Genomic DNA, 144,179 nt, shown 5'->3' with positions numbered 1-144,179 from the left:
AATATACCGAAGGGTCTTGCATATGGCGTCTAATATCTCGCCTTGTGGCATTTGTTAGATCCTGCGTGTTGTGTGAGGATTTCAATAAACGTCTCATGTTATTACTGCAAAAACTAGTGTGTCAAGGCTATTCCATCAAACACGTTTTCTCTTAAATTTTACAATGAGTATAATTCTCTTGTAAGTAAATATGGACAGAGCGTTCAGAATCTCTGGAGCTCTGTTTCTTGATTGTGTCTAATTCCGGGCTAGGGGCATTATTTTCATCGTGTTGAATTATATCGCCACTTTGGATATATGAACAGTTGAAATCAAAGCGCAACTGAGAGACATACTTTCTTATCGACAACTGATATTCTAATATGGCACACATTTTGAACACTGATTTCACTCAGCCGCCTGGAACATAGTTTGTGTCTTTCCCACAATAATGGAAACTTTTGATTGCTTCTTTTTGTATGATTCCGTCCTATTTTCATACTGTATACGATACGTTTTTTTCGTAATTTCGTGGATTATCCTCTCTTCAAAGTAGGTATCTGGGTTTAGTTTCACAAAGCTGTCGTACATGTAGGATAATCGCACATATAGGACAATGGTACGGTAGTAGTGAGGTACAAAATATCGCACCACAGATGTACGATAATCGCACATATTGGACAATGGTACGGTAGTAGTGAGGTACAAAATATCGCACCACAGATGTACGATAATCGCACATATTGGACAATGGTACGTTAGTAGTGACGTACAATTTACCTCTGTGCTTAATCGACAAATGCACGATGAAAAATGTCGTACGCCGCTTTATGAAACTCGACCCAGTTCAATCGTCCAGTGGTGCTAAAACCTAGAAGTACTGATGTGATGGAATTTAAACAAAGTGATCTAATGCACTGGTAAAATTTTTTTACATTTAACTACTTTTGAGTTATTGCAATTTGCCTCTGTGGCTTGAGAAAGTGACAAAGTAAACAGCAATATTTTCTATGGTTCCAAATGGTTTAATATTAAAATAAAGGACAGATACCTACCACCATGGGAAGTATATCCTAGGAAAAAGGAATGAACCTAAGTATTACGAAAATACGGGATACCTGAGTATGTCAGCAATTGTTTGGGAAAAGTTCTGCACAGATTTGAATGAGATTTTGACTGATGTTGGGCTGATGAAAGTTTGGCAGAGATGCGGGAATTCAGAAATATTCAAATTTGTTAGCGATTCTTTATATGAAGTAATAGGACAGAAGTACAGAATAAATTCTATTTGTCTCGAGGGAATTTGTACATTTAGCTGGGGTGGAAGGTTTTACCTTCTACTCTTTTGTTTTATTCTTGTTCTTAATACTAAATACAACATGACGACGATACAGATTTTTTTCTACAAAATGACATTCTGGCGATGATGACAGGGATTATTCAGTTTTAACCGCTATGGAGGAGGATAATCTGTTATCATGAAAATCTGCCTTTTGTGCCTGAAAATAAACCAGCCAGCAATGATGGAAGCCTGTTTTATTTAAGTTTTCATGTAGCCAGGAAGGTAAAAAAGGACCTTGGTGACCCGAAGAGATACTTCACTGCAATTCACATTCGTTATAATAAATGTTATTAATGAATGTCTGATGGACATGAGCTTGTATTTTTCATATCTTACACTGATGCACATTCGTGCGCAGCAACATAATTCTAGCGTTGTCGATTTTTCTTCAAACGGAATTTCAAATAATGTGACTTTCGCAGCTGCTGTACTTATTCATATTTATCAAACTGGCGTGCAAGACTCGTAATAAAGGATATATATGAACAGCTGTTTTTTGCCTGAATGTTGTGTGTCATTTCAAGTCTGATATATCGGGTGGGCCGTAATTTGACACTCAATATCTCTGAAACCCTCTTACGTCAGCTTCTAAAAAATTACACAGTCCAAAGCCATTATGTTCTAAGTATACAGACCAAATTTCAATTACATTCTATAAGATTTCTGTTCATGGGACCAAAATTAAAGTAAAGTCAAAAACGCATGTTCCAGACATTTCAAAATGATGTTCTACCTTGTTTTACTTGAAAAGATGATCAATTGGTCCTCCATCTTCTCGGTAGACGGGGCGCAATCGTATCTTCCACGAACTGATCAGTCCCGAATCTCCTTAAGAGTAATTTTTTCCAGACGACACTTGATTGACGCGTGTCACACAGGTGCAGAGCGCGCTCTACTCATGACACCTGACAAGTGATGCAATGTGGGTCACCGGAAAGTGCGATTTTGCGGCTATGTTTTCATTTTAACCCTGTGTACAGACTACTCTAGCTATGTCCTTGAAAATTGGTCAGTATATTAAAAATATCATGCTATTTGAATGTCTAAAGTTTGAAAGTGTTTGAACAAAGGGTAATGGAGTAATGCAGCATCAAAGTACGGCCCATTTTTTTATGCCCACCCGATACATTGTGCTTGGTTCGTTTTACTTAGATGATACCAAAACTCTATGAATGGAAAGAGTGACATTTTCAGCTGTTCACCCATAAGTGGCATTCTTATCTATGTCAAATATCTTGTCTGCAGTAGGCCAGAGTTTTCCATAAAATTACGGATATTTCCATTAAACGCAAATGCAATCATTACGACCTTGAAAAATACTATGTTGTTTGCTTATACATCCTCTTGTTTTGTTCGATTCCCTGCATGTGGAATCATTGATTCGTGGGTAGAAGTGATTGACATCATGTCAAGGCCAACAGCACCATGATATCGAATCCATGTTTCACTCTAAATTAATTGGATTATGTGTGAAGTTTGGGCGTAACCCATGGTAGTTAAGATTATGGGTGGGGATAGTCAGATACCAAATTTCACGGATTACGCCCGGTGGAGAGGGGGGGGGGGGTATCGGCTCTTGGTTGCGTTATTGTTGTTATCGCCGTGCACAAACAAAACTGGTGTCTGGCCTGGTGTAAATGTGTAAGTAGTCTTACTAAGTGTAAGGCTAAAACGCTATTCAGGAATTTATATCTTATTGGGTTAATCTCTTTAGGTTAGCTCTGAATTGTTAGGTGCTAAGTTCAAATCCTGTAAATGCACTGTACATTTCTGCGCCCCTTTTTTTTACTAGGGCTTCTGTCGTCTTTCCTTCTCCGAGTCGCCCCAGGGTATTTTTTCTCTCCTGACTGTGTGTATATAACCTATCCCGCTGTCCAGTGTACCTAACTGATTGGTTTGTAGGACCATGCCTGTTTCAAAGTGGGCATTGGTAGTGACATAGCTATCTGTAGGTTACAATGGAAGAAGACAACGACAACTCAGACATTGAGGTTCACGTTCCTGGAGCTTATCGAGGTAAACGAGATAGAGATCGCTCCCAGAGTACAGATCGCGAGTATGGGAAAAGGGCCCGGGCTGTAAACAGCCACGATCCTCAGGTAAAGAATTGTAATGTGATTATGGCTTCGGAAGGTGAGACCCCCTATTGTAATCAATAACCCCATAAAATTCATCTGTGCTTTACAGAAGGTTGTGGGTAACATAAAATATGTTTAGAATGAATGAATGAATGATTATGGCTTTACGCCACATCGGCAATATTTCAGCCATATCGTGGCGAGAACAAGGTGAAAACAAGAGACGGTTAAGGTTTTCGATATGATAATATGAACATCAAAAGTAAAACAAAAAGTACAGACATGTTTAAAATCGCATAAAAGAAAAAATAAGAGTTAAAACTCGAAAACCAGGGTTATACATTACATGTATAAATCTATATGTATATAACTGTTTATATATAGATATTTATGACGATTAAAATTTATATTTTATGATATAGGCCAATGGCCTTTAAATAATTTATGACAACATCGCCAGCGATGCTGTCAAATAAATCATATATAGAGTTGACCGTGTAGAACCTTTGCCGAACATGGGCAAAGTCTACACAGTCAACCAGAATATGTTTGATGCCATATTGAGCATCACATCCAACACACTCGGGAGCACTGCTCCCATCCAAGATGAAATTGTGTGTTAGACGAGAATGTCCAATACGGCATCTAGTTAAAACGACTTGGTCTCTACGAGACATATCAAGTGTATATGAATTAAAGCCAATGACGGGATGAATGACATGCAGTTTATTGTAAACCTGCAGATCCCATTCACCCTGCCAAAGGCGACGAATATATTTAACAATATTAGACTTAAAATCATTATATGGTATTTTAACTTTCGACAAAGGTTTAGTAAGGGCAGCTTTTGCCTCCCTGTCCACGACTGTGTTTCCATGGATACCAACATGACTTGGAATCCAAAAGAATAGGATATCTTTACCTCTTTTAATTAGTTTTCGGTGTATGGCTAATATTTCGAAGATCAACGGATTTTTAAATTTATTATTCTGTATTGCCAAAAGGCTGGAAAGCGAGTCGCTGCATATCACAGCCCTCTGAGCATGCCCAGAAGAGACATATGATAAGGCCAGAAGTATAGCCCTGGCCTCTGCAGAAAAGATTGAAGACGAGGATGGAAGACGAAGAGAAGCAACTCGCTGCTCTAAGACAGCTGCAGCTGCAACCCTATCCCCATCCTTTGACCCATCAGAATATATAAATTTATAATCCGAATATTTAGCCTTAATTTCAGCAAAACCTTGCTGAATTATAAGAGGATTTGTATTTGATTTATTATATTTACGTAGATCAAATATCAATTTAGGTTGTGGAAAAAGCCATGGTGGGGACTCCGGAAAAGACACCGGAGCTATGTCCCCAAGTTTAATGTTGGCTTCCACAATATGGTCCCTAACACGAACGCCGAACGAAGGGATCTTGTTAGGACATTTAGTATATTTGTCTACATACAATGGATTGAAAACACAGTCGTAGGCAGGGTTTGTTGGATGAGCTTTAAGCTTTGTAGCATATTGAAGGCTCAGTTTTATACGTCGGTTATATAAAGAAGGCTCGTTAGCCTCCACGTATAAACTTTCTACTGGTGAGGTCCTAAAAGCACCAAGGCTGAGCCTCAAACCTTGGTGATGAACAGGATCCACCATTTTAATATACGACTTCCTAGCGGAACCGTAAATGATGGATCCATAGTCCAATTTAGACCTCACCAGAGAACGATATAAATTAAGTAAAACTGATCGGTCAGCACCCCAATCGGTGCTAGACACGACCTTAATTATATCGAGAGCCTTTGTACATTTAGCTTTAAGCATTTTAATATGAGGTATAAATGATAATTTTCTATCGAATATAACCCCTAAAAATTTATTTTCTCCAACAATTTTCACTGGTTTACCACAAAAATTAAGTTCAGGGTCAAGATGAAATTTCCGTTTATTACAAACATGCATACCGACGGTTTTAGATGTTGAAAATCTAAAACCATTGGCAACTGCCCATTTCTCGATCTTATTGAGACAAAGCTGCAGTTGCCGCTCGATGTTATTCATATTTTTAGCACGGTAGCAAATCATCTACATATAAAAAACCCTCTGTGCCAGATGTCAATGTTTTAGCCAAACTATTAATTTTTATGCTAAATAGTGTTGGTGAAAGGATACTGCCCTGGGGTACACCCATTTCCTGCTCATAAGAGTCAGAAAGAGTGGACCCCACCCTTACCTTAAACTGACGATCGGATAAAAATTCTGATATAAATATTGATAATCGGCCTTTAAGACCCATATCCGTGAGGTCTTTTAAAATACCATATTTCCATGTGGTGTCGTAAGCCTTCTCAAGGTCAAAAAATATGGACACCACATGTTCGTTATTAATGAATCCATCTCGTATAAAGGTTTCGAAGCGAACAAGGTGATCCATAGTGGATCTACCTTGACGAAAACCACATTGTATATTAGAAAGTAACTTGTTGTTTTCAAGAAACCAAACAAGTCTATGATTTATCATCCGTTCCATAGTCTTACAGACACAGCTGGTAAGAGCTATGGGACGGTAATTATTTGGATCATTATGATCCTTACCCGGTTTGGGAACCGGGATAATACACGCCTCCCTCCATGACGGTGGAAAATTACCAGTTATCCAAATATCATTAAGCAAGTCCAAGAGAGTCTCCAGTGGCTCAGGTGGTAAATGGTTCAAAAACTTATAATATACGTTATCAGGCCCACAAGCAGTATCATGGGCCTTTTTTAGTGCAGTTTTAAGTTCCTCGATATTAAAAGGACAATTATAATCTTCTAAATTTTTAGAAGAAAAGGGCAATTTAGTTCTCTCCTTCTGGTTTTTAATATGTTGGAATTTTTTAGTATAGTTCTCAGAAGAAGATTTTGTTGAAATTGTTTCAGCTAATTTATTGGCTATATCAGATGGAGAGGTTAATATATTATCTCCATCTTTCAAATGCTGGACTTTGGCTTTATTATTTTTGCCCTTAAGTTTCTGAACCATGTTCCAGACTTTACGCATGGGTGTTTTTGACGTAATGCCCGAAACAAAGTTCCGCCAACAAGATCGTCTCTTGGACTTGAGTAATCGACGAGCCTTAGCTCGAAAATTCCGAACCTGGTTTAAATTATTATCAGTGGGACAATGATTAAATCTGCGTTCAGCCTTTTTACGGTCCTTTATGGCTTTACGACAGTCATTGTCGTACCAGGGTTTACTTTTGGATTTTGGATTTGTCGAGGTCTTAGGTATAGTTCTATCGGCAGCTCGTAATACAAGCTGGTTAAATTTTAACACAGGATCATCTGCTGCTTTGAGGATCTCTGGAGAGATATCAGCCTCACAGAACATCTCAAATGCGATCCAGTCTGCTTGATCGAATTTCCACCTAGCTACACGTTCTAAAGAATTAGAAGTGATATGTTCTAGGATTATAGGAAAATGGTCACTACCACAAAGATCATCATGCACCCTCCAAGAAAAATCCGGGAGAAGTGGTGGATCCGTGATAGTGAGATCGATAGCAGAATAAGCGCCATTACCTGGATGTAAGTAGGTATTAGAACCATCATTGAAATAACACAGTTCATCTTTCGATAAAAAATCTTCCAAAGTTTTGCCTTTAGCGTTTATATTATTACTGCCCCATAAGGGGTTATGGGCATTAAAATCCCCCATAATTATAAAAGGGGATGGGAGTTGTTCTTTTAAGTTATGTAACTGAGAGCCTGACAAAGAAGAATGAGGAGGAATATAGATCGAACATAAAGTAACTGTTTCCAACAAAGATACAACGGACGGCAACAGCCTGAAACTCAGTAACGAGATCAACAGGACTGTGAATTATATTATTATTTACGAAAACAGAGGAGCCGCCACAAGCTCGCTCTTCTTCACCAGAATAATTGCTATAAAGTGTTTAATTTTTAAGAGATAATTTATCTTTGTCAGATGTCTTCAGGTGAGTTTCCTGAAGACACAGGACTACTGGATTTAAAGATTGAACTAGCTGTGTTATTTCAATAAGATTTACCTTAAGACCTCGACAATTCCATTGTATAATTTTGTCTAAAGAAGACATTATGGAGGTAGGCGTATTGGGGATTTATGTTTCGACCGCGGACGACCCTTTTTGGGAGATCTACTAGAAGACCCCCCAGGTGCAGATGACGTATCCATCATGTCTGCACACGATGTCGAAGGATCAACGTCCTCCAACGATCCAAACCTATTAAAAGTTTGGATAGGGTTTCTAGTGGCCTTAGAGGGAGGCCACTAGGTTTATCCCTTTTATGGTTTTTCTCACATTTATTTTTGTCACCCGTTGTTTTCTGTGAAGAATCAACGGGTTTACAAGATTTGGATTTATTATCATTTGATGTGCTTTCAGACAAAGAAAGTGCTGGATAGTCAGGTAGAGTATCGGATATTTTAGAAAGGTTTATATCAGTTTGTGATGTTGAGCTGACTGTGTTATTTAAGGGTTTTATGACCAGTTTCTGTGGGTGTTCTTTACCAATAGGCCACGTAAAAGTCGTTTGGACCCCCACAGAAACAGTGGTTTTCCTGACAACATTTGCATATGTAGAGGTAGGCAGAACATTCGTGGCAGAGACCAGACGCTTCGCTTCCTGATATGATATATTATTTTTACATTTTAAGGTTATGATATCCTTTTCTTTTTTGAAGAGAGGGCAGTCCTTGGAGGAGGCCATGTGGGCTCCACTACAATTCACACATTTTACTGTTTTTGTGCAGTCGAAGCCCTCATGACCTGCTCCCGCACATCTAAAGCAGACCAGTGTGTTGCGGCATTGACTCCTGCCATGGCCAAACCTCTGACAGGAGAAACACCGGGTGGGGTTAGGTATAAATAACTCCACCCTTACACTATATGGTCCAATAAATATAGATGGCGGAAGTGATGTTTTATTGAATGTTAACATATAAGTGTTCGTTTTTACCAGATTCCCTTCTCTTCTAATTAGGTTTTACCTTACTTACTCCTTGGTGTTTTAGTTCTTCAGTTATTTGTTGTTCATTCATTTCGGTAAGGTCCTGGTCTCTGTCACGAATTATACCATGACAGCAGTTCAATGTATTATGAGGAGAAACAGAAACAGGCTGCTCTCCTATATTTTGAATTTTTAGTAAATTTAGATATTGTTGTTTTCTGGAACATTCTAACAATATGTTTAGAAGATTCAGTCCAAAGATTACCTTGTTTCATGCCTAAGCCAAACACAGGTTAAAAAAATACTGAATCTCGGCCATATTATGGGTAGGCATATAAGGTGTCTGCTACAAAGCAAATCTTCATCAAGAGGTCTTATTTATGGTGTTGGGGACGAAGTTACAGAGGCGGAAGTTCTGGCTTGTTTGAGAAAATATAGGTGTTTCCAGGTTCAGAAATTGACTAAATACAGGGACACTTCTCGTAATGATACCCTGTTGTTGTCTTTTGATTCTGACACTCTACCCGTAGAAATTACGCTTGGCTGTGAGATATTTACAGTGAAACCTTACCTCCCATCTGTTCTGCCCTGTTTCCGGTGCCAGCGCCTAAACCATATTGCCTCCGAGTGTAGAGGTAAGGTAATATGTCCACGCTGCGGTCAGGCTCATGATTATGAGTCCTGCCCTAATAAAGAAATGCCAAAGTGTGCCAACTGTGGAGGCGGACACAGTTCTGCTTACGCAGGCTGTCCAATGCAGAAGGAAGCAAGCAAGTACATCAAGGTTACTGAAAAGATGCCCTTTGCAGAGGCTTTAAAAAGCGTGTGTGAGTCAAGTGTTTCCTTCGATCTGCTATATTTTCCCCAAGGTTCAGCTTTTGTGAGCGCCCATGATCTATCCCAACCATCACAAAATCTGCTCCCCATCGTGGTGGCTCAACCCATCAGTGTACCAGTGGTGAAAAGTATTGCTGTACAACCCGAGGCGGAAGTATCTGTACTATCAGATGTCATTTCACCAGTTTCGTTGCCCAGTGTATTGACGCTATTAACTGAAATCATTTTCCACTGTATCACAATAAATACATCTAAAAATAACTGAGTGTACCAAACGCCATCTTTGAGGTAACGTTGTTGATTCGGGAGATCTCTCGGCTGTCATAAAAAAAATACTGCCCTTAAATAATGGATCATAAGCACGTGTATTAATATTGTCTCGTAACTCTTCTTTACCTAATGACGCTGACAATTCTGCAACAGAATATCCAGTCTCTCTGTGCCCACGGCAAAGATTTTAAATCATATATGTCTAATATGGAAACCCTCCCACAGGTAGTTTGTATGCAAGAAACATTCGTTAAACCTCATTCGAATTTTATTATTCCAGGCTACTCAGTGAAAAGAACAAATACAGAATTCTCCCCTAGTGGTGGGCTAGCTATATTCATCAAAGATGACATTTCATACACTGATGTAAAGCTTCCTGTACCCAATTCTTTTGAATGTCAATGCTATCAGTTAGCTCTGTCCCCGCGGAAGCCAATTAATGTTGTTAATCTGTAAAACCCTTGCAACAATCTACGACTAACCGAACTAAATTCCCTGGCCAGCACTTTGACGGGATCCTATATCATATGTGGGGATTTTAATTCACGTCACAGGGCGTGGGGCTGCTCTCATAATGGTGCCCGTGGTAAAGCAGTTTGTGAGTTGATCGAGGAAAATAATCTTGTTGTTTTGAATAACGGGTCAGGCACTCGACTGAACATCCGCACCGGAAATTTGTCAGCAATAGACCTCACTTCGTTCGAATGACTTGCCGGCTGCGTCGTCTTGGTCGGTAGATCAAGATTCTCCTTGTGGTAGCGACTAATTTCCAATTGTTACTAGTTTTGGAGTCTGCCTTCACATTAACCATCAAGGTTATCCCCCTCGATGGAAAATTAACAAAGCCGATTGGTTCAACTATAGAAAGGAATGTAAACTGTCGCTTACAAACAGTGTTTTTATTGAAGACGTTGATGTATAATCAAATAATGTGGTTAAGGCTATCAATTCTGCTGCTAAAAAGTCCATCCCTCGTACATTTGATGATGGCATAGTAAGGACGCCTGTGCCATGGTGGAGGAGCAGAAAGCGAGCTAAGAACAAAGCAAAACGGCCAGGATCACTGGAAGATATAACATACAAAACGTGTAAGGCAGAGGCTGAGCGTGTCATAAAGTGAGCTCAGAAGCTCCACATGGCGCGAGTACTGCTCCTCCATTAATAGAAACACATCAGTAAAGTCTGGTCACAATTTAGAGCAATTAGTGGAAGAAATAGGAATAACCATGTTCCAACCCTTATATGTGGTGATGAATATTATGTCACAAACCATTAAAAGTGTAACATCTTGGTTGACAGTTTTTCTTATGTGCCTAGCTCAAACAATTATGATGCTAAAAATCACCAATTTGACAACATTGCATTTGACGATATGCCAATAAATGGAGACTTTTCTCTAAAAACTAAAACAGGCCTTCCATACAACAAAGGACTCGTCACCAGGTGAAGATGGTATTGTGTACTCGATGGTGAAGAACCTTCCAGACCAATGCCTCAATGTTTTACGTTCACTATACAATACCATTTAGATGAGTATTTAGCTACCTCTTGCCTGGAGACAGTCTACTGTTGTTCCTGTAGCTAAGCCTGGTAAGAACCCTACTTCTGCGCAGTCATATCGTCCTATTGCTTTCACGTCCAATATGTGTAAGATTATTGGAGAAAATGATAAACACTCGCCTAACTTGGTTTTTAGATAAAAATGGTTTGCTTGCCAAAGTGCAGAGTGGATTCCGTAGGAATTGATGTAATACTGACCATGTGGTCACTCTAGAAAATACAATAAGACGTTCACTTATTAACACAGAATATGTGCTTGCTGTCTTTTTGGATATAGAAAAGGCATATGACGTGCTGTGGAGAGGGGGGCTACTTATTAAAACGCAAGCCATTGGTATAGGTGGTAAAATGTTGGTCTGTATACGAAGTTTTTGGCAGATCGCTCCAGCAGAGTTAGAATAGGTGGAGAGTATTCTAAGGCGGTATCAATTAATAATGGCACTCTGCAAGGAAGTGTTCTTTCACCTACCCTGTATAATATAGCAATAAATGATTTACCTACAGAAGTTAATCCTAAACTGGACTGCTCACTGTTTGCTGATGATTTGTGGGTTGCTGGAAATCTATCTGTAGTTTCAAGGTACATCCAACAGGGACTTGATGACATCCTGAAGTGGAGTAAGTTGAGGGGATTCAAGTTCTCACACGTGAAAACAGAATGTGTGATGTTTACTCGGAGGCGACCTAACTACTTGCCTGTGCTATATCTAAATGACAGGGTGATTAAAGTCTCTTCCGAATTTAAATACCTGGGTATGATCTTCGACGAGCACCTCACTTTGTCTGAACATATCAATTTCATTATTGCAAAATGTCAAAAGGCCTTGAATATGATGCCCTGCATCTCCGGGAAATCATGGGGAGTAGATAAGACCACTTTGTTACTTCTGTATAGAGTCCTTATCCGAACAGGTTTAGATTACTGTTATGAAGCGTACGGCTGAGCATGTTAAGGCTAAACTGGATGCCGTGAAATGTGCTGCTCTCCGGATATGCATTGGGAGTTTGAGGACAACACCACTCAATGTGCTTCAGGTACTGAGTAATGAATGGCCATTATACATTAGGCGTCAGTTCCATACTTTAAAATATGTTACTAAACTTAAGCCCGCTAATGGAAATTCGGCCTCTGCTGTTCTGGAGGCATCTGTGCATGATGTTTTATATGAAGATAATCTAAAGGATCACCAGCCTTTTAAGCTAATATAAGTTTAAGGTAATAAGCTTTTAAGGTAATAATATCTCCCAGAGATCTGGTGCTGACCATCTTATGGTCCAAGGCCATATTATTCCTCCTTTCCCACCCTGGCATCTTTGTATCCCGAACATTTTGTTTGAATTGTTGTCTCAGCTTAAGAAGTCTGACCCGTCAGACATCAGCAGAATGTGTTGTAATGATAACATTAAAAGAAATTGGTCAGAGTATTTGCAGACTTTTTCCGATGCCTGAAAATGCCCTGATACTGGTAAGGTTGTGGCTGCGGTAAACATCGCAGAGCTTAATTATGGTAACAGGTCAAGGTTATCTATTTACTCTGCACACTTAACGGGCATTCTAATGGCTCTCTAGTTTCTTAATGTGTTTAAACCATTGAAATGTGTTATATTAAATGACTCCCTATCTGCCTTGAAATCTTTAAAATGCCAGAATGTCACCAAATGCTTACAACTTGTCCTTGATGTTTTATACCTATATACTTCTCTATATTACGTCTCTGTATTCTTTGAGTGAGTACCGAGTCATGTTGGGATCTCTGGTAACGAGCAAGCTGACGCACTGGCTAAGGCAGGCCTCCTAATGAAAAATGTCACTTTCTGTTTCAGAAGTGATGAACCAACTAAAAAGCTTTTTCATTGGTTTGTGTCAGTGTGACTGGGATAATAACACGAAAGGGAGGTTTTCCCATCAAATGTGTTCGCTTGTGACCTCTCGGTTTGTGCAGCTTCCTACCAGACGGGCCGATGTCCTTGTTTACCGACTGGTCTTGGGTCATTTCCCAGTGAATTCATATTTACATGGATTCAATCAGCATGACTCAGGTCTTTGTGAGTCCTGTTAAGTGGAGGATTCCATCTCACACCTGTTATTTCATTGTAAAACCTACAATAATGCAAGGAAACTCAGATCTAATTAAAGGTGGGGTCACTAACCCCTCCCTAGAAACTGTGTTCAGATCGTTGCATAATCAAAGCCTCCAGGCTGTTGCCTCTTCTTTACAACGATGTAAGAAATTCTAGGTGGTATGTAGTTTTTAGTTCAAGTTTAATGAATGGATGAAATTTTGGCCCAATGATCATCTTTTCTTAGAACTGAGCTCCCTTTCCATTGTTTTTGCATCTCTGCCCATCCACTCGTACATGTGTATCTATGCGAAACCCTCCCTCTTACGCCTGTGTTTATAAAGGAGACAAACCCAGATAATAAACTGATGTTTTTTCTTTCTATCCCGCATTGGCACATATCATGCTTACGCATGGGGTTGTCATTCCTTAAAAAATTATATATATATATATATATATATATATATATATATATATATATATATATATATATATATATAGATCGACCGTGATTCGAAAATGGAGTGTATTGACTAACTTTGGTGATAAACTGTGTGATAGGCCGTCGCACTAGCAAGTATATTTGATAAAACGAAAAATTCATTCATAGGCCATCATGAGTTCTTAACACGCTGTGTAAAAGATCCAAGGAAACAGACTTAGTAATCAGTGTCGTGTCGTGTTAGGAAAAAGTGCTCACAAAAAAACACAGCTCAGGACTTCTTATTGACAAATCACTACCTTGAGGAATTTGAACTTGCAATCAATATAACTCATCACACACACACACGAACTGATCAGTTTCGAAGGCAGTGGATGTCAGTTTATTTTAGAGGAAACAGTGAGTAATACTGATGTATCACGGAATACCTATTCGACGTATGATGGGCATTCATTTACCTTTCATCGCCTTGCCTGAAAGATGACTCGGAAAAGAAACTACTGGATACAACATATAGGTATCCCTGTGTATCAACAGGAGAAGGCATGATTTGCTTTGGATGTACACTGCATGGATATGAGATTCCAGGAAGCTATAATACAGCAGATACTAGCCAGTCCATATAACAACTGAGTAATTTATCGATCAGTTTTGAATTACATACAATGTATAGGTTTTCATGTGACAGCATGATTAAAACATGTCTCATGCCGTAAGATGATATTCACGCTTCAAAGTATATGTGAAAGAAAGCATCGAATGTCGTCTAGGCTGTCAAGTATTGTTTTAACTTGCTAAAGGAAGGAAAATATTGCAAACAGGTTAGACGTGATCAAGAGACGCCGAGTGAAGTACTGTTTTTATAGGAGAAAGTGTTGTTGTTATCTTGTGCGCAATAACTTAGATGTGGTATTGACGTCATCAACGACGTCATCGCCTTTCTGACATATTTTGTTCATAACACGTTGTGTGGGTCCCATTTTGTGCTTCTGGCTACAGGATTTATTAAGTTTATACCTGACACTAGGATTATTAGATTTCCCTTTTTACAGAGAAAAAAGGCTGTATATTGTCATTGAAAAGTGTTTGCTTTGATTTAAGTGGTTAAGTAGCTCTGGAACATAAGACTTTTGAAGTAAATGGAGGAACGTGGGAGGGGATAATGACACCTCCGAAGGGAGCAGTTCTTCATACAGCTCACAGGGACTGCCTCGTACCTTGTGAAGTGTCTCGTACATAAAAAGGTGCGGTCGTGTTCTCAAGGCTATAAACATCCTCACGTTGCGAACGAAAATTTCACAGCACTTAAATTAAATTCAGATAGTGTTTTTCTTCAAGAACGTTACTTTCTTTGTTTATCGACGGAAGTCAAGACGTGTTCTGTATGCTTAGCTTTTATATCGGTAATCTATAGTACTTAACAATTGTGTAATATACTCCAGGGAATCATGTTTTGAGGAAAAAGGGGAATATTTTACTGGCGTCTTCCGTCGTTGTTTATGATTGTCTTTACTGTGTCTTTAAAGTATATATTGTCTGTAGAAAAAATATATTTGTCTCCCCAGAAAAAGCAATCGGGGTTTGTTTTCTAGTACAGACACTAAGCACCATTTTTCTGTGTATTCAAATCTTTTTATATAATGCACAGTTACATTTATTAGATCCTCCTGAATAGATGTGCATATTTTGATCAAGGTTACTTCACTAACACACAGGATGCCCATAATCTTATCTTATTTTGACCGACCGTAAGTAGTGCCTTAATCGTTAAGGTGCCAACTGAAGCGCAGCGAGACACTTGGTGAGGCATAGTAAAACACCGGGTGAATTACAGTGAGACACCAGGTGAATCATAGTGAGACAGCATGTAAATCACATGAAACACTGGGAACATTATGGAGACATTATTGTTAAACATTATGTGAATAACAGTTAGACACTTGGCGAATAACAATGAGACTCTGGTAAAGTTCAGTTAGACGCTAGGTAAAGCAGACAGACACACTAGGTGAATCGCAGTGATACACAGGTAATGTCAAGGAGACCATGGGAAGCATTGTTAACCGTTGTGTGAATCACAGTGGGACAGTTTACATCACAACGAGACTCTAGGAGAATCACAATGAGACACAATGTTGTAAGATACAGTGAGAATCTTTGTGAGACAGAATTCAATGCTCTTTCGGTAAAGATTTGGAGCACAGTTAAACGCTCAACGAAGCACAATGAGATATTGTATAGGGTTAAGCAATAAATAGAGTACTCGTAAGCATTCTATGAAAAACAGTGAGGAATTTTCTAAAGCAAAGGTGATTGTGATGACTTAACTCTTTCGAAGTCTGTTAAAAGCAAAAAAAGACAGAAAAATCTTGGCATAAAAATCCAATAAAGCTTTTAGGTTCTCGGTGATTTGTATGCACATATTAAAGCTCCTGAGAGGAGGAATTCACTGGGAATCTTGAATCCACCGATATTGATAATAAAGCCATGTTTTTATTCCATTTTCCTAGATGTTCGTCCCGATCACCACGAGATTCCAGAGGGAGATCAATGGAGAAAAATTCGACGAATCGGCTTAAAAAGATCCATTATCCCACGAAAGAGCAGCCCAGACGTCTTGCTCCGGGCTGTAATGACTGACACAAACGGATTATTTGGGTCGATTCATTAATATCCACTTATGTTCATACAAAGCCAGCTTTAAGGCAGGCGTATTTCAGTATTGCATGAAGGAAACCCCTATTGCTAAATGACACGTCTTCAGGCTACATTGTTGGATATCGGAGATTTTTGACTACACCTTGTTTTTATCTGACCGATCGTCTAAGCATCCAGTATACTGTAGCGGTGACAAAACGTCTGCTATTGTATGTGCATCTGTTGGTTTCTGGATTGATGTTCTCGCGAGCTGTGCTCATTGCAGTAGAATTATACACGCTATATGTTCACTTCGTATTCTCCAGTGAAAAATGAAAAATTATTTGATAAACCTATGGGAAAATACAAAGGTATGGAATAGAGTTGGCTGCGCTTGAATGTGTAACCTAACAAACTAACGGCAGAGGCATTCATTTAAAAGATACATGTACTAGACAGGATGCAGTTTCGATCCTGACTGTCGCTGTTTTTTGTATAGAACATGTTATGTCAGGTCTATCTCACTTACTTGGTTTACTCTGGTTTCAAATCTAGTCCCTGACATAAAACATCACCAAACCTTCAAATATGTTCGTGTTTAGTCTAATGTGTACCTATTAAACTCCAGATTTAAAAGCCATTTGAAGAACTGCCTTTTAAAGGATTAACCTCTTGCGAACTATATTTAATGTTCATTTTCAAACCATTGTGTTTCTTTGATGCTTTGTCTTTACGCTATATAATGATTTACATGTGCCGCAACATGACGCGATATAACAACTTTGTTTTCATCCGCATATTGATTTGATTCCATTCTTTAACATACTTTTAAAATTAAAAGTCTCTTTTTATGTTTTTTATTTTACGTTCACGGTTACGAATGGATAATATCACAGTTGTGTCCGACGGCTTTCATATCAGTAACATTTAGCAAGAAATAAACTCATACTGATACAAACGTAACTGTTTTATATCAGTAACATTTAGCAAGAAATAAAGTCACACAAACGTAACTGTTTTACATCAGTAACATTTAGCCAGAAATAAACTTATACTGATACAAACGTAACTGTTTTATATCCGTAACATTTAGCAAGAAATAAACTCATACTGATATAAATGTAACTTTGGGTTGCTAAATATTGCATATGCTCTGTCAACATAAGTCAACAAGAAGACATTTAACCGGTCAAACAATAGTATAGAGTAATATATACACAAATCCGCTGATAATAATCAAACCTCATAAACTTGTTACAAAGTATCCAATGAGTGTACGAGTTTGGGTACTTCAGGAATCCATTATGCAGTATTAGTTGATAGAGGTTTGTTTGTTTATTAATCGCCTACATGTTGGTGTGCAAATAAACGAATCGATGAAATAGTGATTTCACGTCTGAAACAATTCTTTCATTCATACATGTGTAATTAGAAGCCACCCAACGTGGACAAGTGATGGAGCCTTTTCGTCGTACATTGGCATACACTTACACCATTTATACGTATATCAGCACTATAGTAAGTAAAAAGAGAGATATAATATTTATCCCTGTCTCCACAGGTGATAAGATGAGTGAGGATAGACGTTCACCACCAACCATTGTCCCATTCTCTGACAATCTAAGCACAACCACAATCATGGTGCATGTAAAGCCAAGACCTTGCTACAGCAGATTTCCACTAGTCTTCCTACATATATTGTTTGCCTGTTGAATCATCATGTCTTCCTTTGGCCACAAGGTTGCTAAACATCCTGTGCATGATTTTGTCTTCAAATACAAACACAGTCTCTAAAGGACAAAAAGAGGTAGTCTTACTTTTGTGCTTCGCTTGAGCACGACTAACTATTTGACGAAAGCAGTTTGCTTAGACCAGTGCTGAATACTTTACCGTTTGTTTTTGTTTTATATTAGGTACCCTTTAAAATGAATTTAAGTGTGAGGCGAGACGTCGGCTTCCTTGATACGTTTAGTTGTTATACGTCAAAGGAATTGGTGCTAATTGCTGATTTAGCAACCGTTGCTAGCAGTTGTTGACTGACACTTTGACTCAACACTAACTGTACCATGGCCAGATACAACGCTAAGAAGTTATTGTGTATGGTTTCTAACGAATGGAAGCGATTATATGGCTTGTCGAATTGTTTTGATGAAGAAATTTGCACGTCTCCTATCATATCATCACGGTACACAGTGCTATAACATACACACAAAGGCATTTCCTTTAATAATTGTGCCGTACCCAGGACGCATTCCTCAAACTGAACAGTCTATTCGGAATTGTGCGCTATACATGTGAATAAGATATTATTTTACGCTGAACGAACACACTCAGAAATGAAAATCGATAAACCATCTTATTAGCATCAACAATGTTGGCAAAGATTAGATGTACACAGATCCAGTCTGATCTACCTGTAAAAGTAGACCGTGTAAAGGAGCTTTGTGCTTGGTCTCTGACGTTAAACCTGTGAAATACATTCGTGCATCATTGATGATGCAAGGGGAAGAGAAATTTATGTGCGCTTTCAATATTTAATGCCATATTTAAGCCTGTAGATTAGCTATTTACCTCTTCTTTATGGTATCGAAATATACAAATAAACAATGAGACCAAGAGCTGAATGAAATAATATAGTGAATATCAAAATGAAAGATCTAGTCATAAATTGAGGAATGAGGCCTTACATATTGAAAACCATACCAAAGTATGGTGGATGTTTTGCATGTATAATAAATCGTTCTAGGTTTATATCTTAGTGAACTTCACACTTAGAGCTACATGGTTCAGCAGTAGATCTGAACTACGCCCGATTCCACAGAAAAGACCAGACCTTATTGCTCCGTCGAAGAGGGTATTATCAACACATACCATTGTCAGCTCGATAATTTTATCGAAAAGGGAAAAAACTGTACATTGTCGAAGGTTTAAAAGCCCACTTAAACTTCCACAGTTTGTTCGTTGAACATTTCGCAGTGTCTTCCTTTTTACCACAGGACGCAGTTGTTCAAATCAGTTTTAAGACATAATACCAGGTTTAACTTTTAACCAAGTCCTCAATTTTGTATCCAAGCCAAATGAACTGCATAACATTGTATTAAATATGAACTAAATCTGCTGCTGTTATATGTTGCCTCTGTACCAACTGCACTGGCTTCTGAGTTTGGCTAACATTTTCCAGCATTAGCTAATACACCTTAGAACAACTGGACCACGCCGTTTGAGGCAATGCAATTTTAAACAGTCTATATATATTGATTACGCATCTTGTAGTAATTAACTTTCCTTGATCATTGCAGACCTACCCTCTTGATCGATCATTCTTTTCTGTCAGTTGGGCTCTACCATTTATGTCTCAGTCCACAGGCAGTAAAATGCAGCCTGGTCGATGTGGACTGGTATAGTGTCATCAGTGGCAAGCTGTATTCTGCGGTTTTCTACTGGTCGCTGGAGGAGATACGCCAAAGCAACCTAGTCTGTATCTCTCGATTCTGCGCAGACTACGTCAAGCCACCGAGACCTGAAGTTCTATTCCTGCGTCCAAGCGCACAGTTTTTTAGTATGAGTTCCAATCGATCAGCCCTGCACCAGGCGAGATGGACACTTTCATAGTATTTCCGGATCGGACTTGCTGGATACACAATGCAGAGGTATTTTCGCACAGGAACTTTGAATAACTTAACTATGGTATCTCCACCGACAAACCCTGAACTTCGTATGCCATTCTGGAGAAAACTGTGCATGATGGTGTTATCGCGAAAGTACATTGTTCGCATTGTACCAGCGTTGCTGGTCGGACTTCTCGTACTTTATGGACGGGACGACGATAGAGTGTATCGGAGGTCTAAACAGAGTCTGAGGCGTGCTAGATCGGCGGATCCTGTATATTCTCTGTACCTTGCGGATCAGGCGAACGGAAACGGAAAGTGCGAGCTATTTCAAGAGCCGGATAATTACCGCGAGGTTTTACGTAATCAGAAAGTAGCAACATTTCCTTCGGAACCGAACAGTACCTCTAAACTGTGCATTTCTCTCAACACGAGCTGTGCTATTGTGCGAGACACAAAAACCAGCCTTTGGAGTTTTCACTGTTTGCCTTTGCTCACCTGTGTACGAATAGAGTTCCTTTATGTAGCAGCCGGAACTCAAATGGTGTCAAGGCGTCTTGTCAGTAAAATCAGAGACTTATTAAACCTGTTGTCGAAACAGGATATTGAGTTGTTAGGTGTGTACGGTGAATGTTCAGGAGTATATCATGGGACAGTGCTATACAATACTTGTGTCAAGTTTCACATATCAGACGACAGTCCTTCTCTGTCCCCAAAGATTCGTTTTGAGAGTGCTCATGGCCAATCGCCGATTAAACAGTTCAGTTTCTTAGACATTCAAGTAATATATTTGCATTTCATATCACGCCTTCAGTTTATCCAGTGGTTGCCGGAAACTTTTCAACTCATCCTGTCAAGATCAAAGTCGAAACCTGGCACTGTGTTCGATTTTGAAAAGTACCAGAGCCTATATTCATCGGACTCATCCTATCTAAAAACGTTTCTCTACGGTTCACATCATGAGAACAACGCAGAATCAAGCACCTCGTTGCTTCGAGATGCTCAGAGACAAGGCTATACATCTATCTTGTATGACCTGACATGTCGCTCTAGTGACAACAGGACAATGATTCTTGAGGAATTACTAAGTGGTGATTGCAAGGACACATGCCTATATCATAGTGCAATTAGTGATTTGTGCTCAAACGATCGTTTTCTTAAAATTCCCTCACCGGTTATTGACATGGCATTAGTAGGAGGCTCTAAACACAATACGCCAAGCTTCCGGGTGAGTTTTATTAGCTTAGCCGATATCAAAGCCGAACAGGACTTGGCTATGCTGGATCTTTTACTTAGCCAGGCCCTCAGGACTCGATTGGGATTGGCTGGTGCAGCGACTGTGATATTAAGTGACGTTGGTTATATGTTCACCGTCCCATCTCCATTAACAGCCTTTGACCACTCTCATCTGTCCAATGCTGTCCTATTCATTGCGCTGGCAGAAGGCAAAAGAGGGCCTATTTTCTCGAACAAAGCCAGGATTCGGTTAAAAGAAAATCAAGGAGAACTAATTTCAATAATCAATATTCACTCCAGCGTTCTGTGGTTGTTAGTGCTTGGCGCTTATCCTGTGAATCAATCCCGTTATGTTCCATTAATGTCGCACAATGAGACTCGTCCAGTGTCTCGGCTTCTTACAGCATCCCTCTTCGGGACGTTATCAGCCAATAGGTTTTGTAGAAGTTTAAAGGTGTCCGCACCTAACATGTGCATTTGTCAAAACCAACAAGTGGAATTCCGAAACGACACCGTCCAAGTGGCTTTTGTAGAGTTTATAGCAGGCTGGGTCAATAATAAACACTACCAGCGATACGCATTGGGGAATCTAAGCAAACGGGTTTTCTTTCAAGGCATGAAGTTTTTTAATCCAAGATTATCGACTCACGATGGCTCGACGGTCTTCTCTGCTATCATCATCCTGGGTAAATACGAGACCTATCCTCAGCACAGATTTCACGGTTGTGTTGCCATGGAGGCCATGTTGAAATGGAATTGTTCGTATAAAAGAACATGCCAAGTGACAAGCATCTCTCACGCGTATATTGACTCTCAAGCTGTATCTGTGAAAACTGCTGTGGACAGCTGTAAAATAGCCTTGCAAAATCACTTTTATCAAATTCCAGATGAGTTTAGTAGATTGATAAACATCCGGACAGCTTTCTTAAAACATTTTGGTGTAAAACAGGAACATTCTGATATTTTCGAAGGATGTGTGTTTTTAATGATAACCGATTTTGTGAAGTCTGTGTCATTCAGTGTACTTAACGTGTGTTCTGGTCAACGGGTTAGTGTGCAGATAAACCTGATGTTAGGAAACATGTTGAGCTTAAGGCCTACACCTGTGGTGGAGGAGGACATAGAGCCAAAAGAGGTACGGTTTCTCACCACCATAGTGCAGACATCTTATTTTGTGTCCAGCAGATCTGTACGCTATACTACTCATGTCACCAGACAAAGTTCAACTTCATAACGAACTCATCATTAGACGCACAATCGTTTATTCCGGTGTCTGTTCAACTGTTGATCAAACCATAGCTTCCATTGACAGAATTATATGTATTCTCTTCTGGAGGACAAATTCTTCTTAGAGTTACTTCCGTCTCATCATTTATTTCAAGAACATACTAACTTGACGATAAAACTCAAATATTTGGTAAGCTGTCTTCCTGCCAACTATTGGCACAGATGGGTTGCGGGCTCAGTAACACCATGTTAACTTCTTCGAAGGACACTTCCCTTGCAAGAATATGAAGTGAAATCTGGACGTCATACATGAGATCGCCATTGACTTGCAAACATCGGTGATTTGCTCATCGTATCAGTTAATATTCCTTGAGTAATTCCACAGATTAGTTAAATGAAACATCTTGAGATGCAGGTTAGTAACCATTGAAGTGAAAAAATCTACCTAGAATTATAGAAAAGGACAAGCCAAATAAATGAATGTTTAATTTTTCCTCAATCCAGTCCCTGTTCCTCTCCATTGACTGAAATGTCTCCTGCAGTGATTATTATTTTAAGCACCCTACAAGACCTGGTTGCACCACCAGAACAATCGGTCATTTATATATTAAGCTTAGTTTAATCAACTAAGACTGTCTGCATATTTAGTCGGCAGTACTTAAATTTCGTTCGATATGTTTCACCTATGTCAACAGCCATACTTCAAATTGCGCTGATAATAAGAGCAGTACGAAGAAATGAAATAGAGTTCATGGTAATCCAAAGACGTGATCCGGCCCTGATGGCCATCTGAGACTTGTGTAGGTTGTTAATCAGAGCGTGCATTAACACTATATATTTCAATTAAAACATGACTGCGACTTGTCTCTCCACTTTCATAATAAAAGTCTGGAATCAGAAAACCTGGTGGTTAATGAAGGGAAATTATATCTTCAAAGCCCTTGCCAAAATATCTTCAGAAAAACTTGACCTCGTTTTCCTATCCCATCATTGGTAGTATGTGTGTTACTAGTACCTGCCGTCCAACACTTCAGACGGAGACGGGACCATGAATTCCAAAAGACAGCTGTAAAAGCTTCCTGTTTGATCAGCCCCGCAATTTTAGTGTGTGGTGGCCTTGGAGTAATTAGAGTTCTTGACTCTTGGCTTTCCTCAGTTACTAAGGTCTTGTGTGACTTTAAAGAGCACACGTATCACAAACGCTACCGCAACAGTAACCCATAATTGCACCAGTCCGTGTCTTCCAGAATAAAAACCACTGAGAACAGAAACAGAATATGGAGCTGATGCACTAGATGCTGTGTATGTGTAAGTGTGTGTACATAGTCAGTGAGACGTAGGTTGTTTGTAGAAAGACAGCAGTATAAGCATTGATAACCCACGTGTTTATTATTGACAGTGGTAGTACTGCTGACAAATCCAGCCAGTTAGAAATTCACTAGTGTGCAATACGCCTATGGCGTTAATTATCATTACAACCAGATACTCACCATATACTCTCTGGCAGTTTTATTGATCGTTTTCTACACCTCAAATGATAATGCACTGCGACAGACAGCCTGGTCTAGTCCGCCGTCTCAGTGACAGTGCATATACAGACCGAGGTAAAACAAACCTGTCTGTTCCCTGGCATTTGTGGCAGTATAGAGTTAAAAGCGCTACTCTTATATATAAAACATGTATTCTTGTCCGCAAGAATTTATGGTACTGTATTTCGGTGCGAAAACCTTGTGGAATTATTACCTTGCGACAGAAACAAGACCATTTATTAGACAAGTTATTGGTTAAGCTAGACAGATTTAGCTAAAGCTCTACCCCAGGCAATAGCTGGTCACTTAGCCCGGAGTTCATGGGTAAAAACTGGCCAGTTGCTTACTATTGTTTTCAACGTCTTCGTTTCGAATTGGTACCCGTACATTATAGTGCTACGGGTTGACATAACTCACTGCCATACGTATGCCCATCAGTGCATCAGACCAGAGAGCGATAGTCTTCTGCATGTTGTTATATGTATCCATGGCCATGACTGTCATTATCTCGTAACACATCTGTAATGGTTTAACCGTCTACTCAGATAGTCACACCAGGATTTCAACTCGATCCAGCGATCTACAAACTGTGTCACGGCTAGCATAAGCACTGAAAAGATGCACCAGTTGCTACACGAGATCACGTGGTATGTCTTGTTCATATGGAAATCGTGGGCAGAAAAGGCAATCACTTCAGTGCATAATCTGCGTACAGCTAAGCATGGACTTATTCAGAAGGGTTTCATCATAGCCCTTTGATCACATGCTTTGCTGACAGATGACAACTTCTTTAGAAGGCCTTGGGTCTCCTGTGGTTAAATGGGTAAAGTTTTATCTGCAGAAGAATCCTTATAATATTGTACATTTATGCCACTCCAGTTTTATATTACAAGGATTACGATTCTTTCGATGGAACGATACAGTCGGTTTAGTATGTTTTTGATTACCATTTTTTACATAACTCCTTTGCATGGTTTCCACATATGCCTATTCTAATAGCATATCAAAGTCGTTCCATTACGAAATTTTACTCAGATACGCTCATGTTACTTGAAGGGTTATTGAGTGACTGAGCTCAGTTTCGACTTTTGAATTTTGCATTTTCGTGCATGTAGTGTCTTCATTTATAAATATGGCATTGCTCTTTAAGTATCAGCACCAAAAGTGCAAGCGAATTTTTTTCAATAAAAAAACGTCAAGTCAGACATTCCTGTACAACTGATAAAGAATGAAGACAGTACAGAGACTATAAACTCAAGATCCATTCCAAACCAGCCTATAACACCAGTTATAATCTTATTTAAGAGAAAATCGTTCTGTGAATCGGCATCTAAGTTTTGAGCCAGTGTCAAAGGTTTTATGAACTTCAAGCACTATAGTAGAAATTTAATATGGGTCCATGTCCGTTTCTGTCAAACGCCGGGAAAATATACTCATGTAAAATCATCTTGTACTACAAAACAACTGCTCTGGGAACATTCCATTCAGTCAGCTGCAAGAGTTATTTTGTTGCCTGGGTAATTTTCACATTTTCCAATTTATTTTGAATGTTTTAGGCACAAATTTAACCCTACAATGTTCATTCTATGCGGGTTGCCTTATTTTCTGGTCACAATTCAAATCGGGATTTTCAAGAAAGAATCATCTTTTATCAGAAAAAGCCCATGTCTTGGTAGAAGAAGGGTTAAAGTGGCTGTGAAGCTCAATATGACGATGTGTACGGAACTACGACCTTGTGAGTAAACCGATTACCCAGGCAGAGGCTCTGGTGCAAGTCAATAAGCATTTCTGAACAATCCGGGCACCAATCGATACCCTTAGAGGAAGAAAATTAATATTGTTACTGGGTAATGGTACACGCATAGGTCCATGTCCGCAAATCGATGTTCGGTCCACCTTACGATCAATAGCTGTCACGGAAAACAAACACAAACTCCTTAAGCTTTATGTTCGGGTTAATACCTATTAGTCGCACAATGAAAATCGTCAATACCGTGTTCCTCTAGGGTCCTTAAGCAGCTTAGGTTATCAATTCGAGGTTAAGGCTTTAAGCAATAGTTAACCTCTCGTCCTCGTCTGTCCAGATACATCTCAGACGGTTACTTAATCTCCTGACAGCGGATGGCCATATTCAAAACCAAATCAGGGCATGCTGTCAAAGACAGGGTCGGATGCTAATGGCCACACTATAACAGACAAGGGCTTGAGGCCGTCCGCCTCATACGCCTGAGTCAGCGGGGTTAAGTCGGAATCAAAGGCGACCAAAGACTGATAATATTGGTCGTTTTTAACACAGAATACTCAGCAAAGATCAAACAATGGTACAATGTAGAACTGATGTCACTATGATTCATGTTAACCAGTGATAACCAGTTTATAGTGCATAAAGTTTCTATATACACTTGAGTTCTTTACGACGTCGGTACAGAATAGCTGATGAATTAATACTGGCTTAAACAAAGTTTACAAAAGGCTTGATATATCAACTTAATGGACACTGAGCAGATCTATCGAATTTTGAAACACCAAAAGTAGACATATTAAGTAGAGGAGCTAAAATGCAGGACTGCGAAATGTTTTTACGAACGCAAGACCATAAAGCAATCTCACAGAACAATGTTAACCACTTATTTTACTTAAAAATCCCAACAAAATCAATAGTCGGGTAATTCTCACCTAAAGCCGGGATTGAACCCTCATATACTTCACAGCTCTGGGTTAAACATCACACCGCTAACATCCCACTAATGTTAAAAGCGACATTAGACTACAAACAAAGAAACGTAGAAATAATTGTGGCAATCTGTAGTAAACAAGTTTACAATCTTTGACAGTGAATATCACTGGTACCCATGGTTTGTCGAACAGGCTGGGGGCCTCCGTGGCTCAGTTGGTTAGCGCGCTAAGGGCAGCGTAATGACTCACGAGCCTCTCACCAATGCGGTCGCTGTGAGTTCAAGCCCAGCTGATGCTGGCTTCCTCTCAGGCCGTACGTGGGAAGGCGTGCAGCAACCTGCGGATGGCTGTGGGTTACTCCAAGGCGCTGGCTGGTTTCCTCCCACTATAATGCTGGCCACTGTTGTTTACGTGAAATATTCATGACTTTGGTGCCCAGGGTGACCCATATGGTTAAAGCCCTGTCACAGCGATAGTCAGGCCTTTCACCAACGAGACTGCGTGCTCGAATCTCACTGCTTCAAAAGCGACCTAAGTCAGTAGGTTTCTCGGGTACATTGTAAAGAGGTATGATTTACGTCGGGTACTCCGATATCTATCATAAATAAAGGACCTGGTACCTGGTCCGGTAAGGCGGAGAACCGGCCCCAGGGAGTGCGGTAAGAAAGTGCAAATTTCAAGACCCCACCACATTTCTGTAAATTTCAAATCCCACTACAGTTCTGTAAATTTCCACATGAGAAGCATTAATCTTTGTCGAAGCACCCATACAGTTTATATCGCCACAAAAGAGATGGGCGTTCTAAGATTTTATGACCTATAAATCGCTGGTCTGATTTATATTCATGTTTTATCTAACTGATGATAACTGATCACAACACTATTTCAGCCGGTGGTCGCACACATGTACACGTGTAGCAATATTTTGTATCGCATACCTGCTTGTAAGTGAGATGATTAATCTTCAGACGGGTTTAGTCTACCAAACGTCCGTATGGTGTCTAGTGGTCATGTCATTCAAAACATAAGTAATGGTGGAGAGAAGGATATCCCTGTACGGTGTCCAGTGGTTATCTCCTTCATAACACAAGTATTGGTGAAGTTAGGGATATGACGGTATGGTGTCCAGTGGTTATCTCACTCAAAACATAAGTAATGGTGGAGAGAATATCACTGTACAGTGTCCAGTGGTTATCTCCTTCATAACACAAGTATTGGTGAAGATAGGGGTATGGTGTCGAGTGGTTATCTCACTCAAAACATCAGTGTTGATGGAGAGAAGGATATCATGGTATGGTGTCCAGCAATTATCTCGTTTAAAACATATGTATTAGTGGAGAGAGGGATATGGCAGTACGGCTTCACTCAAAACATAAGTGCTGGTAGCCAGAAGGATATCACGGTATGGTCTCCAGTGGTCATCTCATTCAAAACATAAGTATTGGTGGAGAGAAGGATGTTCACGTTATATCGAGTCTGGTGGGTTTCTTGTGGAAGAAATAGGTGTTGATGAACAGAGGACATCATGAGTGGCAACAGTGGGTGGTGGTACATGCACTGATACATATGCTGCTGAACAAAGCAAACATTTCCAAGTGATGGCCCTCGGCGACTGTGTATGTTCAAAAAAAGTGTTTGACTTCCGAATTAAATCTTTGCAGTATAGAAATAATGTGTGGAACATACTGACTATCAGATCTGGGACATATTTCACGCATTCATGTTTTTGGACGTGATTATTCATTTCATTTTTATTTATTTATTAAGTTTGAAAACGTTATATGTTAATAGACAATAAGTGATATCGCATGGTTTGCAAATCAGGCCCCATGTCCTGTTGTGGCATTATGCTCCAGAACTGAGATACGACCGATATGAGGTTTGTAACATGATTAACAACAGAAATGTAGCCAGTTCAATTTTCCCCAAATATTATCGCTACCACGAAAATTAAAATTTTCTGCATTGCTACATGTACCATCTGAGTAATGCTCGGATCGGATACCAGGTAATTTCCTAAAAATTTGACAGTTGTACAATGAATTGATAAAGTGTCAAACAGACTATATCAATCACGCCTGTGTAAGGTGTTATATTCGCGTATGGGAAAATATGAGCATAGCGCCGTCATTTGATAGAGTTAAACTGGGGATATGGTACACTATGAACCACGTTTGTGCTCTCGTAAATTGAGCGCCAGGTGTTATTAACGATTTACCAATGAGACATTGGTTATTGTGTGTCATGTCCTGATGTAAGTGAGAGTAACTGTACTTTCTTGGATTTCAAAGGACGGAACCCCAAGCCATCTGTTAATTCTAATCTTCGAAGAATTTGAATTAAAGTGTATTGTTTGTATTTTTTTCTAATGCATATAACTATTGGGTTACACCTCATTTAGATAAGCGATTAAGAGTTTGTCAGGGGGTACCGTTTTCATCAAACATGCTTTTTTTGGCATTCAGTTATGCATCCATATCTTCTAGTCCAATAAGCTCTATGTAACTATTTTTTCTCTCTTTAAAATATGGTGACGTGAGCTGAGCTTCTTGTGTCACTTAGTAATCCGACACTTGACTACAGAGTCAACGATTGGTTGTGAGTCAAGTAAGAAGCAATAAACAGATTAGTTTCATCCGATATGCAGTGACAGCAAAATCACCTGAGAACAAGTGTTTAGAGAATAAGTGGGACGGTTTTAATTGATGCTTGACGTCCCTTATAGGCACAGGGATGGTTTTAATTGATGCCTGACGCTCCTTATAGGCACAGGGACGGTTTTAACTGATGCCTGACGCTCCTTATAGGCACAGGGATGGTTTTAATTGATGCTTGACGCTCCTTATAGGCACAGGGACGGTTTTAATTGATGCTTGACGTCCCTTATAGGCACAGGGATGGTTTTAATTGATGCCTGACGCTCCTTATAGGCACAGGGACGGTTTTAACTGATGCCTGACACTCCTTATAGGCACAGGGATGGTTTTAACTGATGCCTGACGCTCCTTATAGGCATAGGGATGGTTTTAATTGATGCTTGACGTCCCTTATAGGCACAGGGACGATTTTAACTGATGCCTGACACTCCTTATAGGCACAGTGATGGTTTTAAGTGATGCTTGACGTCCCTTATAGGCACAGGGGTGGTTTTAACTGATGCCTGACGCTCCTTATAGGCACAGGGATGGTTTTAATTGATGCTTGACGTCCCTTATAGGCACAGGGATGGTTTTAACTGATGCCTGACGTTCAGGCAGATTTGCTTACCAAACAGAACCTCGCATCGCATATTTTTTTTGTTTTTTCATCAACTAATGTATCCTAACAACATACAATAAAATTACGTTCAAGCGCTCGTTTTAAAAAGCTCTCATAACGTTGCGTGTTACGCGCATTTAACATGGTGACGTATCTCTTCAGTATGATTTATTTGTTTATTTGATTGGTGTTTTACGCCGTACTCAAAAATATTTCACTTATACGACAGCGGTCGGCCTTATGGTGGAAAACCCACGACCACCCTCAGGTTGCTAACAGACCTTCCCACGTACGGCCGGAGAGTAAGCCGGCAAAGGCTGGACTTGAACTCACAGCGACCGCATTGGTGAGAGGCTCGTGCGTCATTAAGCTGCTCTTCAATATGTGTTGTCATGGAAGTTACTCCAGGTGCAAATTGCATGTGTTTCGTAAAACTTTCTACCTATTTCGATTGGCAGTCAGAATTAGAGGCGTGAAAGCAATGCTTCACTGCTCTGATATCAAATAGAGCAATGACAAACTGTGGTAAACAGACTGATAGGGCTGATTTTACGGACTATCTGTGAGGATTTGCCAACTATCACACTTTCGTCCCTGCTCTGGTGTTACCCCTATGCTGTGCTCGTTTTTTGTATAATGTAATATAATTTCATATAATATAATATAAGGCAACGTAGCGTAGCGTAGCGTAACGTAACGTAAAGTAACGTACCGCAACATAACATAGCATAGCATAACATAACATAACATAACATAACATAACATAACATAACATAACATAACATAACATAACACAATATAATACAATTTTTTTTCTATTTCTTTTCTTAGTACTAACTGGGTGTCTTCTTGAAAACATTACTGATTTTGAATAAGAGTGTTTTAAGAGCAATTAAATTAGCTGTCACTTTATCTTAAAACATTCAATTTTTTGTTCTGAATTGTGACGTCTAAAAGCGGGATGAACGGATTCCTAAGGAGCTGTCAGTAAACTGTAGGAAATACACATTTATGTCATTGGTGTCTCACAATCTGAAATTCCTGAAGACCTAAAAGCTTTATGGACGTGGACCCCCTTAGAGATAAAGCTAGCATGCTTCCTGAGAGCCTGTCAGATTACACATTTCATTTAACACATGGTTTCCTCACACATTTGTCGCATTGTGCAAGAACCCGTGTGTGAAGGTAAAAGAACGGCTTGCTTTGAATGCAATGGACCATTGAAATGCTTTTCCGGTTGAACTCTTCTCTCACTCATCGCAAATTCTAATCACGATCTGTGGGAATTAATTCGTTTGTAACTGAATTTTTTATCTACCAGAGCTTTTTTTGACATCGCATATCTGTTGTCCTCAGCTTAAGCTCGCTCTCTATGAGGCTAAGAACAGGTCGCCTCGAGCTTTATGTCAAATTACTAATGATGTGGACTGTGCTTTGGATCACGTTTCACTCGACTCAAACCGTGATGCTCAGAACTGGACAAAAATCATTATTCTGTTTTAAAATGGACAATAAGACCAAACTTTTCTCTTAAAACTTTCCAGTAATGTCAAGTCCTGTACGCTGATATACGTGTTCTAGACCAAACTTCAGTTAAAACGGGCGTCTAAAGCTTAGGAGGTTTAACAAGAAATGTCGAAGTCAAGGACCGTTAAACTGTTTACTTCAAACGACAAGGCTTGATTTGAGGTAATAAAAGACAATTTGCATGGCAAACAAAACCATGTAAACATTCGCAAGTGATCCCGTAGAGACAGAACGGGTTTGAACAGTTTCTGTTGACTGGCACAATGATGAGACCTCTGGATTTCTTAACGGTTCCACTTTGTGATATAATGGTGCACACAAAGTGCTCATCACCCGGGAGATTCATTAGATGAAGATGGCTTAAAAACGAACAATGTCCTCTGCACAAATTTATGAATAAATTCACTCACATTTGTGTACTTACGAAAAGTTGTAGAGAGGAAAATTAACAGGTATATAATACACTAGTTATGTGTAAGAGTTACACAATCGGCCAAAAATGGAATAAACAATCATGTCGAACCTGTGAAAGGTGTTGCCTATAACACTGTGAACATCTTCTCTCTTCTCTTTATTTCCTTTAGATGATGTTGAAGAAGAGTAAAGCCTCTGATTATATATTAAATAAATTCCATCTTCTTGTAATACACATTCACGAGGAGTTAGACACAAAGTAAAGTCTTCAGCTAGTGGGGAATTGAGAAATGTTTAAAATATATTTCATATTCTATATTTATTTATGAATATATAAACGTCGTATATTTATGACTTGCGGAAAGCACATTGTCGTGGGGTAACCCATCGCCGCCCCCCTTTTGCCTCAGAAACCTTCTGGATTAAAGCCGCAGTGGAACCAGTGAGATTTGTGTGCGACCTATATCGTCATTGGCCCGTCGTTGGCTGCGACAAAATGAACCCTTGAATTAAATAAGGAACCGGAAGGTATCTCAGAAACCTGCGGATGGCCGTCGGTTTTTCCCGGGCCCGGTTTCCTCCCGCCATAATGCTGGCCGTCGTTGCACAAGTGAAATATTCTTCAATACGGCGTAAAATACCAATCAAATAAATAAAATAGGTGTGGGACAATTGAGTACCTTTTCCTGAACAATGGTGACCAAGCTCCAAGCCACATTTTTCAGTGTTCCCTTCTAACGAAAGAGTAATACGTTACCTGTTTGCCCGCACAGGCAGGAGTGTACAATGGACTACACAGACTAGGCTCAAATTCCTTCCGGTGGGAAAGATTTTCCATTACAAAAGAGTTTCAGCGAATAGCTCCAGTCTGTCGGATTTACTGTAAAAAGGAGTTGGTTACTTTAGGCCAAAGTAGTCTTGCTGGATTTATGCTTGACTATATCCATCCAGTCAAAATGGACAAAAGGTGCACAAATCCTTTTTCAAAGTGTACTATTACCCCCAATGGCCAAATCTAGGTGACTTAATTTGAAAAATATCAAGTGTATGATATGTCTTGAAAATGACGTACAGCCATTGTGATACTTAGTAGCAAAAGACGTCTTTGTCGTTACTCAAAGATTTTTGTTAACTCTCTCTGACCATACATGTAGACCATAGATTTTCTGGATTAAATATAAATCTGACAGCCTTTCTAGGAAAAGCTACTCTTTCATATGTTTTAAGAAGGAAGTGTTATCAATGACACCCGCCATAGTGTTACGAACCCCGTCCTTAAACATTGTATTATCTTTTCCTTTTATTTCTTCATGAATCATTGTCTGACCTACATTTTCCCATTTGTGTACGTTATAGGCTGCACTGTAATTCAGTCCAACGTTCTCGAGGCTTCGGTGTTTATGAGTTTAGTGTCACCGTACATAGGGTATACGTTCTGGAAATATGTATCGATGTTGTAAACATGTTTACGATCAAACCATCCAGAATGTTCTTTACGTTAGTCTATAAATATGAGCGACGGAGTTGGTAGTCATTTGTTACCAGTTATTTACCCAAGTCCATTTGAAAGCAGTCATATTTGCTGTCATTCACTGTAAAAGAATTTGCTTGGTTTGGCGATATTGGCTTTCACGCTTGTGTTTCGCCATTTACTATTTTTTGGTGAAATTTTTAGACGATATTGTTGTGTATTATTATCAGTTGTATTATTTGTCTATTTTTTCAAATATATGTATTGAACTTATTCAAACGTCTTCGTGTTTGTCTGATCTTGTGTAACGCCCATCGCAGATCTCAGAGTTAAACAAGCCAGTTGTTTCTCATCCTTATTCTCCGATATTGGTACCCTTACGATAGATACCAAGGCATTCAAAGACAACACAATAAGATAGTATAGAGAATTTGGAATATCATGGAGTATCAGCAACATTGAAGACTGAGCAGACTAGAAACCATCTTCCATCTTACCCTGGTAGAGCGTCCGCTTCGGGACTGGTAGATCCAGGATCAATCCTTGATCGAGTCACACCTAAGACTTTAAAAGAGGAAGTTGTAACTTCCTCGCTTGGCGTTCAGCATGAAGGGGATAGTGCAACGACTGGTTGACCCTTATCAGTATAATGGCTCGGGCGGGGCGGCTTACTTGCCTTCGGTAAGTCGTCTCAGTGAAGCAGCACTAAATAAAAGAGCGGTGGAAATCCGTCCTGCAACAAGAAGGCACATTACACGTACATGCGCCCTAATGATTCCTTCGTCGTCATATGACTGAAAAATTGTTGAGTACGACGTTAAACCCCAAGCACTCACTCACTCACTCCATCTTACCCCCAACTAAGCCTTCAAGACGGCTGATTTATTTTCTTGTTTATTTATTTGTTTGTTTATTTATTTATTGGTGTTTTAGGCCGTATTCAAGAATACATTTAGTTTAGTTATGCGACAACCCAAGGTCTATACTGCAGGACTGTTGTTGTAAGATATTTAACGCTGACCATTTTAACAAATGGCAGCACAAGTTGGTGAGATTAGGGAGGGTTATATTGTACTTTCCTTCTTGATTACATATAAAGTCACTTTAAAAAGTCAGTACTAAACCCTTGATGATGGATTAGGTATCCGGCACCGCCCTCAATAGCAGCTTAGTACTTGTTCCCCGTAGCTGACAGCAATACGTCTTATCACCAAGTTAACGTGAAACGTTAAAGTACGTAATGAACAGCAGGTGCTGATTTTTAGTTCATGATTGGAGAAAGGTTCGACGACCGTTGGAGTTTTCATCATTAGTGGTCTCCTTTGATATAAGAAATGGTGCGTAGAGTTACCGGTCATTGGGTACACATAAAGATTCCTGATGTGGATGATATCAGCCCATCTCTGATCTTTTTGTTAAGTCAGTCCATAATATCGACAACAGATTGGAAACCGTCGTGTTGAGTTGTCAACCTGGTCCAATCAAAAGAGCTTAGAAAGATACATGGATTACTGGTGATATCCACCCTGATTGAGCGCTTTTGACGGTAACGAAGGCGTTTGCTCGAGTCAACGTTGTGGGAAATTCGTCCAGCTGCCAAGAGTACACAATCTTCCAAAACCATCAAATACACTGCATCTCAGTTAAGGACACCTTCTTCCGTAAAAATCATTATCTACTGAGACATACACCCTTCATTCAAAGCATAGTTTTACACCTTTATCCTCCAGCACGATCACCTGCAGCACAAATTGGTCTACATGAAAACTTGCGACACAATCATTTACCATGAGCGTAAAAAACATTCAACGCTTTTCTAAACCTGATGTAAAAGACATCTCCATTTTCCAACGCCACCATACCCTACTTTCAGTTATGGAAACTTTCCAAATCAAGCATCACAATGCACACCATAAGTAAAAACAGGTGAAATTTTCTTAACACTCACAATACATTTAAAATACAGTAAATAAAACGACCTCTCTGCTAATCGTCTAGTTAGTAATATAAAGCATTCAGGAACTATATTCGCTTAAAATCAAAATAATAATTCGGTTCGGGCATTTTTTTTTCATTATGTTCTTCAAAGTATGTTGCAATTTTTGAACATGCTTATGGTCAGGTGATTTTGTTAAGGAAGGCGAGCTCTTTACCATCATTGTTGGTAATTTCTCCAAGAAAAACATTGTTAATCCGCTGACAGAACACGGTTCAGATCCTGTTCTGTTTTATACCGCACTTGTTATCAAGATGTTTTTCAAGAATGCCTCCTCTTCTACGGTATAAATACAAGCTTACTGTTATGGTACTGAACAAATTTGTCAATAAAAGTGATAGCATATCCATATAAATTTATGATACTAGTACTGTCATTTGACACTGACGTAAATAATAATTTCCCCAGTTTATCTACCATCGGTAAAACCTTCAAACTCAGCATGTTAGTCACATTTAAGACTGTTGCACATGGAGTCGGTGATGTGAGTAGAAGTGTGCTTTTTTGGCTTCATCTGAGCATGTAAAAGACTTTATATGAACACAATGCTTCTTCAAACAGGTTCTCCAAAAGATTAACACATCCTCTGGAATTATTACAACTAGAAGCCCAAAAATACAGTTTCACTACAGCACTTTTCTGCAGCCGCTGGCAAGCATGAGAAAGCTTGTCTTTTTCGGTTATATATAAGCCATACAAGCGTAGTATACATTGATTAATTTATCTGTTTGACTGGAGTTTTACGCCAAACTCAACAATATTTCACATATAAGACGGCTCACAGCAGTATGGTGGAAGGAAACTAGACTGAATGGGGAAAGCATACACTGCAACAAGGAGACTACGGGTATATTACATAAATGACTGCAAGTATTTAAGAGATGTAAACAAGAAGACAGCCAACAATACTATTTTGCAACAACAGTCATAGCCATCACATTTATCTTCATCGTGACCGTAAAGTCCCTGAATGCGCCCAGAGAATATGGGATACGGTTTTAATCCATGTCGAACTTCCTCAATAGGCGCCATTTCAAAAAAACTATGGTTTCGGAAACTGGTGCTTTCTTCTTTGCAACTCATGAACAATTTAGTGTAAGACGGATTGGATTAGAACATAGAGACCGGCTGATCTCCGTAGTAACAAACAGCGTGGGTGAAGAAAACGATCCTCCCAACGTTATTGCATAGGAAAATGCCTATTTTTGAATCACAGTCAGCGATCTTGTATCTTGTGGATTTGTATAGTTTTTTGGATTTTCAGCTTTCCAGATAGTCTTAGTATTTCTGCAGAGCTTTCGGGACGTTATTTTGTACATCTAGGCCCTACTGGCCGCTAGCGAAGTGGCAAAAAGTGACCTTTTCCCCTATGCTGTAACACTAAGCGGCCGTTTTGTTTTAGACACGAAAGGGTGGTCACGTGACTCCCAACCCGACCCGTCTGACAGAATAAAAGCATGTAAAAAATCTACTTTCTAATCAGAATAAGAGATCAAATAAATGTAACGAATGCTTTTAAACCGTCGCCGCTTTTGTGCGTCCATATCTTCGATTTAGGCCAGCAAGCTGCACAAATCATTTTCTCATTTTAAAATGTGGTGACATTAGGGCGGTTTCTGTAAACATTTAAAACTCTGAAACCCATCCACAGAGACAGAGACCGTTTATGAGTAGTAATAAATCGACAACAAAATTTTGTCAGGCGTCAGAGGTATCGTTTATTGTTAATGGAAACAAGGCACCCCCCTGGCTAAACCCACGACCATCCGCATGTTGCTGTCAAACCTCACGCTTATTGTTTTACTAATGATGATTGGCGCATAGTTTTAGCTACGACATAGTTAGTTCCAGAAATTTGAAATTTATACTGAATCACCACCATCACCGTTAACCTCATCATCATCATCAGCAGCGTCCTTTGTATTTTTCTCGGAGGTATTTTTTATTTTTCCTTCCAATTTATTTTGCAAGCGGATGATTACTGGAGACTTTCCTGCAAATCTAGCTCGTTGAAAAGGATTTTATTTTTTTTTACAACTGGCTCTTTATTTAAATCATTTCAGACTTGTTGGTGAGTTTTTAATAATTGGCAAGGCCGACATCAGAGTTTTTGAAATAGAGTGTTCTAAGTGCGATTAAATTCACTGCCACTGTCTAAAGGCGAAATGTTTTCAAGGACGAACGAATTCCTAAAAAGCTGTCAGCAAATTACTGAAACTATCGCACACGCATTTGTTTTGCTGCTGTCTCACAGCCTTAAATTCCTGGGGATCTAAAAGCTTCATGGACTTTGAACCCCTTAGGGATAAAGTTAACAAGCTTTTTGAGAGTCTGTCAGATAACAGATTTCATGTATCACGTAGTGTACTCAGGCATTTGCCGGCTTATGCCGGAACCTATTTGTGAAACTAAAAAAACGGCTTGGTTTTAATACAGAAGACCATTAACGTGCTTCTCCGGTTGAACTCTTCCTTCACTAAACGCAAATTCCAATCTCGAACAGCAAGCATTCATTCTATTGTAAAAGAAAATTTTTTTTTTATCTAACAGAACTTTTTTAAATTCGCATAGATCCATGCGTTGTCCAGCGTTAAAGCACCCTGTTTGTCACGCTAACAAAAAGCCACATGGTGAAAAATGATTAATTATGTAGACGTTAGACATTAGTACCCTGTCATTATACTCAAACCGTGCGTCATGTTCAGAACTGGAGAAACATCGTCACAAAATAATTTAGAATACATTATATGATATAGAACAATATTCATGCACTAAAAACAAGAAATGTCCTCTGCAAGGAGCCTGTTTTCAAGTGTACAAATAACAATAAATACAATAAATTTACTAACATTTATGTGATCACAAAATAATAAATTGATAACATATCCACGATAGAAACAAGTTGACGTGAAATAAATGTAGTTTTGTGGAGGTTTCTGCGGTTGATCCGCAGACCCTTTGGAACTTGTAGTGGAAGTTGCAAATAGTTTTGAGAACATATTTATTCTTGTTTCGATTTCTTATTGAAGAAACTAAAGCTGTCTTAGGACTCTAACAAACTATCAAAAGAAATGTATGATACCTTATTTAACATATAGTCAGCTTGAAGTTGCAGCTGTGCTATAATGTTTTAAGATTAGTACCCAGTAAATATTTATAATCTTATGACTCAATTAATAAACACTACATTTCATTTTTAGGGATGAAACAAAATGCACGTTGAATTTCCCTACGCCACAGCTTAAACTAAGATGTGAAAATAAATCTATAATGTCAAATTTTAATACATTCAACTCATGAAGTATAATGTTGACTTATTTCTATATACGACTACCTCTTTCCTCTTAAAACTATACTCAGACGGTTAGCGCGCTAGCGCAGCGTAATGACCCAGGAGCCTCTCACCAATGCGGTGGCTGTGAGTTCAAGTCCAGCTCATGCTGGCTTCCTCTCCGGCCGTAAGTGGGAAGGTCTTCCAGCAACCTGCGGATGGTCGTGGGTTTCCCCCGGGCTCTGCCCGGTTTCCACCCACCATAATGCTGGCCGCCGTTGTATAAGTGAAATATTCTTGAGTAAGGCGTAAAACACCAATCAAATAAATAAATAAATAAATCTTAAAACTATATTTAATTTATATTGACAAAAATAAGCACACAATGAAGTTTTATACTTTAATAAAAAAAATAAAGTCGTCTGATGATTTTAACAGAAACTTGTTTGAGTAATGATAGAATGTATTCTGTTATTATAACATAATATTGTGTCCTATTCAACACAATATCCTGTTAATCTAATAGAATCTTTATGTTGAATTAATAGAAAATCAATGCCATATGTAACAGACTATTATAAGCTAAGCTGCTGCAATAACTGATTACAGTATGGAATCATTCAGACAGCCGACAGCCTGTTAAATGTAAAAGATCAAATTTTTAGAGTATACGTGTTTATGCATATACACTCAACTCAAACTTTTAAACTTATGTACTGCGGCGGTCAGATTCACTGGTGGTGACGACAGGAGGACCCGGTATAATACCCTGTCCTGACGTCAATCCAGAGGCCAACCAGCAAGACCTGGATTCAGCTCTACGACTTTATTGGTCTATGGCTGAGCGGCTGCCACACAGTCAACACATTATCTTAATGGCCAAGCTAGGACCATCGAAAATTATCATATTATAAAACAGATTAAACAGGTGCACATAATATATCAAGGCTGTAGTAAGCGTATGGTATGTCTTGAAAATGACACGCATGACAACACTGAGACAGTGAACAGAAGAAACTCTGATGTTCCCCAGAGACAATAGCTTTTCTATGAAAAATTACTGCGTTACAAGCTTCAAGAAGGAGATGGTTTCTGGTATATGTGTTATGCCAGGTGTCCAAGTATGTCCCGACTCTGTGGTGTCCATTATCAGAAACAATACAGACTGTGAAGAAAAAGAAAACTTAGTTTCCATCTCCTGTCTAATCCCAACTAACGGTTTAACACGGATGTATTGTCAGATGGCGGCCATTACAACACATGTATGCCTTCTTTTACTAAACACTGAGGTTCCAGACATTTCATAAAACTTTGTCCAGGAAGAAATACTACGCTGAAATCAAAAATGTTGAGATCAAGAATGATAAAGAATGATTTTGTTTCAGGCATGTCATCAATACCCACGGCGAAGCCATTAAATCCGACATAAATAATGGTCTTCAGTAATCGTGACAATATCGATGCAGAAAACAGCATGCTAAATATTATTTTATCTTGATTGCCAAAGTGTAATTTTGCACAGGAATAAAAGGAAAGCTTGTCCTTGGTTTCTGGTTTTATAACTTGGTCGAACAGCTATTTTAACATGCCATCACATTATGGATGACACGTGATACATCCTTCTGTAGAATGAACAAGACTGTTAATGCCGGCCAGGAACATAATATTGCAGAATTACAAAGTGTATAACTGATGCTCATTTGAAAAAGTTGAAGATTAAAGTATGCAACAGTTCAACAAGTGATTGCTCATATAACGGAAGCTATTTTATTGTGAGCAGACATTGAAGTCACATAGTGTTAGATAACACCGTTTTTAGTTATCTGTTTGTTAACTTTTCAATATGTTTTCATACTTAAATGTAAAAGGTTTAACTAAAGCCACCCATAAATTTCCACTTCGCACGTGATTTAAGTTTTAAGTTTCTCAACAAGCTGTTGAGAAATGACATGAACGAAACATAATTAAATGCGTATATCAGGCCGGATAAACAAAAACAAGTGTCCAAACCAAACAAATTTCTCAGTAAGGTAAAAGTAGCTTTCCTTTCACCAGCATGACAAGACTGAAAATGTCCTTGGCCTTCAAGATAGATTTAGCGGTGACAAGGTGCCATATATCAGTTGTACTTGTTTGTTGTAGATTAATCAGCCAGAGAAACAATGTTCTGAGCGGACAGGGATGAAGCTTGTGAAAGAAAGGATTTGACAAATTCAGTTGTGAATGTAGTTTTTTTCCCACAACCACTGCACAAGTATTTTTTTACTGCGAATTCAATTATGAAAGGAAATCCATGGAGATTAACTGAAGAAGCCTGGCTACGAGATTCGTTGAATGGCGGAGGCCCCATGGTAACTGTTTTCTACATCGTTCTTTTCTCCGTATCTTGAGGCTACCATGATATCTCTGCCCACCCTCACCCTCGTCTTTACAGACAACATACGATGACATATCCAAAAATGTGTAGTCCGAGACGGTCTGTCACGATCAATCTCTCCTCACCTCTATTACATGACCGTAATGTGTTATGGGGATGCTTTATAACATATATAATTTAAATTTGGGACATTTTAACATGCGACACAGGCAATATCCCGGTGTGAATTAGCCTTATTTCGCTGAGAATGTTAAACAATAACATCTGAAAGGACATATTTGGATATACGATATTAGGGTGTGGGAGATTTATAGAAAGCAATTCTACATTTAAGCACCAAAATAAGTACTGTTATCTAATTTGAATGTCTAGGGATTGTGGCTGAAAATTGGCTGTGGGTTATCTCTCTCTAACCGTAAAGTTTTGCATTACATCGTTATGGTAACTAGAGTTACCCCCCTGAAACCTAAGTTTATGTGGCGGGAGATACAAATCATATTTGGAAGGTTGTGTTTAGCTGATATCCTCGCAACGAGAATTTCAGCCATTCATTGGCTGGGTCATGTACAGCATTCGCACGCTAGAGGTGTCACCATTCTGCGGGAGCAGGTCATCAGAGACTAACCACTTTAAAAGTCAGCTGCTTTCATTATCAGCAATTATCAGTATTATCAGTAATTGTAAATATGTTGTAAACAAAGCAGATAGTGGAGCCTTAGAGCGCATTACAGCTTGCTATGTTTGTTAGCCTTTAAGGGCAGCGGAGTGCCGAGAGTGAAGCCTGTTTCGGGGTGGGAACGTAGTGAAGATCAGCTTGCACAGGTCCTCGGGCGTCACAGGCTTGGCCTCGCCATGTGCCATGACAACTCAAAGGCCCCCGCGCAATGGTTCTGCACAGGGTCAGTCTTTGTTTACATACTCTGATCTTCCGGAATTACTTTTTGGTTAAAAACTTGCCTTCCTTCGGTCCCACCATCAGCTCTCTTCCACCAACCCCTTGCTTAGCAGCTGCGATGTAGATGCTCACGTTTCGTTGAAAACAAAAATCAAGATTTGGTGGAGTGAATATGTTGATTTATACGTTTTGCTGAAAACTTCTCAGGAGTTCCGTGATCAGTTGTGTTCTCTTTCATTTAGTGGTCAACCTCGAGAACCACTAATTTTGAGGCCAAAGAGCAACATCAAAAAACTTCAGTTCAATTAAGTCCTGGACCAATGCATTTTTGGTCTTTTCAGCATATATTTGGAGTGTCATCCACAAAAGTCTCTACAGCTTTTAAAATATATCACCGCCATCCGCTTTTTGGTATTTAGATTGGGTGGCCTTGGTTGGCGTAGTTATGATGAGCAGTTTAGGGTAAGAGTGGCTAAATCCCTAACATGCCGTGGGCTGTAATTAATGCTGATAGCACCTTTTCCCCTACCCGTATGCATTTCAAAATCACCATTGGCGCAAACAGCCATAAAATTTCATAGGTTATGTTTATGGCTTAAGGGTTTTAAAGATGGTCATAGGCTAAAGAATGGGTTTGAATTCGGGTTTAAAGTCAGTGCAAACTAATCTGGATGTAACCGCAGTTAAGCAATCAGAATGCTTAGGATTGCTGGTCCATTCGCACATCGTCAACTTTCTAATCTGCGTGTTTCTCCGCTGGGTCTTGTGCCTACAAAAAACAGATGGTTCGTCTGATGCCCTGTCTTACCCACAAGGTAATTCGGTTAACGACTTCATTGATTCGCAATACTGTGCATTAACTTATTCAAATCTAGATCATGCCATTCAAATGATTCAGACCCTAGGCAAACTAACTTTGCTAGCAAAGGCTAACATTAAATCAGCATTTTCCAGTTGATCCTGGAGACTTTGATCAGTTGGACATTAAATTTCGCTAGGAGTATTTCTTTGATGTTTATCGATGGGCTGTTCCGTTTCATGCTCACCTTTTGAGTGTTTTAGTACATTGTTGGAATAGTGCGTGAAAAAACAGAGTGGATTAGAAAGCGTTTTGCAATGTCTTGACGATGTTTTCTTTGCGGGTCGGGCTGAGACTGCTGTGGCTTCTAATGACGCAGGCTTACTGTACAGTATGTGCAGATTTAGGAATACCTATAGCGGAGAAGAAAAGCACAGGACCTTGTTGTAAGCTAACTTAGATGGGGTTAGAGATTCAGAGGAGCTCGTTGTGCGCATTCCATTAGATATATTATAACAACTGAGCGTAGAATTGCCCCAAGTTAACATAAAACATAAGCTTACCTTAAGAGAATTGCAATCCGTAATCGGTTTACTCAATTTTGCCTGTAAAGCCGTCGCCCGCGGTCGAACTTTGTCGAAGACTGATCAAGGCCACGATGGGAATAAGTGAGCCACACCATTTTGTCAGAGTAAAAGAGTCAATTATAGCCGATGTCTCTACCTATTTACGCAACTGTAACGGTACCACTTTGTTTTTAGATCAGTCGTGGATCTCCAGTGACGTGTTACAGTTTTTTTTTCGGATGATGCAGGTGGTTTGGGTATGGGTGTGTACTACAGTGGTCGATGAGCAGGATCTGCATGGCCCCCTAATTAGGGTTTTTTTACCTCTGGTAGTCGTTGTTAACATTTGGGTCCAGAGCTACAGAACAAGAAGATTCATTTGTCACCCCGGCAGCTCTCAACTTCAGCAGTTCAACTTGGCCGGTATTGATTGTTACCATAGATTTGATGGATTTTCCCACCCAACACAAACTTTCATTGTACGAACACTTTTGGAGGGTTTGAAGCGATGTGATAGGCCTAGATCAGATGAACGGGCTCCCATTACCCTGGATTTACTAAGGGGTATGATTTCCGCTCTGGAAAGCTTTTACACTTCGGTTTTTGAGAACAAATTGTTTAGGGTTGCATTTTTACTCGCCTTTTGTGGATTTCTGCGGGTTAGTGAATTTGATGTGAACTTGCAATCCATAGGTTTTACAGATGTGCATATAACGCCAGGCGGCGACTCAGTAAAGGTTCGCATCCCTTTTTCAAAGACAGATCAGCTAGGTGTCAGTGGTTGTCATTCAAAGATCGGGATTATCCCTCTGTCCAATCACAGCCGTGCAGGATTACTTTGCCTCCCGGGGGGAAATTACGTGTAGACAATTCCCCTGTCATTTTGACAGCACGCCTCTTACACGATATCAATTTGCAGCTATCATCCGGCGTACGCTGGAGTTCACAGGTGTACTAGATCTGCGATTTAGGATCCGTTCCATCAGAATAGGTGCGGCTAAGCACTGTGCCTCACAGGGCTTTGATGAACAAACAATTAACAGGTAGGGTAGATGGTCAGCTAATGCTTACCAAAGATATATTAGACTGCCCAGTTTGTTGCATAGTTAAAGATCGTTCCTTTTTGGACGAGTTTATTTCACATTTTTCAGCTCACCTAGTGTGAAGACAGCCTGGGTAATGGGGTCCAGTTACATCTATTGGGCCCAGCGGCGAGCACGATGTAAAATCGGTAGGAAACATCCTGGACATCTTTCCACGTCTGAACTTGAGGCTCCAATGGTTAGGTAGAAGACGCATGAAGTGGACCAGTCTGCTGTCATCGATCAAGTATAGACTGCGTCGTAACCCAGCACCCGACGTCTTACTCATCCTTTTGGGAACGAATGATCTGTGTAGCATGCCACTTCACAACTGATGAAGGTTTCGGTTCGTTGAAACTTTTGTTTCAAATATTCTCGCGGTTAAGCTGGCGTGGTGCACGCAACCTGAAGGCTGTTGACATCGCGCGTAAACGGGCGAACAGGCCCACGAGGTGGCATGTGCGGTGGATTTTTTGTCGGCCATCCTGATATTCAACGAACATTATCTGCGCTATACCGGGACGAGGGCGACTGACATAAGGTGTGACTTTCTCCTCAACCTCCTGGAAGGCGCTTTAGAAGGCGTTTATTTGAGAAATGAGCGCCAATTCCCGTGACTCTTCACAAACTTTAGTTTAATTGTCTTAGGAGAGAATTAATCAGTTTGTCATGGAAAAGGTAAATCTAGAATGGCGACGAGTGTCGATAGCCTCTCGTTTGAGTTCCTATGGGTATTCGGGGCGAAAGGCCGCACTAAATTGCTCGTGTTGCGTGCTTTCTTTATCACTTGTTCGGTGTCTACCTGTGTGTACCCACAGGACGCCAAGCAGGGATGAAGATTGTTGGGTTAATACTGGGAGTTGGGCACGTCAGCTTGTGCCATACGCGAGTGTGGTTTCCTTATCACTTGTTCGGTGGCTACCTGTGTCTGCCCAAGGCTCAACAAGGTGAAGATTGTTCTTACCGTTTGTCACAAAGGGGAGTTCACCGGAGTGTATACCACGGGGACTCAGGTCTATGTTATATCCACGGGAACCGTCATTCTTGATAGTTTGTAGTCATAATAAACGTGGCAAACTTCTAATCTTCTCTTTTGGTTTTGATTTAATGGCTGTTGGGTGGTGCGTGGAGAATTGTGTGCTTGTGTATGAACAAGCATGTCTGCCAACAGCATGGGGATGGTTGTGGGTTTCCCCGGGCTCATCCCGGTTTCCTCCCGCCATAATGCTGGCCGCTGTCGTATAAGTGAAATATTCTTGAGTGCGGCGTAAAACATCAATCAAATAAATAAGTAAATAAGTAAATCGAGTCAACGTTGTCGGTAATTTCTCCAAATGCCAAGTGTACACCTCCTTCCAAACAATCATGTATACACCACCTGTTAACGACACCTCTTTTGTCCAACACCATCATTTATCGAAATAAAAGACACATCGTTCTTTCAACAGCATCGTTTTCACCACAATTAAATTACACCGTCATTCCCTAACACTATCATCCACATGTACATTACCATTAAAAACATAGTCCTTTCTTCCCACGACCCCTTCAAGTCACACCCTTGGAACACATCCCTTCTTATTTCCAACAGCATCATCTACCTCACCAGTAAAACAAACATCCTATCACAAAAATCGTCTACACCTCGTACACCTCCATGCATTCTCGAACGTCATCATCCCTACGCCGTACTCAAGCATATTTCACTTACTGTAATTCTGAAACCTTTCGTATGTTTGCAAGGGGATTATTCGAGCATATTCTGAAGTTAATATTCGGCGTAGACTGATAGAATTATGCTTTTTGTGAAACCCTGAAACTGGCTGATCTAGCCAATGTAGTTTTTGTAGTAAAAATGTGCATAAATTCCACTCAAAGTTGCTGTTTCATATACAAAAAGGCTGAGGACTTAGGGTATGTGATGACTGCCAACATTATGGTGGGAGGAAACCGGACAGTTGCCGGAGAAGACACAGTATTACATGTATTATTCAGAGTAAACTGAATAGTGATATGAAACATTTAGGAATATTTTGACGTTGAACTAACATTTTTATGGGTAAACTTGTTCTGTTAAGAGATATTGGTAATGTCTAAAAGAAAAACCGCTGTTCATCCCATTCTAGTGACAGTGTGATATTCTTGAGTGTAAACTCCACTTAAATCAAAGCCGTTTTTAATGCTTTTAATGGGCTATAAATACAAGCTTTCTGTCAAGGACACCGGGAAAGCCTTCCGGTGAACCCATGGATTTGAGCAAATCAACTCAACTAATTTCCCGTCGACTTGTTGCGTGCATAATAGGCTGTCTTGTCTCGTCAGCAGATAATTACTGGCCTGAAGAAAAATGTGATGATATCCAGCCCCATGTGGATTTCTGGTCAGTATTAACCACAAAGTATCGCTGTAAACAACACGCAAAAGCGACGGTAAACCGTAATGTAGTGTTCTTTAAAATCAAACGGCTTCGCACAGCCGATATCGCATATCAGGAGAAAATTATCTTTATCATTTATCACCTACCTTTTCACGTTTGTTGTTGTTGTTGTAAAGATCATCATTTTGAAAGTGGAAAAAGCATAGCTCTCAATCACTACAAACCTCTTGAGGTAAGATAAAGTTTTTATACAGCTGTGATTACAGCCATATACGAAGATTGACTGAGCATGGACAACAGAATCACTATACGGCTGATTTTTTGGGGCTAAATAACTCCATTGTGTAAGATCGCGGCGTTTTGTTAGTACTTTAATACATCACTCAAAAAAGATATGTCAATAAACCATTACGTTTGATGCATACAACAGTCAATTATCTGAGATCCCAAACATCAATGCTATATTAACAACCAACACCTCAGCAAGATTATCATTATGCGTAGTTATGCAAAACCTGTGGATAATTTCTGAATGTTGTACATAGTATTACGAACTGTGCGATAAACCAGACATATACTAAAAGTAACACTTTTTAAAATTTCATTAAACCTCTACGGGCTGTTAATAATCGTTAAAAAGTTAAAATGTACAAAGTATAAGAACTTTATCTTTGTACTTTAATAGCAGCTATAGGCCGGCACCCATAGCTGAAAAAGTGTTTTACATTCAATATTTTTTTTAATTAAACAACTCTTAGACTGCGTTCCAAACTGATCCACTCTGGTAGGACGTGTATATAAAATATGTTGTGCATGTCTGTGGATGGAGGGTAAATAAAAATGATATATTGAATCTTACATGACTACGTCATTTACTGTAGGTAGTGGGGGTTATCCGTGGAAAGGGAGATATTATGTGTTTGATAATAAGAAAAAGAAGTGTACCCTTTATCTTTACATAATGCCATGACCTTGTGAAAAATCAGTACTTAACTGAAGAGAAATCCTCTGCCACCCACGACGCATTTTCTGCTAGAGAGAAATGAACATCCATCTACTTAAGCTCAGACAAAATGGCCTCATCTAGCTAAACAAAATCCACATCATACATGACAGGTATAATCGGATGTTTTTAATTTTCTCGACAAATAATTTGACAGATTGGGACTTTGGGGATCGGACGAGAAAATGTGTAGATTCATTACGGATCTGCAATCAGTCTGGGTGTATCGTCCTTCAGATAGTTAATGTCTACCGTCAGGCAAAATACACGCACTTCAGGCCTTCACATCTGTTATGCTGTAATCGAGTACTTTGTGGTTAAATCAGACATTTGTTAGAAAATGATTATTCCGATTCATTACAAAGATTGTTTCTCCTTTTGTGTATCAAGTCCAAGTCCGCTGGTTTTCTGTAAGACATACAGAACTGCTATTGACTTTAATCTAAACCCCTGTTCCCGATACTCTGACGGTGTTCGCACGTTTAAGTATAATATAACCTTCATAAATGAATTTTATTTTATCTCCTGTATCTCCTGTGTGATCTCACGGTAGCATGGTTTTAGAGCTGGCTATTTGTAAATTTGCTATAAAAACACAATGTAGTGAGGCAATCAATTCTTGGTGTTGAAATGAGGGTTAGGGAGATGACATCATGGCACGAAGCGATGATACGGTGCTAGCATCGCTCTGGCATAGTGCTATCGCTTTGGATCATCGAAGCGATGATACGGTGCTAGCATCGCTCTGGCATAGTGCTATCGCTTTGGATCATCGTGTCATTGCTGGGCGATGGAACAATGATACGATGGTACCATGATGGTCTTATCCAGCCTCCATACATACAAGCTTTTGTGAGATACTTAGATTGATCTGACGAGTCAGAACACATCGGCTCACTATGAATCAAGCTAGATATTCTGGAACAGGATATCTACCTACATCTACATGATTGACAACACTACCAACGGATTCCGTTTAAACAGGGATTCAATAGTCATAATTTAGCAACTTTTAAAGTTTAATCTTGACAGGGTATAGAATTTCTTCATACACACATATATTAGAAATATCCAAACCCTACTGGCCAAGGTTCATATTAACTTCTGATGGCTTCATCAGCACGACTGGTTCCCGCTGTAGAGATCCTTGTGAATCACCATACCCTCCGGCTCATCAAAGATGCGATGCCTGTGGAAAAACAACTCTGGCTCTCGGCAGGCCTTGACTGTGTAATACATTTTTCCATAAAATGTTTACCTAGATATAAATGGACTGTAAGTGTGAATACTTTTACTCTTTGTCGAATGCGGCAGGTGGAGTGTAATTTTATATACAGGTGGATTTAGCTTATCTGGTGTTGTGAAGCTCTCAGCTATTGCGTTTTATAAAGCGGATCGAGTACGCGGGAGTCGAGATTAGCGAAAAATGCACGATTCTAGTCGTTTCCTAGCTTAACTTTCTTAAGTAACCCTCTGAACAAAATTTTTATCTCTAGGTTTACCATTTTTAAGTTTTTGGCAATATTTTTGCGTGAAACTGGCCGCCGGAGGGGTCGTGGTGTTGTTAGAATATGTCAAACCATGGGTTCAGTGATGTGTTTGTATGTTTATAGTTACGGGTATCCCGTTGCTGGTGCCTACATGAGCAAGTCGGCTGTGTCCCCTATATCCTTGTGTGATATGTGGACTCGTTATAGACACACATACAAAGGATATTTACATGAAAAGTTATAATAAAACACTCACTGAGGTAAATGGACAAGAGGTCGTATTTCACCGGTTACATGTGACCATTTGCCGGCTATCACACTGTCGTCGCATATCTAGTTTTTGGTCTATTCTGTCCGTCTTAATGGTATTATAAGATAGGCTTTCTATGTCAAATCTTGTAAGTCATATTTGTATATTTCAGTACAGAACAAAAGCTAAGTTGAAATATCCAACGGTTTATGAAAGCAGCTGTAAGAAGACACGCCTAAGAAACGGGATCGAATCCAGCTGGTTCGGGAGTGGCTTACTATCCACAACTAGACTTTGTCGTTGTGACTTTTCTGTTGAGCTACAGTTGAGTCAAGTGATTCCTCTCAAATAGCGGTAGTTTAACTCGTGCACACCCGTGTCGCTCACCCATAAAGTGTATTTGGTGTGAAACGTCAATCACCAACCAGGCAAAAGAAACTCAGTACGTTGTGCACGCATTGGAATATTCGGCTCTGTGTATCGAGGTAGAAATGTACTGTTGGATATATCTTCTCCTTAAAAGCACGGGATAAAGAGTTCTGCAACATTTAAATTTATGCTGGGAAGCTTTTTCTAGACTATGTGGGGAAGAAAATCTCTTCTTGCTTCTAAGAACCCATGTGAAGAAAGTGAAGTGTCCAAGATACAGCTTGAGCCGTTAACCAGTAAAAGTATATCCAAAATCGAATTCTTAAAGATCAGTTTCATTTATGTCATTTATATATACTAATGATATATATATATGAACAAATTTATATACAATTGGTAGTAGAAACAGTTAACTGACGGATCCATCTACTATCCATCTACTATAGTAGTATAGTATCTACTATCCATCAGTCTGACCATTATCGGCCCTTGATAATGAAAACCTCGAGCTTCACAGAGGGACAGATTATTCTTCTGGTGGTTGTATGTGCGGAGATTTGTTAGGTACCTGGCGAAGGGCGGTGGTTGTGTGTGCGGCGGTTTGTTAGGTACCTGGCGAAGGGCGGTGGTTGTATGTGCGGCGGTTTGTTAGGTACCTGGCGAAGGGCGGTGGTTGTATGTGGGGAGGTTTGTCGGGTACCTGGCTAAAGGCGGTGGCTATCTCCGCTTTTTTCCCCCATAGTACTGTCTGACGACGAATGAAAGAGATATGCTTTTGAGAACGGCTTCAAACCCGGAATAAATAAATTGAATAAATAAGTAAATAAATAAATAAATAAATACTGCAGTTGTGATCTCATGCAATATTCACTTATTCCATCGGTTACATGGAAAATGATGTGATCTAACTCCTCGGCTTCATTTTCACAAACAATTGTCAACGTTCTGGAATGCTGCCCGACATTGCCTTGCCTGATTTATGCAAAAAATAATACTCTTTCCGCAATCCATTGGCAGATGATTAAAATGTCAGAGATTTATCCTAACTACTATTTTCCTCAAAAATTATGATCTTATTTACCAGTAAAAAGTGCGATTTGAGTGACATATTGGATCCGGAATCTATTTTCATGTAATGCAATGTATTCACGGCGTACAGTTACATAAAATCGATGGAAGAAGGGAAACAAACAAAAAAAAAACAAAAAAACAAAAAGAAAACGAAGCCTACGATTTAAAAGGTAGATGAGGTAAGCATTGGAGACATGAAAGTCAGCTGACGAAGATATTGTGCTCCCAGAACAATTGGACACGAGTATAAATGACATATGTCCTGTATATCAAGAACTTTAGCTTCCTAATATTAACGAAGAAATCCATCGTAAAGTGTACATGCTATTAGTTGTTTTAGGCAAACCTACCTGTGTTCCTATGAATCGACACCTTATTCAACTTCCTCCTTCCAAGGCCGCGTTGATTTCTTTGATGACTCTTCAACAGGACGCCAACTGACGAAGACATTGTGCTCCGAGACCAAGAGAGTTATGTCCCATTATCCGGAATATCAATAACTTTAGATTCCTTGTATTAGTGAACATATAGTGACTTCCTGCAGGCTGTTTATTTTTATATTCTTATATACTCTACATTATTTTTGTTGACTCAACACATATTTAAATAAATGTGCATTTATTTGAGTGACATTTTCAAGGCATTAAATACTATATACACAACATATTTACATATATACATTTTCAATTTCATACATATTCATATATACAAGACCATTGCCCTGTGAGCTGGCATAACGGGTTATCCATCGTGTCATTGCATCTACCATCTTAAACTGGTCTTCTTTATACATATATATAGGCCTAAAAACACACTTTGATCTAAGCATAAACTAAAGAAATGATTTTTAAAATTATAAAAACAAATACAAAATATCACCCTAAAACTATACATGTATAACAAAGTAAGAACTAATGCCGAGCTTCCATGTAAAGATTAATGTTAACAAGCAAATAAAAGATCATATTACATCAGTTGTATTTGAAAGGCATGTGTTGATATATTTCGTAAAATTGTGAATAGTTTGTAAATAGATGTGTAAATAAAAAGATTGCACTCTTTCATTATATAACAACAAAACAAGGGCAAAGTTACCGCTCTATATCATGAATAATACATTGTGGAATATTTCAGCGTTCAACGTTGCAGAAATAGTCCGCTGCTAGTAGGCCTACTTTCTGGAAAGGCTATTGACGTACCACAACACAGGTTAAGACTGAACTCATAGCAAGTACATACAAGCTGGAGTAAAGCCGTGAATAACACGTAGTTCAACGGAGAAATCACTACGACAAAGTTACGTCATGAACTGCAGTACATTCAGGAATGACATCTGCGTTACCGGCGTTGTAGCTCAACAGAAAAGTCACCACGACAAAGTCTAGTTGTAGCTGGTAAATCCGAGAGATTTACCAGAGAAATGTCGTGGAGATCACAATTCCCAACAACTTTCCTGAACATTTCCGTCAAACAGTAAACATAAATAGCTTAGGGGTAGATCCATCAAGACAACTTTAGATACAGGCATTCAGACTGCTGAAAACAAGGAGCAAAACTTGGAATGCTCCAGATATGTCGTTGTTAATGGATGTCATAGTTCCACGTATTAAAAACATTTCCGGTGCACAATGCTGGGTCCACACTCGTCGTACTCCTCCTTGGAGATCCACATGGCCTGGAAAGTTGAGAGTGAGCCCAGGATGGAGCCACCTATCCAGACTGAATACTTACGCTCAGGAGGGGCGGTAACTTTTACCTTCATGCTCGGCGGGCACAAAGACTGGAGTTCCTTTACCATGCGATCAGCCAAGCCTGCAACGTTAAATATACACATCAAAATTAAACTGCCATTAACTCTTCTATTTTCCGATGATTTTAAAGCTTAAAGTAACACAGTGATCTTTTTTTTAAACTACTTTATGGCGTACAACACAAATGAAATTTTAAGGCACAATAAAAAAAATTGATAAATGAGAATATGCATATGAGAAAAATATGTAAATGATTATATGTTAATCAATTTTTATTTAGTTTTATATTTACCTGGAAACATCGATGTACCACCGGACAATACAATGTTCGCAAACAAATCTCTCCTAATGTCCAAATCACACTTCATTACCGAGTTGTACAAACTCTCATGGATTCCAACCGATTCCATTCCTGAAAACACAAATACCAGTCAATGGTTTAATGAATGGATGATTATTATAGCTTACCGCCACCAAAACAATCGTGGTTTCTGATAGATACCGCTGCATGATTTCCAAAAATAAACTTTAGGTTTACTCGTGACTTCAGTTTCTTTTTAATATTCTCCCTTTCCACGGAATCAAAAATGACATGGTGTTGTTGTCAGTCAAACTATACAAAGCTGTATCTACAATAATTAGATAACAGAATGAAGTCTTACCAATGAATGATGGCTGGAACAATGTCTCGGGGCACCGGAAGCGCTCGTTGCCAATAGTGATAACGTTGCCATCCGGAAGCTCGTAGCTTTTTTCGATAGATGAAGAGTTGACTGCGGACACCATTTCACTTTCAAAGTCGACTGCAGTGTAGCAGAGTTTCTCCTTGATATCTCGGACGATCTCTCGTTCGGCTGTCAGTAAAAAGGAACAAGCTTACCAATAATATTCATTTACCCTGTCATAGTGAGACCCAACTGACATTTACCACTAAAACTCATTCACACGATCTTATATAAGCTCTACTGATATTTGACTGACATCAAATTACCTGTAGCTATTTCTCATGCTAATTAGGTAAATCGATTATCCAAAGAGATTGCGTGTTTAGGATAGACTGCCATCGTGTGTTCAGATAATATCTATATTCCAACTGGTCATCAGTTTACAGTGTGAGGAGATTGTAAGAGGAGAAGTGGTCAGACGTTTAGTTAAAAGCAAGATTTTAGAGTGTTAGGAAATTAAGTTCATAATGCAAGCATCGACATGTAATATTTGCAACATCTTAGAATATTTCAACTGGAAGTAACTAGAATCTGAACATAAAAATCGATCTTACCTGAGGTAGTAAAGTTGTAGCCGCGCTCATGGAGGATCCTGCCCAGGTAGCTGGTCAAATCTCGTCCAGCCAGATCGATACGGTCAATTGCGTGAGGTAAGGCGTAACCTGTACAATATAGATCACATCAAAAGCAATTCTTCGTTATTCATCGCTTAAGCCGCCCGAGTTTCCACTCTCTCTAGGGTGTACCGCAGAACTAAGTGAAACAAAATTACCATTTACGTATAACAGATTTACCTACTGGGGAAAAACCTCGCTGATCTGATACGCTGGATGCGGGTTATCTTAATTAGTCAAATTTCGATCACGTCTACTTTGATGTAAAAACTCTTGGACAGGATATGTAATTCCTCGGACAGGTTTGCAGAATGTTTTAATCTGTCTAATGGCTCACTCAATACAGTGGGTATAACCAAATATAGTAGTGTCAACATTCATTGACAGTAGATTAGATGCTTAGCCCACCTTCAAATATGGGCACAACGTGAGAGACGCCATCTCCGGCATCTAACACGATTCCTGTGGTTTTGCCAGATGAGTAGAGAGAGAGTACGGCTTGGATGGCCACATACATTGCTGGTATGTTGAATGTCTCGAACATTATCTGAAAATTCAAGAAAACTTAAGTTAATTTAGCATGTGCTTGTACATCCAGTTGGCACAACAACGAACGTCATAAGGCAACGGAGAATAACACCATTATCCATTACAAAACAGCCTAGCATGACGAACAGCTTCACAAATGTCAAGTACATATTTGATTCAACTCTGTCTGACTTGAGAGTTGAACAAAGTACTGAAACGACGCAACAAAAGCGCAGATGGTGTCTGTAGACAGGAGACTAAGAATACCTGTGTCATTTTTTCCCTGTTAATCTTCGGGTTGAGAGGAGCCTCTGTTAACATGACTGGGTGCTCCTCCGGGGCCACGCGCAGCTCGTTGTAGAAGGTGTGATGCCAGATCTTCTCCATATCGTCCCAGTTGGTGACGATGCCGTGTTCTATAGGGTAACGTAACGACAACACTCCACGGTGACTCTGAGCTTCGTCACCGATGTAGCTGTCTTTCCATCCCATTCCTGGCATGTAGTTCTGAAAACGTCAAGTAATGGGCTATCTTCAACATAAACTATATTCTCCTATATTAATACCTCAGAATTTTCAAACTGACACTAACGCCAAGAGCTGGAGAGTGCGAGGATTATTTATTGTTCCCTTTTGGAAATTCTCGCAAAGCTTAATTACGTTGTACGTGATACCATTTTTACTTACATTAATAACTGCATATTTGTTATTGTTTTATGCCTTTATGTGACGTCGGAGTCCAACTCATTCCAATTAGATCATATAAGTAAACATTATTAAATAACTTAACTATATTAAATAAATATATAAATACATCAACAAAGAAATGCTGATCAATTTACCGACGGTCAAATGAATTGCTAACGACTTGAAATAATGTTAATTACCTGATAACGCGGCCGTCCCACTATTGCCGGGAAAACAGCCCTTGGGGCGTCATCTCCAGCAAACCCCGCCTTACACATCCCGGAGCCATTGTCAATGATGACGCTGGTGAAGTCATCTGAGTGTACGTTGTAAGGCATTGTTTTCTGAAACAACCCAATCCATCATTTCAACTTGTATTAAGTAACAGTTAATTCTAATACATTCATATAATTTGACTTTGACGTCAATATTTGCGACCTACTTTACTATCACTGTTGTAGCAATCAGTCTTTACATTTATACGCATCGGTGAGCCTACAACTGAAACCGTATACTTCTCGGGATTCAGTTAATAATAATGTTTTCCTTAGCTTTGTGTATCTCATTGCCTCAGTGTGTTATATCAGTATACGTTGCCTTTTGAGTAGGCCTGTGAGCCCTGGTTTGATGTTCGAACCCAGCCCCTGTTGATTCGCCTAGAATTACAATGAAACTTTGTTTCGCCGGGCATAAAAGATAAGTGTTTAGGGAGAAAAAGATTAGACGTATAAATCAACGTTCCATGTCTTAGCCTAGCAAGAATGTTGAGAAATATACACATATAGCCTAGCATACCTTGTAGTGGAAATTGTAGTAGTGTCCTTGTAGTTTGGATCTCTTCTGGTAGTCTCTGCTCGACTGTGAGGGTTTGACTGACGGTACCATTGCCTGTCATATTTATACCACCACATATCTCTGTGGTTCCAAGAACTGGTGACCAATTCTACTCTCGATCCACCCATAACAACCCAAATATGGTTAATCCAGGTTAGTCACAGCCTAATAAGTAAACTATAAGTAAGCATATGAATGCTTTAGCTCTCACGACGCACGGGTTGTTCTAAGGCTGAGGACAGCGTAGTATAAGCCCTGACTCAAAGTGGAGAAATATGTAGGGAGATGCTAATGCACAAGATGCATCATAGTCCAAATATGGGCAATCCAGATAAGAGCTGGTTAGGGCGAGTCACAGCCAAGAATGGAAAGTTTGCTCTAAAGGGAGATAACTACGTCGTTCCCTTGAATGTACACAAAGCCGCTGGTTTGTCAACAGGTGGACGTTTTTCACATATATAAGGATAAAAGATATATGGACGTGGATAAGCCGCAAACTAGTTATGTATGGCTTTTGTGGAATGCATAATTGCCGAAGCAAGTGATTTATTTGTATTTTGCGTTGAAATCTGAATGTGTGATTATATTCCAATACTCAATGCCATTATAACGGCTCTGTCTAAAACATGTGTCGACATAATGACCGCCAGAGCTATGACCTATATGCTATAAATATTTGTGACTATAGCCTGCAGTTTTCTGTGCCCTGAACTGGGGTGACAAATCATTTATAAGTCTTACGTATAAACAGATTGGACAGGTAGTGTAGACTGAGGGCCGTACATGCGTGTCGCTTGATGGCTAACCACCCCGTTATGTCACCTGCACATGCTTATAACTGTAAATACAGGTAATAAGCTGTTAGACATTTAGGCTAAACATAAGCTATCTGTCATAAACTTGTCTGGTACAAATCAATTATGCAGGGAACTCTGCATATGATGTGCATGGGAATACCATATTAAGGAACTAGAGGCCATACACAGGTAACCTTTACTCGACAAACCCCATACGTTTATAAATGGTAAAATACCATAAATAGACTTCGCTGGGATATTCGGTTTACATTCATGTAGAATAAGACATTATATCTGAAGCTTACGATGTGTTGTCCTTGAAGCTACTCGTGCATGCATGGGTCCGCAATCAGCAAAACATACAAAATCTCTTTTATTGGTTTTGGGGAATAAATTCATGCATATAGTTGTAATAATTTGCAATATGCAATTAAAGGTAAGAATTTAATAATAATACTTGTATGACTAGTACTTTTAATTGTTTTATAAATGTTTATAAACAGCAGTATTTTCCCGGGACGCACTTAGTATAACACTACACTTAAGTAACACGGTAATCTCGCTGACCGAGATGTAAAATGGACTCTCTCCGAAGGCCAGCCCTTTATCAAACATGTATTTATTTTTTGATATTGATAAATCTCTTTCGTCGCCCAAACAGTTTGTTGTATTTTCCGACACGGCTGCGCTTCCCGGGAGACGATTAACACACCTGTGGGGTTTTTGATGTTTACCCACAAAACGTCATCGCAAAGACAGGACTACTGCACAGGTTACACAGGTAAGGCCCGAATTGTTTTAGGCGGGAAAGGCTCCCCATTTGTTCGAAATTCCGAAGTCAGCTCCAGTCACACCCTGTCAGAGTTTTATCAGAGATATCCCAGCCTCAGGTTCAACGATATGGACAGTATCCCAGGATGCTGATACCTAACCTGTATCTCCATAAATCTCTAATGTACAAAACATAATCCACACATGGTAAACCTTAGTTTGATGTGGTGAACTCCATTGTGTTGTCAGTATTGTTCTCTTTATTCCCAAGGTGTAAATATATCAGCTGTATATAGTAGCTGTACTGGAATGTTAATTCTGAAAGTGATGTACTCATTTGAATGGAGACATCATTTATTAATCTTATTGTCGAAGTCATAAAATGTTTCCTTGTACATATGTGTAGTTGGAAGCTTCATAAAACCCGTTGGTTTGAGTGATTGTTAATTTGGGAGTTGGGATTGTTAGTTCCGTCGTGTTGAGTATAATTATGCTATACAAGGCATAAAATCAGTTGTCAGTTTCATATGCTGTACACTGACTATTTCACAACACACTGACTAATTTAGTTAGCGGACTGTTGTTGCATGAACGACGAAATCAAAACTTTTCCACTTACCGCAAGGCTTATTAGTTTAATAGACAGAGGAAGCCAGAGATTGAAAAGTAAACCTTATTGACAAACTTCCCCACGTGCATGTGATGTACAGACTTACGTCGTAATGTTGGAAGATAAGTGGTTTTAATTAACGAACCTAAGGCTGCTCAAATGATCCCAAGAGCATCATCAGCCACTTATCGGTGCCAAGGAGTCCAGAAATCCCTGTCCAGGTTGGGGTTGATCCCCTAGCTTGCGTGGAAGTTCTTGGGAGTTCTGCAAGACTTTGTTGCCATCTCCTATAGTTATGCATGTGAAATACACGTCATGAAATCGGTACACAAAAGATGCGAATATCGCTATGATATAACAGACCAATTTTGTTATGGTTATAGAGCAAAAGCTACATTTTCTATTTCTGTGTCGAATAACAAAAAAGCAAATATCTCCGATCACCTAAAATAAAAGATCAAGATATTCCTAATGTCTGGGGCAAGTTATGTGATTCCCATAATAAAACCATGCACGTGGACAATGAGTCAACCCAATGAAGAAATAAAAAAAAAATATTGCAAACACAGAGCTATACAGGAAGACACACATATAACATACCACATTAACTTGAACATTTAAGAAAGACAATTTCAAATTTTCAAAATTTTATTCATTTTTCGCTTTAAAAAATACAGTGATTGTCTTCACATTATTTTGTATCATGCAGTTGCGATAAAGATTCGAAAATATACCCGTAGATACCCATAGACTGAAAACAGGTGGATATTAATCTAAAACAACCATTTTCAGCCGTTTCAAATTTAGAACAAACAATTTGCCTTGAAAGCCATATTCAGCAAGGTTGCATTGTTCAGCAAATATTGTCAGACACACATACACCGAACTAAGAAAGTCCAGTGACTTAAGTCCTCACTTTACCGTCACATTCAAACACTCTATACTTCTCTTGTCCCTCAAAACATTTCCTATGGACGACACTAGGTCCAGTTTCCATATATTCCTCTTTCGTAATCGCCATTTTGTTGAACACCGACAACGAAGCGAGTACCGAACCTCCTATCCACACTGATACATCTCCATAGTCACGCCCCACAACTTTTGTGTTCATGCTTGACGGAATTAGCATTTCCATTTCCTTCTGTAGCCGATCAGCAAAACCTGTTCAAATATACACAAACAGTTACATACAATTCATAACGATTGCATTAACATTTTCTGCAGTTTGCCTAACACCTAATTTCCATAAAAAATGTTGGTGAAGCGCAAATGTAAATAAAAACCACATGAAAAACTCCGGTTATATATAAACTCTCTTTAGCCAAATTTTGTCCTTATTTATACACACCTTATCCTCTTTGTTTTTGAAGGAACAGTAGCATTAATTTATTCATTTATCTTTTGATTGGAGTTTTCGTCGCACTGAAGAACATTTCATTTAAGATGGCGGCCAGAATTATGGCGGCAGGAAATCGGGCCGATCCCGTTGAAAATCCACAGCCATCTACAGGATGCTTGAGGACTTTCCCATGCACGAACGACCAGTGGAAGCAGACTTGAAATTACTTACAGCGATTGCACCGGAGAAAGACTCTCGGGTCATTGGTACCATTAATTCACTTAGGGAAATGATTTCGTCATAAACATTGCTTCATATGCATGTACATTTCGCTTGCAACTGACCAGAATCACAGGTTCGAATCCAGATCACGCTGGCTCGACTGCGGCTTAAAGTTAATACACAGAGTGGCAGTTACTGCGAACACTATACAGTTTCGTTAACCCATAAATCCCGGTTGTATAAGTGAAAAAACTGATTTAGTACGGCGTAAAAAAACAAAAACCGTAAGAAAAACCCCACACTCCTCTTGTAACAGTACAGGTTGCTCAAGGAGGAGTACATATACCGGAAAAGAAAACAAATTCACAGCCGTACACAGTTTCCTTTAGCTCGGCATACATATCGTAAACGCTCACGTATGTGGAATCACGAAGAGTATCAGCTAAACCTCTTTAATACGTGATTCAACTCAACCCAACTCTGACGTCGGGGTCTGGAGTGCACGTGTATGCTTATAACGAGTCGACTCGACTAAATTTGTACTCATGCCGTTACGTGTATGCCGGTTCAATCCAGTCCGTATGTGCATCAGCGACTGGGGGCTAACGACCAAGCTGAATTGAGTCGTGTTCCCGTGTATGCAAAGCTTAAGGGATACAGAATGCACTTCAATTTAACAGGGGGGGGGGGGGGGGGAGGGGCTCCGTGGCTCAGTTGGTTAGCGCGCTAGAGCAGCGTAAATGACCCAGGAGCCTCTCACCAATACGGTCGCTGTGAGCTCAAGTCCAATTCATGCTTCCCTCTCCCGTCGTACGTGGGAAGGTCTTCCAACAGCTGTGGATGGTCGTGGGTTTCCCCCGGGCTGTGCCCGCTTTCCCGCTATTCCCGCTGTGCCCACCGTAACGCTGACCGCCGTCGTATAAGTGAAATATTCTTGAGTACGGCGTAAAACACCAATCAATTAAATAATGAAAATCAATTTTACAGTCGTATGGTATCGGCGACAAGGACCAACTCGGTACGATCAGCTGAGTTGAGTTCAGTCGCGCCTTAAAATCCTGTATATGCTGAGCTCTACCGATACACAACGTTTCTCCAAGCTCGACATACATGAAGCTTAAAATTCACCTGAAGTCACCCCAAAAATTCAACTGGAATCGGCACGAGTGGTAAACTGCCGAATGCCAGTCAGTGACTGAAGCCAACTCCCTACAAGCAGTTTATCTGAGTCACGTCTTAAACCATGAGAGATAAATGGTTGGGTCAACTGACTGAAAATATAACCAGACGAGTTTCATGACTTAGCTGATCTGATCATATGACTCAGTTTTCTCAGTTGAATAGCTCGGATTTTTGAGTCAGTTGACCCAAACTTTTCTCTCAGTGTGTGTATGCCATATGACGAAATTAGCACTTTTCAACCGAAGATACATCGAAAGAGAAACAACTTATACATGTATAATCGTACCTGGCATTAATGTGGTTCCACCAGATATTACCAGGTTAGGGTACAGATCCTTCCGCGTATCCATGTCACATTTCATTATGGCTGAGAAAAGTTTCTCGTGAAGACCAGGACAGTCCATTCCTGATAAACATCCACATAAAATAATTTGTTTTACTTCTGTGAAACCTGCTTTGGTTATCGTTTTCAGCACCATAAACGTAAAAACAAACACATGTATATATTTTCGATTAAACATTTGTTTTGTATTCTTTTTATATTTTCCTTTCTTGTTTCAAAACTCTTTGTTGTAGTTCCGTTGTAAGTCGTCGGTAGGCCAATGTGAAGAGCTCTCTGCTATACAACGATCTATTTCAAGAAAACCAAGGTCATACCTATCAACGTGGGGTCAAACAGTGCCTCCCCGGCCTGGAACCTTTCCTTGTTAATCGCTATTGTGTTGCCGTCCGGAAGTTGATATCGCATCTCCTTGTCAGAAGAACTACCTGTATCGGAAATCTTCAATTCTTCTCCGTAATATAGAGCTGAGTAGCACACCTTTTCTTTCATTTCCCGAAAGTTTTCTCGCTGATCTGTAAACAGTTTAGGACAGTTCATTATTGGAGACTCTATATATGATAAGCCTATAGAAATAAAGAAAAAAAAGCATGTTTTGTGCATAAATTTAAATTGGCATCAGATTTGTTTACCCATTTGGGTGGAATGAAATTAATTATACCATCCTTATTTCAATATTCTGGCATCGAGTGTGGCTTTATACATTTTGGGTTTATCCTAAAAATACAGGCCTAAATCTTGTTTTGGTATTCACTAAATCAAAGTGGTGCTACAATAAATATCAATAGTATAGCTATACAGAGATGCGGTGGGTGTTTTTGTTGGACAGTAAATACTTCTAACCAATGGCACATTGAACACACTGGCTAGTACATAGGTCTTGAATTCAAAGAGATATAAGAAGTCACTTCCTAATGTGTAGAAACCGTACCCGTTTTGTTCACGTTATAACCTCTACCATGTACTAAACGTTCCAAATAATCGGTGACATCCTGACCTCCGAGGTTTATCCGATCTATCACGTGAGGTATCGTGTAACCTGGGATAAACAATTAGACAAAAAGTGACAATATGACACTATATTATACAAAATGTATTATTTGTTAAGCCAGACTTGAATCTTAAGACAAGTCTTTTCCTAATACAATTTAAATATGGCACTTTGGTATACCCTTGGGCATTATTTCGGGACAGTTAATAAAAATGTACTAAATGTTAAGCCAGGCCTGGATCTTAATACAAGCATTTTTCAAATATAGCACTTGTCTTTAGATTTAATACCTGTATTGATTTATTCGGTCAAAGGTTATCGGGTTATGAACTTACACAATCTGCACCTCAAGGCAGACAAAGGTGCATGAAATGAATCGAAAATAATATTCGGAATTATTTGACATAATTCTTAGCAAATCTCGCAGTTGACAGAGTGTAACGTTTTAGAAATCCCGAGAAAGTTTCTCTACATACTTACCTTCATATATGGGCAAAATGTGAGAGACACTGTCCCCAATATCTAACATCATGGCCGACACCCTCCCCAGGCCGTAACACGACAATATGGCGGGGAGAGTGACGTAGAATGCCGGCACCTCTAAAGCCTCAAAAAACGTCTGCAACAAGCACGAAGCAGAAATAAATGTTAGTGCACTGTTGTCAATAGTACATGTATGATAATAAGTAAAGACTTTTTAAAAAGGTCAAATCATATAGGTCAAGTCCTTATAAACCAATTAGTGCTAAGCATATCATACAGAACTGTGCACCTTTTTACCCACAATACCTACTTACAGAAAAGTGTACCTAAGCTTAGCATATGCATAATGTTATTTCCTTCCAGGAACACTTGTTGTTGATCTGGCCTGAGCCTATTCACTCTTACAACGCAATGTTAGAATTCCAACATTTTGTGTGTGTTAAAATGACATAACATGCTACTTGATGTACAATGAACGTACCATCCTCTTGAAATGTTACTCCTTGGTTCCAAGTGATAACATAATGTTGAGTTACAAAACATTTATCATAAGAGCCTCCGTAGCCCCCGTGGTTAGTGCGCTAGCGCGGCGCAATAGCCCAGGAGCTTATCACCAATGCGGTCGCTGTCAGTTCAAGTCCAGTTCATGTTGTCTTCTCCGGACGAACGTCGGAAGGTCTTGTAGCAACCTACGGATGATCGTGGGTTTCTTCTCATCATAATGCTGGCTGCCGTTATACAAGTGAAATACTCTTCTGTAGGGCGTATAACATTAATCAAATAAATGAATAAATTTATGATATAAAGCGCATCATGAAAGTGTGGAGCACCACACCTAAAAGTGCTAATAATAATAATAATTTGACAGTGCTGGATTGCAACATTGTCTAAGTATTTTGTATACGATGCTAAACTGCCAACACTTTTAAAGCATGTTAACCTAAGATTATCAACACTTTCCATCGATTTAACACTATTAATATCATATATATTCACTTTTAAGAGTGTACACAAGCTCGTGGGGTGGCTTGATCGATTCAAGCTCTAGGTGGTTCGGCTATGATATCAAGTCAGGAGGTCTTGTCATCAGGTACAGTGCAAGGCTTTCACCACCCATGAACTTTATCAAGAAACGAACAGACCCTCACTAACACCTACATAATATCCCAGTCAAAATAGATAACAAGATGTAGGCCTATACCTCTATCATCTTTTCTCTGTTACTCTTGGGGTTTAATGGCGGCTCAGTGATCAGGACTGGGTGCTCCTCTGGCGCCGCTCTTAGCTCGTTATAATACATGTGTTTCCAGAACTCCTCCATGGTGTCCCAGTCTGTGACAACTCCACGCTTTATCGGATACTCCAGACTGAGCATCCCTCGTTTCTCCTGCGCCAGGTCACCTATGTAAGGGTCCTTTAAGTTCACATCCAACATAGCTGGCTGAAACATTCAAAGGTGTTCAAGAGTATGTCATTCCTACTCCCAATCGTTCGCTACTTTATTTCAGTGAGCCAGTCAAGTGGTAGGAGGTGGGCCAGACTCATTTAGATTGATTTATTCATTTGATTGATATCTAACGCCGTACCCCAAAATGTTTCATCCACAGAGTAGACTACAGGCCATCGTCAGTTAAGTGACAAACCTCCTGACTTAAATCCGCAGTTTAAGCAGACAGATCTGGACTAGTACGCGCAAACTCAATGGCAACGTGTAGTGTACCAATCATTTAACCACAGATAGAGCCCTAAGTACTTTTTCAGACAAACCACATACCTGATGTAGCTGACGTCCAATCACTGTTGAGACTCTACACTTTGGTAAGTCCTCACCAGCGTATCCCATCTTGCACACACAAGAGCCGTTATCAATGACTATACCAGAGATGTCGTCCTCATCACACATGATGTCCTGTGAATGAAACAGCCTGCCATTTAAGCATCATTTCGAAACTGACCACAGTTTGTCACCTTGGTTGATGCGATTCACAGTTGTTAGGTCTACACTAAAGTCAGACGTAACTACACTTTGACTATGAAATTTATTTATTTGTTTGATTTCTGTTTTTCAAGAACATTTCACTTATACAACGGAACCCAGCATTACAGTAGGATGAATCCGAGCAGACCCCTGCGGAAACCCTTGACCGTCAACAAGTTGCTGAAAGACCTATTCATGCCGGAGAGGAAGCCAGCATTGGTGAGAGGTGTGCTAACCCCCTCGGCAACGGAGGCCATGAATATGAAACAGTAGTACTGTATGGTTTTTGATAACATTCCATTTCGTGAAAATTTCTGTCATCTTGCAACATAAATTATTTGTTTATTTGGGATATAACACCACGACTCCCGCTTACTTCCGTTTCATGACAGCGGTGAGATTTACGGATGGAGGAAACCCGAGGAAGCTTGAGGGAACCACCGTCCTTACTTGACAAAAGTCGTCTATGGCTTAAAGTCGCAGCCCAAGTAGGGAGTTGAACGCACGACCTCAGTGGCCATGGTTGGCTTGGTGTGACGACAGCGACACGTTAGATGAAACTGTACGGCAATCAATATGGGCCGTGTATAAAGTCATAGTTAAAGCAGGACACACGTGAACGTGTGTACGTGTACGACAAACACAACGCCACTGAAAAGGAGAGGTCGCCTGCCTTTTGGTTGACTTGGACTTGAACCTAGCTGCATATACTGTCTAACTGCATGTATACTCTGTCTTACTATATAAGATCTACACGCTCTCGACATCATTAATACTTATACATTACCTTAAACTTTAAGACAAACTGTGTGAGGCTTCACATTAACACAGCACATGTAACGTCCATATATATTAACAGTGTAACAACTTACTTGTCATACTCGTGAACTAGAAGTGTTGAGCATTGCAGCCTGTATCTACTCACCCTCTTGACCTAATACAGCAGAAGGCGATGAAGTAATTTATAAGCACTACATACTACTGACTGTGGCCGGTCAGCGTAAGGTTAGGGTCACCTCACTTCCCTTTGTCAGACTTAGTCATGGTTCAATAGTTTCCAGAGTGTAAATGTACTGCCCATAGTTTAATACGCTTACTCACTTGTCAGCCAATGAGACATCAGCACAAATATCCACACATTTCCCAAAAAACCTGATAATTTCATAAGGGAGGTAATAAGTGTCTCTCCTCTACATACTTGTGTGCATTCGTGTGCACACATACATTTGATTTTTGTTTAATAACGCCAAATGGACCGCGGGATAACCTTCGACCTTATAGGTAATAACGTTAATCAAGCATTGTCTCATACGTAACGTACACATATGCACACAATATTAGTGGGAGGCAAATGGTCTTCACTGAACCTAGGGTTGCACGAACTGTCAAACGACGAACCGCTCATTTACCGTCAACACGATCCCACAAAGAGTAAGGCAGAGTCCAAGGCAGGGTCCAAGGCAGGGTCTGAACCAGCCCCTTGTGTATCTTAGCGATTATAAGGTGTTTCCCTCAATCGTCCACGAGCCACTCCAGTGGCACATATATGTGCTATGGTTCACTGATAGACATATACACCTACATGTAGTTATCGAGTAGAATTGACTGTGTACAGTGATCGTGTACAGTGATTGTGTATTGTTTACACCCGGCCTTCTCCGTAATATAGTTTGTTCACTCTAGCATAAACACATGCATGTAGGTCAGATATCATAATGTGCAAATTCGTGGAGTGAGGCCCAGGGGGTTAGCATGCCAGAACGGCGTAATGACCCACGAGCCTCTCACAAATGCGGTCAGTGTGAGTTCAAATCCAGCCCATGCTGTCATCCTCTCCGGCCGTAATTTGGAAGGTCTGTCAGAGACCTGTGGATGGGCGTGGGTTTCCCCCGGGCTTTGTCCGGTTACCTCCCACCATCATGCTGACCGCCGTCGTGTAAGTAAAATACTCTTAAGTTCTGTGTAAAATACCAATTCAAATAAATAAATAAATAAAATAAGTATATGAAGTCAGAGATCCAAAATTGTACATATGCTACAAACGTTAGAGCTCTGTGATAAAGCTTTAGAGCGTCGAACCATCGATGCACCGAATGAAACACTACAAGTGACCTTGTAGATAGCGCCACTCTGTGACTTGAGGAATTTTGGGGATACGAAAAAGAGATCTTGCGTAATGTAACTGCCGATATCACCAGTAAAGCTGAGGCAGTTAAGTATGATAGAATCCTGAAAAGTATACCTTTTTACCGTTACCCTTTATATCAGAAGAGTTGACATAGCAATCATTTTTATCCGGTATTTTCCGCTGGATCAGTGTCAGTAAAACAGTCAAACACATCGTCATAAGGAAATGAAATTATTTTTCGGAATTGCCTTGTTTTCTGTCTTAGAGAGTTAATTCCCCCTGACCGTACCTTAAAATCTGACAAAGGTACGGTCAGACATTGGTATAGCTGATCTACCATTTAGCACTGCATATCGTTAAAGTGTTACCATTTGGATAAGGCAGAATCTGAAGTTTCCCTGTTAGTGATGAGCTATAATGTTAGATGTTGTGAGTCTCTTTCCGGTGTTGTGAGTTCTGGGCCAGAAATTACATACATGTATGGTGCAGGTATCGGTTTGCATCTTAAATAAGGGACATAACTCCACACAACTGTCAGCTGTCATAGGGTCTTCACACTATTATCTGTTTCTTTTAGAGAGTCGCCTATATTCATCTGTCTGTAAAATTCTCGCTACCAAAATTGCCTGTCATTGACAGGTAACAACAGAAGTTCTACACAATGATACGTTTGAAGTTCACATTATTACATGGAAAATAAAGTTAGAACACTTTTTCTAATTCATGATGTTAATTTCCATAAGTCTAGTTTCGACGGCAAAAACCCATTGCCTTGAGTGACGTCATAATTATTAAAAAAAACAGTGGCATGCTGGATATTGGGCAGACAACAGTTTCCTAGACAGCTATCGATCTTACCATAAACCCTGTTTCTGCCTCTGTCATATTTGAAACTGGTTACACGTTTTAGTATAATATAACCTTAATAAATGAATGTAATTTTATCTGTTGTAGTATATTATCTCACGGCAGTTTTATGGTTTTAAAGCTGGATATTAGGAAACTTTGTGATAAAAAACAATGTAGTTTATTTGCTGAGAATGTAGTGTATGATGTGTTACTGTGTGGAGTTTGTTCTAACCGCATGTTGGTGCATCCGTTGTAAAACAGATTACTCTCCACGCCGATTGTCCAGCATGCCACTGGTTTTTGAACAGCTATGACATCACTCGAGTCAGTGAGTCATTGGTGTCGATACTAAGCTTAAGCCCCGTCCAGACTATCCAACATCGTTCAACTTTGGTTGACTCAACAGCAAGTTGAATACTGTTGAGGTAAGTTGAGTGTCGCGTCCACACTACAAATCAGATAGGTCAACATTGTCCAACACTGTTGTCGTGTGTTGAGCTGTATTTTTTCACCAAACTTTCGATAAATTGGAGAGAAATTTCCATCTTTCTCTCCAATGCATTAGACACAATGATTTTCTTTTGTCCCTGACTTTGTGGTCTTTAGAGAGAGCGTTTTACATACAATGGTATTTTTCATACTCCTATATCCACGAAACCGTCTCATCGTCAGACCAGTTTCTCTTTTTCGCCTTTGGTGACGCCATTTTGCCCAGGTCACGTGCCTTAAGACGGTCACATTATTTCTACACGCCCGCTGATTGGCTACTTTCGCTCAACTTGACTCAACTTGTTGACACAAAATACACATGCACATTTCCGATTCAACAGTGTTGGATGGTGTTGAGTGTTGTTGAACGATGTTGACGAACTCGTCTAGATTACTCAACACCGCTCAACTTGTTGACTCAACTTCAAGTTGACTCTTGTTGAATCAACAAAAGTTGAGTGATATTGGATAGTCTGGACGGGTCTTTGTGGAGTTTAACATTATGAATCAGAAAAAGTGTTTGGTTTCCCATGCAATAATGTCAACTTCAAATATATCAATGTGTAGAGCTTGTGTTGTTACGTGTCACTAACTAAAGGCAATTTTGGTAGCAAGTATGACTAATTTTATAGACAGCTGAATACAGGCGACTCTCTAAAAGAAATAGACTATAGGGGCAGACCATCCGTGGTTTAATATGAAGCGAAAAGTCGAAACTAGGCTTCTGACAAAAGGACTGATTTCAGCGGTTACCGGGGCACGTGTGACCATTTGCCAGCTGCCTAACACTTGGTTTTAATTTTTTGCTGCAGTATTTTAAATTACTTCCTGGAAAATACTCTGTAGAAATTATTGTGTACGAGCTGCTCCAACACAGCGTTATAGCAAAAATGAATAACCTTATGTACGGTACCAGCAGTACAAAAACTGTGTAATTTGTGTCACGCTATGTACCAGTTCCTGTACCACTGATACACTTTTCATTGTGAATGTGCATATTTGCACACAGTCGTTTTTTACAGTGCGATCGCTTTGTACACATCGAATGATATGTGAACTGTTTGTATCTGGTGCTTGGAAGGGAAGATCGTATTATTCTGAATACAACAGCGACGCTTATATCTATGACCTGACAGTTCACATTCCCAGGAGTAATTTGTCTGGCCGGTATGAGGTCTGGATGCCTTCACATCATCTCACCACAGTCAGAGGGCAAGCAGGGTCATCGACGCAGTAAGCAATCAGACCGTGACCATTCAGCTGCATACATGTCTGTTTAGACAGCTATTTAGCCTATCACCACAGAAACAGTTTTCGTAAAAACTGCACAGGTGATCTGTGCCACCCCTAGGGAGCAGTGTAAGTGATTGATTGTTTGATTAATTTATTGATTTATTTATTTATTCATTTCATTAGTGTTTTACGCCGTAGTCAAGAATATTTCACTTATATGACGATGGCCAGCATTATGGTGAGAGGAGAGTAGTGTCATTGAAACGATTCACGAATTCTTCCATGGCATACACGATGGCATAACTCGTAAGGTACAAGTGACGGCATTTGAATATTCGCTAACTAGTACAGGTGTCTTCCGTTTATCATGTACAGAGATATCTTTAAACTATACCCCCAGCAACGAAGTTAAAGAGGTATGTTGGAATCACCCTGTTTGTTTGCAGACATAATTTTGTCCACACAACATTTCCTAAAGTATTGCACCCATTTCAGTGAAAATTTGAATGCAACTTTGCCCATGGTCTAAGCTAATACATGCATAATTTCTATTACTTGAAGTACTCCAGGTCTGTACAGCAGGCCAGAAAAGAACTTTTCAGATTCCACGTGATTTGTATACATCATTTCTATGATTTAAACTTGTCGTTTCGTCACTTTTATAACCATCAGTTTAATATTTATACACTTACCTCATCATGTACTTAGCGGAATGATGCTTATTCACGTATATACATGTAGCAGGGGAAAAGGTCGATCGCATTTCACGGCGTGATGTTATACACATATCCTTAATCTGTTAATATTTGGTTTTCCTGCTTATTCACTTTACAAACATGTTTTAACAAAAAAAAAACAAAAAACAATTCATACTCATTTCTTGCTCTTTTGCTACAACTATTATACAGTGCAAAGAGAAGTAAAATTATCACAGTGACAACATTGCAATTCCAAGCCCTTCACATTTGAACATTATGGCATTTTAGTTGCTGGGGAGAGGTGATATTTCGTACATCCGCCTTCCAGCTTTTCACAGCTGCATTCTCTTCTCCGAGCAGTTATACCACGTGGACTGGCCTTAGGTCTGGGCCTGGGAGTCGGTCTGCCGATGGCCTTATGTCTGGTGATCGTGACAGGTGTTGTTCTGTACCGCCGAGTTCTCCGTCCAAAATCGGGCTCCTTCTCATTCAGCATCGTCCATGAGGCACTGGAAAGGGTCAGGGCTGGTGTTCGCCGTGTCACTCGTGCAGAGACGCCGGGGGCTGAAGACAAACAACTTGATAGAGGTAATCATCTGCAACTGTAAGCTGGAAGTATAAGCACCGGAGAATGAGGACAAACAGCCTGACAACAGTACATAGAGGTCATCATCTGGAACTGTAAGCGCCGGAAAATGACAACAACCGAACAATAGTGCATAGGGGTCAATATCTGGAACTGTAAGCACCGGAGACTGAGGACAAACAGCCGGACAACGGTAGATAGAGGTCACCATCTGGAACTGTAAGCACCGGAAACTTAGGACAAACATCCGGGCAACAGTACAAAGAGGTCACCATTTGAAACTGTGAATACCGGAGACTGGGGACAAACATCTGAAAAACGGTAGATAAAGGTCATGATTTGGAACTGTAAGCAAAGGAGACTGAGAACAAACATCCAGATAACAGTACATAGGGGTCACCATTTGAAACTGTAAGCGCCGGAGACTGGCGAAAACCAGCCGGACAAGACTACATACATGATGAGGTCACCATCTGCAACTGTAAGCACCGAAGAGTGAGGACAAACAGCCTGACAACGGTACATAAAGGTCACTATCTGCAACTGTAAGCACCGGAGACTGAGGACAGACAGCCTGACAACGGTACACAGAGGTCACCATCTGCAACTGTTAGCGATAAAGCTGCACATTCCGTGTTATAACTGATACAACTCTATAACTGACAATTTGCGGGAAAACTTATCCTCCTAGTACATTTCATTCTCTTTTCATGGTTTGTTAATTTAACAGAAAATTTTTTTTCGAGCCATCAAAAGATTTTTGAATCTCCAAACCATCCATGTTTACTTCATCCCCGACTTTGCCAAATGTGTAAATGAAAGCAGCATTATCATCAACGTCCATTGTTTTATAAGAGCTGTTGTATAACTGGATGGGTACTTGTTCTGATGTTATCAACACTTTTTTGCAGAGCTAACATTGTTGGAATTTCATTACCGTTTGTCCTAGATTACTTAACACTTAACTAATATTAGTAAATTCCAGGTGTGCAATTATCAAGCCTGCACTAAAAACGTTTGTGTTTAGAGTAGCGCGAATTATGTGTAAAAACTAACAGATATGATTATAAAAACGGAAGTGCCGTGTATATGTACCGGGTACATCAATAATGAGATTCATTGCTGTTAACGTCACTTTCAGTATATTTTGGATGATATATTCAGTACTTTTGGGGTGATATATTCAGTATATTTTGGGTGATGTTCTCATTTTATTTTAGGTGATATATCGACATTGTTTTCTTGCAGCCTGTGGGCATATTTGTAGCATACTGCACCACTCTGATCAGTTTATTTTGACTTGTCTGTACTCAGCATTCTGTAAATCACTTACGGTCACTTCCAAAATTGCTAACACCTCAAGCTCTACCCAGTGTATGTTGGACATTCGTATCATTGCAAAGAAAATGCCTTTTTCCTAATGTTAAACTCCATAAGTTTGTTTGTAGCCCAAAAATTCGTTGCCTCGGGTGACGTCATAATTATTAAGAAAGGATACGCATGCTGGGCAATGGGTGACTATAGTATTTCGTTTCACCCTGTAACACTTTGAAACAAATTCGACGCAGTAGCCAAACCTACACTATTGTTAATTACGACTGTGCTGCTTTGTTCCTGTTACAAACTCCGTCTTTAAACATTGGATTCAATTTTTAATTTTTTTATTTGTCTGTGTCTGACCTACATTTCCCCCCTCTGTGTATGCTGTAGCCAGCACTGTGTCGAGCGTCCTGGAGATTTCGGTGTTTATGAGTTATACAGTGTACATTCTGGAAATATGTATCGGTGTTGTAAACATGTTTACGATCAAATGATCCGGAATTTGTTTTTACTTTTGTCTATAAATATGAGCGACGGAGTTGTGAAGCTCGCAATCATTATTTAAGTCCACTTGTGATCAGTCATTTACTCTAGTCCAGTTGGGATCAGTTACATTTACTGTTATTCACTGTGAAAGATTTTGCTGGGTTTGGAGATATCGGCTTTCACACCATTTGACATTCGTCATTTGTAGTCCATTTTCTGTACGTAGCACTTTGTGAGCTTGTGTTTCGCCACTTGTTATTTTTTGAAATGTTATTTTGGAGCTTGTATCGCTCATTGTCTCTTTGTGCGATTACGTACATGTCATCCCAGTTTGCCACTGAAAGTAACTTTTCCGAGGAATGAAACTTATATCGACGTCTCGGTATCACGGATAGTACTGTCACCCCATCCACCCTGAAAAGTTACACATTCACAGGCAGTTTGTGATTAAACCACTTATCGGACTGTTATCCGTAGATTGAAGAATTCATCTTAACCGTGGATACTATATTTACGTGGACTGACTCGCTTTTGGAAGCCGGAATATTTCCTCCGTATTTAGATGCTGTCATCAGTAAGAGACTACATTTTGTAGTTATTTGTATTCTTTTGTATATTATTGTCAGTTGTATTATTTGTCTATTTTGTTAAAATATATTTGTTGAAATTATTCAAGCGTCTTCGTGTTTCTTTGTTTGATCTTGTGTAAGGCCTATCGCTGATCTGAGAGTTAAACGAGCCAGTTGTTTCTTATCTTTATCCTCCGATAGTGGTACCCTTACAGTTCTGAAGTCATACAATTGTAAGATTACATAGCTAAGAAAATTAAAATCAATGTCATTTATTAAGGTTATATTATACTAAAGCTTGAACATAAGTTTAAACATGACCATGTCGAAAAAAGTGCTTAAGATAAAGTCGATCGCATATTAGGTAACATGTGTCACTCTCCAAAAAACATACCGATATGGTCTCCGGTCATTATCCAGCAGGCAACAGTTCAGACGTTTTTCATAAACTCATAATTATACAATATTAGAGTGCCTAATGCAAACCCTCTAATCAGTTCCAGCTGTAGGTTCTGCTACACCTCAGAGAGCACGCTATTCAGCACGCTATGCTGACAAAATCACTTTGACATATTTCTATAAATACATATTAGATTTCCACTTTATATTACAATACAGCTAATTCGTTTTGCCGTTTTTGCCTCAATAAAGAAGCTAATCTGTCATATAATGACATGATCTAAGCACTGATGAAGTAACGTGATAGTTTTTAGGAGTTTCAGATTTCTTGTATGAATGATTTCCAAGACTTATGTGCGCATTTGACTTGATGAAATATACTTGTACAACTTCACATTGCCTGGAAGGTACATGTCTTAATGTCTTTCACTTGGTACGAAGTATTGCAGCTACTCTAAGCCTAGTGCTGTAAAAATGGGGTACAAATGACGAATGTCGAACGGCGTGAAAGCCGATATCCCCAAACGCAGCGAAATCCTTCACAGTGAATGTCAGTAAATGACTGCTCACAAGTGGGCTTAAGTAAATGACTGCTCAGAAGTGGGCTTGAGTAAATGACTGCTCGGTTTCATCCCACCACAATGCTGGCCGCCGTCATATAAGTGAAAATATTCTTGAGTACGGCGTAAAACACCAATCAAATAAATAAATAAATCAATGAGACGAAAATGGCCAACCTATGAAAGCCGGTAGAGGACATCTCGCTGCCTTGCTACCTTGACCTTTCTAATACATGGCCAGGCAGCGATGAGAGGCAGTGATATGAGACAACGACTTTAACATAGTAAGATTAACAAAATCCGGCTATCTTGCTGCCTCGCTGCCTCGCTATCTCAACCTTTGTAAAATCCTGCCCTGTCCTGAACCCATCTTACACTTGGTGTATTCCTCAACCTGACAGTTGATTATAACAACTGCTTCTCACCTCTCTCCCTCGCTACCTCGCGATGCGAGACAGTGACTTTAACATATTAAGATTAACATTCTCTCGCTATCTCGCAGCTTCCTTGCTGCCTCCCCCTTTTTATTATGTTAATCTCGCTTCCTCGCTGTCTCGCATCGCTACCTCGCTGCCTCGCATCACTACCTCACTACGTCGTTACATCGTTATCTCGGTGCGTCACCCTGTATAAAGTCCTGAAACACTGCAAAGAAGTAATTCTTCATGTCATAAAAGAAATCTGAAAAGGAGAGGTACCAGAAACTTATCAGTGTGTGGTAGCTATGAAGACAGATGAGCTTTTTAATTTACTCTTATAAAGTTAAATGTAACATTGGTCGCATAACTGGTAGGCCCGGTTTCCTCCCACGATAATGCTGGCCGCCGTCGTATAAGTGAAATATTCTTGAGTACGGCGTAAAACACCTAATAAATAAATAAATAAATAAATAAATAAATAACTGGTACGATTTTAAAAGTTTTTGACCACTCTTATGCAATAATAGTTTGCCCGATAAAAATGGCTCGCATAACTTCCTGCTAGACCTCCGAGGGCACTCTATACTTCCGAGGGTATCCTACACCTCCAAGGGCACGCTATACCTCCAAGGATACCTTACACTTCTGAGGGTACCTTACACTTGTGATGGTGCCCTACTCCATCGAGGGTACCCTACACCTCTGAGCGTACCCTACACCTCCAAGTGTACACTACACTTCAGAAGACACCGTACAACTCTGAGGGTACCTTGCTCAGAGTGGACCCCTATACCTCCGAAGTACCTTCAGAAGGCATATTAATTATTAATACTGACTTTACAATTCTTGCAACTGCCTATTTGTCCCTTCATTGTGTACATAAAGAACATAATCTGCCATGTACTGGCATGGCCTAACCACCATGTCTCTACTGACACGTGATATTCCTCTTATGGGTAAAGTATATGGCCTGATAATCAGTCAAAAAGGCGTTACCTACCAGTGGTAATACAGTTGTCAGCGGAGAAGACAACTTTGCAGGGGTCTGCCGTTATCCGTGCTGTCATGTTGTTGGAGAAAGCAACTCAGGTAAGGCCTCATAGATATGGTTTTGACCATAGGCAGCACACATTATACAACACCTTTATTTTCTTGTCTTTGTACCCACAGTTAGCTAAGGTTATATGCTAAATACGAAAGAAAATGAAGTGAAACCAAAGCAGCGACGACAGCTCAGTACAATTGCCATATGGTCAGGCGTAAGATTTTTCTTCTTACTGCTCATGTAGAGAATTACGTAAAATTACATTGATGATAATTGAAATTTATTTTGACGTCCTTCGTCTAGAACTACTCAAAACGCTCGTTCATCACAATTAATACATAAAAAATGAAAAGATCTTGCATGTAAAACTCATGGTGTGTGAAGTCACAAGTCCTGGGCCAGAGCATACAACATCGAACTTTGGGCTTACCTACAAACACATATGTAAGTGTATGTACATGGATATATTAAGTACTTGGACATAAACACTATGCAGTTCTTCGGCATACTATTTGCTTTAAAGTTTATAAATTTTTATTATTAATACTCCATTTATTACATCATTCAGTTAATTTCTCTTGTAAATAAATTTTAAAAAGTATGTTAGTTTTCGTGACTGTGAAATGTTCTATCAATACCTAAGCTCAGTACCAATTATATCTCAAGTTTGTAATTTTGCGTTCGAGCATGGTCGATGGTAATCCTCAAGTCAATCAGAATGTATATCCATAATGACATTTATAAACTTAGATGTTTTAACAACAAAATCAAGTGTTGCACTATTTTTGATAATTACTTTTATATGACACAGACCGCTATAAACTTGTATACCTAATCTCTCCAAGACGTTTAGATAATTCAACCGTTAGTCCTTCCTGATTAAACCTCTGACCCACTAAATCTTTTCAACCGCACAACACGAAGTTCAAAACATACATCATAGCTTTTTCCAAATTACAATGAGCAAGACCCCATTTTATGCGTTTCCATCAAGCCCTCGTGTCTGTTTTGGTTGCGTGTAATGAACAATATACCTTTCAGACAATGACGTAAGAAACTTTTGAGACATGATATAGAAGAGGCTGTGCATTCTGTTCATTGGATTCGCTACTTGCAAATCTTAGAATTGTGGACACGTTATCTAATCGATTAGTAATATAGTTTCTGTTTCCTTTCTTTAGAAGGTCGTCCAAGTGGTGATCTTGGCGTTGTTTACCTTTGCCACAAGTGATGCCCTGGTTCCTGGCGGGTAAGTCAAAACATCAGTCTCTTTCTCCATGTGGAGATTTGCTTGTTGGTCACTTGAGGCATAACGTGTCCGCTTTAGCGAGGTGGTAAGACAAGCACCCCTAACCTTATCTATTTTCCATGTTGGAATTTGATTGCTTGATACCTTTAACATGCGCCCCATACTGGACAAGTCAAACATCCTCAGTCTAATTCTGTATGTTGGGATTAGGTGGCTGATTACATCAAACATCAATAAAACACGTAAAAATGCAGTGCCTAGATACACTGGTTTTACTAGGGGATATAGCCCTCAGAAGAATTCGCTATGTTAATGTGTGCTCCACAGCCCAAGTCTGTTAAAATTTGAAGTAACACAAATGCCAAATGACCTGAAAATTAAACCTCGTCCAAAAATAGTTTTCATGTTTATAAAGGTGTTCATAAATTTATTTATTCTCAGTAATCTGGTGTAAATATGTGGGATACAAACTAAAAAAGCATTCTCAAGCAAACGTTTCGTTGAATTCACTTATTGATGACCGCTTCAGTGTCCTAATGGATAGCGCCCCCGCCTCGGTCAAATGTGGGTCGAGGGCAAAGATTTAAAAAATGGCCTCCCTTAGCGATAAAATGAAGCATATAGAGCGCTCACATTTAGGCAACCCCCTCTATTTGGTCGGAAATCGGTTGTTCAAGTTCCCACTTAGTTTCCATATTAACTTCTCTGGGAGGTTAGAGCAAGGAAACATGACTGGTTGACGCGGTGTCAGTTTAATGTGAATGGGTAGGTTCTTATGTCTGATGTCTTCTGCATGACCTTTCAGTGGCGGCAGCACTTTGGCGGCATGAACACGCCCTGTCACGAGTACGACGTAAAACCCCAAACCTATATACATACTTATATGATGCCGGTCAGGAATTTCTTGAAATCAGTTCATGGAATGAACATGTGAATCATAGAGAAAAACCGACCGATAATTTTGCTCGATCAAAGTAACGCTGGTTCGTCTACTTCGCTCGGCAGAAGTGGGAGCGTGGTACAACTGGTGATTGTATCAGTATTTGCGGTTACCGTTGCCATCCCGTTGCGTGAACGGAAACACAAAAGTGGGTGCTAGCTGACAAACAAACTTACCTAAAGTATCCAGTATGACACCAAGCTCCTATGGACCCTAATTGTGGTCCATATGTTGTTTTATGGTAGATGCCAAAATTTGACGATAATCAGTTTAATAAGTGCCACTTGACGAAAGTAGCAGAACACTGTCCATTGTGTTCATGCTCATCGTAAAAATTACATAAAATGTTTTGCCTCCAACTTGTAATTACAATTATAGAACACGTCCATTTTGATCTCACTCGCAATAATTGAGGCGTATACCTTTGGTTAGATGTTTATTTATTTAATTTATTTATTTAAATGGTGTTCTATGCCGTACTCAAGAATATTTCACTTATACGACGATGATCAGCATTATGGTGGTACGAAACCGGGCTGAGCCTCGGGGATACCTACGACCATCCACAGGTTGTTGACAGACCTTTACACGTGCGGTCGGAGCCTTTTGTATGTGAGATGTTCATTATATGCTTTTGTGATGTGTATTAGATGTGACAGCTGTCTGAAAACATTTTATACTTTAAGAAAACTCTGTTTACAGAAAAGTACACTACTATAATTTAAACAAATTGAAGGACTATAAATCTTAACATTGTCAATACTCCAGTCTGATAGCCCAGGGGGTAAAGCCGATTGAATAAATGCCATAAATCACCATAATTTTCTAGGACTTAATATTTTCACTTCTTTCTTATTAATACTAAACCTTTCTTGCCAGAACTACTTCTGGCTTAAACTGTGTATAATTCATTTCGTCATTTCTATAATTGCGAAAACCCTTTGTGGTCAAACTAGCATCGAATTACTCATTTATTGCAAGCAAGCAATTGTCCAGTCATCCAAGACCTGTGTCGCTATTGTGTGGCAAAAAGTTTGCAATTACAAAACCTAGTGAAACTTGCATTTCTCAGAAAATTGTGACGCTGCTGGCAAGTTCCCAAACATATGCATTTCTTTGCCTATAGACTGTGTCCACATATATAGCGAATACAGTCTTAGTATTTATGAACGGAGTAAAAATATACCAATGGGCATTTTTGATGTACTAATGAAATATTATAATGTGTATTCTAGACTGGAATGAAAAGGTTCATATTGCTACGAATAAATAGGGGTACATGTTTTTAATCTTGCTTCGATGAGCATCGCCAGATGTTAATCTTTTACCGGCAATTTATCTCCCGGATGACATGGCCTCCCTAGGCAATCTAATATGGCCTATACGGTGCTCACAATACCTCTCCAAACAAGCCCATTTATTGTCTCTGAGATCTGTTGGCCATGTTCCCACGTAGCTTCCACATTAACTGTTCTGAGTCGTTACACTCACTAACCTTGAGCTCAATCCAGCGTCAAAGTGCCAATGGTGTACTCCACAAAGACAGGCTTCCGTGATCTTCATATATTCCTGAACTGATATCACCTCAGTATCATTAATTAATAAATAACGTACAACAGAGACACCCAGTCGGACATTATCTCAGATTGGCACAGTAAATGGAACAGTACAGATTTGTGTATCTGAAAGCTAAAGTGGGAAGAATAAAACAGGTCTGAGATCTACGTACGCTTGTTTAATGTGTTTCTCTGTATGATATTGTCTCTCTGTTAGATGTATGCGATTGTAACGAAAATGGTTTCTAAACATTAAACTGTATGGATTTTACTTTCTTGTAGAAACAACGTCTGTACAAAAACATCAACAGAAAGCTATTCGCAGCAAATACAGGGCACGACGTCGTGTGGGTTTTGGGGATGGAGAAGATGTGCCAAAACCACGTAGGTGTTCTTAATGAATAGGGTCATGTGTCACTGGGAGCCCTTTGAAATTCACCCGTGGTCAGATCCACTTGCATTGAACCCACAGATTGTCGCGTAATGGAATTTCTGTCTTCATATGTTGACCTAATATTATTATACAATATTACAGCTAGATGTACGCAAAGGTTAGTTCCAAGAAGCGTACTACCGGCCCGGGTAGCAGAGTTGGTAGAGCGTCCGCTTCGGGAGCTGTAGAGCCAGGATCAATCCTGGGTCGAGTCACACCTAACACTTTAAAAGAGGAAGTTGTAACTTCCTCGCTTGGCGTTCAGCATGAAGGGGATAGTGCAACGACTGGTTGATCCGTGTCGTTATAATGGCGGCTTACTGACCTTCAGTAAGCGAAGTAGTACTCGTCTTAGGAGGTATATTACATAAACCTTAAGGATTCCTTCGTCGTCATATGACTGAAAAATTGTTGAGCACGACGTTAAACCCCACTCACTCACTCACTTGTGAAGCGTACTTAATGTTAAGTCACCCTTATCTAAGTGCACTTAATATCTTTACAACATGTGTATACATCGCAAGGGGTCAAGAGCTTACTTAGCTAAGTTTTACTTCAGGAGACCAGACATTGAAGATATTTAGGTTGAGCAATAATATATGTATTTCTGAAAATTTTACCTTAATTTTGTTCGCCATGACTGATAAAACTGACTTCTGAGTAATCCGTTTGCTCAAACACTTAATTGACCTGGTCTGACTCTTTGTAATCTAGCAGCCCCTGCGGGATTCGTGGCCTTCAGGGTGCCCACATTCCATCTCCATACAACCCCTGGTACTGGCTCTGAGATCGGCTTCTAAGCCACTGTAGAAACCTTCCATTCGAATTTAACCGTAATTTAGAAGATCTGAACATTGATACAAATACGATGATTTGCGGATGCAGGTATCGTCGAGGGTACAGACAGAGACAAGATTATGAGTGTTGTGATGGATGGAGAAGTGATGACAACGCACACTGCTCTAAAGGTAGGCTTTGGGCCTGCTTGGCCTCCATGGTTGGCGTGCCAGCGCGGCGCAATGACCCAACAGCCGCACACCAACGCGGTCCATGTGAATTCAAGTTAAACCATGATGGCTTCCTCTCCGACCATATGTGGAAAAGCCTGTCGGCAACTGTTTATTTCCCCCGGGCACTGCCAGGTTTCCTCCCACGAAAATGGTGGCCGCCTTCGTAGTGAACTAGTCTTGCGTACGACGCAAAAACACCAATCAAAAAAAGGACTAAGTTATATAACGGCCTATTCATCAGTGCCAAACCTTTCTACATATATTTTTGTTCAGTCTCGAATCTGGCAGCGATATTTGCGGGAATTTTGTGGTCCACAATTTTCTAAATTTGTTGCTTATTTTTCCCTACAAATACAGTTTTTAAGGATATAAATTCTGAGAGAAGCTAAATCTTTATCAAATACAAATGGTGACAGAGTGTAGAAGTTGAGCGGTGACTAAAACATTGCTCTTTTCAGCCATCTGCTTCGGACTAACAGCGGGAAAGTGTCCTAATGGCGGTTGGTGTAAAAGCCCGGGAATTTGCTCATGCGCACAAGGGTTCAAGCCTCCGAAGTGCACGGGTAAACATTTCTGTTATGCTGGTCATGGAACATGCTTATTTCTCAGTTTTGTATTTTTCAGATGCGTTCTTAGTGCTCGCCAAGTATTCGATTGTCTTTATCCGAAAACTTGAAAGTGAAAATTCTTTGTTGTGGAGTTAAACAACAACCAAAAAACTAACTTACAAACTAACTAAAAAACTAAATCAATTTTTAATTGTCAAGAAAACATCTATCCTTTGCCAAGATGATATACAAATGCACTTTATATAGACTTTTTGGTATCTCACTGCACCATCAGTTAAGGTGGATATCTTAAAACCATGTTCATTTTACTGCTTTGTTCAGACATCGATGAATGTGATACCTTGAACGGAGGCTGTTCAGACGGGTGTGTCAACACAGTGGGTTCTTACAGGTGCTCGTGTGCATCCGGGTACGGAGTCGCAAAGGATGGCTTTAACTGCCAGCGTGAGTAGATATATATTAGTCTGATGGTAACTGAGATTTAAGAAAACCAAGAGAAAAGAAGTTAAGAGGGTGTTTTTTGGAGATTTGTTTTTTCTAACTGTGCGCCATTCCGGTCTTCACGGGTGCATAGGCCTACATATAAACTTATGCAATATATTTTTTGGTGCTCACTGTTTTGGCTTATATCTCAGTCCTGAGGCCCTCAGTCCTGAGTGGTATGTAGCCTACTCAGACTTTACCCTAGTATCTAAGAGATAAACCACAAACCGGATGTAGCCGTCTTTTCTTATCTGTATTGATAGCTGTGTGTTTCGGTCACCAATCTGGGCTCTGTGCCAACGGAGGTACGTGTACTGCCCCTGGCGTCTGTGACTGCTCCCCGGGATTTAACGCTACTAAAGGTTGTGCTGGTGAGTACCGTATGTATAATGTGTGATACTGGCAGTGCTGACCATGAGTATCACTTATTAATGGTATACTCAACGTTAAAACAATACTACAGTATATCTCGAAACATGTGTTCTTAAAAACAATGAGCGTTTACAAACCATCAAAGATTTTTTCCCCAATCTATTAACAACGTAAAACCGAACTATTTACTAAACTTTGTGGGGGGAAGGAATGTCTGCTTTAATATGTTATTGTTTGTAAAGTACTTGTGCCACCCGGCCTGGTTAGTTTTAGAGGGAAAATAAATAAACAATTTTATTGACTTGATAAGTACTTTTGTGTACAAAATATGAGCTTAATGTTACGTAATGGCTGTACATACTTACATACATCTTCTTTGGATTAAGACCTAAAAGTATGAGTTAATATATCTCATGTGTTGTGAATGTTTCGGATTTTGAAAGTTTTGCAGATTTGTCGCACATTTTGCCTAATTGTCAAGGAACATTCAACCATTATCTTCAGTAAAAGGTATAGGTATAATGTGACTGGGTGTGTGACTTTGTTGGGTGTCATGTCTGATGTGTTCGGCTTTTTTCCTTAGTGGAGGCAGCACTTTGGCGGCATGGACTTTTCCTGCCAGAAGGAGACACGGTAAATGTACAAACACCTAATAACTCGTCGTCACATGACTGAAAAGTTGTTAAGTTCGTCGATAAACCCAACCACATATACATATACACATTGAAGATTTACGGTTGATCCTGCTGTCGGACGGGTACCGTATAACCATAAAGATATCTTTATTCATACCATTGTATAGAAACATACACTTCATCATGCATGTTATTTATAGACATCGACGAGTGCACGTCCGGAAAGTCCGACTGCGACCAGCGGTGCGTGAATACACCGGGTTCGTTCCACTGTGAATGTATTTCCGGCTATCGTCTGGCGGCTGACAACACATGCTTGCGTAAGGAAAACTTACCGACGTTTCCCCAAAGTAATGTCGAGAGCATCAGGCTTTGTCTGGATTCCCTTTCCATTTGACTTGGACGTCATATAAGTGAAATATTCATATAAATACTCCATTATACCTCAAATAAAATAACTAAGTAAACTAAATAAATAATACACAGATTCATCGGCGAAAATTGAGAAAAACTTCAGGCGTTTTATTTTGAGCATAAGACACAGCCACGTACCGTCAAGACTGACTTCATGAAACCTGCGATGTTTAGCGTTTAGCGATGTTTAGCATTTGGTACAAAGCCTTAGATGAGTGCTTCAGATGTCGAAATGAATATTCTTATTTCTACTCACATTTCAGGAATGGACTGGCAACTTTGACTTCCTTCACTTTTGTTGTTACCTACATAATACTGATTTTACCTGGTTAACGCTTGTATATCAGACAAGGAATTCTCTAATGAAATATATTTTCATGTTTGTTAAACACCTTATTCCCCTGGTATTTATATTGCACATTCAGCTTTATTCCATCTTAACCCATCTGCTGCTCTTCCCATTTCCAGCCGTGTGCGGGCATTCCCCAGCAGGGACGTGCCCTAACGGAGGCAGCTGTGTCAGCCCGGACAACTGCACTTGTCCTTCTGGGTTCCAGACGCCAGACTGTCGGGGTATGTAAAGGTGATCCAAATGTACTAATTTGGTAAAAGTACTGAATGCATTGAGCTCAGGTTTTGCATATAGGTATAGCAAAATACCACGAGAGGAGTATTCCATCGTTGATGTCTCACACGCATACTAATCATCGTAAACGACTAAGCCTCTTGTATATTAGAATTAATGTTAAGGTAGTTGTTATAGGTGATATTTTAAACAGTAATGCTCTGTTTTTGCACGCGTATAAAGTGCAGTGACACGAGAATGATGGGTCATTGTTGATGCCCTGTTAATTACCAAACTCAGGACCGTCACTTGTTTGTGGGTTGTAATGTTAGGTTAAGTGTCACTTAATGTACTGAGTTAAAGATTTGCTCTCATGTCTCCCTTACAGAAAGTGTTGTTGGAAAGTTTGCTCGTCCTGATTAGGCATGATGTACATGTAATTTTGAGTAAAATTGAAAGCTGACTTTAAAATTTACAATACTAACGTGTTTTGCAGACATTGACGAGTGCAGTCTTTCCACCGATGACTGTGATCAGAACTGCGTGAATACCCTTGGGTCGTATAGGTGTGATTGTGCCCCCGGGCATGGGGTGTTGGGTGATGGCCAAGGGAGCTGTCTGCGTGGGTATATTTTGTTTTTCATTAGAATGTTTTATGTATTACGCCAAACTGAATAATCGTTCAGTTTAATTGTGCGGGTTAGGATTGATGTGTCGAAACAAAAGGACCAGACCTAGGGGAAACTATGGCAGCTCTCAGCCCTAACAAACCTCTTGACTTAAAGACGAAGCCAGCAAAGAGACAGGTAAGGTTTTCTAAATTCATATATGATGTGAGATGAAGGTCGAGTCATGCTAACGACTTTGTGGAAGTCAAATGATCACCTGGACAAAATCCCACGCATCTCACATGTCAAATAACCAGTTGGTTGAATGTTCGTATATGTCGCCTCCTTTGTATGAGTGAATCAGCCATTCGGATGGAATGCCATAGATGTTACCGGCTTTGTATTTTTTAATGGCTTTCCACCATAATACAGGCCGCCGTCGTATAAGTGAAATATTCGTGTGAAACACCAATCAAATAAATAAATCGTATAATAAGTCGGATTAAATGAACGAATGATCCATCTTAAATGAACAACAATATTCTTAAGTACGGCCTAAAACACAAATCACATCAATAAATAAATGAATACGGGAAAGTAGCATATCTGAGGTATTTTACAGTCAGGTCACAAAATATCTAACCAATGTTGACGCTTTGTTCACAGTGAACTTCCACCTTCTTTTCCAGCCATTTGTCACGGCCTAACACCAGGTGAGTGCCCTAACGGAGGAAGCTGTCGGTCCCCGGAGGTCTGCCATTGTCTTTCTGGATTCACTGGTAATAATTGCACAGGTATGTAACCCTAGCTGGATACGCTAAGAATAAATGTACATGTATGTAACACTAGCTGGATACATAGGTAATGAATGCACAGTCATGTAACGCTAGCTGGATACACAGGTAATGTAACCGTTGCTGGATACACTGGTAAAAAAAGAATATGTATGTAGCCCTAGCAGAATACACTGATAATGAATGCATATGTATGTAACCCCAGCTGGATACTTTGGTAATGAATGCACAGGTATGTCACCCGAGCTGGATACCCTGGTAACAAAATGCACAAGTATGTAACCCTAGCTGGACACACTGGTACTGAATGTGACGGACTGTAACCCTAGCTGGATACAGACTCATGAATGTACAGGTGTGTAACCCTAGCTGGATACACTGATAATGAATGCCCAGGTATGTAACCCTGACTGAATACACTTGTAATGAATGTACAGGTATGTAACGTTTGCTGGATTCACTGGTAATGAATACACAGGTATGTAACCTTAGCTGTATACACTGGTAATAAACATACTGGTAAGTAACCCTGGTTGGATACACATATAAATAAATGTGCATGAATGTCATTCTAGCTGGATTCACTGGTAATGAATATACAGGTATGTAACCCTAGCTGGAAACACTGGTAATGGATATACAGGTATGTAACCCTAGCTGGAAACACTGGTAATGAATGTACCGGTATGTAACCCTAGCTGGATACAGTGGTAATGAATGTACCAGCATGTCACCTTAGGTGGATACAGTGGTAACAAATGTACAGGAATTTAACTGTGGCTGGGTACACCGGTAATGAACGCACAGCTATGTGACCCTAACTGGATACACTGGTAATGAATGCACCGGTATGTAACCTTAGCCGGATGCACTGGTAATGAGTTTATGTGTATGTTACCTTTGCTGGATACACTAACAATGAATGTGCAGGTATGTAAACCCTAGCTGGATACTCTTATTATAAATGTGCAAGAATGTAAGCTTAGCTGGTTACACAGGTAATGAATGCAAAGGTATGTAACCCTTGCTTGATACACTAGTAATGATTTTGCAGGTATATCATCTTAGTTGAATACACCAGTAATGAATGCACAGGTAAGTAACACTAGCTAGATACACTAATAATGTGTATACAGATGTGTAACCCTAGCTGGATAAACCGGTAATGAATGTACAGGTATGTAGGCCTAGGTAGTTACACTGGTAATAAATGTACAGGTATGTGACCCTAGCTTAGTACACTGGTAATAACTGTACATGTATGTAACCCTAGCTGGATTCACTGGTAATGAGTACACGGTTATGTAACCCTGGCTGGATACGCTGGTAATGAATGTACAGATATGTAACCGCAGCTGGACACACTGGTAATGAATGTACGGGTGTGTAACCCAGCTGGATACCCTGGTAATGAACGTACAGGTGTGTAACCCTAGTTGAATACACTGGTAATGAATGCAGGGGTATGAAATCCTAGCTGGATACACTAAGAATGAATGTGCAGGTATGTCATCCTAGCTGGATTCACTGGTAATGAATACACAGATATATAAGCCTAGCTGGACACTAATAATGAAAGCGCAAGTACGTAACCCTAGCTGTGTACACTTGCAATGCATGCATAGGTATGTAACCCTGGCTGGATACACTGGTAATGAATGTGCAGGTATGTAACCCTAGCTGGATACACTGATAATGAATGTACAGGTATGTAACCCTAGCTGGATACACTAAGAGCAAATGTGCAGTTATGTCATCATGGCTGGATTCACTGGTAATGAACGTACAGGTATGTAAACCTACCTGGATACACTGATAATGAATGTACAGGTATGTAACCCTAGCTGGATACACTGGCAATGGTGGCATAGGTATGGAGCCCTAGCTGGACACACTAAGAGCAAGTGTGCAATTATATCATCATGGCTGGATTCACTTGTAACGAATGTACAGGTATGTAACCCTAGCTGCATACAATGGTAATGAATACACAGGTATTTAACCCAAGCTGGATACACTGGTAATAAATATACTAGTATGTAACCCTGGTTGGATACACAAATAATAAATGTGCATGAACGCATCCTAGCTGGATTCACTGGTAATAAACGCACAGCTATGTGACCCGAGCTGGTTATACTGGTAATGAATGTACAGTTGTGTAACCTCAGGTGTATACAGTGGTAATGGGGGCCTCCTTGGCTCAGATGGTTAGCGCGCTAGCGCAGCGTAATGACTCAAGAGCCTCTCAACAATGCGGTCGCTGTGAGTTCAAGTCCTGCACATGCTGGTTTCCTCTACGGCCGTACGTGGGAAGGTCTGTCAGCAACCTGCGGATGGTCGTGGGTTTCCCCCAGGCTGTGCCCGGTTTCCACCCACCATAATGCTGGCCGCCTTCATATAAATGAAATATTCTTGAGTACGGCGTTAAACACCAATCAAATGAATAAATAAATAACATTGGTAATGAATGTACAGGTATGTCACCCGAGCTGGATGCACTAGTAATGAACGCACAGGTATGTAGGCCTAGGTGGTTACACTGATAATGAATGTGCAGGTATTTAACCCTAGCTAGATACATTGGTAATAAATGTACAGGTATGTAACTGTAGCTGGATACACTGGTAATGAGTGCACAGTTATGTAACTCTGGCTGGATACGCTGGTAATGAATCCACAGGTATGTAACCCCATGTGGATACACTGGTAATGATGCATAGGTATGGATTCCTAGCTGGATTCCTAGCTGGATACACTAAGAATGAATGTGCAGGTATGTCATCCTACCTGCATTCACTGGCAATGAATGTACAGGTATGTAACCCTAGCTGGATACACTGGTAATGAATAAGCAGGTATTTAACCTAGCTGGATACACTGGTAATAAGTGTACTGGTATGTAACCCTGATTGGGTACACAAAATAATGAATGTGGATGAATGTCATACTAGCTGTATTCACTGGTAATAAATGTACGGGTATGTAATCCTAGCTGGAACACTCGTAATGAACGCACAGCTATGTAATCCTAGCTGGAAACACTCGTAATGAATGCACAGGTATGTAATCCTAGCTGGAAACACTCGTAATGAATGCACAGGTATGTAATCCTAGCTGGAAACACTCGTAATGAATGCACAGGTATGTAACCCGAGCTGAATACACTGGTAATATTGCATAAGTATGTATCCCTAGATGGCTACACTGGTAATGACTGCACTGGTATGTAACCCTAGCCGGGTAACACTAAGTAATGAATGTACAGGTATGTAACCCTAGCTGGATTAACTGGTAATGAATGTACACGTATGTCACCCTAGGTGGATACACTGGTAATGAACGCATAGCTATGTAACCCTAGCTGGATACACCGGTAATGAATGTACAGGTATGTAACCCTAGGTGGATACAGTAGTAATAAATGTACAGGTATGTAACCCTAGCTGGATACACTGGTAATGAGTGCACAGTTATGTAACTCTGACGTGGATACGCTGGTAATGAATGCACAGGTATGTGACCTTATTTTTATACACTAGTAATGAATGCACTTCATATATGCGAAATTTAGTGGCACTTATGTACATGTACGTCGCTGCATACCCCAATTAGCAGTTTTATCTTTATAGCTAAAACTACGGAGTCGTGAAACTGATATGGTGAAAAAAGTTTGAATTCAGAAAATTTTTTTTTCAAGAGAAAATGTTTTTAACCACTGACATTTAAAGTCGTGGCCTCAAGTTTTAACGTCCGGACCCTGTCTTAATTGACCAATCACATATGCAAATACTTGGGGTTACGCTATAATCTCATCTATATATAGGGGGACTATAGGGGATAGGATATAGGTGATCGTCAGTGCCATTATGATTTTGCCAATTAACTGCTTGTTGCTTGCAAATTATGTCCCTTTAGGTGACGAGGGAACGATAACACAATCTCGATCTATAGCGGTATAGTCCCAAAAGCCGTGTATCATTTTTTTAATAAAGTAAACATTCAACCAAAAATACACTCAAATAAACGTTAAGATTCCAACTTATCGTCGCCGTCTTCATGCATGTCCATATGTGACACAAAGTTATGTCCATATGTGACACAAAATTATGTCCATATGTGACACAAAGTTATGTCCACATACGACACAAAATTATGGTCTACATAACGTATGCATACAGCTCGCCTTAGTTCCACCCTGGCTGGATAAGTACACGTATTCTAATGGTGTTGCACATGGTGAAAGCAGTTGAACTGAAAGTCAGCTATATAAGGGCATGCTGTATTTTGTGTTTTATTTGTATTTAGTCCATGTATGTCTCTTGAAATCTGTTTATTGATAAGCTGCCTCGTTGATTATGAGGAATGCGTTTTGCGCCTAAAACAAGTCGACCTATAGCGGTGTACTGTTTTGTTCTGTTAGTAAGTAACTGTTTCTGTAGGACCTATAGTCGTGCTCGTCAAGCAAAAAACGTACAGGTACATGGGTAGTTCACAAGTTCTGCAGCGTGGCGGCTGAGAATGATGTGTTTTTTAACAGAGTGGAATTGACCTGTGTAGTCGATCAGGCCCATTGCAATCCTGTTTCTAATTTAAAATACAAGCTATTTATCTCATGGTTAGACCCTAGTCAAAATATGTAGATATTAGTGAGAGATGCTGGTCCGTGGCTGACATATTGGCTGTTGATAGCAAACGACCTATGATTGGCCGATTTAGTCAAATGGACTTTTAAACTCCGGGCCCCGACTTTAAATCTCGTGGGTTAAAAAAAACAGATTTTATCTTCTAAAATTTTTTTTCACAATGTCATTTTTTATTTCTCTCTCCATCCCCCCCCCCCCCCCAATTTTGTTTCTCTATGAAAAAATTGGTTTTTCACCATGTATTTTCTCATCATTTCTTTTTTACGGCTCCGTAAATAACCCATGCGTTGAAATATATTTAGATTGTCAATTTCAACCGTTCTGCGTTTGGTTGTCACTGTTTCCTCTGACGCACAATTGCCGCATTATTTGTGAATTATGTCTAATGAATTTCTATTACTGACTTTAGGACATTAATGAAATTTTTGGTTAGCCATTATTCATAATTCTTTGTCCATTTCCCCCCCTGAAATCCAGTTCTTTTGTAATTAAAAGTTTAAGGCTTGTTTTAGAAACATTATTGTCTTTGGCGGGAAAAGATGCATAACTTATGACTGGCAAATTGAATACAAAGGTCACATATTACTTTCACTATTTTCTGTACACAATGCTTACTCTGTATTTACAGACATCAATGAATGTTTTAATTCCAACGGGGGATGTGAGCGAGAATGTCACAACGAGCCTGGTTCCTTTGTCTGCGGCTGTCCTTCAGGATACAAGTTATTGTCTGACGGGATTGCATGTGCAGGTGTGATCAAACATAAAAAAATACTGACGAATCGTTACTATAAAACCAGATAATGTTGACAAGCAATTCATCAGAATACCCTACTGTTATGTCATGAAAATCTTTGCGAGGCCGAACAATTGGCCCAATCAAATGTTTGTTAGGTACCTTGAGTTCTTGTTAAAGGTATTATTTCTTTTTCACGTAGATATCAATGAATGTAAAGAAAAAAATGGCGGGTGCGAGCAGATTTGTGATAACAGTGTCGGCTCCTTTAACTGTCGCTGTCGGAAAGGTTTTCGGTTAGACACAAATAACATTACCTGCACAGGTGAGCGGTGAAATATATACCACTAGAATACATTCATTAAAAACAGAGTCAGCGAATCTGGTTCAGGTATGTATTCACACAGTCTTTTCACGCAATTTGAGCTGAGGGTGGGGGTCATTCTTTATTATTTGTCGTTGTATTAACACAAAAACAAGATCATACGCTTTGCTAAAAACTTGGCATCGTAACGAAATATATGTGAGAAATTATTTTCTGCCACTAAGTCCTGTCTGGAGATGTGGTGCATGTAGGCTCTCCCTACAGTCCCCTTACGGAATATTTCAACACAATAAATCTCGCAAGTATGAAGTCAGTTAGATGAACGGTTGTGGAAAAAATCAAAGGACACATAAATACATAAATACATGCTTGCAGACAGACAAACAGACAGACAGATAGATGGACATGAAAAGGAAATTCCATCCCATACAGTTAGATTTACGCCGCAAGTGTTTGGGACCCTTCAGTTTAACGTAACCTCAGTTTGACCATTGCTGTGTTTATTGTCCAGATATTGACGAATGTTCAGAGAACCCTGGATTCTGTCAACACGACTGTGTCAACATTCCAGGATCCTTTGCGTGTGCCTGTAACAGTGGCTACGCATTACAATCTGACCGAAAAACGTGCACTGGTAGGAATATTTTGTTTTTACACTTTTGGTACATCCCTGGGGACGTACATGTAGCATACAACCTGCTTGTAATTGTATAGTAAAATAGGGCTGAACCCAAAACTATATGGGGCTTGGAACTCGTAATGAGTCAGATATTGCAGTCCTCGAAGTTTTAGAAAATATCATAAATACAGCTCTGCCATTTTCAGACTTCGATATTCCGACAATCAAAATTATATATGGTGAAACAGAAAATTATAACTTGATAATTTGCTCTTCAACATTTAATTCTGCACGCAAAATCCATTTGCCATGTGACATGTTTTAAAAGGCTGTATTCACATGCTTGCGTTGGAAAGAATGCTTCTGTAAGAAGTGTCTGACATCTTGCACGCTAAAACATCATTAGTAAAGATGCAAAAGTGAAATATGTAAAATATGCATAGTTTAAAGACTCTCAGCTCACAACTTCCAATTGCTGGTTGCTTTTGCCTGGTTGACAACGAGAAGATCAGAATGCTCTCCCTGGTGAATTTCTTTTCTTCTCTGTATAAGAATAATTTGTTTGCCTTTTGTGCTAACTGTTTTGTCCCCTGTCTTGTTTGAAGATGTTGATGAATGTGTGACGAGCAATGGTGGCTGTGAACAGATCTGTATTAACCACGTGGGGTCATCTGAGTGCCAATGCAGGGCAGGATACACGTCTGGCCCAGAACAGACTTCCTGCACAGGTGGGTAGAGTTTCCTGTATTTCGGGAGTATTTGGGAACATTATATCTTTGTATAAACCATTTCAAATACTAGTGCTATACTACAATCTACATCTACCCCGGCGTCCATGGTTGTTTTTATTTTTTTAATGTTCACCCTAGATATTGACGAGTGTTTGGAAGCCATAGGGAACTGCAGTGATTTGTGTGTAAACGACCCGGGAACATATCATTGTGACTGCCTGGCAGGCTACAGACTGGACAGTGACGGTCGCACGTGTCAAGGTATGGACTAACACACTTTAAAAATTAATCAAAACAATGGTGACCAAATTAGTCTAGCATGCACAAAGGACGCCTTGAAATGAGATGGGAATCAGTGTTCACAGTGAAAGAGCTTCTGTGGAACCACTCTAGGGCATTCTTGGTAGGCACGAACCATTGGCGTACCGTGTCTTTAAATACCTTGGCTAATATCTATTCAGGTCAGATCTATCAGAAGTAGGTTTTCGAAACAAGCTCGAATTGCATTGTCAATATATGTGAGATATATAAAGAACTGATAAAAATGTGTAGCTTCTTGTACCCCAAAACTTATTTTACGACATACTGATACCTAACACGTGAAAACGTATCACCCATTATATATTTTTGACAGCATTCAGCTTGCACTATATAGGCCATCATCTACTAATATTTGCTTTATTTTGAAACTTATCTAATATATAGATAAGCTGCGCAAAATTTAAACAAACCGGGTTTTGTGTGATTTTATTATTTTCTCCGTAACTCCTGTAAAACACTGAAAATACAAATTTCAAGAAAAATATAGTCACGAAATTGTTATCTTAAGTACCGGCTGGAATCTAAGCCGCCCCTGTTACCTCAGGACCATGTTCATAGAAACGAAATAATATGGCGAATCAGGAGCTCCAATGGCCCTAGAAAATATTTCATTATGTATATATACAAATATATTATACATTTATTATACATATATACTCAAATAATTTTTGTTAACGTCACTATATTTTTAGTATGCTATGAATTCCACCCTTCTTAGAAAGGCCTCATACTGGCGAAATCTGCTTTTGACCGTAGTTTTATATTTCGTTTAAGTAAAACTTACGGTTTACTATATTCCAATTTATCACAGGGGTGTTGTATATTAATTGCATTTTAGTTTTACCTGTATTTCTGCATAAATTACACCCAACTACTGTAACACATGGGCATCATTTCCACCTAGTTGCAGGGAGTTAAAATCCGAGGGGTAAAAGGTAGAGGATATACAAGCTGAGCCCGCATGAACATCTTTTATAAAAGTACCTGTCTTAAGGTGAACCTAACGTTGTATAAAAACTGGCATGAAACGCATGAAATATTACTGTGAGCCAATAAGCCAATATGTCCTGCTAATTTATTTATTTACTTGATTAGAGTTTTACGCCTTACTCAAAAATATTTGACTTATGCTGTGGTGGTGAAAGGCCACGACCATCCGCAGGTTGCCAACAGAGCTGGACTTTCAGCTGTCGCATTGGTGAGAGGTTTCTGCTAGTTTACCACCTATAAAGGTAACTATAATGAATCATTCGAAACATGGAAAAAGCTTATATAGGTACTAGAAAGATATGAGGACAAGAATACGAACAAAATACCACAAAGTGGATGCTGGGTAATATATAGAGTGGCATGCAAGTTTATTACTGCACACAAGAATAAACCTATATGTATATTAGCACAGACATTTGGGCAAATGCCAAAACTACATGTAGAAAGCATGTGTGAAAAAGTATGACACAGCGCCAAGCATGAGGTCAATTAATCACCTTGAGTCCCTCACAAAATGAGGTCATCATATAACGCCGTTGTCTGAGTTAATAAACAGTTTCAATGCTCATACAATTTTTCCTTATTTTAAATTTGTATTTGACATCAGTGTGGTCCAGATTTCTTAGACTTCTGTTTCTGGTCAGGAATATACCAGGCTATTGAGGAGTTTCATTCTTGACTAATTGTTTATGTCGAGGTTTTATTGTGCAATTCAGACATAGACGAATGTGAGATTTCAAACGGTGGTTGTCAGGAACTGTGTGATAATTCCCCGGGTCCAGGGAATGTTCTTGCCCCGAGGGATTGGTGTTGGCCTCGGATGGGTCCACGTGTCAAGGTTGGTACCCTCTACACACGTAAATTGTCTAATATTCGTTTACATCCATGTGAACATCTGTCTGCCTCTGCAGGTCCCACCATGAATGGCAAGGAGTGAATAAATGAAGTTTAACCTGTCTCCACACACAATGCCTTACACCAGTTACACTCGTAGGTCATCACAGAGTTGTTACCAGTTTCTTTCCAATGCTATATATGAAACAATGAATAAACCATAAAGTCTTTTTTTTCAACAGATGCCTCGAAATGCCCTTTCAACGGTAACATCAATTGCTGGGCTGTGTGTACTCCTTCAGATGACGGTACTTGTAAGTGCCCCGATGACAGGGTGCTTCATAGCGATGGGAGTCACTGTATAGGTTAGTTACGGTTTACTCGTATTTATTGTCAAGAATGTTACCTTATAACTAGATCCTAAGTTATAATTAGAAACATCAAATTAAAGACATACATATCTTGAGCACAATGGCACTATCTTTCTTGTGTCCAGGGAAATCCTCATATGAAAATGTTCCCTGTCATTGCAGATCCTTGTTACTCAAGTCCGTGTTTAAATGGTGGTACTTGTCTTTTGACAAACACCAGCTTCCGCTGTGACTGTAACGGAAGTGGTTACACAGGAGAGTTTTGCCTCACAGGAGAGGTTACCCTACCAGAAGTTATTACTGCACGTGCTGGTGTCGAGTCGGATACTTATAGAATCCAAGCGCACCCAAAGAAACAGCTCTTACTCCAGGCAGTTACTGACACAGACACGGAGGTCATCCCAAATTTCATTGTGATTACATACCCATCCACATCGGCGTCCATCAAGGTTCTTACCAAGTCCAGAGGATTGCACGTTGTGACGTGGAACGTCTCCCGGTGCCGACGCTGAGCATTACCCACAGATTCCAACGCTTAATATTAAGACTGAAGACGTTTTTTCCCGTCTGAACTTAGCGGGGAATGTCTTACCGAAAGGATGCTTCCAAGCAGAGATAACCTTCAAGGGAACCATATTTCATTTGTCTTCAACGCAACCTTGGTACGACTTGAAGTCGAGAGTACAGTTTACACAAGGTGTCGTCTTCTTGACGACAAGTAATCTGTCTTTGCCAGTCTCTGAAAATGGTCTGGAAATTGTTATGACGGATAACAAGATGATGCTTGGTCCAATCAACCCCAAGAGACAGCCCAGTGACGGTCAACTAATCAGTCCTAAAGACGCCCAGTCTTGCGATGAGATATCTCTATCTGACGAAGATCATACAGATTTCACCCAGAAGCGAAGTCTTCTCGGGTCTTTTCTTACAGGATTAGGTAGCGCTCTACCAAACTGGTTGTCGTTTAATGTTGGGGAATTTTCTTCCAGCTGGGTTCGATACATTCCTAAGATAACCATAGGTCGAAATGTGCAGAAAATTCCGTCTTGCTACGGAGCACCGGTGTTTAATGGTCGATTGTATTACACGGTGAGAGTACAGGGGAAATTCGTGATGTCCTTAATAGGGGAGAGTGTGGATGTCTCCAGCTCAGAAAACAACGAGTTCTGCTTCATCATCGGTTTGCAGAATGAACTGACGCTTGTGATCATGTTCCCCGACCAGGTCTCGGAACTACTCCAGAGGGTAGCATTTTTCAAGATTCTAAAGAACATAAACCTAAACGTATCTCCGAGAGGTATTGGGATTTCCTTTAGCAAACTTCTTAACACAGACAGACAGATTTCTGGGGTGACATTATGGAATGGAGACGAGGTTTTCGAATACACGTAAGCGTATAACTTGCTAACTTTTAAGTACTAAGTTAAATATAAATTAATAAACTGTCATTCTATCAACAGAACTTAGTGCCAAAAGTACACAAATAACACACATCTGCATAGCAAGACACACTATGATCTGCATAATTTATTTCAATTTATCAATGGCATTTATGTCCATTCATGTGTTTATTAACCAAAGTTTTTGTGATTCACATCTTGCAGCCCCCCAAAAAGGCATCTTTGTGGTTTGGAGTTGATGTCGAGAAACAGGCAAACAAAGCTGATTGATTATTCCCTGGAAGTCAAGGGAGACTTCTTTTGGCATTAATGGATGTTCGAAAGGTAAGATTTATGAATTTCCATTTCAGAACTTAGCCAAACGCCCAGGCTCATACCTGAATCATTTTGGTGGACTAAATTTTTTACGTTAAGACTGACTTTCAGTCTTTGATGTTTGATTGTTTGATTGACTGATTAGTGTTTAAAGTCGTGCTCAAGACTTATGGGCAGAAATTTATAGGCAGAGGTTTATGGGTAGAGGAAACCGAAGTGCCTGGATTAAGCAAATAACCTTGGCCGGATGCCTGGCACTTAAAGCCGCAGCAGATCAGTATTCACTTAAAGCCGTAGCAGAAACAGTATTAATTGTTATTTGACATGGAACTCATTGACGGACTACGAATTTAACTTTGATATGGAATTCATGCCTGGAATATTCATTGTCTGCCCGGCATCATTGAAAACTGATGACCGCTTCTCTCTTGTGTGTTACCCTCTTTATTTCTTATTTGTACAATTTCTTACATACCTTTGTTTTTGGGAGCTATTGTTAAACGTTGTTTTGGAAATGGATCTTGCGATTATCGACTTGGAACGCCCTTTACGGGCTACGAATGGTATATGAATGTTGGACTTGACGCTTGTATTCAAAATGAATTCGACCAGGTGGCCTCATTGTTCCTTATAGTCGTAGCCAGCACTTTAATCGTCTAGCCCGGCTGGTCCCTCGATGTCTTTAGATACACAGATAAAACCAAAACAGTGATAAATGACTGTATACATTTCCAAACTCAGTTTACGGGAAGACTTTTGCAGGAAGTGCTATACATTTGGCACAAATTGTAAGATTGGCATAATTCACTATTAATGTTCAAAAAACTTATGAAATTAGGGACCCTCGCTGGCTCACTCGACTAGATCACTCACTAGATCGTAGTAGCAAATAAAAAATCTGGTAGTAAGCTTGAATCAAGCTCCTGGGTGTACTGTTGGCAAAAAACCCAAAGGTTTGGTAGGTGTATGGAAAGGGTCGGTGGATAAAAAATCACTAAATATTTATTTATTTGATTAGTGTTTTACGCAAGACTATTTCAGTTATACGGCGGCGGTCAGCATTATGGTGAGAGTAAATCGGGTAGAGCCCGGGAGACAACGGACCTCAGGTTACTGAAAGACCTTCACAAGCCAACATGAGCTGCAGCGACCGCATTGGTGAGAGTCTTTCAAGTCAGTGCACTGTGCTACCACGCTTGCAACTGATGGATACAAATTTGATGTTTCAGTATTGATACGCCGTTCCATTTTTCAGATATTTACCCATTTGTTCAGTGATCCCTGGTCAGCCATGCTACAGATAAACTCAAAGCTGCACCTCAAGCTGACGGTCCCTATCTTCAGCAAGACATGCACGATATCCCTGACTTACCGATATAGTCTTCATGTGGGAGTCAGTGCTCTGGTTTCATTGGGTGGTAAGTACAGTGACAAAAAACCAGTCGAAAAAACAGCTTACAGTAGTTAAACGCATGTCTTTAGGCTGTCTTTGCTCTGGAGAAAGGTTAGCCCACTTCATACGTACATTGTAAACAAGCTTCCTTTGTGCAGTTTATACTTACTTTCCTGATAAGTTTAATAAAAAGTTAACTATCTGGAATAATTCAGTAAAAGATTTTTTATTTTATGTATAGGTCAACAGGAGAGACAATATTGTGGACTGGAAGCTAATCCTCCTGGAATTTTTCTTGCGGCAAGCATCAGAATCATTTACCTTGATGCCTTGTCGTTTATCACAGACTTGGCATTCGACGCGTCGGTGGAAGGTTTTTTTTTCAGGATATTAGATTCAGCGCAGTTGAATAACGTTAAAGATATCCAGTCTAATCTACAGGGCAGCCTCGGTTTTATACGGAGTGATTTGTCCAGTTTGACGGTGTACCTATCGTCAATTGTCAAATCGTCAGGCTTCATGTTGGTAACAGAAAAGTTACAGCGGTTATCAGTTCTGGTACAAGAAACCAGTAGTCTCCTCAACAGCTTCCTCTCAGGTTCAAGTAGCCCTTCGGTTGAAAGCATTTCTTCATTTTTGTACGACTTCATCGCAAACCTTAGAATTTTGTCAACGGAAATATATAGCTTTGTTTATCAAATTTCCGTAGAAATCTTATCGTTTGACTGGACAAACATTTCCAACACTCTTATGGAATTTATTAGAAGCATCCTATCAAATGCCAAAGAAATGCAGATAACATTTTTACAGCAATTCAATGCACTAATAAACGGATCTGGAAGTTGGGGAGTGAAGGGTCAGATGTCTGTTTCACTGCTAGGTCAAGAATTTCTCCTCAGTGCTGAATTTGTAAGCGCAGACTCAAACATTGGTCATTGTGGGCGATTTGCAGATCTCTACGAAGAATTGTCAGAAGAAAAAGCGGTGCGTATTCATGGTGTCCTAAAGGTTCCTGGAGTTGACGTGGCTTCTGTGAAAGTGCGACTTCCAACAAATATTGTATGGAAGGTTTTCATCAGCATTGACGGAGGAGCCGTTGAAATGGCTTTAGCCCAAAACAGTGATAAGTTCTTGATTAGAATGGAGGTGTTGGCAAGCATTTTTGGCGTGGAACTGAGCACGAATCTCATCTTGAGACGCAGTGGACTATCCTCGGTTTTTGAAGTTAATGTGTTTGGTTTATTCAGGACAAGATTGTTAATATCTGCGAACATTTTTGTTCCCGTGTCTGAAATAGCCTTGATCGTACAAGGCAGATTCCTCCCAGGCTCACATTCGTTTAATGGCAGTTTAGGAGATTACATACGCCTCTTTGCTAAACGTTTAGCTGACTCTGCCGTAAATAGACTCGAAAGAGCCCAAAATGCAGTGAAGTCTGCTAAAGGAAAGTTGACAGGGGCACAGAACTGGCTTAATGAAAAGAAAAAGGGTCTAGATGGCGCTAATGTCGCCTTCGACAGGGCAATCGCTGTACTCGAGGGAGCCAAACAAAAGCTAGAAAAAGCAAAAGAACCTTTCCGCAAGGCCATGCAAACACTGAACGCTGCCCAGAAACGCGTAGATGGTCTGTGTAGGATAAAATCCTGCTCAAGTGTATGCATTCCAGGTATTAAGGTTCGGTTATGTTGGGCAAAGGTGTGGTTTCTCAGAATTCCCTACCCATGCATCAGTTTTACAAGCTGTATGTTTCGCATTCCAGATCCTATCTGCATTCTTGCTAATGTTGCTTGTAGAATTGTTAGAGGTCTGGCGTACGCTGCTTTGGAAATTGCAAAAATAGCCGTTCGCATTCCAATGGTAGCTCTCGACTTGGCGAAAACTGCTGTGTCCGTTGCACAGATTGTTGTTGATAAGTCGCGTGTTCTAATTGAGGTTGCCAAAGCAGCGTTTGATCTAGCAGTTCTGGGACTGGAAGGAGTGAAGGTAATTCTTGATGCGGCAAATGTTGCACTCGAAGTAGTGAAGGTGGCTATAAAATTAGCTTACCATGTATTTGACTTCATTGTTCAATATGGTTTACAGAAAATCATTGATGTTAAACAATGTGGGTTTGATTTGGAACTTTCAACGAAGAATCTCTTTGAATTTGGAGTTTTTTGTGAGCTGAATCTGTTTTCTCTGGGATGGACGAAAGTGGGCTTTAGAATTAATTTTAAAAATCTGGCAAGCAGCTTATGGAATGCTGCCAAGGCGGTGGTAGAAGGATCTTTGAATGCTCTGGGGAACCTCTTTGGAAAACGGAAAAGAGAAGCCGATTTCATCATTTATTCGAGGCTTCACAAACTATATAGACAGAGACGTCAGACGTCAGATGGCAACGCTGACGCATCGGGAAATAATACCATTCCACAATCTCAGTTTGATAGTGTGGATTTCTGGGACAAGCAATGCTCTACTTACAAACCAATTTTCGATTTCTTGAGGTTAGGGGTAGACGTTTTGTTTAATGTTTCTGTAGAGATGGAGAATCAAGCACAAGCTGCAATGGAAAATTCGACGCATCAGCGAACCGCTTTTGGCTGGATGCAAAATTCTACGCCAGAATCTCTTGGGATAGACATGAGCATTGCTGCAGAAGATTTTAACCTGACATCAGAAGAGATACACGCTGCTCTTAATGAGACAAATGAAGATGACGATGAAGTACTCCACGAAAGTAAAACGGCGAGTGATTTTATTCACAAACAAAACAATGAAAGCGTTGAGAGCACAATGAGTTACAAGATAATACCTGCATGGAAAGCTGAAATGGAGAATCTCACTGTTGAATATTTCAATACATCAAGCTGTTCGGGTTTTTCTGATTGTGTAGTGTACAGTTTCGGAGAGCTCTACCAGCTTTTTAGCTCTGTCGATCCAGACTTGGTAGTTAATGCTCAACAGAGTCTTCCTGATTTGGAGAGTTCGTATATGGATTTACTAGATAACGACACCCGAGAAATTGTAGACGTAAAAAGCGTTACCAGCGACATGCTGGACTCTGTCGACTGGATCGACGCGACCGACATTTTCTGTGGCACCATTCCGGTAATTACAGAATCTCCCAGCAACAGGACGGCCATAGAAGGATCTGACGTTACATTCGATTGCAAGGCAGAGAGTATACCCATGCCAATGTATTACTGGTACAAAAATGGACAGATTCTAACTACTGGGCAGCAGTTCACTTCAATCCAGCTGTTTAATATCAGTTCCGAGGATGAAGGTGTGTACTCCTGTGTGGTAGGAAACCACATGGCTAACACAACCGCCGACCCCGCTCACCTTGTGGTGGAATACTCAGCAAGAATCACATCACCATTAGAAGACCTGGAGGTTCTAACAGGAGCAGAAGTCTCAGTAGAGTGTCTGTCGTTTGGCGTCCCTTTTCCCACGATATCTTGGTTTACGACTGCAAGTTTACTGCCTGAATTTCAGAGCAATCCGTTCAGCCTGTCCCTGACAGACATCTCTCCGGCTTTATCTGGTCTTTATGCTTGCGAAGCGTCCAACGTATACGGCACAGCAACTTCTACAGAGTCCATTTTTAACGTCTTTGACGGAACACCAATTTGTCCGGTAATGGAAACGTCTTTGGGTTACATGAGTTCTCAGGGATCGGTACCTGAAACTGTTTTATCCGAGATTGGAGTACACGTCTCAAACTTTGAAGAGGGCATGGTTAGTGCTATCAGCATACTTATCGAAGGTGTCTATCCAGATGTGCAGTTCAATGTGAAGAAATATGACTCGGACGTAATCAACGTATTCATCACCGTCAACTGTAAACCGAAGGAAGTGTGTACCGAGTCAGATTGTCCGACCATGTATCAGGCCATGCTGGAGAAGGTTCAGAAGTCCTGGGCGCTCCTGCAAACGAAGTTTGATGCGGAGAGAGCTTTGTTTACACTGAGTGACCACACCTACTATATCAATCCCTCCATTTTGGACGTGGCCGGAGTTGAGAACGAGTGCCCATCTGGATATCGTCAGTTCACGGAACATGCATGTGGTAAGTTCAACCATGTTCAAAACCACACAATTGTCCTTGCTACTCAATCTTTCAGACTTGTTCGAATACATCTTGTCCAATAAGCTCGTATGTGCCAGTCCAACTTCCGCTCTGCTGGGGTCTGTTTTACAAAGCTGTCGCAGCACTACGCCAAGTGCGTTTACCATGGTGATGTATCTCTTCAATACATGTGATTTGCGACTATTTCATAAAACAGGCCCCTGGTATGGCTATATACTGGCAAGACGTGCCGTCACATCAGAAATTTAGTCAGGTGTACTGGCGATGTGAAATGCTTTCCTCCATCGTCATGACAGAAGTTTGGTCTGGTGTACTGGTCAGGTACAGTGTTTTCCTCCACTGTCACTTTAGGGATTTTGTCAGGTGTACTCGCGAAGTGCAGTGTTGTTCACCGGATTCTGTCATGTTCCCACACATTTGCGCAAGAGAGTGAATCTTAATAACAATATAAAGAAATACATTCAATGTGTTAGTGGGTTAAAGTGGAAGATAGTTAACAGTATGGCACTTATAAGTATACTTGTGTCCATCTGGCAGTGGATGACACCCAGAGGTACATGTTACCAGCCCCACTCCTGAACGACTTCCAGCCCTCTCAGGAGAAGGTGATATCCTGGCAGATTCACTCTCGCGCAGAGCGCTTTATCAGAGGTAAGTAATTATGGATGTACGTTATAAACCAAAATACTTTCTGATCGGCACCATACGGCTTATGTATGACCCAATAGTGGCGTGAAAAATACATAGTGAAGGCCATGTGCATTGGACATAATATTGCAATGTAACAAAATACCGCCCAGAACAAAGCTCCACAGCAGAGAACAATGATATATACAGCCAAAAAGAAGCATTCCGCAGGTTCTAATGATGCGATTAAGACACCATTAGCCGTTTCCCATTTTAAACCATATACTATATTGCATGTGTGGAAATCCCCAGTCGTGCTTAATTTAATTGCACAGCTCCAGTTACACATTCAAAACAATGTGATAACGTGTACATACGCTGGCTATACTCTAACTGGCACTTCAGTTACACACTCAATACAATGTCATGACGTATATAAACGTTGGCTGTACTCTAACTGACACAACAGTTACACGTTCAATACGATGTGATGACGTATACACTGACCGTACTCTAACTGACACAACAGTTACACATTCAACACGATGTTAATGACGTATATAGACGCTGGCTGTACTCTGATTGGCACAACAGTTACACGTTCAACACGATGTGATGACGTATACAGATGCTGGCTGTCCTCTAAATCGCATCACAGTCACATATTCAACACGATGTGATGACGTATACACATGCTGACCGTCCTCTCATAGCGATGCTAATCATGATCGAACCGGCTATATCATATACATACATATACATATGAAAGAAATCTCCACCAGCTGCAGTTGGAATATAACAGAATGTAGAAAGATGAGAAGGTGTTTTATTATTATTATTATTATTATTATTATTATTATTGTTATTATATATATATATATCGCATAACAATACACAAAATTGGAGGTAGGTACCGGTAGTAAAAATCATCAGATATACGTCTTCATGAAAACGAGATAAAGGTCTTGCCAACAGCAAAGGTCCATTTAGCATCCACTAGAAAACCGATTCAATGTTAAGAGCTGAAATAAACTCATAATCTCTGTGAAAAACGAAACATTACTTGAATACTTAGTACCTCTGAAGAACTCATTCGACATGGATGCTGTAGTATTGTTTTCCATTAACAATGGAATAAATAAATAAATAGTAACAATTTCTTATGAAATTGCACTAACTTAATAATTGTGAGAATCGTAGCCTAGACAGTAAAGATATCCTAAGTCATCTTCAGACATTATGTGTTCTTGGGCGTTCATTTGGTAAGATGCAGCTGAGGGTTTACATTCTTTCAAAAGTTAACGCGCAAAGTGTCTGTTTGATTTGTTCGAGGTACAATATAGCATGGCTCTTTAACAATGACATGCCTCATTTTGATGCTTATTTGGAATGAATCTGAAGGCCAAAGGTTATATCTGTAACTGTTCATCCACTTTAAAGCTGTAAAGAAGTAAAGCATCGTCTTTTTTTCTGCCTACCTGCAGGTTACAGAGTCATGGTACAAAAAGGTAATGAACCGAAGGTGTTGCTGAACGTAACAACGGTGGCATCCAGTTATCACTTGCCACCGGATATTGGCAGTGAAACTAATGATGGTGACTATGAGATTCTGGTTCAAGCCTTCACTGCCTCTCACCAAGGCCAGTGGGCACGACAATCTGTCACAGGGAATGACAAGGAGAAGACAGTTCAAGGTAAGAAATTCTGAAATAGCTGCTTTCAACAGGATTTAAATATCCGAAGTCAGAGGACACAAGATTATGTCGCAATAGTGTGGCATAGTTATGTCGATGTTCTTTACTTGATGACATGAATAGGATGATGTTAGGACGTAGGTTGAAAACTACAACATAGCTAGTGAAAACATGTTGATGACTGTACCATCCCTCGAATCTGTCGCACTGATAAACCAAACATGCTGTTATTCAGGGCACTCTGATTGTGGTAAACTGATAAAAGGTCAGATTTCACGTGTGACCATTTACCAGTTAATACACTGTCGTAGCTGCTCTGGTTTTGCCCCTCATGCGACAGTCTTTTGTAGTAGTATTATTTCCTTTCGCACGAAAATACTAAATATTTGGGATACTGCATTTATGGCATTAAACTGTATAAAAATAATATTAGACACACGCATCAAACACGACCAGCAGACAAAGCCATTTAACACGACAAACAGACACGCATTTAACACGACAAACAGACCCAGACATTTAACTGGACAAACAGGCAAAGTAAAATGAAATAACTTATATTCGTTTACAATACATGATTTATTTTACTATTTTGTCTAATAAATATCCTATTTTTGTGTTTTGCGGGATGAGTAATTGTACATGCTTCTTTAGGTATTTTGCCTGCCTTGGCGCTAAAACCATAATTTACAAACATGTGAGGCATTGTCGGTAGATGTAGTCAACAAAAGAACTAGAGTGCACCTGATGCACCTCCTAGCAAATGAGAGCGATCAAGTGTCATGACTGAATCATAGCCGTGCCATACATATATACCGGACCTCTGTTGGATAAAGGAGGAGACTCGTTTCATTGCATTTTAACTTTGTCTAGGGACCAGTAGTTTATTGACATGGATAAGTATATGTCCTTCAAGGACGATTGCCTTACTTCACACAGCGATAGTTTGTACACTTGTCAACCCATTGGGAACGTTAATAGCGAACTTAAACTGGAAAAGCAAATAAACAACATTTCAGCCCAATCAGCATTTCATAAAATTATCATTAGTTATCGTTACTTGTTACAGCTTTCTCCTACCTGGCTTTGGGGCTCGGGCTTGGTGCTGCACTCGTCTTAAGCGGCGTGGTGTTGTTTCTCTTATGTCTTAAGAAGACGACATTGTCGGCGCAGAGATCAACAGTCACGCCCGTGCAAGCAGAGCCCAGTCATCCTGAAAACATGGGCATTGGAACAGAGGCCACGAAAGATGGGGTTATCGTGAACGATCCACCTCCTTACAGTGTATACCCCATGGAAAGCGCGCATTCAGAAGGGAAGACATCGAAAGTCATCAATGTCCAACCACAGTCAAGCCACTGACCTTCCTGCCCCATTAGTCCCCGACTGTGCGGAACCTGTCAAGCTACAAAATGCCGAAAACAACTTAGTTTTAGTGTGTATAAGTAAATATCTAGTGTGTGCCAACAGGGTCAAGAAACTTTAAAGGAGAAGAAAACGTAAAAACATGACACTATAGGCTGAAAAGTGCACATTTTTTCCTATCTGGTGGTGCTTGCTGCATAATTTTGCGATTTTTCCTCGCCATACAAGTGAAGCCTGAAAACGGCAAAGATGACATAAATCGCTGAGTTCATCGCGTCCTCCATTTTTAACACCCTGTAATCTATGCTGGGGGTGTGTTGCCTCTTAGCCAGTGAGTGTCGTAAGAACGGCAGGCTTGTTCGTGTAAACTCAGAATCTACGTCCAACATTCCGGTTTCCCGATCGCCAAGCGTCAAGCGAAAAACGAACTATATTGTTGGCTACCTTCTGGGAAGAAGAGTTCTACCCGATATGTACGAACTGCACTTCTCCTTCTAACACAGAAGACTTCAGGACTAGTTCTTAGGCAAAATGGAATCGCCCACAGCGGATTTTGGCGCTGACTTTATTTATGATTTATCAACTTGAGGTACATATCATAATTTTTTTTGCGCATGCACCTGCAAGGAAAAGCATACTCTTTCCAATGCTATTTGATTGATATTTAAATTTTCTTCTCCTTTAATGGAACTATTTAAGGTATTATTTTGCTTACGCGAGTATTTAGCAGTCTTAAAGTTACTCCTGACCTAACTTTTAAAATGAATTTATTAACATTAATTATAAGTACGAAAACAGTATAGTTAAAGGTGATACATGTCCATGGCCGACGTTATTCCTTCCACTGAACCGGATTGCTCTGGGATCAAAGGATTGATCTAGTTATGGCACGATGTACTGAAGAAACACGAATGCTTTATACACATTTGTAAATATCTATACTCTCAATCCAGAAAATTCACGTTTAGCTTTAACATGGTTGGTAATATTAGGAAAAGAAAAACAATTTTCTTAAATATTGCCAGAATATTCTTCGAACTATCTGAATTAAAATCATTACTTAAAATACACTTCATTTTTATTAACAGTTTCTGGTCCAGTTTTCAACTGATTATACTTCAAATTTCATCCGACTGGGCGATTAAATAAACAAAGTAAATTTAATTCTTTCTCTTTGGACTCTTTAATGTTTAATGACCATTGTTGAAAAGTATCAAACAATGATGTTTTGTAATTTTCTTTCGAAATGTACAATAAATACATAATTGACAATATAAAACAATACATACATATATACTCGGAATATACATGGTGTGAGCTGGTAATCTTTGTGTTCTTTGACTTGATCGATCTAAATCGATGTCCATTTTGTAAAGATGTTATATGCTTGTAGCTTATACTTTAACTAAACTTAATTTTTTAATTGTTTTGTAGGCAAAATGTATGGTAACTTTTTTTCCTCTTATAAGTGACATTTTTCAATTACTCGCGTCACCTGTTACAATTCAGCCCTCAAACGATTATATCTGGATAATTAGTTAAAAAAACTAATATTGTATATTCATATATACCGTTGTGGACATTTGTTATGCTTATGTTAAGCCAACAGGTATTGTATACCTATATTACAACGACCAAGTCTGTGGTATTAAGTAGTTCATAGTATTCTCTGGGTGCCTTAGAACCTTATTGCTGCGTAATGCTAATCCAGTTGCTACACAACTCTATATAACGTTTGCATGCATTATTCCAATAAAAAAACTTAACGCAAGTGCTGTTTTCATTGAACAAATTATGCTTTTGCAAAAAAGAAGCTATAACAAAACGGTTTCCATGCCGCTGTATTTATACTATTGTCTCAGTGCACGATGGCGTGGCGCAATGACCCAGGAGCCTCTCACCAGTGCGGTCGCTGTGAGTTCAAGTCCAGCTGGCTTCCTCTCAGGCTGTAGGTGAGAAGGTCTGTCAGAAACCCGTTGGTGTTCGTTGTTTTCTCCCGGACTTTACCCGCTTTTCTTCCACCATAAAGCTGGCCGCCGTCAAATAAATAAATCAACCAATGCATGGTACTGGACGTACCGCAAATAAACAAATAAATACATGATAATAAATGATACTGGAAAACTCGTGCGACTTTGAAGGCGCCAAGAAAATGTGGGGATTTGTGGTTGTTTAGTGCAATTCTCAAGAATTTTTCACATTAAACATAGCCGTTAGTTTTGTGACTGGAGGGGGAACTCTGTGGCCAATGCCGTCGCTGTTCAAGCTCAGCCCATGCTTCTCTGGTCGTACGTGGCAATGTCTCATAGCAATCTCCGGATGGTCGGGGGTTTCCCCCAAGCTCTATCCGGTTTCCTCCGCCTGAGTGAAATATTCTTGATGGAATTCCCTATTATTGTTGCATGTTGTAGGTAAAAGCCATGAAATATAATGGTCAGAAAATTAGCAGTAGCTTCATGATGTAAATATCTGTGAAATATTATTATACAATTATGATGTGACCCCACTGTTTCTATGGTGATCGATCCCCTGGATCCGATACACTCGAATTATCTTGAGGAGGTATGGTGAGCAGTATGTGATGAGTTTTTTGGAGTTGCAGTGGAAAATATCAGCCTTTTGACTGTGTATGTACCATTTTGGTTGCACAGTATAGTTTATGGAGGGTGTCCTGTAGAAGTTACTACACAAATATTAAGGCGGTGTTTAGTGCTGTGTAAGGTTAAGGTAAGCTTAAACACTGAATCGCGGGAACTCAATGCTTGTATGGCTGTCAAAGTTTACGTGTGGATTTTTGGAGCGCTCTCTGCTGGTGAAAATCTGTTCTTTTCTGATGACAGCTGGTTTATTCCGGGAACTTCCGTGTCCTACACTCATAAAATTGACTGCCATCTTATAAGTATAATATTCTTAAATATGGTGTTAAATCACAATCAAATAAATAATTAAACAAATAAAATTGTTTATCATTAATACAGGATAAACAATATTGTCACACAGGAGGACTTTTGGCTTCGGTGATGTACCGAGCTTTGTGCTGATCCTGTGAATTGGGTGGTTAGAGTTATCCCCCTTTGGTCCCCCTATTCTTCTCTGCTTCAGGACAGCTGGAAATTAAAGCAAAACCTTCTGTTGCTCGAGTGGACTCCATTGATAAATGGACATCGGCATGTTTTATTTATGCCAGCTTCCTGTTTGAGAAATCTCTCCATAGGGCTTTAGAGCTGCAAAAATATATGAATATTATAAGGACAGCAGGCGAGCCGTTGGGTGGGTTTAGCTGGGGAGAATGTACGATGAGCAGTTCCGATTTCGCCATGCAAATGACCCATCCCAGTCGTGGGCTGCACTTAACGAAGAACTTTGGCTCTTGTTTATGGTTCCCTGTCAAACGTCCCCAAGCCTTGTCGGCATGCCAGCTACAGTCACTAACAGCATTATTAGGGTAAAATAAGAGGCAGCTATCTGTTGGGCATTCAATGGCAATGGGTACAAAAGGGATACCTGGAAATTCTGACACGCATGCGCAAAATGTGGAGGCAAACAGGCTGCAAAAATGTGTGGGGTCAAGAAAATGTGTTTAAGTCAAAATTTTCGTTCCTTCAACCCAAAACATCTACAGCCTTGGTAAAAGGCCAGTTAAACTGGAATTCCTGCTGTAGCATTTGAGATTATACACAAACAAAACAAAAGCAGCAGAAAAAGCCGATTTTTTTAGATTGGGGTTTTCTCTCCAGTATACTGGATTATACAGTATAATATATCAATTTAAAACAAACAGCAGTTAAAAGAAAATTATTCAAGGGAATTAGTTCCTAAGAAACAGCCAGGGGAATTTCGCTTGATACACAACTTATAATATTCACATGGCAGTTCGATTAAAAATTACATGGACCCCCGTCTTATGCTCAGTCAAATATACCAGCTTTGATATTGGTCGGGGAGCCATGTTGGATATGGCTGACACTGAGTGTGCCTTTAGCTTAATGGCAGTGTTCCCCTGTGATTTTGACCAGTTGGAATTTATGTTTGGTGGTCAGTACTACCTTGACAAGTGTTTACCTATAGAGTGTACAACCTCGTGTTCCTTGCTTGAAAAATTGGCCTCTTTTTAGAATGGTGTGTCAAACACAGGCCCGGTTGCAGTCACATGATTCACTATTTTGACGATTTCTTGACCGGAGAGTTGCGTGACTCAAATAAATGTCAGACTATCTTGCAGACTTTTCTAGGTGTTTGTAAAGATTTAAGAGTCCCTGAAAAAAGGGTGGTCAGAATACCTGACAAAAAGAAATCAGGGAATTGCTTGCAACAATTCAGAAAGCCCTATCTTTAACAAGATAACTCTGAGGAAATTACAGTCTTTAACTGGATCACTGAAATTTTGTTGGTAGAGGTGTCGCTCCAGGCCAAACATTCTGTAGATGGCTAATAGACGCCACAGTTAATATTCTTAAACCAGAGTACCACATTCGGGTAACAGAGGGAATGAAGCTTGATTTACACATGTGGCTGACTTTCTTCGGTAATTTCAATGGGGTTTAAATTTTTCGAGATAAATATTGCCTCTCAAGTAACCATTTACGTCTGTACACTGATAACAGACAGGACAGAGGCTTTGGTATGTTCTTACAGGGCAAGTGAGTGTGTGGGATGTGGCCTTAAAATTGACACGATCGAGGCCTTAGAAAAAACATAAGATTTCTGGAATTCTTCCCAATCTGTTTGTCGGTTTGGGGAATACAATCTCAAAAAAAAAAGAAAATCGTTTTTCACTGCGACAATATGGCTGTTGTACATGTCCTTAATTTACTTACATCAAAGTCAAAGGAAGTGATGTCGCTGGTAAGAAAGTTCGTACTTAAATGCTTGGAATTGAATTTACTCATAACAGGTGTGAACATTGCTGGTCAATCGAATCCTATTGCTGTCTCCTTTTGTCGCGGAGAGTGGCAAAGATGCAGAGAACTAGCACCGACGGCAGAAGAAAACCCAACAGTTATCCCCCGAGACTTAGAGTCCGAGACTGCACGCTTGCTCTGCGCGGCTACAGCAATCAATACCCAAAAAGTTTAGCGCACAGCCATTACGTGCTTCGTCCATTTTTACAAGCTTTTTGGAAAGCGATCCAACTGACCAGTATCAACAGAAACTGTTGCGAGCTACATAGCTTATCTTTGGGCCCGTGGCTATTCTACTGCTACCGCTGCGTTATGTTTCAGCCATTTCTTACGAGCACAAAATTCGGCATTTAAATGATCCGACGTAGTTTTTCATCATTAACAAAGTGCTGAAGGGCATGTGAAGGCTCAATAGCTGCATCGACACGCGAATGCCCATAAAGTTGGAGATATTGCCCAAGCTTCCAAATGCGCTGAAAAGTGTGTGTGGGTTGGGTTTTAAAGCAGGTCTCTTCGCAGCCGCATATACTGTAGCATTCTTCGGATTCTTCAGGGTGGGGGAACTGGTAGTTTCAAACAAAAGCATGGCTCCAGTTCTTAAATCGTCAGACGTTTGGTTTAACACTGACAAGAACATTCCTTTGTTGGCGGTCCGTATTCGGTATTCCAAAATTCTGTGTTGCAGATTCACACAGCCAACAATAAAACTGTATGTTGGGTTAAAGCAATGGCTCTTCTGCCATGCAAATGGTAGACTGGAAAGGCGATATCAGTTTTCAGCTGTGTTGAAGAGGGCAATCAACTTTTGTGAGTTACCAGCTCGACAGTTCAAATCTCATTCGTTCAGAATAGGGTCCGCCTCACACGGGAGTGAACATGAGGTAGATATTTCGCCTAAGACTGGTCTGTTCCGTACAGAAGGGGTACATCTATCCCCTACCGGCAACGATATTTTTAATAATATTCTGCAGGGCGCTCTTGAGGCTTTTGTTACCTCGGATACAAAGACATTTTCTTAAATCAATGGATCGCTGTTTGTACATAGGTACAGCTTTGCCTACTTTAAAATTAGCGCAAAGATTCTTGTGGGATGGCGACTGCGTGTAGACACATTCGGGTAGCGTGGTTCTTGCAAGCACACTGTGTTTATAGATGCAGTCTTCGTGGAAGACAGGTAGATATGTATTAATTTGTGCATCAACTTATCACGCCGTGGAGGTGCAACTGAAACTTTATTGAACATCATTTAGGTATTTCAGTGAGAAAATGGTCTACCTTTGAATTTCTCAAGGAGCGAGCATTTGGCACATCATGTATGTATTTCCTAGAGATATGGGCTACGTTTGAATTTCCCAAGAAGCAAACATTTGGCGTATCATCTATGTATTTTACTAGAAATATGGGCTACTTTTGAATTTCTCAAGAAGCGAGCATATAAAATCCCCACTTTTTGCGTGGGGTGAACTACATAAACTGTAAGGATTAGAGGCTGATTTACCCTGGGACCGCAAGGTTGGCCTTCAGCGCGCTCGTGAGGAACTTGTCACTCGTTTGATGTAATTTTCAGTAATAAAACTGTGGCCATAATTCATCCATTCAATTCAAATAAACGCATTTCTTGAATTTATTCCCTGTTTTGTTAGTGCGAGCTAATAGTTGTTGAAGTAGTTTCTTTATGTTCGGATTATTGGAATAAATTTGTTTATCATTAATACAGGATAAACAATATTATCACACAGGAGGACTTTTTGGTGGATTATGGGCATCGTTGAGGTATCGAGCTTGTGGTGATTGTATAACTTGAGTACCCACCCATTGATAAAGCGGGCTAATACTTCTTGAAGTACAGATGTAGTTTATTTAAGTCCGGATTATTGGAATAAAAAATATATATACCCGGAAAAGCACAACTATTAAATGCCTACCGTGATATTCGAGCTTCAGCGTCATTTTGTACATTTGCCATAGAATCTTTAGATTGAATTAATAGAATATATGCCTTATATTTAACAGGACAATGTGTTGCAATAACAGAATACACTCTAGCATCAATCAGACAACAGACTTTCTGTTAAAATTAACAGATTAATTTTTTTAGTGCACCCAAAGTTAAGGTAATCATTCTCCTAGCCTCAGTGTACGTCGCACTTAACTACTTTTCAGTCATGTGATGACGAGGAGTCATTAGCTGTGTGTACACATATTGTGTCTTTTTTGTGTTTTCTGTTTTTGTGTTTTCTGGTTAAAAAATTCACAGAAGACTTGGGAGCATTGTGCAGGGCAGGTGTTGGTAAGTTCTAGCTGTATCTAGCAAATGTGAACAATACAAGATGTATTTGTTCTCTACGGTGTCAATGTGTTTGCTCTCCATGGTGTCAGTGTATTATTACATTGTTTCCTAATGTTATCCATTTCACTAGTGCCGTGACAAAAACTACATCGAGGCCGTCTTTTGTCACAGAGACAGAAGTCGTTTCGAGGTTTCATTGTTTGGCAAGAGTCATTCGTTTCATGAAATCGCTGTTTTTAAGTTGGACGAAGTTTTTTAAATATTAAAATACGCCTTAAAGGGATACAGAATTGACGAAGATTAGTTGACAGTGGAGACAGCGTTTCCTGGGTTAAATCTTGCAGCCTTTGTCACGGTGGAAAAATTGTACCATATCTAAATTCAGCTTCAAGAAAATGAATAAAAGAAGTTTTGTGGCAGTAGTTCTGATGTGAATATGCGCGCAACAAATATAATCTACCTTTCTCAATGCTGTGAACGTTGAAGTAACACCTCCGGGAGATGCCTCTATGGGCAGAAATTGACGTCGTTAAACATATATAATTTAAAGTATTTGATTGATGCTAACGTTATACCAGAAGTCCATTACCTGGAAGTATGCAACTTCCCAAGGGCCAATCTCCAAGGCACATTACAAATGTAGCGTCATCTGTAGAAGCTCGAGCCACCTGATGGAGAAACATACCAACCTCTTGGGTGGAAAATGTGAACTGAATCATGGGAAATCTAATGTAAACGGCTCCTACAAGAACTGACCATACCTTGAAACTGAAAGTCCGCATCTAAAAACTGCGATTAAATAATTACTATCGAAGTAATAATTAGTATCGAAGTCAGTACTATCCTTTTACAAAACTCTCCATCATAACTATTTTAAGTCTTTTTCGACACAACAGCGTTTGGAAGATTTTTCCTCAAAAGGCATCAGCCGTGTTTCAAACGTCCAATATAGAGAAAAAATATATATGGCAGCGCACATACCTCACATAGTGTATTAGAGTGCCGTCGAGATTAGCTATAGGGAAGTTGCTTACTTCTAGGTAATGGACTTCCATTGCGGTGAGCGCGTGAGGATCCCAGCGGTCAATGCTGAACAACTGTTAACCTGTAATATAATTAAAGACGGACAGCATAGAGAGTAAAACCAGAGCAGCTATAAGCAGCTATAAGAGATATAAGGCATTTTGTTGGGGAAATTACCGTGTTCCTGAATTGTGCAGTTAAACGAAAAAATCTGCGACGCACAAACTTTATGAATGTTGTCAGCTAGAAATTTTTGTTCATCTTTTCAAAAATACATACACGCAGTTGCGAATTATTTTCTTCCATATACGTTGAATATAGTTTAATACAGGATTTCGACCGTAAATTGCTATTTCAATTTCAGAAGATTTCTGAACTCTAATCAGAGGGGCAGCAGAAAAAAAATTGTTTAGACAACATCCCATAAATTGTATACTGTTATCTCAGAAAAGATAAAGACAAAAACAATAAATATGTTTAAATTTTACTTTTTCTTTTATTTTAAAAATTGGCATGATATGTCCACGGCTGGTTGTTATGAATCTTGACCCTGGGCGGTGCAGAGGTCAAACTTTAAAACTTTAAATTTGAAATTCACATCATCGGCAAAATCAAAGTTAAGCTCATAATCAGTAATAGTACCGGCATTGACCCTGGGCGGTTCAGAGGTCAAATTTCAACATTTTCAATTCCAAATTCACATCATCAACAAAATCAAAGTTATTCTCATCATCAGTATTCACTAACTGACCCTGGGCGATGCAGAGTTCAAATTTATTTAATATGCATGTAAATTTTGTTAGTTGGGTTTGTGCCGCGCCAAATGTGCGACGGTTTAGAAGAAGTAAACCAAAGCACACCGCCACACATAGTGTAGGTTAGGAGCTCAGCACAAACAGCAGCCGTTAACAATGCCAACAACTAATAAGGCGGGTAAATTGAACCGCCGGTCATTTTGAAAAACTCCAGCCCAACCTGCAACGTGTTCAGAAATATATGATTTCCAACTGGTAACAAATGTACTCCATCAGAGCCAAGAAATGCAGTCGGATTGTTCTCTATATCTCTATGACAGAGAATCGACCCCCCATTCTTAATGACTAGACCTTCGGCAAAGGGGTTCAACGTTTTCCTGGCTTGATTCATTGCAGCGTTGTTGCCCGAATATCGCCATTCTAATCTAGGTAATATTTGTGACCAGATTATTTTCACATTCGGGAACTCATTCATTATGTAATCAAATAAAGAAAACATAGCCAATCTTAGTTTTCGTATAGCTGCTTTGTCTATGTCAATTCCCACCGCAATGTAATACAATGACAGTCGGCTGGGGGCAGATATGTTTCAACAACCCTATTTTGTTTCTGACCTGCAGCAAACTCATCCCACTGTATCCCTACCACCACAATGTGTACTCTATTCTTGACAATCCCAAATCAGGGCCACCAGGTCTTGTGAGTGCTGCAGTGAAAGCTCTTTTGACTATGGAGGAGCCTATAACCCAGATGCACTCTGAAAGACCTAAACGATATCATTGTTTTAGATTTATCAGTTATTTTAACATTGGCACACGTATATATGATTGATGACAAGCAGGCCGCCACCGGCCAGCTCTTTTAATCATTTCTGCTGTCCGCCTGTCAATGCCAGGTCTGTGGCCGCACCAATTCGCAGGGAGTGACCTCTGTATTTCAAATTCTGCATGTTTAAAACCTTTAAACATTGGTAAAGTATTGCAGAAAACTGATACCGAGTGGGTGGGGCACCACTGAAGTGACAAAACAAGGGGCCCTTGATGTGTGATAGGTGTGAAAGATATGTTCCCATGCATGTGTAGGGACAAATACGAGGATTTCCCGCTTGCTTGTCTGCTTTGATTGTTACACCTTTGCCTGTTTGATCAGTCTTAGAATAGCGGATATTTAGGATTAGAGTCTCTGCCTTTGTGTCCAAATGAATATCAGCCTGGTTGATAACCTGATAGTCAGGCTTTCCCCTAGATACCGCAAACTCTCCGACCCTAAGAAAGGCAAAATACGCCAAAGAAAAAGCAGCTGTGAATAAGGTTGACTCATACGTATTAGCACAAACACTCGGCAACACGTGAATAAGTTTCTGCAAGATTTCTTTGGTGATAGGTAGTCTGCTATCCGGGCTATGGTGAATACGTTTCATTCCCTGCATTAATTTGGAGACCACAAAATCTGATGTGTAATCCACTTGCCCTTCTAATTTACTTCTGTACGGGATCGCAGATAAATACGACCTTGCTGTAGAGTAAGTTAGACCTCGTATTGACAAATGAGCTATGTATGAAACAATGAACTGCAGTTGAGGAGGCCAAGCATTTTGGATGTTTACTTGTGCACAAAATTGAAAATAAGAAGCTAAACCAGTTTTTTGGGTTGCGTGTGAATTTTCTGAGAGTGCTGCTCGGAGGAGTCTGTCAACATTAGGCTGGAGATCAGAGTATGGAACTCGACTGGGACCGGCTCTGGTGATACATTGTCTGATGGGGACACTTCTCTGAATCTGGCCCACTGTTCAGGATTGCAACCAGGGCTTGGTTATCGATATTTAGCAGCACCCTCTTGTTTGATAACTTGCTACCCCATATCATAATAGCTAAAATAACTGAGACGAGTTCAAGAAAAGTTATATCACACATAACTTCCATCTCAGCCCAAGCAGCTGGCCATGGGTAAAATACCAACTCTTCCTGAAAAATTGCCCCACATCCTAATTCAGTAGACCCGGCACTGTCAGTATACAATTTCAGAACCGATTCAGACGACCAAACATCACTCGAAAAATACACTGTTCTATTAACGCGGTCCAGAAAATGTGACCACATCTGCATGTCGGAACGAAGCTCTTCGCCATTTCGAATAAAATGGTATGGTTTACTCACTCGACTTGTGGCGTCATGAAAACATCTAATGAATGCTCTACCTGGCCGAATGGCTTTGCAAAAGAAATTTAGTTTGCCCGTCAACGATTGCATTTCACGTAAGGTTACTTTGTTACGAGTTAAAAATTCACCCGAAAGGCTTGACAATTCCTCACGTTTTTTGGCAGGAATCGGCAGAAGCATTTGAACAGTGTCAATTTCGAACCCCAGGAATGTGAGGGTCGTTGAAGGACTAACTGTCTTTTCGGAAGCTAAAGGGACTCCTAATTCAAAACACAGTCTTTCAAATGTTGACATGATATTTTCACATATATTCGTGCCTGCAGCTCCAGCAAAAATAAAATCCATGGGTAATGGTCCATGGTGTTTTCATTTGTGGTATGTACCGTTAGCCAGTATAAGAAAGATGAAAATGTTTCAAAAACCCGACACCAAATGGCACAACCCACTGGCAAACATTTGTCGATGAAATAGTTACCCTGGAACTTCATGCCGAGTAAATCAAAATCTCCTGGATACACGGGTAGTAACCTAAAGGCAGATTTGACATCCATTTTACCAATCAGTGCCCCACAACCTAACCTAGCTATCATTTCTAAAACCTTGTCAAATGAAGTGTAATTTACAGAACACATTTCTGGATCTATAAAATCATTAACACTGTCTGAAGATGGAAATGAAAGGTGAGTAATGAGCCTCCAGCCCCCATCCGATTTAGGAACCAACCCAATTGGAGACACTCTCAAATTTGATATCGGACGCTGCGAGAAAGGCCCAGATATTCTACTCAAGTTTACCTGTTTCTGTATCTTTTCCCATAATTCAGACTCATGTTCAAGAGCTGAAATGAGGTTTTTCGATTCTTTAAAAAGCCGAGGGCCATGATAATGAAAACGAAAGCCGGAACAAAACCCTCAGAAAGTGATCGAGCTGCTTCTCTATCAGGATACAATGCTAGATGTTTATCTAAAGCCTCCAGGTTGATTGGGGTTCGGCCTAAAGCTCATATATATGGGGGTGTGAGATGGGTTTCGTGCTCTGGGGTTTGTATATGTGTACCGGTTTGTGTTGAATGTTTGTCTAGTATTAGCGAGAAACTGGAGTGAAGTCCTTCTTTGGCCAAGAAAGGGCTGTTGCTGAGGGAGAAATGATTTTTGCATTTTGCACATTGAAATGCGATGGTCACCTCCACAGCGCATGCACAAATGCAAATATTGACAAGGATGCTTAAAACATGTGCCCTTAAAGTTGTAGTCATAGCATTTGCCCTGACTGCTGCCCTGCTTGTAACTGTGAGAAACAGCTCTTCCGCTGTTGTTAGAACCCATGTAAAGAAGCCACAGCTCAGTGTCAACCTCTCCCCACGAAGCGGATGGGTTACCTCCCTTTCTTAGCCTGCATTGTACATCATACTCTTTCCATCCTATAGCTCCCCTCTCTGCACCTAATCGAATTGTGTAAATGTATTTCAGCATACTACGCGCAGCTATTGGGTGCGCACTGATATAAATATCCATGTAAATGAGAAAAGCATCTACCCATTTGTCTAATGTGTCGATAGATTTTGACGGGACTTTCCTGGAGACAATTTCACCATTAATATTTAAAGATAAACGCCTCTCATTTTATGTGTCCGTGCTGTATGGAAGTAGAGAGGCCAAATCTACAAATTGAACCTCAATGAATTTTTGTCTAGTTTGATTCGACACATTTAATCCCAAACTAGGTGAGTTACAAGACATGACACTAACAGGGTTGTTTGTATCACCTGTTTTAAGCTCAGGGGCCTTGGTGGGGCTGGCAGTCTTTTGGACGCACCAGAACCGGAAGGAGTTGCACTCTTCGATTTACTTTTGGACTTTGGCATTTTCCTGACCCAACATGCAATTTTATACCTCACAGTTAACAACTTACAACTTTTCACACACAAAAAGAGTACGTGAAAACACGGTCCACCATTTTTACTTAACATGTAAACTTATCCACCAACCTTTCAGAACCCATCCGTCAAATTTTTTCTCTTATAACGACTGAACGGTAACCATGCTTTGTAAACAATAATTTATTATTTGGGAATTTTTGGTAAACAGTGTCATATTTCAGGAGATTTAGGAAAGGACTTGCGCATTTAAAGCCTTTCAGTAAATTGACAAGAGTCATAACTCTCAGTTTTGCTACGGAACAAGGGGAGTAACTCTAATTTCGTTCAGATACAACAGTTATCTCCCTTCGATAACATAAGCTATTTTGGACTACGTCAGATAGCTATGCTATGATTATTAACAAAATACAAAAATCATCAATGGCAGCGCATTCTTTTCAAACAATCTTTGAGATTACCCTCTCCAAATGATGTGAGTGGAGGTTTAAGGCGATGCAAGGTGTGTGTTCGATTGAAAGTAAACAGGGGGCCTCCGTGGATGTTGGTTAGCGCGATAACGCAGCGTAATAACCCAGGAGCCTCTCACCAATGCGGTCGCTGTGAGTTCAAGTCCAGCTCATGCTGACTTCCTCTCCCGCCGTACATGGGAAGGTCTGTCAGCAACTTGCGGATGGTCGTGGGTTTCCACCGGGCTGTCCAGTTTCCTCCCACGATAATACAGGCCGCCGTCATATAAGTAAAATATTCTTGAGTACGGCGTATAACACCAATCAAATAAATAAATGAAAGTAAACAGGGTGATAGGAAATAACAATACAAGGTATAGAAACGCACACAGATGTATGAATTAGCAGGCCTAATATATGTCCTTGATAGTTGAATAAAGGTTTCAGTTCTCGTTATTTCCGATGATCAAACGTGTGTTTTGAACTGTCCACATGATGACCTATTGTCAACAACCAGTAGGACTGACGAATGGAACTTCAGCGAGAAATACACAGCACTGATATCTGTCATTCTCACCGACAGTCACAAGGTCGTCCACGAAAATGTCGTTTTTCCCTCAGGCGATCGGCAATTGACCAGTGAGGTCCTTAGTTCCAATCCCAGCATTAGTCCATATAATGACGAGGTTGGTGAAAGGTTTAATGAAAATACTGAAGCATAATGAACAGTCTGTGATGTACTGCGTGTCAGAGTAAGTCGCTCACGACACGAGAGACATATTTACTGGCTGTTGTGGAAGTGTAGGCATGAAACGCTCACAACATTTTACAATGTATATATCAGTTAAAATGTTACAGGCACGCAGCTTAAATGGCGCTTTCCGGAGATACCAGTGACACTCAAGCGCTTACTCCATCTGCATGTCACTGCCACTGATTATGCATGGAAACATTTCTGATGAACTATGACAGGACCAGTTTCTTCATACTCCGCTGATGTAATCCACAGTGGGGCAAAGGTTGACAGAGACGCCAATATAGAGCCTCCAATCCACACTGAAAAGGACCGCTCTGGGGGAGCAACGACTTTTGTCTTCATGGTAGTCGGGATGAGTTTACCCATTTCTGTATTTAATCTTTCAGCGAAACCTATAAATATAAAAATGTCCCGGCTTATACATATATTCACAGAACTAATCCCGTCGGTACCCAAATCTACACCCCACAATGCTCTTGGAAATAGAAGGCACTACAAGAGCACAAACCTTCGAAAACCCGCACCACAGACAAGGCCACTATACCTGTTCTATCTGTTATTGATGAAAAATGGCTTAATCACCGATAAGTCTCAACGGAAGATCAACTGAGCATTATGTGTGAAAATATTCGTCACCTGCATCTTGGTTTATTTCAGACTCTTTGGTTACCTTCATTGAAGACAGTATAAGTGAAATATTCTTCAGTAGGCTGAGATATATCAACCAATCAAATGAAGTGAATGGAGTTGGAGCACAACTTCACCTGGATACAAATAAAACCACTTCGACTATAGTTAATATCGTCATGGAGGATCTCTAACGAGTGACTTTGAGGTATCAAATTTATTAAAGGAGAGTTTAAAATTTTCATTTGTTTCGACTCTCTGGCGGGAAACAAACGAAATTTTTGATTCGAGGTTAATAATTTTGATACTGCTGTGATCGTTTGTTCCAAAGTGTAATAAAAGTTAAGCCAGACTTAAATCTTAATACCAGTCTTGGCCTACTGCAAAACTAATGGCATTTCAGTCCAGACTAAAGTTAACAGCGGTCTTCACACCTAATACACTTCTGAACAACTGGGTCCAGAGCTGGAGATAATGTTTATCCCATAAATGGAAAGTCTTACAAATTATGCCTTAAATAAACGAGAATATTTTGTCTTGTTTCTCTGCTTACACAAGCGCATGCAGCAGTGCGAAGGAATTTAAGCACACGATTGGATCGAATTTCTAAATTATCATCTGTATACATTCAACAACAGCAAACAATGTTGTTGGATGCAAGAAGTTAAACTAGTACCGGCAAAATTTTGACCAGTTTTATTTATGGTTAATACGGCGGCTGAAGTAAACGGACGATCGCGGAAGGGACTGATATCAGAGCTGAGAATGTTGAATATTTTGAGGTGCTTTCTTTTGTCTACACAACATATGCGAAAAAACTTACCTGACAATAATGTAGTTCCTCCAGATATTATAAGGTTTGCGTACAAATCCTTCCGCATGTCCATATCACACTTCATTAATGTGGAGAAAAGTTTTTCGTGAACACCGGGAAAGTCCTTTCCTGGAAACGTTTATAAATCACAGAGATCTGAGCAGTCTGGAAAAGATAATTCTCTGCCAACATGCAACATTCCACACTGAGTTTATAATAAGATTACTTTCAAAAAAAACGACAACAAATAGTACGAATAATAATTCCTGAGTTATTCAGGAAGAGGGGTGGAAACATACCTAAACTGACATTTTCCTGACGCGCTTGTAAAATCAAGCTTTAATCACGAATTCTTAACAGGCCATAGAATATTGGAGCAACCAAAAACATGACGCTTTAAAAGGCAAACAGGGTTCGGGTGACGCATAAGGAAATGGCTGCGTCCCCGGATTAAAAAAAGAACCCGCATTTGACTGGTTAAAACTCAAATCATGGCGGCGCTGTCTATTGTCTTTATGTGCACGATTTTATTTACTTTAAACTGCGATATTTCATTTGTGCACCATCGCACAAATAAAAAGTTATACTGTGTAACTTCCAACGGGATACTTTATCGGTGCACATATTATTTTTTAATGTATTAACATACCTATTAACATTGGGTCGAACAATACTTCCGAAGCCATGAACCTTTCACTTTCAACCGTCACCATGTTGCCATCCGGAAGTTCATAACGTACCTCCTTTTCAGAAGAACACTCACAATCCTGTAGTTCTTTGAAATAATCTTGCGCTGTATAACACACCTTTTCCTTAAGTTCTCGAACCGTTTCGTGTTCAGCTGTCCCACAAATTGGAAAAAAGTCATACTTGGTTTCAATAAATATGACTAACATCAGCTTGCAATATCGTTATTTCTGTAAAAAAAAATTCTGTATTTTAGCCGTACGTGGGAAGGTCTCCCTCGGGCTCTACTCGGTTTCTTCCCAACATAATGCTGACTGCATTCGTATAAGTGAAATATTCTTGAGTACGGCGTAAAACACCAATCAACTAAATAAATAAAAATGTCTGTATTCCCACGCCAGTAGTTATAAAAACTCTAATTACAAATAACATTTTGATTTAGTGTTATAATTAATATCATGTCATGGTCTTACAACCATTGGGAAACCAACCTGTAGTGTCAAGGTTATAACCTCTACCCTGTATTAAACGCCCGAGATAATCCGTAATATCCTGACCACCAAGATTGATTCGGTCTATAACTTGAGGTATCGTGTAACCTGAAAAAAACAAACGTGGATAGATTTGATTGCTGCAAAAAGCACCCTTTGAAGTGATAATTGACATGCATCGTAAAGCATTCACTGAAGAATGGAAAGAAAGAGAGGTTGGTTGAACAATATGTATAAAAAGTTCTAGTATGTATGTATGCTTGGGGTTTTAGGTCGTCGCCAAGTTCTGCTGCCACTATGGTATCATGCCGAATAGACCAAACTTGACAACGCACCCAGTCACATTATACCTGGTCAACCAGATCTGAATACCTGGTAGCATCTCAGTGCTGAACGCAAACCGAGGCAGCAAAGTACCATTTTCAAAGTCTTTAGTATGATCCCACCCGGGTTTGACCCAGAGTCTCCCGGCTTTGAGGCGGAATATCTAACCAATAGGCCACCAAAGCGGTTCTGTAATTTACTGCATGCATAATACATCTTCAATTCCTTTGTTCAGTTTTAGCGCTTTTAAAGTTTCAAAAGAAATCTAGACGTTTTAAGTGTCCAAATTTCGGCAAATATTCTTTACATTTGTTCCATTTATAGGTCGTCAAAACATTTTTACAACTGTTAGGTTTTTTTTTTTGTTATCGTGTATTTTTGGCGTTGACTCTGAAACACAGGACAAAGCAACAGATAACAGAACTGCGCCAATCTGAAATCTACATGGCGTTCAAAATGCACAAAGACACGCAACACAACGGCTACATCAGTGCTTCTCCGAAGAGGTTCCCTTCATACCACCTATGACCGCTGTGGTGTGTTGCAGTCCTGACTGAGACATGGCTCTTCTGGGTAGCGAGATTGTTATGGCAACGGCAAGTTTTAAGTACATGTGCTCTCTCTCTTCGATCACATTCCTCAAATCAAAACAGAGAGTCAAGGCAAAAATCTTATCTCTGACATATCTAATTATGCATAAATATAGTTTACGTAAACCTCGCCTATGCCACATGTAAGTTACCTTCGTATATAGGCATTACGTGTGAGACGCTGTCTCCAATGTCCAGTATTATTCCGGACCCCCGGCCTGAGGCATAGCACGACAATATGGCGGGGATGGTCACGTAAAAGGCTGGTACTTCTAGGGACTCGAAAAATATCTGAAACATTAGTCATACAGTAAAGTCATACAGTCTGGAAGACGAAACACTCCTCCCTCACCCTCCAAAACTTTATCGGGAAGATTCACTTGTGGTATCAACATCACTGGATATATTTTTGTAATGCATATAAGAGCACAATTATTTGTGAGCAGAAAGAATAAGTTCTACTAAGGACAACATATATGCCTTAGATTACCAGCATTTTGGTGAAAACAGACTGGAACAGACGACTTTTCACAAATTACCTTTACATCGTTTGAAAAGAATGAGGGTTGACGATATACCTCTATCATCTTTTCTCTGTTACTCTTGGGGTTTAATGGCGGCTCAGTGATCAGGACTGGGTGCTCCTCTGGCGCCGCTCTTAGCTCGTTATAATACATGTGTTTCCAGAACTCCTCCATGGTGTCCCAGTCTGTGACAACTCCACGCTTTATCGGATACTCCAGACTGAGCATCCCTCGTTTCTCCTGTGCCATATAGCCTATGTAAGTATCTCGATTGCCGAGGCCAACCATAACTTGCTGCAATACACATTTTTAATCAACACCAGATATACATGTACTTGAACTGTATGACATGTCAGCTTGATCTGATTTCTCCATCAAAAGTTTAGGTGCTCAGTCGTCAACACCTATAGACTGGACATGTGCAGTTCAGAATGGCTAATGTTACACAGCATCATATACTGATATGATATCATATGTAGTTGCCCGGTTTATTCCCACCATATTGTTGACCGACGTCGCATAAGTTAAATATTCTTGAGTACGGCGTAAAACCCTAATCAAATAAATAAATAAATACGCGAAGCCAGTTTATGGGTTGAGGATACTGGATTACCAGGAGTAAACCTTTGGCAAGCCTTTCAAACCTGACACATGTTACAATGGTGTAAGGCAGGTGGTCTCCAGCATGATTATAATGGTGTAACGCAGGTGGTCACCATCATGATTATAAGAGTGTAAGGCAGGTGGTCTCCAGCATGATTATAATGGTGTAAGGCATGCGATCTCCAGCATGATTATAATGGTGTAACGCATGTGATCTCCAGCATGATTATAATGGTGTAAGGCATATGGTCTCCAGCATGATTATAATGGTGTAAGGCAGGTGGTCTCCAGCATGATTATAATGGTGTAAGGCAGAAGATCTCCAGCATGATTATAATGGTGTAAGGCAGGTGATCTCCAGCATGATTATAATGGTGTAAGGCAGGTGGTCTCCAGCATGATTATAATGGTGTAAGGCATGAGGCCTCCAGCATGATTATAATGGTGTAAGGCAGGTGGTCTCCAGCATGATTATAATGGTGTAAGGCAGGTGATCTCCAGCATGATTATAATGGTGTAAGGCAGGTGATCTCCAGCATGAGTATAATGGTGTAAGGCAGGTGGTCCCCAGCATAATTCATGTAAGGCCACACAGGAGAACACCGACGACCGCTTATTGCCAACAAGGACACAAGAACAAACGAAAAAGGGGAATCACGAAAGTTTCTTGTCCGAGCATGAGATTGAACCTCCAGCTCAAGTGTTCTTGCGATTGATTGATTGATTGATTGATCTGATTAGTGTTTCACGCCGTACTGAAGAATATTCTAGCGACTGAATGGCACATAGGTGTACATATACAATTTAAAGGCAAAGAAAACACTAAAATAATGTATTTATCAAATGGAAAACTATTAAACATTGTGCACGAAAATAGCTTGATTTATTGTTTTTAAGAATTTTTAACCGACTTAATGCATGTAAAACATAGGATTCTATGTTGGTCGGTTGAGAACCAGATGGTGTCAGTGACGTCACAGCAATAGTTTTGCTTGAAACAGTTCGTTTCAAGGTCCATTTATTGGATATATTCATAGCTCTAAATGAAGATGCATTTTGAATGATGAAATACCGCAATCTATGTGTGTAGAGTGGCAAAAAGCTGGAGTGACTTCATTGGTTTCAATATGGTCAGAAAAGGCCACAGGAGAATTTTAAACACATTTTACTAAGTCGAAAACTATTTTCCCGGACAATACTTAATGATCTTTCATATGACATGTACTTCATGCTGGTGTGTTTTTAGCCTTTAAGCACTGGAAGCCCGCTTCCTAGGTCAAACTGGTGTCTACTTCTTCTAAATCAATCAACTCTTACAAGTCTGGCTGACAGGGTCTGGGTGATGAGTGATGCCGCCAATAGGGTAGACTTGATGATAAAGGTATAGTTGACACAAAGGGGTGACGACTGCAGTGACATTGGTGAACTAAGGATACCGTGGCATTACGGATGACGGAAATGGTAAGCAGATGACTGATTGAATAGTTTGGTACAGATTTGGTACTTGATATTTGATATAACGGATTGATTGGTGAAACAATATCACTGGTCAAAAGCCTTGGTGCATGAATAACGGAATTATAGATTGATGGTTGACGAAATAGTGTGGTAGGTAACCCATTGTGGCAATGGGTGTTACGGAATCATGACGGTAACCGAATCGTGTAACTGAGTGCACGGTGGTCTTTAGGACGGCGGAAACTGCCGGTGGATAGATGGCGGAAGATTCGTAGTTGACAGAACAAGTTGGTATGTGTAACCTAAACGAATGACCCAGAATGGATTGACTGAGTAAACAAAATCGAAAAAGAAAAGAAAAAAAAACCCGATAAAGCTCTTACAGCATGTCGGGTTCGTCCCACTACAGAGGAGGAGAGACATCTAGGCGCATCGTCACCGGCAAACCCCATCTTACATACACAGGAGCCATTGTCAATGACAATATTCATAGTTTCATCGTCGTCTAACATCATTCCTTAAAACATAAAAATAGCAAACACAAAAACATGGTAACGTGAAACATGGGGATATATCGTGATATGTCTTTGCTCTACGTTCTCGGGAAAATAACAAATCTTTACAGAATAAAAAATTGTCAATGTAAGTCATATAGATTTTGATAGCTTTAATTTTCGCCTTGATATTTCACGTTGCAAAAGCTTGTAAACAATTGCTTTCTGATACTGAACTCAGATGAAATCTTTAAAAACAGAGGAATAGAAAAATCTAGTTATTCTGAATTTCTACCCGTTTGAGTACCTCTCTTCTCAGGCTATTGCAATAAGTATATCCAAATCTCACCTGATTTTTAAGATCGTCTGAGCGGAATGATGACTACCCTTCCAGTATACATGGAGCTCAATCTGCGTGCCTGTATGCTCTTTCTACCTCATGCTACTGGAGAGTAAAACACAAGATACATCAATACACCGCTATATATCGTGTTACAAACGTGTTAGAAAGAACCTATGCAACCTGCATTGGATCAACTTAAACAATCTCTACAGCTGAGTGTTAACAGAGTAGAATTGGCTACAGTTAATTGTAACAAGTTGTTAATTGACTTGTTATTTTATGTTATGGGGTATTAAAGACGATACTGAATATCCACGTTACTACATACATAAAACTGCGGCGGCCTTTGTCCATAATTTGAGAGTTCAACTTAGAATAAATGTTCAGAAAATTGCGCTATAGTTGTAAAAATGTGCCCAGCTTTATTACTGCAGTTGCTCTGATACCGCACTGTCGTTCTACACAAAAGGACGTTCCAACTTACTACAGATGTTCCGTAACAGCACGGACAGCTTGCTACAGATGTCTCGTAACTGGAGTGTCGTTCTACACAATGTGTGGTTCCAACTTAGTACGGTTATTCCTTATTGGACTGTCGTCTTACACAGTATATGGTTCCAACTCGCTACGGATGTTCCTTAACAGGACAGTTGTTTTACACATTATACTAGACTAACTAGACATATTTTATAACTAGACTGTCGTTCTACACAATATGTGGTTCCAACTTTCTACAGATGTTCTGTAACAGCGTGGATTGTCCTTCTACACAATGTGTGCTTTTACTTAACTTACTACAATTGTTTCTTATTAGACTGTCGTTCTACACATATATGTGGTTCCTTTTGTGGTTTCAACTTACTTCCGTCACAAGATTGTCTGTCTATACAATATGTTTCAACTTACCACAGTTGTGACATAACCGGACTATCGTTCTATTCAATATGTGGTTTCAGATAATTACAGATGATCTGTAACTGGAAGTCGTACTTTAGAATATGTGGTTCTAGCTTGTTACAGATTATCAGTACCTGGATTGTCAATCTACACAAGATGTGGTTTCAGCATACTACAGCTGTTCCGCATCACCGTGGATTGTCGTTTTATACAATATGAGGTTCCAGGTTACTACAGATGTACCGTAATTGGACCGTCGCTCTACACAACAGGTGATTCCAATTTACTGCAGATGATCCGTAATTGGACTGTCGTTCCACAAAATATGTGGTTCCATCTTACTACAGTTTTTCCGTAATTGGCTGTCGTTGTACATAATATGTGGTTTTAACTATCTACAGTTGTTCCGCCACTGAATTGTCGTTCTACTCAACGCGTGGTTCAGCCTTACTACAGATGTTCCTTAGCTGGACTATCACGCTTAATTGGACTGTCTCTCTGGACAATGTGTGCTTTCAACTTACAACAGTTGATCAGCCACTGAATTGCCGTTCTACACAATATGTGGTACCAGCTTGGTATGGATGTTCTGTAGCTGGACTGCCGTTCTACATAATATGTGGTTCCAACTTACCACAGTTGTGACGTATCTGAATTGTCGTTCTATACAATACGTGGTTCCAGATAAATGCAGATGTTCCGTAACTGAACTGTCGAATCTACACAATATGTGGTTCCGGCTTACTACAGTTGTTCCTTATTACACTGTCGTTGTACACAATATATGTGTTCAATTTGCTACAGATGTTCGTTAACTGAACTGTCATGCTAGACAATATACACTTCCTAAATGGACTGTTGTTTTATATAATATGTGGTTTAAGACAGTTCTTCCGTCACTGGATTGTGGTTAACACAATATGTGGTTCCAACTTACCACAGTTGTGACATAATCGGACTATCGTTCTATTCAATATGTGGTTTCAGATAATTACAGATGATCTGTAACTGGATTGTCGTTCTTTAGAATATGTGGTTCTAGCTTGCTACAGATGTTCAGTCACTGGACTGTCAGTCTACACAAGATGTGGTTTCAGCCTGCTACAGAGGTTCAGTAACTGGACTGTCCTTCTACACAACGTGTGGTTCTAGCTTACCACAGTTGCGCCGTAACTGGAATGTCGCTGTACACAAAATGTGGTTCCAGATTGCTACAGATGTTCAATAATTGGACGGTCCTTCTACACAATATGTGGTTCCAGCTTTGTACAGATTTTCGGTAAGACCATGGACTGTCGTTCTACACAATGTATGGTTCCAGCTTACTGCAGATGTTCCGTAACTCGACTGTCATTCTATAGAATATGTAGTTCTAGCTTGATACAGATGTGCAGTAACTGGACTGTCGTTCTATACAATATGTGGTTCTAGGATGCTGCAGATGCCTCGTCACTAGATTGTCGTGTTACACAATAGGTGGTTCCAGCTTGCTACAGATGTTCAGTAACTGGACTGCCCTTCTACACAATATGTGGTTTCAGCTTACTGCAGATGTCTCGTAACTGGGTTATCTTTTTATACAATATGTGGTTCTAGACTACTATAGATGTTCAGTGACTAATCTATCAATCTACACTATATGTGGTTCCAACTTAAACCTACTGCAAATGTCAGACTACATGTTATACTCGTATTGTAAACGTCAAGATCAGACGTGCTTAGGCTACACCCGTCAAACAGGACACGTACCTTTACACTTACAAGTGCTCCACTGCGTACTACACCTATCCGCCTCTGGCTGTGAGTTCATAGCCGATACATACATTGCCAAGTCAGCTCATACAGACTTGTGTGAGCAGCCGTCCATTTATTGTCCACACACGTCAACAGTAGGGCCGACTGTATAAACACGTTGCTGTATGTATCCCCAAGCTCGCACGGTGTGTATTAAAATTTGATCTGTGCATATACAGGGTCTGCTCATACATAGCAGTTAGGTGAATTGTAACCCCGAGTATTCTCCCTTGGAGCCATTCGACTGTAACGTAACTTGCCTATGTATAGTTATGAACTCATCCCTCTCCAAGCCGTTCGAACGAGTGTAGACCTACATAAGCAGTGATTAACGTAACAGTCCTTATTTGGAGTTCAATGAGCTGAGGTCAACCCCGCCTGTAAACACACAACAGGCTCACAGTTTATCCGTACTAGAACGGCTTGTAACCCAAACATGCAGGGATCTAGGTCACCGTGACATACTTTTCAAGTAAAATGGATACATATACGTACACACAACAAATAAGTATAACGTGAGGGGCTCTATATTTGTCCATTTCAAAGCATTACATGGCGCTTTATCTATCCCAAAATGACAGTAAATTAGAGTGGATTTACAATTTGGTGGCGTTTGATTGATTATTTTATTTAAGGTAAAGTGCGGTAAATGATAGACCCCTAAAGCTTAAGGCCACTTTTGTCAAGAAGAGTAGAATTTATCCCTATATGTACCTTGGGGTATTAGGTATCTGAAATGCATCAGAGGACAATGAGACTTTAATTTGTTTATTTGACTGGTGTTTTACGCCATACTCAAGAATATTTCACTTATACGACGGCGGCCAGGAAACCGGCACAGCTCGGAGGAAACCAAAGACTCCGTAGGTCCCTTTACAGACCTTCCCACTTACGGCCGGAGAGGAAGCTAGCATGAGCTGGACTTGAACTCACAGCGACTGCATGGGTGATGCGACTGCTATCGGTGACTTGCATTGACCTTGGATCTCTGACAGAAAGATTACCGTACTTGGTCCATTGCACACAGTGTTATGGCATGCTTCCGGGTAGTCCATGAAATTATTTCGTTAGAGACCCAACATGGCCCCGAGCACATCAGACCATGTCTACCTATATTTTTGATCAACCATATAACCATATAACCATATAAGGACTTTAAATTAGTAATTCTTGGCACATGCAGATCCTCACTTTGCGACAAATACAAGAACCTTCAGACCTTCTGGGCGCGTCCTCACATCTCGTGTATTTCGCATGGCATTCCATTCAGACAGCATTATAAATATGTAGACACCGTTACGGAACTATACTGCGAGTATAGACCCACGTACATGTATGGTACGACCTATCACCACGATATGGTTGAAACACTGCCAATGTGGCCGTTAAATCCCAATTATTCATTTAGGTTTGTCTTTATTCAGTATTTTGGAATATGGGCTCTTTCATGAAAGTTAACAGTTTGATTAACATTGATGTTAGCCCAGAATATTCGATCTCAGTCGAAGTAAGGCGTGACTGTCTACTGGTGGAGGTGACATGCTTGTGTATACAATAAAGTGAACGACCAGAAGTATTAACATCCAAGGTCAGTTTATTCAATATTTACAAGATAATGATATAACATCAGTCCGAAATGAATCTATCTTGAAAGGATTTTCATATGACTCCATTTAGGGATACATGTAGTGATTGAAAGTCGATTAAAACTCGCACATACGTGCGAAAACGATCCTGCACAAATCAAACTGCTGGCTCGTTTCGCAACTGTTAAATCCAGATTTACTATGAAAATGTCATCAGAAAAAGCAGTTTTACGTGACAATATACAAGAGAATATAGACAGTTCGATATAATCTTTAAAAATTCGATAATCGTGCTTTCTTGTTCCTTGGGAATAAATATTTGCATTCAAAGTTATCTCTTACTACAGATGTATGGTTTTACATGTTCTTAGCTGCTTTGTCACTCTTAGATCTCTTATTGTCATGTGGCTTCTTAAGCTTGTGCAACTGCGGCACATTCCCTGCCCACGTGTCACTGTCACTATCCGGCGACTCACGCGACTCGGTGAGAGTGTATGGGCAATGCGAACTGTGCATCCACGGTCTGGCTAGCCAGTCTGGGGTGGCCAGCCTATGAGAGACCCTTGAATTCTCTATGTTAGTACTGAATGTACGGCGTATGAGCGGATTGTAATTGTCCGGATCAACCTGGTTCATCTCCACGGATTGGGTGGAAGGCGGTCTTGTCTGCGAGAAAGTTTCCACATCCTCTATGTGGTCAAACTGAGTTGTAAATCTTCGACCGGGATACATGGAAGGAATAGGTGAATCAACTTTTATACGACCTCGGCATGTCTTCACTTTGCCCACGCTTCGAATCTTGCTCGGTTTCCAGTAGTTGTCCACTAAAGAGTTTCTTCCGCTATCAAACATGTAGCTGGGTCGAACGGGTCGAACAAGGGGCGGTAAACGAGTCGGTCTGGCTGTCCGCCTGGTCTGTTTCATGAGTTCTGTGTTGGTGTTCTCAGCTCTCCAAACGGCCGGTCTAGACGGAGGAGGGTTCGGCCTCTCTTTGTTCCTTCTTGAACGGTGCGTGTGAGCCCACTTAGAATAGGTCTCATTGGCTGACCATTGAACTGCAAGATATCCAACAAAATTAAAGCATTGGGCATAACCAAATCCACATACCTTCAAAACTCGATCTTGTATCGGACTACATTATTCCAATATATATTGATCGCTCATCATTCCATACTTATATTAGCCGGGTCAAAGCTGTATTCTGTGTAAACTACCTCTTTGCTTTACGAATCCAACCAAGTAGACACAGTGATCTATTACAGAAAAAAACAAAACAATACACGTCGTGGACTGACTTTTTTCAGGTGGGCAGTATTTTTCATAAGCATCTCATTTATTTTATCCAGTTACTGCATTACTTATTCTGGTCATACCTTATGAAGGTCATACCAGGTTGATGTCCCATGACACTGTGATCACGTAAAAGGAAAGATGTGAAAACCTTAAAATTCGGCATTGAAGCTAATAAACTCTCAAAAAGGAAATGTGTACTGCTTTGTGAACAAGATGTGTAACACAATTTGTCAAACTTTAAGTTACTGGTAGTTACAAAGTTGTGCGCAGTATATACATCAAGGTTACACATAAATCAGCTATTAATTATCTATCTATGCACAGTTGCTATTGGAGAACAGGGGGAAAATTTTCACGACACCGGAGATAACTGGGTGATTTATCGCCTGCAACATTCCCGTAGCATGTGACAAACAGATGTAACCTAATTTCGTCTAATATTGCTCAGGCAAACAATTGCTTCGCTCAACAGCCCGATATTTGTTCTCATCTGGAATGGTGTGAGCAAGTCAAGTCGCGTGTAAGAGTGTCAAATCTGAGCTTTGTGCTAGAACCTAGGCAAGGGTTAGTTGTTGGTAGGCTGGGGTATATAGATGAATACACTCTCTTATCTATTTGGTAAACCAATGGCAAAGAGGCCTGTTCAACACAACACTCAAACTTAATTAAATTACCAATCTGTCTAGTAGTTTTACATACCCTCATCTGTTGCTCCGTTAATAATTTGCCGTTCCTCCAATTCACTATATCTGTCGAGCTTCCTAGCTTGGAAATTCTCCTCCATTTGTTGCTTGTATGTACGAAGATTGACAAACCAATGGGGAGAAATCGTAGAGTGACTTTTTCTATTGATACAATGACGTCATAATGATACCGACGTCAGTTTATCTTTACAGGTTATCTCCCCTGTTGCTATGTACACGCAGATGCTTGATTTAGATGCATGCATGAAGTCACAAAAGACGTCACAAAGGCAAACATGGCGTGGTCTTATAAATCCGCGTCATAGTAGATGGACCCTACTCTCCCGAGGCTCCTCATCCACCCGTTCTCAGATTATTTTGCATTCTAGTACATGACGGTAGGACGTCACAGAAAGACTGAGGATTTGTAGCCAATATGCTGAATATCAAATAGGGTGGCTGCATATTTTCACAGGAGGTGGCACTAGTGTGAAGCAGCACCTCCAGTCAAGAATCGATTGTAACGTAACATCTACACCGTTACAATTTATCAGATTCTACTGTAACGTCGTACTGCCCTTAATGTGACTTCATCATGATGAACTGGAAAACGAACATTTAACGTCAATAAAATGACGCCATTGTGCTATGCTAGAACGCTACCCTGAATGACCATAAGCTGCCTTCTATATGATTTTAACAAAGAAAACATTCTTTCCAAACGAAATTGCGAAAATGGAATTTGTAACGCTGAGACCTGATCAAAAGGTATACAGTTTCAAAACTTTTGTCCCCGGTCTAGAATTTCATGCATTTGTGAATATTGACCACAGGTGGATTAGTATTTTGCCGAGTATATGTAGTTCATATCTAATCGCCGGCTAAGCATCATGAAAGAGCGGAGAAGAGCCATGCATCTGTGTGGTGGTACAAAAGGTATGTATTAATGAAATTAATTCCGTTATTATAGGCCTGGCAAAACTTCATATCGTGGGCGTAGCTCACTGCCCACTGTCCATTTTTCAGCTGGCAACGGCGAATGGCTCATCGCCTTTCATGCAGTAGGGCGCACCAGTTGCTGAGGGGTGAAGGTCGTTTTCCCACGGCATTTCCTTATATGTGTCGATGATCCTGGTGGTGTTAACGAAATTGTGCTATCACGACATCTGACTGACCCAGGTATAGTACTTGAAATATTTACTCTTTCGGTGACACCGAGATTTGAACATCTCTTTGGTCCAAAATTCAGTAATCCAACAAACAAGCTAAAGCAAATTCCAACTAGCTGGTATAAGCACTTAAAAGTCGCTCTCGATACAATGCGTATTATGCCAATAAGAAAACAATGCAGTGAAAAGACCATCAGCCCAGCGGTTGTGTATGCTTTATGAAGGCGACGTCGTCTACAGGGTAACGAATGGAAGACAGTTCTTTCAAAAGCGGTATTGTTTATTATACTGCTTAGATGTACATGTGTGCTGTATATAAGATTTATGAATTGCTCTCTTGGTGTATACCTATTTTGTGATCCACTGCCATTGTCATTGAGTATACGAATAAAAGATATTTCCCAGAAGTGGTATCGTTTATTATTGCTTATACGAATACATTAACTTAACCACGTCTAAAGATAGCACAATTCATGATAGATAGCATTGAAATTATCAACATGATAATTATATGTATGCTAAACCAACATAGTTGTGGGTGGGTTTTACATTGTTATATTGATGCAACAGTCTATAGTATGTGTACTTTTAAAGGACTGAGTGTAATAGTTTTAGGTTTATTTGAGTATAAACGAAAAAATCGCCATAAACATAAAAAATATGAGTCAAGCCTTACAATTTAATTTTAGGAATAAAAGAATGTTATCAAAAGTTTTACTATCATTCCAAATTGCGACGAATGTTAGTCCATTATTTTAAGAAGGGAAGGCAGTAGGCTCCAGAATACACATTTTATGGATGAGATTATTTGAGCCAATGAGATTGCCGATCAAATTTGAATTTGTGAATGTGAATATAACACAGCCGAAAGCAAATACATTTACAGTGTTCTGCACTGATGACTGAACATAGGCTGAACAATGTGGTATAATTGATGAACTGCGTGATATGTTATATCCTGCTACAATGGCTTTCTGTGGGGAAATATTAGCTGTGGCGGAATCAATACCTTAGATGATCAAAATGATGCTAACTGTGCTAGGGCAAGGGAAAAAACACAATAGGTGCAACAATTTTTCCCCAGTTGATTAACACGTTAACATGCATATCCACTATATTGCATTTTATGCTACATGGGGCTGACTCGTGTAAGGAACGTGACCAACACAGTAATATATATTGGGTAAAGATATCGATTCTATTATGCAAGCATTTTGCCATCAAAATTTAGTTCATCTGGAAATGGTTGACCACACAAGTCTTAATGAGCTCAATTTTGACTTCCCTGCTGTTCTTTGATCCTGTGCTTTAGAAATTTGAAATCGTTCGCCACGAAAGTCCTAATGAAGGCAATTTTAGGCCTTGCCTCCTATTATTATTTCCATGCTGTATTTTAGAATATTAGATCACACCGGTTATTGTCTCGTACGAATATGTAAGACTTATGACATTCAGCTTTTCCTTTATTTGTATAAACTGGTGGATGGATGTATGGAAGATGAAAAATGGAATCCACCCTATGCATTAAGTACATAATGTTACGTAAACGTTTTAGTTCAGCCATCAGCAATGTAATCTTTAAACCTGTAACTCACTGAAGCTAGCGTATTTTGGTATATGGTATAAGGAGAGATTTTGGCTCCACTTATCTCATATGGGCTTTTACACAATACATAGAAATTCACAAAATAAAAAAACGATAAGAGAAAAATACAAAACATAAAAATATATGTATGGAAAAAACATATATTTATTTGTTTGAATTTAATTATTTATCCATCGAGTATAAAAACTTCAATGTAATCACAGTTTTCACTTTGCAATTACCTGTCAGAATTATTTCAAATAAAAATATTCGAGATTGTTTCCCGTTAAGATAAGGCGAGTTTATATTACAGAAATGATTCAGTACCATTCATATGTTCAACTGAAAAGACATGTGATCCAAACAGTGATAACCTATTTTCTCTGATTCTTCTAGTTGAAGGATGAACTCATACCTCTGGAGTGTTATACCGTGTAACGATATCAGCCATCAGTTCATCTTGATTATGAGATGGACTCGCCTGCATGTGTGTTAAATAAGTAAATGCTATTCATTAAGTGAGTAGCTGGCTAATTTAATAGTTAATATGGAACAGTAGAACCGCTCGGAGCCATAATCTGGATGTGTCAGTGTCCTACTGAGAGTCTGTTATATATGGATATGTAAGACCTTGGGATAGAACTATCCCCCCAGTGATCATTAACTGATTAATTGATTCATTGCGTTAATGGGATTTGGTGTCTGTGTTCATTTGAATGTAAAATCATTCAACTGTGGGCTATAAAAGATAGCTGTATGTAAACCGACATGTCCCATTTGATGCCATTTGTTTTTTTGTTTGGTCTGTCATATTGCTTGGTCAGTCATATGGCTTGGTCAGTCATATTGCTTGGTCTATCCTATTGTTTAGTCAGTCATATTGCTTGGTCAGTCATATGGCTTGGTCAGTCATATGGCTTGGTCAGTCATATTGCTTGGTCTATCCTATTGTTTGGTCAACCATAATGCTTGGTCATTCATATGGCGTGGTCGGTCCTATTGCTTGGTCAATCGTATTGCTTGAATTTCCAGTCGGATTTATTTATCGCGACACGAAATAATGGTTCCCACCTACAATAACAATAAACTGCATGTCATCCTGAGTTGCAAGTGCAGACTGCGAGTACGAGTTTATATTCATTAACGGGAAGACCGAGTTGGGTCGCACCAGTTTTACCTAGATTAACGAGTGGAGAGAACTCTCGACAAATTTATCTCATGTCTTCCTGACATGCGATCCTTAAATTGTAAAGTTATACTTCAACTAATAAGAAAATAATTTTTCAACGTGCACCTCATCAGGTACATAGGTTTATTCACTAAACGATAACGATTTGTGTTCTATTTATTGTCCAATGTATGAAAAGCCTATCTGTGTTGCATCATATGATTATCGGCTTGGAACGCTCCTTCATGGTTTACGAGTGGTGTATAAATGTAAGACTTGACGCTTAGATTACACAAGGACATGGATGTCTTTCCGACTTTCACTTTCAGGTAACTATCTTAGGTTAAAATTACATAGCCTATATTTAAGAGATTGTGGTGATTATTTTATTAACGAATCTGGTCTTTGAGAATCGGATTTTGGGTATAGTTTTAACCGGTTAACGGCTTGGGTTGTGATTTGGAGACTTCACTAACAATACAGCCTATGGATGCTGTCTACTTGAAGCCGTGCCTGGGACAAACGGATCAGTGGTTGTCCTATCTAATATTTTCCGATCAAGTTTCCACCCTCCCTCAAGGTTTAATGTCAGTAACACCTCACGGTTTTTCTCTTCGCGACATACAAGTACCTTTTATACCTTCTTTTTCATTAAAGAACTCCTGTTCCTGCCGACTGGAGAGTGTAAAGGCGTATACTAGGAGAAACCGACAGACTGAAAAATGTGTGTCCATCGTAAATATCCTACGCAGTCGTAAACAATTTGGGAAGCAGCATTAAACATTCCATTATGTTTTAGATTTTCCTACTACACATACATTACATACAACGTTGAACATTATTGTAAAATACCGGGCTTATCACAGGTGTTGACGGCGGGTACACGAATGTCTGTTTCGATGAGTATAGATTCATCCCAGTTGTCGGTCAACTACATTGAGGAAGAGGGCAAGTCGACATCATGGCGCATACAGGGAAATTTATGCGAAAACTGATTTGAAATTTGGGAAACAAGTAAACAAAAACGGATTTGCTGGAAGCATACTTCAACCCCTGTTTTCAGTTGGAAGTTAGAGTCATTCACAGAAGCTCGGGGCAGTTTGGCAGGGGTCGATGTTGCGGATGAGGGAAGAGGGTTGATTAATTCATGCATGCATGTTAAGCCTCGTTCTAAAATTTCAACTCTTCAACATTCACTGTGCTAAAATGAACAACAAAGACTAGATAAGAAATCATTATTTCTTAACTGTCGTCAGTAAATACAAGAAGGTTATTCCACAAATATGCTGTGCTATGAAAAATGCCATCACCTTCGTATGCCGTGATGAACAATTTTCCAGTTATATTATAAGGACAAAAAGTGACATCTCCATGTAAAGTGACGTCGTTATATGCGCCATCTCACATTACAACTGGCAGACTGACCGTATAGTGCCGTAATGCGACGCCGTCACGTCACAAAAGGTTTTGTACGTAATATTTCTAAAATGTGGCTTACCCGGTATGGCATATTTTAAAATACCTAATTATCTTTGCACACGGTAAATCTCAGGCTTTGTCTGCGCTAAAAAGCAGCACATAGTACTGCCGCTTTCGTTATTTGCTGATGAATTGTTCAGCATCCTCTCGAATTATCATCACCAAATATTTACCAAATCGAAGTAACAAATACGTTGCCGAAATTCACTATGCAGTGGTATTGATTGGAATCATTTAGTGTATGCAGCAAACGACCAAACAGCGCACCAGTTAAAAATAGCTTTTGATTTGTTTGAAGTCGCACACACACCGTGGTCTAGTCGAAGTTAATTCAAAGAAGGTTCTTGATTCGCTTTGCTCCATTTTTAAGCCGGGTTTCTTAAAGTACATGTACGATTTGAGTATGGATCCGGATGATGGTTATATTCTAAATAATGTCTGTGTCATCTTTCCTTAAATTTATCCCAACGGTAAATAGTAGCAGGCTTTGTTGTGGGTGTTATCCTATTGACTTTGCTATTTAGCCTTGGGTCAATCGATTTCATAAAATTACTGAGCACAATGCATAGCCTAGTGTCTAGCAGACCCTATAAACTTTAACAGGGTAATGAGATTAGTTAGATGGACATGTACACATTCCAGATCAAAACCGTACAGTTTTTATTATTTATCATGAGGCATCTCCGTAACAACAAACATCAATGTTTAAACCAACGGGTAATGACATGACTTAAATGGAGTTCAGAAGACTAATGTACCCAACGTTATTATTTCGACGTCCAAGGCCTTTCATCTTTACACAGCTGTTTCTATACGCATCAGTTTATCCAGGGGGGAAAGCATCGGGTAATGGCAACATTAAAGAAATGTTTTATGCCGTTGTATCTTTCGATTTTGGCATGCCAAAGGAAGCCAACTTTGTTAGAGTTTATGACTCCGAGCTGTGCCGTAGGCACTCGCTTAGTATGCCATATTGTTTTATACATATATGTATGCCAATATAGTCTTCTGACACGAAATGAATATTTTGGATCTTAATGACATGACATGCATTTTGTTTGGTCCAGGCTTTTTTAATTGAATTTTTTAAATTGTAAAATCGCGTGGCAAAAGACAAATGTTTCATACGTAACTGAGCTTAAAAGTTAATACCTTATATCAGCCAACAGCGTAGAAAAAAAAAACATGTTTTAGACTAGCACCTTGTTTGGTAAAAAGTTATTCTTTCCAACTTCGGATTAAGGTAACCAAAACCCAGAGCATTATTGTACACCATAATGTGTTGATTGGTAGCATACTTTCCTTTACATTCTCATTGCACCACAAAGTCATTATTAAAAATTACTTCCTAATGCAATTTTTCTAGCGTTACAAACTAACTGGCTGCGTCCATGTCCAGAAAAGCTGAGAAGCGGACTCATCAAACAAGGACTACTTATTCCAAACACCAATGGAGAACCCGTCAACCAAATATGTAAACTCTCAAATACGATTTATTTCAGGGCACGATTCTTTCGTCTTGGTGTTAGCGTCCTACCCAACTGGATTATCAGAACAGAATTTGGCATTAGTCAAAAGGGATTAAGACTGTCAGACAACCACGAAGACGTATTTGTTTGCGCGTAGATAGCTCTACTTACTCCGAAGTTGCACCTGATGCAGACGGTGTAACGAAACCTCATACCGCTGATAATAGTCGATGAAACGTTCGTTTAACCTCATAATCACTCGATGATGCGCCCTGTAGATCACGACTGCCCGCGATTCTGTCACTCTTCTCAGCTTTTATTCAACGTCTGTACACCATCAGAAGCAGTTGGGCTGGGGAGCTGAGCTAACGAGAGAAGTGTGGTTGCAAGGAACGTATGCACTGCTGGTAGGCTACCAGTTGAATAAAAACGGAAGTTTTAAGGTTGCGGTTGTAACAACGTGACGTCAATTCATTGAAGAAATTTTCACCATATACATCTGAGAAGGGGCTCATTGACTAGCAAAGGGATGAGCCTACTCTTTACAACTGCCAAGCTCTGTTACTTCTCTGTATTTAACATTTTATGTACCGAGTACTGTATAACTCGGTACACAGCGTTCGTGATGAATTCCTGTATTATTTTTCATGTCGGCGACAATTTTAAAACGTTGAAAAGTTGTGTAAGTTCGTAATGATTGGTAAGTATTCGTAAAAGTTCCGTAAATATTGGCAAAGCTGTCGGTTGCATTCGTGACATATTCATTCCGGAAGCGTCGAAGAGATATCATCATCGATCATAGCGCTTTCGCAAACTGTTCGTGACTGTCGTAGGCTAGTCGTGAACTTCACCCCAATTTACCTCTCGCTACACGAAGTAGAGAGTGACCACTAACTTGTGGTTAGTTACTCTCACGATGGGATATCAGGAATTGTAATATTTCGTAATATTTATATATTGCGTAATATTTCATTTGTTCAGCGCACAAAAGTTTTGACATTTGACATTGGTGATCGTTGTATGTCATGCTCTGCGGAATGTTCTATCGATCGCTTATTATCCACCCAGGCTCCGAGAACAATGGAAACCAGGAGTCTTAAAACCACGTACCAGTCCCCTACATCTTTTTGATAGTAATAGCAATTAAAATTAGAAAAAAATGATGTTACCTCATGAGGACAAGGTCAATCGACGTTGTGGGTTTATTGGACATTTTTTACCCGAAGACATTATACCATTCCTCATGCTACGCTCCCTGCTCACACCGCAAGGTCTAGTTTGCAATACGCCAAGTGGATGAATGAAATATTAAAGAAACAAGCCCTGGCCAAGATGTAAGCTAAGGGCAACGCCTAACTCCTGAGAAAAATATGTTAAGAAATACATAAGGTAATCTATAATTGATAAAATATATTATAAATGGAAGAGTTGATCGAGTATTACGGGGCTAAACACAAATATGCGGACTTTACAGATTAGCACTAATAAAGATAGTTCACACAGATGTATTCTTTTCTCAGCTGATTAAATGAAAGAGGCTGTAGGGGAAACATTTGGCAAAAAGTCGATCACAACAAATGCAATCGTAGTTCTGCTGTTTTTTTTAGAACACAACAGAAAATCAGCCTCGTCCTTGCCTTTTGACCGTTCAGAAGTGGTAATAATTTCCAAAATTGACAAAGCGGGTAGGGTTATAACTTTTCAAAACTTTTGAATCATTTAACAATATTGTTGTGACATCACATTTAATACACTGCGTTTATTTCATTGTTCTGCCCTACTATGAATTGTTGTTAAAATGTTTATCATTAAAGGAGAAGAAAATTTAAATATCAATCAAATACCACTGAAAAGAATATTCTTTTCCTCGCAGGTGCATGCCATAAAAAAATTCTGATATGTACCTCAAGTTGATAAATCATAAATAAAGTAGCGCAAAAATTAGCTGTGGGCAACTCCATTTTGCCAAAGAACTAGTCCTGAAGTCTTCTGTGTTAGGAAGAGAACTGCCGTCGGAAACCGCCGGAATGCAGATGGTACATTTCCGGTAGAACTCTTCTTCCCAGAAAGTAGCGAACAGTACAGTTCTTGTTGTTCGAAACCGGAATGTTTGACGTAGGTTCCGAGTTTACATGAACAAGCCGGCAGTTATAACGATTCTCATTGGCTGAGAGGCAACACACCCCCAGCATAAATTACAGGGCGTTAAAGATGGAGGACGTGACGAGCTCAGCGATTTACGCCAGCTTTGCCGTTTTCAGGCTTTACGTGTATGGCGAGGACAAATCGCAAAATATGCACCGGGCACCACCAGATAGAAAAAAATGTGTTCTTTCCAGCCTATAGTGTCACTTTTTAAAATTTTCTTCTCCTTTAATGTCCACGGAAACTAGTGAATTGTCGTATGTTGTTCGAGTGAGCAGTCTACAACCCAGTTTGCTTGTAAAGTCCATTTTGCAAGATAGGAATTTTGTTTTGAGAGCTACTGAGCGTTCGTGTTAGTTGACGCATTCATTTTTGAAAAGCCAATTAGTTTTGTGTTTTGGATTTCTATTCTGACCTTATACTGCTCATCGTCTCTTTATTTCTTGACGTGCCTTTATCCCATTTCTACTGGAAGTTGTGGAGACAACTTTGTATAAAGACCCGACAACTGAACTTTTAGCGCCCGGCACGGACGTTACCGCTAATCAGTTACCAAGAGAAGAGTGTGGCTTGCAAAGAGGTTGATACAAGGCATCGTGATGGGTCTTGAGTACGACCGGCTGTATGCCAGTGTTGTCTTTCATTTGAGGTATTTACGAGGAACTGTGGATTTACCTATTTCTGTGAACTTAGACTTTGGCCACGAAAGTCTGTTTCCTTTAAAGAGTTGCCTATATCCAGCTGTGTGTAAAATCAGTCGCTACCAAAATTGCCTTTAGTCAGTGATACGTAACAACACAAGCTCTGCACATGGATATGTTGGAAGTCCATATTCTTCCCCCAAAAATCAGGTCGGAACATTTTTTTCTAATTCAAAATGTTAAACTGCATGTGTTCAATTTCGAATCCAAGAAACCATATTACCGTGAGATCATATACCACAACAGATAAAATTAAATTAATTTATTAGGGTTATATTATACTAAAATATGTAAACAAGTTCAAATATGGCAGTGACAGAAACAGGGCCTGCAGTAAAATCGATAGCAGTTTTGGTATCTGGTGTCGCCCTCCGCCAAAACATGTTGAACTCCGCCCAATATCCAGTATGGCGCTGCTTTTTAATAATTATGACGTCACTCGAGGCAATGGGTTCTTTCCGTTGAAAGCGAGCTTATGAACTTTAACATTATGAATTAGAAAAAAATGCTCAAACTTCATTTTTATACAATATTGTGAACTTCAAACATATCAAGGTGTACAGTTTGTGTTTATTTATTTATTTGATTGGTGTTTTACGCCGTACTCAAGAATATTTAACTTATACGACGGCGGCCAGCATTAGGGTGGGAGGAAGCCGGGCGGAGCCCGGGGAAAACCCACGACCATCCGCAGGCTGCTGGCAGACCGTCCCACGTACGTCTGGAGAGGAAGCCAGCGTGAGCTGGACTTGAGCTCACAGCGACCGCATTGGTGAGAGGCTCCCAAGTCATTACGTTGCGTTAGCGTGCTAACCAAATGAGCCACGGAGGCCCCCTCTAGAAAAGGAATAGACTATGACCTTACATGGCTACGGAAGTTTTGTGAATGCAGACAAAGGTTTCTGTTTGCTCATTATATTATCGACTAAACATTTGACCCACAACTCATCATTTCATGGTCATCTCAATTTTGGCTATGTCACACCCTAGGTTCAGACACGAATTGTGATTTGTCTTGCATGTTTACTTACATTACCGCGTCACGGTGTCTGTCGTGAGCCCAAATCAATGCAATCTTTGTATTGCCCATCCCCTGAGGCATCTTTACATCATAATCATTACAAAGATAATGATAATTATAACAAGATATTTGAGGAGATTTAACACCATAATTGGAAGTCTGTAGCACAACGTGGAGGGAAAAATAACATACCTGCCTTCGGCATAATGAACAAAGCGAAAATTACTTTGTCCATCTGTGTAATTCGTCTGTCTTTGTACCTGCTGCACATGCATCAATGGTATTGTAAACTATGGTCAGAGATTCTAATAATACCTGTGGCTCATTGATTCATTTGCGACTTAAGGTCAGGAAGTTGGCCATGTATTTACCCGCTGCTAAGTCACGTAGGGCAAATTAATTATTGTACAGATCTGCTTTCAAGAGCATTACAATGACTTCATTGTCGATGCACTTTGTCGACAGTGCATCGTTCCTCCTCCCATCGTTCTTTACAATTTCCTGACTACAAGCTCCAGTGTCAACGTCTTTGTCAATCTTCTTGATTGTTACTCTGTTCTGGGATTTTGCAGCCTTAACAAAGCACAGCTTAGAATGAGATCAGAGCGCCCTAGTTTAACCAAAGGGCGTGCCTTGACGGAAAAGCCGTTGGCGTTCAA

General features: G+C 39.9%; 4 protein-coding genes across 6 annotated transcripts; 2 read left to right on the top strand and 2 right to left on the bottom strand.

Annotated features, from left to right (window-relative positions):
• Nucleotides 1-52,270: 52,270 nt before the first annotated feature.
• On the bottom strand, nt 52,271-64,443 carry LOC135472680 (actin, clone 302-like). Its single transcript, XM_064752304.1, has 12 exons — nt 64,314-64,443; nt 63,741-63,980; nt 62,537-62,675; nt 61,997-62,104; nt 61,383-61,580; nt 61,068-61,131; nt 60,989-60,990; nt 54,164-54,274; nt 53,696-53,803; nt 53,079-53,270; nt 52,709-52,828; nt 52,271-52,477 (listed from the first exon to the last, which is right to left on the bottom strand). Exons 1-12 carry the CDS (start codon nt 64,440-64,442, stop codon nt 52,272-52,274), a joined length of 1,617 nt encoding a protein of 538 aa, XP_064608374.1. The 5' UTR covers nt 64,443; the 3' UTR covers nt 52,271.
• Nucleotides 64,444-70,324: 5,881 nt separating this feature from the next.
• On the top strand, nt 70,325-94,231 carry LOC135477782 (fibrillin-2-like). Its single transcript, XM_064758023.1, has 17 exons — nt 70,325-70,502; nt 75,257-75,342; nt 76,480-76,547; nt 79,326-79,427; nt 80,362-80,444; nt 80,945-81,049; nt 81,377-81,499; nt 82,746-82,865; nt 83,428-83,532; nt 84,021-84,150; nt 84,799-84,926; nt 90,201-90,323; nt 90,511-90,633; nt 91,145-91,267; nt 91,858-91,980; nt 92,122-92,244; nt 94,011-94,231. The coding sequence occupies exons 1-17, from the start codon at nt 70,325-70,327 to the stop codon at nt 94,229-94,231; spliced, it is 2,064 nt and encodes a 687-aa protein (XP_064614093.1).
• A 1,872-nt stretch (nt 94,232-96,103) lies between these two features.
• On the top strand, nt 96,104-105,362 carry LOC135477687 (uncharacterized). The gene is made up of 6 exons (XM_064757911.1): nt 96,104-96,223; nt 97,470-97,632; nt 97,849-101,658; nt 102,217-102,330; nt 103,791-104,000; nt 105,070-105,362. Exons 1-6 carry the CDS (start codon nt 96,209-96,211, stop codon nt 105,360-105,362), a joined length of 4,605 nt encoding a protein of 1,534 aa, XP_064613981.1. The 5' UTR covers nt 96,104-96,208.
• A 13,205-nt stretch (nt 105,363-118,567) lies between these two features.
• On the bottom strand, nt 118,568-129,343 carry LOC135461926 (uncharacterized). Of its 3 annotated transcripts, none has more exons than XM_064739211.1 (9): nt 129,177-129,343; nt 126,537-126,632; nt 126,077-126,210; nt 123,648-123,926; nt 123,261-123,399; nt 122,195-122,302; nt 121,666-121,857; nt 121,026-121,145; nt 118,568-119,967 (listed from the first exon to the last, which is right to left on the bottom strand). In XM_064739211.1, the coding sequence occupies exons 3-9, from the start codon at nt 126,206-126,208 to the stop codon at nt 119,756-119,758; spliced, it is 1,182 nt and encodes a 393-aa protein (XP_064595281.1). In that variant the 5' UTR covers nt 126,209-126,210; nt 126,537-126,632; nt 129,177-129,343; the 3' UTR covers nt 118,568-119,755. The 3 variants fall into 3 exon arrangements, with proteins under 3 accessions (XP_064595281.1, XP_064595283.1, XP_064595282.1); XM_064739213.1 differs by having other exon boundaries at nt 123,687-123,926; XM_064739212.1 differs by having other exon boundaries at nt 126,574-126,632.
• Nucleotides 129,344-144,179: the final 14,836 nt, after the last annotated feature.

The sequence above is a fragment of the Liolophura sinensis genome, chromosome 1 (assembly GCF_032854445.1).
Source record: "Liolophura sinensis isolate JHLJ2023 chromosome 1, CUHK_Ljap_v2, whole genome shotgun sequence".
Classification (NCBI taxonomy): Eukaryota; Metazoa; Mollusca; class Polyplacophora; order Chitonida; family Chitonidae; genus Liolophura; species Liolophura sinensis.
The sequence above is the reverse complement of the archived record's forward strand: the minus strand, read 5'-3'. Positions and strand labels throughout refer to the sequence as shown.

Coding starts and splice junctions, on each gene's coding strand:
- LOC135477687 (XM_064757911.1), top strand. Junction 97,633..97,848: donor TGCTCTGGTTTCATTGGGTG/GTAAGTACAGTG, acceptor TTTTATGTATAG/GTCAACAGGAGAGACAATAT. Junction 104,001..105,069: donor CAAGGAGAAGACAGTTCAAG/GTAAGAAATTCT, acceptor TACTTGTTACAG/CTTTCTCCTACCTGGCTTTG.
- LOC135472680 (XM_064752304.1), bottom strand. CDS start 64,442: ATGTGTGATGAGGACGACATCTCTGGTATAGTCATTGATAACGGCTCT. Junction 61,132..61,382: donor GTTTGACCCCACGTTGATAG/GTATGACCTTGG, acceptor GATGTTTATCAG/GAATGGACTGTCCTGGTCTT. Junction 53,271..53,695: donor CTACAACTTTACTACCTCAG/GTAAGATCGATT, acceptor TTTTACTGACAG/CCGAACGAGAGATCGTCCGA.
- LOC135477782 (XM_064758023.1), top strand. CDS start 70,325: ATGGCCTTATGTCTGGTGATCGTGACAGGTGTTGTTCTGTACCGCCGA. Junction 83,533..84,020: donor CCAGACGCCAGACTGTCGGG/GTATGTAAAGGT, acceptor CGTGTTTTGCAG/ACATTGACGAGTGCAGTCTT. Junction 90,634..91,144: donor AAATAACATTACCTGCACAG/GTGAGCGGTGAA, acceptor TTTATTGTCCAG/ATATTGACGAATGTTCAGAG.
- LOC135461926 (XM_064739211.1), bottom strand. CDS start 126,208: ATGATGTTAGACGACGATGAAACTATGAATATTGTCATTGACAATGGC. Junction 123,400..123,647: donor TCTTTTCAAACGATGTAAAG/GTAATTTGTGAA, acceptor CTAATGTTTCAG/ATATTTTTCGAGTCCCTAGA. Junction 122,303..123,260: donor CGTAATGCCTATATACGAAG/GTAACTTACATG, acceptor TGTTTTTTTCAG/GTTACACGATACCTCAAGTT.